The 140,612-nt window shown below is 44.8% G+C and overlaps 10 protein-coding genes across 21 annotated transcripts; 1 reads left to right on the top strand and 9 right to left on the bottom strand.

Annotated features, from left to right (window-relative positions):
- Window positions 1–1,051: 1,051 nt before the first annotated feature.
- LOC133113986 (hemicentin-2-like) lies at window positions 1,052–5,781 on the bottom strand. 3 transcript variants are annotated; one of them, XM_061223168.1, is made up of 5 exons: window positions 5,601–5,781; window positions 3,694–3,972; window positions 3,240–3,581; window positions 2,664–2,948; window positions 1,052–2,545 (listed from the first exon to the last, which is right to left on the bottom strand). In XM_061223168.1, the coding sequence occupies exons 1-5, from the start codon at window positions 5,659–5,661 to the stop codon at window positions 2,382–2,384; spliced, it is 1,131 nt and encodes a 376-aa protein (XP_061079152.1). In that variant the 5' UTR covers window positions 5,662–5,781; the 3' UTR covers window positions 1,052–2,381. The 3 variants fall into 3 exon arrangements, with proteins under 3 accessions (XP_061079152.1, XP_061079154.1, XP_061079153.1); XM_061223170.1 differs by having other exon boundaries at window positions 3,252–3,581; XM_061223169.1 differs by having other exon boundaries at window positions 3,694–3,969.
- Window positions 5,782–6,503: 722 nt separating this feature from the next.
- Window positions 6,504–13,003, bottom strand: LOC133113985 (hemicentin-1-like). Its single transcript, XM_061223167.1, has 7 exons — window positions 12,884–13,003; window positions 10,899–11,198; window positions 10,448–10,789; window positions 9,625–9,861; window positions 9,109–9,336; window positions 8,264–8,554; window positions 6,504–7,734 (listed from the first exon to the last, which is right to left on the bottom strand). The coding sequence occupies exons 1-7, from the start codon at window positions 12,954–12,956 to the stop codon at window positions 7,544–7,546; spliced, it is 1,662 nt and encodes a 553-aa protein (XP_061079151.1). The 5' UTR covers window positions 12,957–13,003; the 3' UTR covers window positions 6,504–7,543.
- A 15,487-nt stretch (window positions 13,004–28,490) lies between these two features.
- LOC133113988 (intercellular adhesion molecule 1-like) lies at window positions 28,491–56,888 on the bottom strand. Of its 8 annotated transcripts, XM_061223174.1 has the most exons (15): window positions 56,614–56,888; window positions 52,779–53,054; window positions 52,333–52,662; window positions 51,544–52,134; window positions 50,984–51,246; window positions 50,412–50,686; window positions 50,077–50,304; window positions 49,251–49,541; window positions 47,180–48,679; window positions 46,790–46,934; window positions 41,798–42,312; window positions 37,228–41,148; window positions 29,651–29,921; window positions 29,200–29,529; window positions 28,491–29,001 (listed from the first exon to the last, which is right to left on the bottom strand). In XM_061223174.1, the coding sequence occupies exons 1-4, from the start codon at window positions 56,672–56,674 to the stop codon at window positions 51,977–51,979; spliced, it is 825 nt and encodes a 274-aa protein (XP_061079158.1). In that variant the 5' UTR covers window positions 56,675–56,888; the 3' UTR covers window positions 28,491–29,001; window positions 29,200–29,529; window positions 29,651–29,921; window positions 37,228–41,148; window positions 41,798–42,312; window positions 46,790–46,934; window positions 47,180–48,679; window positions 49,251–49,541; window positions 50,077–50,304; window positions 50,412–50,686; window positions 50,984–51,246; window positions 51,544–51,976. The 8 variants fall into 8 exon arrangements, with proteins under 8 accessions (XP_061079158.1, XP_061079157.1, XP_061079160.1 ...); XM_061223173.1 differs by having other exon boundaries at window positions 29,200–29,921; XM_061223176.1 differs by having other exon boundaries at window positions 29,200–29,921; window positions 37,228–37,373.
- A 6,670-nt stretch (window positions 56,889–63,558) lies between these two features.
- Window positions 63,559–69,137, bottom strand: LOC133113987 (intercellular adhesion molecule 1-like). Of its 2 annotated transcripts, none has more exons than XM_061223172.1 (4): window positions 68,910–69,137; window positions 66,424–66,696; window positions 63,983–64,234; window positions 63,559–63,785 (listed from the first exon to the last, which is right to left on the bottom strand). In XM_061223172.1, the coding sequence occupies exons 1-4, from the start codon at window positions 68,980–68,982 to the stop codon at window positions 63,751–63,753; spliced, it is 633 nt and encodes a 210-aa protein (XP_061079156.1). In that variant the 5' UTR covers window positions 68,983–69,137; the 3' UTR covers window positions 63,559–63,750. The 2 variants fall into 2 exon arrangements, with proteins under 2 accessions (XP_061079156.1, XP_061079155.1); XM_061223171.1 differs by lacking the exons at window positions 63,559–63,785; window positions 63,983–64,234 and adding exons at window positions 65,277–65,784; window positions 65,978–66,307 and having other exon boundaries at window positions 68,910–69,110.
- Window positions 69,138–74,321: 5,184 nt separating this feature from the next.
- Window positions 74,322–80,870, bottom strand: LOC133115175 (probable oxidoreductase PXDNL). Its single transcript, XM_061224946.1, has 7 exons — window positions 80,612–80,870; window positions 78,595–78,855; window positions 77,986–78,315; window positions 77,481–77,717; window positions 76,875–77,111; window positions 75,513–75,749; window positions 74,322–75,143 (listed from the first exon to the last, which is right to left on the bottom strand). Exons 1-7 carry the CDS (start codon window positions 80,682–80,684, stop codon window positions 74,818–74,820), a joined length of 1,701 nt encoding a protein of 566 aa, XP_061080930.1. The 5' UTR covers window positions 80,685–80,870; the 3' UTR covers window positions 74,322–74,817.
- Window positions 80,871–83,264: 2,394 nt separating this feature from the next.
- Window positions 83,265–89,260, bottom strand: angptl6 (angiopoietin-like 6). The gene is made up of 6 exons (XM_061223304.1): window positions 88,802–89,260; window positions 88,451–88,594; window positions 87,708–87,870; window positions 86,037–86,230; window positions 85,493–85,763; window positions 83,265–83,600 (listed from the first exon to the last, which is right to left on the bottom strand). Exons 1-6 carry the CDS (start codon window positions 89,258–89,260, stop codon window positions 83,416–83,418), a joined length of 1,416 nt encoding a protein of 471 aa, XP_061079288.1. The 3' UTR covers window positions 83,265–83,415.
- A 2,318-nt stretch (window positions 89,261–91,578) lies between these two features.
- On the bottom strand, window positions 91,579–97,005 carry ppan (peter pan homolog). Its single transcript, XM_061224908.1, has 12 exons — window positions 96,799–97,005; window positions 96,080–96,250; window positions 95,755–95,856; window positions 95,254–95,304; window positions 94,510–94,680; window positions 94,143–94,219; window positions 93,794–93,901; window positions 93,228–93,351; window positions 92,943–93,021; window positions 92,620–92,749; window positions 92,310–92,473; window positions 91,579–92,206 (listed from the first exon to the last, which is right to left on the bottom strand). The coding sequence occupies exons 1-12, from the start codon at window positions 96,811–96,813 to the stop codon at window positions 91,755–91,757; spliced, it is 1,644 nt and encodes a 547-aa protein (XP_061080892.1). The 5' UTR covers window positions 96,814–97,005; the 3' UTR covers window positions 91,579–91,754.
- Window positions 97,006–97,436: 431 nt separating this feature from the next.
- Window positions 97,437–100,549, top strand: eif3g (eukaryotic translation initiation factor 3, subunit G). Its single transcript, XM_061224909.1, has 10 exons — window positions 97,437–97,547; window positions 97,659–97,705; window positions 98,369–98,457; window positions 98,555–98,614; window positions 98,706–98,810; window positions 98,958–99,147; window positions 99,466–99,573; window positions 99,676–99,812; window positions 100,160–100,266; window positions 100,440–100,549. The coding sequence occupies exons 1-10, from the start codon at window positions 97,525–97,527 to the stop codon at window positions 100,453–100,455; spliced, it is 882 nt and encodes a 293-aa protein (XP_061080893.1). The 5' UTR covers window positions 97,437–97,524; the 3' UTR covers window positions 100,456–100,549.
- Window positions 100,550–101,802: 1,253 nt separating this feature from the next.
- dnmt1 (DNA (cytosine-5-)-methyltransferase 1) lies at window positions 101,803–118,647 on the bottom strand. Its single transcript, XM_061224283.1, has 34 exons — window positions 118,425–118,647; window positions 117,318–117,360; window positions 116,772–116,879; window positions 116,124–116,367; window positions 115,926–115,998; window positions 115,696–115,786; window positions 115,579–115,619; window positions 115,372–115,420; window positions 114,524–114,607; window positions 114,155–114,264; window positions 113,923–114,041; window positions 113,723–113,815; window positions 113,159–113,310; window positions 112,817–113,004; window positions 111,960–112,140; window positions 111,664–111,761; window positions 111,187–111,340; window positions 110,666–110,781; window positions 110,292–110,493; window positions 109,809–109,942; window positions 109,208–109,384; window positions 108,854–109,078; window positions 108,223–108,415; window positions 107,637–107,721; window positions 107,401–107,532; window positions 106,835–107,117; window positions 106,370–106,511; window positions 105,861–106,027; window positions 105,586–105,763; window positions 104,703–104,898; window positions 103,275–103,438; window positions 102,914–103,030; window positions 102,732–102,822; window positions 101,803–102,096 (listed from the first exon to the last, which is right to left on the bottom strand). Exons 1-34 carry the CDS (start codon window positions 118,469–118,471, stop codon window positions 102,059–102,061), a joined length of 4,515 nt encoding a protein of 1,504 aa, XP_061080267.1. The 5' UTR covers window positions 118,472–118,647; the 3' UTR covers window positions 101,803–102,058.
- A 1,599-nt stretch (window positions 118,648–120,246) lies between these two features.
- xab2 (XPA binding protein 2) lies at window positions 120,247–129,790 on the bottom strand. Of its 2 annotated transcripts, none has more exons than XM_061225366.1 (19): window positions 129,667–129,790; window positions 128,554–128,702; window positions 128,177–128,300; window positions 127,799–127,996; window positions 127,589–127,723; window positions 126,970–127,134; window positions 126,248–126,392; window positions 125,325–125,476; window positions 124,999–125,118; window positions 124,445–124,576; window positions 123,756–123,887; window positions 123,135–123,248; window positions 122,855–123,017; window positions 122,333–122,523; window positions 122,094–122,216; window positions 121,468–121,639; window positions 121,214–121,340; window positions 120,935–121,047; window positions 120,247–120,791 (listed from the first exon to the last, which is right to left on the bottom strand). In XM_061225366.1, the coding sequence occupies exons 2-19, from the start codon at window positions 128,637–128,639 to the stop codon at window positions 120,730–120,732; spliced, it is 2,454 nt and encodes an 817-aa protein (XP_061081350.1). In that variant the 5' UTR covers window positions 128,640–128,702; window positions 129,667–129,790; the 3' UTR covers window positions 120,247–120,729. The 2 variants fall into 2 exon arrangements, with proteins under 2 accessions (XP_061081350.1, XP_061081349.1); XM_061225365.1 differs by lacking the exon at window positions 129,667–129,790 and adding an exon at window positions 129,262–129,426.
- Window positions 129,791–140,612: the final 10,822 nt, after the last annotated feature.

Genomic DNA, 140,612 nt, shown 5'->3' with positions numbered 1-140,612 from the left:
ACTGAACTCTATCTTAACTTAATTCTTTAAATTATGTCTGTATCTCTGTACTCTTTTAACTATTTTATGCTTTTATGTTTTTTTTGTCTATTCTTATGAAAAGCACATTGAATTGCCTCTGTGTATGGAATGTGCTGTACAAATAAACTTGCCTTACCTTGCCTTGCCTTACCAGCCATTGCCATTTTATATTTTAAATAATCAAAATAATTGAATCAAATATTGTATTCACTTAGTTAAAGCACAGCGATACTGAACAGAGCTATAATATAATTATGTAAAACCAGAAGAGAAAGAAGTTGTGGTACTGGAAGCAGACATTTTGTGAAGAATGATGAAGCAAGTCAGGGAGCTACATAAAGCAGTTTAACCTGAAGTGAAAACAGTTTTCAAACTAGAAAATGAAACTAACACAGTTCTAAATAAAATCAAACAAAGTGAAATTGGCAATACAATTTTACTTCATTTTGTAACTATATTGTGTAATTCCGTCACTTCATGTTTCACTTGAATGTAAAAATGAGATAACAAGCTTTCAATGTCATGCATCAGCATGGGAAAGGCCAAAGAACTGTCAGGTCAGAAAGGGACTGGTAATTGGTACAAATCAAATAAATAAATGGTTAAACATACGACTTAAGGGCTGTAAGGGCAATAAAAAAAGAAATATATGGAATTGTTGCAAACTTGCCAGAAAGAGGAAGCAAGTCCATATTATCCCCACGGACAGTGAGGAAAATGGTGAAGGAGGCCATAAAGAACCTAAAGAGGAGAGTTTCATAATTCCAGAGATTGGTTGCATCTTGGGGTCACCAAGTCTCATAAAGAACCATAAAGTGGCACCTCCATACCCAGGGTGGCAGGAAGATCCTTACTGGGCACAATAAAGAGAAACCAAGCATCTGGAGGTTGCCAAACATTAGAATTATGACCAAAAGAGTGTTATGGTCAGGTGAGACCAAAATATAATGTTTTGGCCATGCACACTATCGACATCGACTTTTGCGGCTGTTATGTATGGTTCCGGGGACCCAAACGCAGACCAGGGAAGTGTCAAAAATCTTAGTTTTATTCAGTCTGATATCAAAGCCAGGTATTCAGAACACACAGCGCCAAATCGAGTTGCAGAAGAATAGTAAGGCTACAGTCCAAGGTCAAAAATCCAAACGAGAAGAAAGAAAGAAAAAAAACAAACAAATCAAGTCAAAGTCAAGTTAAGTCAAACTCGAAATCAGGCAAAGGGGTGTCACAATAATCTCAAGAATAATAGGCTGACAAAGATTTGGATCTAATATTATGATCAACATTCTGACAAGTGTGCATACTCAGACTGGGGTTTAAATACACAGGGATAAGACAAACTAGGCAGGGCATGGGAGTGAGGATGATCTAACAAATCTACATCAGGTGAGAAACATGAAAGGGAAACAAGGGATGCACAAAGACGTGGATTGGATTCATGAAGACACATGTAAGACAAACGGCTCCGGATTAGGGAGTAGACAATTGCACAGAGTTAAGGAACATAGTGATAGTGGAGAGCAGGTAAAAACACTTCGCAGAATTAAGGCAAGCAATTTGAGGTAGAACAGGGAGGCGGAGCTATAAAGCAGTTGTAAAAATAGAAATAAAGTTAATCTGTTAGTTTATGTGATTAAATTATAATTACCCAAAAGAAATTACCCCAGACAGACAAATGAGTTTATTAATATAATTAGTACTGTACAAAATCTATGTTAGTTGTTATTCATAGATTACTGCTATCTACAAACATGAATGGAGAAAAGGCAGGAAGAAAGAAAAGCGAGACTGAGAAGGAATCGTGGGAAACAGAAAACACCCGAATAGTGATTGGCGCAGACAGGGAAGTGACTGGGGCTCAGAGTTACATAAAAACAAAGAAATCACAGGGGAGGATGAGTGCAATGAACTATGAATATAAACAGAAAAACCAGACATGAATATGAAAAATAATACATTTACAAAAATACAAGAAAAACTAACAGGCAAAACTCAGGAACATTGGAATGGCAAAAGAAGAATGCATACAAGGAGAAGCATCTCATACCTACTGTCAAATATAGAGGTGGGTCATTGATGTTTTGGAGATATTTTGCTGCCAGTGGTCCAGGAGCACTATTTAAGATCAATGTCACAATGAATTTAACAATGTACCAGGATTTCTTGTAGAAAATCAGGTTGTCTCTGCTAGGAAGCTTTGGCTGTAGGTAGATTGTCCCGCTGGACAATGACTCCAAATATAACGGAAAATCCACACAGAAATAGTGGACAATAACATCCATGATCTGCAATGGTAAATCCATGAAAAACCTGTGGGGCTCCACAGTGGTCTAGGTGCAGGAGCTGCTCCCATTACCATTTCAGGGCTCCAGTGGTATGTCTGCTTGATCCCTCCTCCCAGCAGTGCGTAGTGATGTGATGTTATATCGCCTTGATGGTCGGTTCATACGTTTTCTATACCAGAGGACCAGCATCACCAGTATAAACATGGCCCCAGCCAAAACAATCAAAATACAGATGTAGCCTGTAAGAGGAAAAAATAGGCAACATTACTGAATACAGTCAGCACAGAGGTTGCTGCAAATCAAAATTTCTGGGAGAGGCTAATAATGACATGATCTGTGCGATGTCAAAGGCAGTACCGCTTTCTGCAGTATCCGTTTCCTTCACAGTGACGGTGACAGTCTTGGAGGCCGTGCCCAGGTTATTTGTTGCATAGCAGGTGTAGACACCAGCGTTGGCTGATGTTGCTCCGCTGATGGTGGCATTACTCTGTCGCCCTCTGGTGGACACATGTGGATTCTCAGCCGCAGTCGTGTTCCAGGTGAGTTCAGGAGTGGGATTTCCCTCAGCCAGACACTCCAGAATCACCTCCTCTCCCTGGGTTACATTCACCTCCTCCCTCTCCAGCTCAAATGTTGGTGGATCTGACAGAAAGAGAGACTTTATGTGGTTGTATTATTACAGCAAGAAAACACATCACTTGGATAATTTGGACAACAGCACAATCAACACACAGCAAGCAGTAACCTGTACTAAAATACAGACCAATCAGACACCAGGAATCAAGCACACAGCGATGAGTCACCACTACATGAAACACACAGCGATTAGTCTCCTGTAATACAACTCATTTTTAAAATAGCTATTTTTTCAATACTACACCAGTTTAGTGCAAAAATCAGACTGTTCAGTGATGCTGATAAAACAGACAGTACCGAGAGACTCACAGAGCACAGTGATGCTGAGGGGATCAGATTTCACTACAGGAGAAGGTTGTGGTCCTTCCGGTCCCAGTTCCAGCTCTGCCACACAGCTGTACTGTGCTCCATCATCAGCACTGATGGGTGTGATCAGGAAGGTAGAGGACACATTCACTGGAGTCTTAGTGAGATCATCATAGGCAGTTTCTTTATATAATGTTTCTCCTTTGTACCACTTCACAGTGAGGTACTGAACAGGAGCGATGTTCTGGACCTCACACTGCAGCTGGTATTGTTTCCCCTCCAGCATTGGGCCTGTGTGGTTCACAACACTGATGGAGACACTGTCTGGAGGCTCTGCAGAAGAGATAACAATGTTTCCTTCTAATGCAGAAGCTATTTATATTCATAATTAAATAATAAATATAATGGGACTCCAGTTCAGCTCTATGAGAAGGAAAGAACTTACTGTACACTGTAATATTGAGCCTTTTGTCACACTCTGAATATGTGTTTGGAGCGATCAGAAAGTCTCCGTAGCATTTAGGTCGTATATCCCACTCTGTCAGGGTCTCCAAACCCCAGGTGACAAACTGGACGCCTTCTACCCTGTCAACAGATCCCTCTGATGCCTCCCAGCCAATTCCATCATGATCTCCTGAAATGGTGCAGTTCACTGATACTGGATCTCCATGTCTCACCACCACTCTGGGAGGCTGGATCATCAGTGGACATTCAATAGGATCTGCTAAAATATGAAAGGGGAGGACTGTAACTGAGGACTTCATTTGAGTAACCTTTCAGTAATCAGAACAGGAAGTGCATGGTCTTAACTGGAGTTTAAATACGAGTAGCTGCTGGGATTGTATCTGTAACATACAACAGCATAACGGTCGGAAAACGGAGGACAGCAAGACTATTTCTGTAACATCATAGAGATATTGGATATAATCCATTTACAAACAACAGTGTAAAACCAGTTGCTGATAAATTGTACATCCAGACATTGACCCCACATTTGAGAGCCCTTAATTAAATTCTTGGCTTTCATACTTAAACTGACCACCTAGCTACACTAGATCTTGTAAGACTGAGAATTATATCTCCCCAGGGCACACTCTGGGAGGCTGGATCAAATATGGAATTATTTAATTCTTGCATTTCAAAAAGACGTGTTATCATGGAAACCATCCTCTCTGTACATTCATTCACTTTTTGTTCTACATGCAGCTCTTTTTTCCTGCAGTATACTGCACATGTGCCTCTGCTTTGTTCCTATGTTCCTCCCTGTTTTGTAGCCTTTATTACACCATTAACCAAATATTATACGTGCAGGACAGGAAAAGGTTCTTCAATGAAAACATCTGTATATTTTATACATGTTTAATGTACTTAACTGTATGATGTATAAAGAAATAATAGTTAAGTGTCTGCCAAATTATCCCAGCCGAGGGTTTTTGGATCCTAAGATAGTTACATGGAAGGGAAGTGTTATGGCAGCTAGACTACAGACAGACAAAGTGAGCTTGGAAGTACAGTGTGTGAATGATACAGATTTAGTAAAAAAAGAGTGAATGATACAGATTACAGTTACAGATACAGTAAGCTTGATCATATTTTTCTCTCTCATTAACTCTGCATGGAGATGTCATCACACTTTCTTTTATTTATTAACAGCCTTTTTAACAATTCACTCCCTATTCAAGAATGACACCATACCACACCAATGCAAAAAAGCCTTCCAAATAAGGACATTTTAACATTGGTGAACTGGTAAAGCAGCCCGCCAAATATATCCACAAACACGTGCACGCACACGCACACACGATCATATATACACACGTATTGCTGAAGCTGTCATTTTAAGAGTAACTTTGATTCGCTAAGAAGATGTTTTATTATGGTCATTAACTACCCAACATTAGCTATGAAGCTGGGTTGTGGATGTTAGCTAGCTACTGAAATACCCCCCACTTTAACTACTGCTAGTTCATCCCCCATTTTCATCACTCTTGACAAACCGTTAGCTTGATTTTGCAGGGATTTTCTGCAGTCATTTTCTGCAGATCCTGCTGTAAACACACATGCAGACATAATTTAATTAATTCTATTTTATTTTATTTTCTAGTGCTTTTCACAAAGGGCCTTTGTCGCAAAGCAGCTTTACAGAGAAACCGGGTCCCAAGAGTACGCCTAGGGCAACAGTGGCAAGGAAAAACTCCCAGAACCTGACTCAGTCGGGGAACCCATCTGCCGCTTGTTGACACCAGTTTGTAGAAACAATGGTTTTAAACAGAAAGCCTGATTAAATTAAAGTCCATAAATGTCCAATAACTTGAAGCAGAGTAGGCATCATGTAGGCATGAAGATACTCACAGTCATTGCAGACAACAGATCGCAGCCCCAACAAGAGCCAAAGCAGCTGCTCAGATCTCATAATCTCCACCTGAAGGCTGAAGGCTAATGATCTTCTTCTGTACTAGTAGGGTCGTTCTGATGGTTCAGTCTGAGAATGAGCTCTGGCAGTGGTGTTTCTTGATAGCATAGATGACGGTGGTACTCTGCTTTGTGAACACATGTCTTTTGAGGAACATGGAGTGGAAATCTCTTGTCACAGGAAACCACAGAGCAAGATGGAAAAACCCTGCTATGAAGAAACTGCCTGGACAAGTTATGAAATACCTTCTTTATACAGGCAGCCTGGTTCTGCTGTCGCCCACTGAACAGACACTTTTGAAGAACCAGGTTCTGCTTCAAAAATACTTATCAGACCTGGGCTCTGATATTTACAGGAGCCTAAATTCATCTCCTATGTGCATGCATCCAATCTTTACCAAACATCCCAAATGGGAATGTTGATGACATTGCACATGTAACATGTCAATTCTGGTGATGATAGTTATTTTCAGAGAGGCGTAACCTTCGGTGTTTCCCCTTTTGCCACATGCTTCATTATCTCACTGTGAATTAACTTATCTTCTCTTTTTACATCATAGAACATTTTCACAGAACAAATGGAAAAAAAATCTACATAAAACCAAGACACTTTAATGAGCTGAATGTAGAATTTTTATTTTGATACAATCCCTATGAATGTATATTACACTGGACTGTTTTCAATTCACATTTGTCCTTAACTTTCAATAGAATACAACACTTTTTATATGAAGTTAGAATAGTTATAATTCAAGTTAGTTTTTCAAGTTAGACTTAATTATTACTGCCCTATGCTCATGAGGAAAAAATATAAATTTCTTACTTTTACTTTAGTTTCCACAAAATCAAGGGGAAAAAAATAGGGTTGACTACCAGCCATTGCCATTTTATATTTTAAATAATAAAGCAATTTGATCAAGTATTGTATTCACTTAGTTAAAACACAGGGATATTGAACAGAGCGAGTTACATTTAATTATGTAAAACATGGCTGCCAGAAGAGAAAGAAGTTATGGCATTGGAAGCAGACATTTTGTGAAGAATGGTAAAGGCAAGCAAGTCAGTGAGCTACATAAAGCAGTTCAACTTGGAGTGAAAGAACAGTTTTATCAAACATATCAAACTAGATTATGAAACTAACACAGTTCTAAGTAAAATAAAATCAAACAAAGTGAGATTGGCAATACAATTTTACTTCATTTTGTAACTATATTGTGTCATTCTGTCACTTCCTGTTTCACTCAGCATGGGAAAGGTCAAATAACTGTCAGTTCAGAGAGAGACAGCTGGTAATAAATTGAGAAGCAGTTTCACAGATGAGACTCTCCATTCAAAATTGAATTTAGTAGGCTTAATTTGTTTCTGTGAAACTGTCCCCTACTGTTTCACTAAGTTGACTTGTTTGTTAGTTTAGTTTACATGGTTTCACCTGTGTCTTGTTAGTTATGTTACTCTGCCCTTTGTGTTTCTGGTATGCAGTATATAGCCCTTGTGTTCTCTTGTTCTTCACTGTGTCCTAAGCCTTGTACTTAGTTTTGCCCCGTGCCTGCTTCATGCCTCGTGTGGTTTAGAGTTCCTGTCAAAAAAAAGGATCTTCGTTTCTACTCCTGCCACCCCTGGTCTTGGGTCCACTCCGCATACCAGTTTCTACCAGTTGTTTACACTCTGGAATCTACTGAGAGAGTTCTGCCTATCCAGGACTCCATTGGCTGGCTCCATCCATAAGTCAAGATTCCATTGGCTCCTCCACCCCCCAGTTCATTGGCTCTACCTCTCAGTTCATTGCTCCAATCAATGGCTCCTTCCCTCAGTATAGTGCTCTACTTACTGGCTCTATCCCTCAATTCAGTGTGCCAATGGCTGGTCTGGGGCTCCACAGTGCTCTAGGTGCAGGAGCTGCTCCCATTAACATTGCATGGCTCCAGTGGTATGTCTGCTTGATCCCTCCTCCCAGCAGAGTGTACTGATGTGATGTTATATAGCCCTTGGCGATTCATATGTGATCTAAGCCAGAGTACCAGCAGCCCCAGCATGAACGCTGCCCCAATCAAAACAATCAAGTCATAGATGTAGCCTGCAAGAGGAAGAGAATATGTATCGTTACTGAACACAGTCAGCGCAGAGGTTGCTGCACATTGTAAAAATGACAGGGAAAATCTATCAATGTGGAATAATGCTGCATTCCAGATATCTGGAAAACTCATAATTACGATCTTCCAACAGTATATCTATTTTTACTGTAGGTTTTTAGTTCTCGAGTGTCAGAGCTTGTTGCATCTCTGACACTCGAGAACGTGTCAGCTTCTTGTCAGCCGTCACATTACTAATGGTTGCTAAGTGGGCGACCTGTAGCTACAGTGGCTGGGACCCATAAGGTTGGTGGTTCGATCCCCGGTTTAACCACAAAAAGATCCGCACAGCCATTGGGCCCCTGAGCAAGGCCATTATTCCTGCATTGCTCCAGGGGAGGATTGTCTCCTGCTCAGTCTAATCAACTGTAACTCACTTTGGATAAAAGCGTCAGCCAAATTACATGTAATGTAATGTAATGTAAGTAACCACTGGAACGCCCAAGGTTTACAGGCAGTGTTCACAGACAATACCCCATTGTGTAGCATCCGTTTCCTTCACAGTGACGGTGACAGTCTTGGAGGCTGTGCCCAGGTTATTTGTTGCATAGCAGGTGTAGACACCAGCGTTGGCTGATGTTGCTCTGCTGATGCTGACGGTGGCATTACTCTGTCGCCCTCTGGTGGACACATGTGGATTCTCAGCAGCAGTCGTGTTCCAGGTGAGTTCAGGAGTGGGATTTCCCTCAGCCAGACACTCCAGAATCACCTCCTCTCCCTGGGTTACATTCACCTCCTCCCTCTCCAGCTCAAACGTTGGTGGATCTGACAGAAAGAGAGACTTTATGTGGTTGTATTAATACAGCAATAAAATGCATCATTTGGGCATGCACATAATCAACACACAGCAAGGAGTGACCCATACTCAATTACAAATCATTCCGACACCAGGAATCATGTACACATTGATAAGTACATTAAGCACACCACAATGAGACTTCTGTAATAAAACTCACAGCAACTCACAGCTCTCAAACAGAGCAGCAATTATTCATCACAATGCAAAGCATTCAGCAATTAAGCTAAAGCTGCTTTTAAATTATGAATGCGTATTTCAAAAGAGTAATGTGTATTCAAATACTTTTAAAGAAAAGCCCTTTCTGGTATCTGGAATCATTTTAATCATGTACACATGGTTTTTGATTATTTTTTAGCAAAAATATTAAATATTTACACTATTATTCTGTAAATAATTATTCATTTTCAAAAGTACCTTAAATCTTATTTGTTCCACATCTTGCCGCACAAAGACCACAAGATAATGAGATTTAAATAAATTGACAGGAACAGGGACATACAACAGGAAAGTACTGACTTACAGAGAACTTCAATCTGCAGGGTGTGATTGGCTGCTCCATAACTGTTCTTGGCTATGAGGGTGTACTGCCCTCCATCTCTCCTGGTCAGTGGTGTGGAACTGCTGAACTCTGATTGGTCCCTGTACCATGTGACCATGGGAGAGGGGTTCCCCTCAGCTCTACAGGAGACCAAAGTAGCCAAAGTTTCACCTTCCCTCAGCTTCCCATACTGTGTGATCCTGGGTTTATCTGCAGGGACAGAACATCAGAGCAATGGGTCGCTAGAGAGCCGCATAATGGCTTTACGGGGGTTTTAGCTTGTTACTGCACATAAAGTACTTCAGCTGTGCCTCCATGGGTGACCACATCTCCAATACTATGCCAATACCATGCAAAACCTGCACAATTACCAGAGTCACAGTGATTGTGGTGGTAGAGACAGTGGTGATTGACTCACAGAGAACAGTGTTGCGTAGGGGATCAAATTTAACGTGGGACAGGGACACAGGAAAATGCAACAGGAAAGTACTGACTTACAGAGAACTTCAATCTCCAGGGTGTGATTGGCTGTTCCATAACTGTTCTTGGCTATGAGGGTGTATTGCCCTCCATCTCTCCTGGTCAGTGGTGTAGAACTGCTGAACTCTGATTGGTTTCTGTACCATGTGACCATGGGAGAGGGGTTCCCCTCAGCTCTACAGGAGACCAAAGTATCGAGAGTTTCACCTTCCCTCAGCTGCTCATGGTCTGGGCACTCTGTGAATCTGGGTTTATCTGCAGGTACAGAACATCACAGACAGAGGACGGTATAGAGCCACAGTCTGCCACAGTCTGCCTCACACATCCAGTCTTACCATTTCTGTATGACAGAACCCATAATCCCACCATCATAAGAAAATGTCAACAGATAAATAGTACAGAATGATATTGATTTTACTGCGTAAACCAGGGATGGACAAGAAGTGCTGTATCTGATTCTAGATTTCATGACAATGTATGCTGTTAATTGTTGAAGTACTGAAGTCAAATCATCAACAAAATGTGAAATTTTCGATATTTTTTCTTGACAAATGCAAATATAACTGCATTATAATTCATTTATGAATATTCAAATATATTTATATTTGTATCCAGAGTTTCACTTTCACTCAGCTTCTCTTCTCATGGTCTGGGCACTCTCTGAATCTGGATTTATCTGTAGGTACAGAACATCACACCCAGGTTGTGTTATAGAGCCACATAATGACTTTTCAGTGGTTATAGTTGTGACATACTTCAGGAGTTCTTCTATGGAAGAGAAACATATGATCACACCTTCAATACTATAGCAGTTCAGTGATGCTGATGGAACAGACAGTACCAATAGTCTCACAGTGTACAGGGATGCTGAGGGGATCAGATTTCACTTCAGGTGAAGGTTGTGGTCCTTCAGGTCCCAGTTCCAGCTCTGCCACACAGCTGTACTGTGCTCCATCATCAGCACAGGTGGGTGTGATCAGGAGAGTAGTGGACACATTCACTGGAGTCTTAGTGAGATCATCATAGGAGGTTTGATTCTCAAATGTTTCTCCTTTGTACCACTTCACAGTGAGGTACTGAACAGGAGCAGTGTTCTGGAGCTCACACCTCAGCTGGTACTGTTTCCCCTCCAGCATTGGGCCTGTGTGGTCCACAACACTGATGGAGACACTGTCTGGAGGCTCTGCAGAGGAGATAATGTTTTCTTCTAATACAGTAGCTATTTACATTCATAATTAAATAATAAATATAATGGGACTCCAGTTCAGCTCGATGAGAAGGAAAGAACTTACTGTACACTGTAATATTGAACCTTTTGTCACACTGTTGAAGATCTGCATCAGCCAGAAATTTCACATAACATCTAGCAGTAATCTCCCAGTTTGTCAGACTCTCCAAACTCCAGGTGACAAATTGGACATCTGTTGTGTCAGGTAATTCACCTGAAGCTTCCAAATCAAAAACTCCATCAGGAGGATCCCAGCCGCTTCCTTCATGATCTCCTGAAACGGTGCATTTCACTGACACTGGATCTCCATATCTTACCACCACTCTGGGGGGCTGGATCATCAGTGGACATTCAATAGGATCTGCTAAAATATGAAAGGGGAGGACTGTAATTTAGGACTCCATTAGAGTAACCTTTTAGTAATCAGAACAGGAAGTGCATGGCTTTAACTGGTGATCTGAGTACTTTTAACTCAAATATCTATGTAATATCATACAGATATTAGAGACAATCCATTTACAAAAAACAGTATTGTGTAAAACTGGTGATAAATTGCACATCCAGATATGGGCCCCATGTTACATTGTTGGTGGCATCAGATGCTGGACCAGTAACGCCAAGCAACATTTCCTACATACACACACACGTTTTATTGAAGCTGGCATTTTAAGACAGAGGGCATTGATCCAACATTGTTTTAACCATGTTGACCCTACGCCACAGAATGCTAGTGTCCTTTAGCTGAGATGCGTGAGGGTGGATATACATAGCTGCAAAATAAAGTTTTCAATGAAACCGTGCAGGTGCTGGAGGAAACTCTGAGGGCTGTCCATTTTTGTGTAAGGGAAATATGGCCTTTGCACATTGGAGATACTTTAGCAGATTGCTGTGACTGGAAATTTGGCTTTGAAGAGAAGAAAGGCAGGAAGCCCATGCCCCTTCCCCCCATCATATTCTGTCTTAACCTTAACCAAGCAATTAACCTAACTGAGGTGCCTTTTGCAATATAATCTAAGAGACATGTAATTACATGGATCTAATCTACAGGAAACCACATCTTTTTTTCTCCCAGATTACAATATAAAAACCATCTGGTAAATGGACTGCATTTATATCACACTTTTATCCAAAGCGCTTTACAATTGATGGCTCGCATTCACCCATTCACACACACACACACACACACACACACACACACACACACACACACACACTCACACACTCTCACATACACTCACACACACTCACATACACTCAGATGCACCCACACACACAGTCACACACACTAACACATTCACACACAGACACTCACACACACTCTCACACACACACTCACACTCACATACACTAACACACACTCACACAAACTCAAACACCAACAGCGATTGGCTACTATGCAAGGCACCAATCAGCTTGTCGAGAGCAATCAGGGCTTAAGTACCAAACGACTGCTCTTAACTCCTGAGCTAATGTCGACCATATTTCCAATACTGTACATGACAGCCCTTCTTATTCACAATGCTGTGCACTTGTGTCTTTACATCAGGGTGCACTTTTAATTCTTCATAAATGTAAGCAGACTTAAGGCTCCCAGTCAACCAGAGCCTTCCTCCCAAGACAGAGTCCACACCCATGCTGACCAAAACCTTGTCCTTGGATTATGGTCATATTCCCCCAACCTATAGGGCTGCCATCCACAGCCAAAACTGACACAGCCAGGATTAAGTACTACAGGAGAAATGATTCCATTGAATCGTTCATGAAGCACACTGCTTTTCACATGTTGGAAAATAAAGCTTATGTAAATAACGAATATTTTTTAGTTCATAGCATTTTTTGTGCATATTTATCAAGGGTGCCAATAATTCTGGAGCCCACTGTATATTCCCCATGGCCCATGTACCACACTATTCACAAATATAATGTATGATAACAGCATCAGAGGGAGAATCAGGTTTTCCCTAAGTTTCCTTATTTCCTGACAAAATCCAGATTTTTCCTGTTGCCACCGTTGCATGACAAAATAATGACCAACTCCATATTACTTACTTCCATTCAAACCAAACATCAGTGCCAAAAATAATTCGACCATGAGTAGGAATCCACAGTTTCTCGACTCCATATTCTGAAATCAGTGCCTTGTTTCCCCAGTTCAGCTGTCAATTGCCGTAGTCTCCTCTGAGACGTTAAATAAAGTACATCAGCCAGTGCTCATCGTGACAGCCACCTATTACAGGATGGGGAAATTTGGATACCTGCCTACATCCCATGAAACCTTGTTTATGTAACATCGGAAATATCTCCCCTTGTCAACAATGACTTTAAAATGGCTTCCTCTGAAACCTGGAATCTTTCAAAGGAACAATCCCCGAGCAAGATCATTTTTGTGATAACATTGAAAGTTAACCCAGCAAAAATCATTAGACAGAGTGGTTGGTGCAGAGCAAGGCCATAGCTAGGGGGTGACACTTTGTCCCAAGGGGGTCCAGGATACGGCGTGTAACTATTTTTAATTTGTTACAAAATGGGGGCCCACCCAATAGATTTTGTCCCAGACTTGAGAATGCATAGCTGTGGCCCTGGTGCAGAGATTGTGGTGTGGTGAGGGTCTGATATGAGTGAAGTCTCATTGTTTAATGCAGAACAGTAAAATGAGGACACTAGATGGTTTTCTGATTTAACAAGAATGGCTGTGGAGTATCTGTCGGCTGTGTCATAATGGCAGCACGGATTCCCCAGTCAAGATTTTAGAGTCTAGAATATTGTGGCAATCAGCTCTGTCTGAGACGGGTGCGTAGGGGTTGGACCCAAAATGCACGACTCAGAAACAATGGTAAAATAAAGTCCCGTCAGGGCTTTATTTGGGACGAATCCCAGGAGCATAGTCAAAACAAGCAAAGTCCATACACGTAGATCCAGCCAATAAAACAATAAATAATCAGAAAACACGGTGCCGAGGGAAGAGGCAAACTCGTAGTCGGTAGACGTGCAGGGAGGTCCGGTAGCAGGAGAGCTGTCAGCGGGGCAGAAGTACAGGCGAGCGGCAGGCAGGGTCGTAGTCGAGGGCGATGCGGAAGTCGAAACCATAAAACAAACAGCGAGGCAAAGGTACAAAAACAGTAGGCGAGGACGTGGTCAAAAACAAGCGATGGTCAACGAAACAGAAATCAATAAACGGTGGTCGATAAACAGGCTTGGCTCTTAACGTGAAGACAGTGGTAATAATTGTGAGGATGAGGAGGTGCGGAGAGCCAGGTGCGACTAAGGGGGTGACCCCTTGTAAGCGGACCCACAAACGAGCCCGCCACTAAGACCCCGGGGGGGTAGAGGAGACAGCACTGTACACGGAGACAACTCCGCACAAATAAAAGAAAGAGCCCCAAATAACGGCTCAGGAAATAAAAACTACCCTCCAAAACCAGGGCGAAAATCACAAACGAAAAATGAGTGCGTAAAGGCTAGCACTACTGCCCCGGACCGGGGAAAACCCTAAATAAAAGTACAACCCAGTATAAAAGACTGGGCTAACGAAAATAAAGACTCAGGAGTCGCAGCTCCGAAAAAACACACAAACCAAAATACAAAATACCGGGGACAACGTCCCTCACCCACGGACTCACACGAGCCGAAAACAAAAACGAAACAAAGAACCAAAGAACCTACAGGAAGGCGGCCGCAGTGTACACACACTAACGTGCAGACCCCTTCCTTACCTTTTCTGAATACTGAACCAGCACAATACCGGACTCGAATGCTGAGTCTTACCATGTGCTAATACCGGCTAGGTGGCAGAGCGAACAGTGACACCGAAGCGAAGACTGCGGGGAAATGCGGGCTTTAAGTACCTTCAGGAGGTAGGCATCACGTAAGCACTAATGACCATCAGGTGAAAGTAATAAGTCCCCTGATGGCCACAACCAGTACTACCTCCAACCCTGACAATAATGCTCAAGCGTTGCTTTGACGGACAAGAAGCAGACAATTTCACAACGAACAGAAGTGCGACTGGGCTATAAATGCAGGTGTAGACAGGTGTAGACAATTAGTTAGAGAGCAGCAAGGGAATGGAAAACAGGTGCGATGGATGACAAGTTTAACAAGGTAATTAGTAATCGTTAGTAATAAACCTATCCTGCCCTAGCATTAGTAAATTAGTAAATGACATGCACAAGAAACGTAAGGTAACATGAACACATGATTAGTCTGTTAGTATTACAAATCCTGATCTAGCATTAGTAGTTTTAGTAAATAGACAAATAGAAACAATTAGGGTGTGAGTGACAGAAAGGGAGAGAGAGAAAGCCGGAATGCAAGGTTTGCGGAAAGACATGTAAAAGTGTATGTTTAAACAACGACCAGTTTACGTAACAATAAACATAAATCAAAACATAACAATAAATGAACTAAGACGATAACCACTCACATAACAAGGTAAAATAATCGTAACAAAAACATAACTAGACATGACAAGACAATTTATCGTAACAAGAAATAAACTAAACAACATGACGAACCTAGACTAACATAATACATGATAAGACAATACGTGACTAAGACAAAATGAATAAACATAAAACATGGCAAGACAGACCTGAAACGTGACAGGACCCCCCCCTTAACGACCGACTCCTGGCGGTCCTTTGAATTTGTCAGGGTGGTCACGATGGAAGTCCTTGATGAGTGAATTGTCCAGAATGGGACTGGGAGCGACCCAGGAACGCTCCTCAGGACCATAGCCCTCCCAGTCTACCAAGTATTGCACCCCACGGCCCCTCTTACGAATGTTCAAGAGTTTTTTAACAGTAAATGCAGGGTGGTTGTCAATAATGGAGGTGGTGGGGGATCCGGGGGACATATGGGGTGAGAGGATACAGGCTTAATACAAGAAACATGGAATGTGGGGTGAATCTTAAGGGAAGCAGGGAGTGACAATTTAACAGAGGGAGGATTGATGATGCTGTGGATTCTAAAGGGACCAATAAAACGGGGTTGCAGTTTGTGAGAGGTGGCTTGGAGGGGAATGTCCTTAGTGGACAGCCAGACAGAGTCACCTGGTTTGGAGGCAGGAGCTGGAGTGCGGTGGCGATCAGCAAAACGCCGATTACAGTCTGCCGTGCTTAACAGCGCGGCCTTGGCATCCCTCCAAACCTTGGCGCACCGTTTCATGTGGATGGCGAGGGAGGGAACAGCAATCTCGGCTTCCTGGTCAGGGAACAGTGGAGGTTGGTAGCCCAGGGAGACCTCAAATGGCGATTTCCCGGTGGTGGCGCAGGGTAAGGTGTTGTGTGCGTACTCCACCCAGGTAAGCATCTTGCTCCATGCGGCAGGATTCTTGGCCGATACGCAGCGTAGAGCGGCCCCCAGGTCCTGATTGGCTCTCTCAGTTTGACCGTTGGACTGAGGGTGGTAGCCTGAAGAGAGGCTAGCTGTGGCCCGAGGGCCACGCAGAACGCTTTCCAAACTTGAGAGATGAATTGAGGGCCGCAGTCTGAAACAATGTCCGAGGGAAGTCCGTGGATGCGGAATACTTCTCTCACGAGAACGTCAGCTGTCTCTTGGGTGGTGGGCAATCCAGTCAGGGGGATGAAGTGTGCCGCTTTGCTAAATCGGTCCACCACCGTCAGGATGGTGGTGTTACCCTCGGAAAGGGGAAGTCCGGTCACAAAGTCCACTCCAATGTGGCTCCAGGGTCGGCTGGGCACCGGCAATGGTTGAAGCAGTCCAGCAGGGGCCTGGTGAGATGCTTTGCTTCTGTGGTGCAAGCCTTGATGAAGCGTCTGGTGTCGGGGATCATGGAACTCCACCAGAATCTCCGCTTCAGCACCGCCAAGGTGCGGGTAAAGCCGGGATGGCAGAAAAGGAGGGATGAATGGGCCCATTGCAGCACCTGTGTCCGCGGCTGAGGGAACGTATAGGCGTAATCCGGGGTTGGGCCTGGGATCGGGTTCCTCCCGTAGAGCCCTCTGGATCACCGACTCGATTTTCCATGTGACAGACCCCACGGTGCAGGAGGCCGGAAGGATGGTCTCAGCAACCTCACGCTCAGAACAGGAGTTGAATTGGCGAGAAAGGGCGTCAGGCTTAACGTTCTTAGAACCCGGGCGGTAGGTGAGTGAGAAGTTGAACCTCCAGTGCCCATCTGGCCTGTTGGGAATTCAGCCTCTTGGCTGTCTGGAGGTATGCCAGGTGCTTGTGGTCAGTCCAAATGATGAACGGCTTCTCTGCCCCCTCCAGCCAATGTCTCCACTCCTCCAGCGCCAGTTTGATTGCCAGCAGTTCTCGATTTCCGACATCATAATTCTTCTCCACCGGGGACAGCTTCTTGGAGAAGAAGGCGCAGGGGTGTAGTCGGTTGTCCGCGGCCGCCACCTGAGAGAGCACAGCTCCCACCCCCGTGTCGGAAGCATCCATCTCAACCACAAACTGGCGGGTAGGGTCGGGGTGTACCAGGATGGGAGCGGAAGAGAACAGTCTCTTGACCTTGGTGAAGGCCATCTCAGCTTCGGGGCTCCACCGGAATGGCACAACAGTGGATGTGAGCTTGGTTAGAGGGGAGACCACTTGACTGTAGGATCAGATGAACCTTCCGTAGAAGTTGGCGAATCCCAAGAAGCGCTGGAGTTGCTTACATGAGGTGGGTGTGGGCCAGTCGGTGACCACCAGAATCTTCTTGGGATCTGCCCTGATCCGTCCCCTCTCAAGGATGAACCCAAGGAACTCAACTGTGTCGAAGTGGAAGAAGCATTTCTCCGCCTTGATGAATAATCTGTTCTCTAGGAGTCTCTGTAGAACTTAGTGGAGTAAATTAAGATGTCATCCAGGTAGACAAACACATGGCGACCCAACAAGTCCCGAAGAACATCATTCACCAGGGCCTGGAATACAGCAGGAGCATTGGTGAGGCCGAATGGCATGACCAGGTATTCGAAGTGTCCGAGAGAGGTGTTGAAGGCGGTCTTCCATTCATCGCCCTCACGGATGCGGACCAGGTGGGAAGTGTTGCGGAGATCCAACTTGGTGAAGATGGTGGCCTCGTGAAGTGGGTGGAACGCGGAGTCCATCAAGGGCAGAGGATACTTGTTCCTCACCGTGATGTTGTTCAGCTCCCTGTAGTCGATGCACGGGCGTAAGGAGCCATCTTTCTTCTGAACGAAGAAGAATCCCGCGTGACACTGTCTTCCTAACATTATATCGTCTCTTGCCTTTAAACCTATGTAACCGTAACTTCCTTAATATTCTCTGAATATTATATGTCATGTTTGACAATGTTTCACACTGGCATTTTTGTAGAAATATAAATTTGATGTATTTGTGTTCTGTAAATTCTCTAGTATCCAATACTGTGGCATTCCCACCAAGTGTGGCACAGAAACTTGCATGTCTAAATATTGTGTACATAAAATCCCTGGATGATAGCCTATGTACCTATTTTTCGGGTTTTGCTGTGTGGCTGTGCTCAAAACCGCCTGACTACTCTCTCCTCAAAATACTGTATGTACTGTCTACTAGACATACTGCCAAGTTCCAACTCTCTGAAATATCCTCCATACTATTTTCCAACAGTACTGCGGAAGTGTGGCGATACAGCCACCCTTGTAATAAAAAGTCCCCTCTTCCTCTCTGATTTATTGGACAGAAATTAGACCCAAAGATGCCTCTGTCTCTTCCTCTCACCTAAAAAGTATGGTTTACTTCTTGAAGTAAAATATTTGTGGTATTATTTGTGGACTTTTCAAAAGCATCTTTAAATGTTTATTTATTCTAGGTCTGTTTGCAGCAAAGTCACAAGACAATGACAGCTGCTCACGTGGATGTGGGTAATCAAGATGGCGACCGCAGCGTCCACTGCTCAAGCGAGTCAAACTTTTAAACGTTTTAAACGTCTTAATCGCCCTACTTTTCAGCGTTTCAACTGCGGATTGCCTCCTATTTTAACTTTTCCACAAAGATGCGTGATTGTCATTGTTTTAATCTTTTGCCTGATCGCTTGCTCGTCACGCTGTCACTTCTTGCCTGACGATGGGGAGGGAATCTACTTCCCGACTGCAGATAGCCAATATCTGCTGTTCTCCGGGTTCTTGGATATTGGCCGTGCCAGAGCCCCATCATCAGCTAGTAAGGATGGGGTCCCTACGTCGAGCTCTTCTGTTGGATTCATCTGGCTGACGCTGCTACTCCTCTTGGCCGGTGACGTTGAGCTAAACCCTGGCCCAGCTAGCCCAGCTAGCCCAGCAGCTAGCTTGGACTTCCCTCCACCTGTGCTGCTTTCTTCGGCGGGCCGTGGCGGTCCCGCACTGGCGGCGATTGGCCTGGTGTCTGGGTTGCTGGCTCCTCTGGTCTGCTTCGGTGTAGGTCTGCTGGCTGATTTGCAGTATCTTCCGGTATGCTGCGGCGGGACTGTTGAGGTGATCGCCGGACTGTCGGCCTATCCTGGCGTTGGTTCATCCCGGGAGGATTTCGCTCCTGCTGCGGTGGTGGCTCGTCTTCAGCCCGGATCCGTAGCAGGGCGGCCTGCGCTTCCCTACGGCCCAGTTGGGCTTCGGAGCGGCAGCGGACTTTTGTCAACAACGTTTGCCTCGAGTACAGCAACTGAGTTGCGGAGCATCAGCTGGCTTCCTGAATGGTCCGGTAAGGATACCACGGCTTTGTGTGTCATCCCCACTATCAGCCCCCTCCCAGTTCGTCTTCCTCGTCGTGCTTCCAGGCCAAGCAGGGCTGTGCAGGGAAACCTGGTGGTTGTTTCTACTGGTATTGCGTTGCCCGGCTCTGCTCCTTCTGCTACTTTGGGATCTAATGATTTGGGGTCACTGCAGGATCTGCGGGCCATAAATGGTTTGAAGCTTCTGCATCTAAATTCGAGGAGTTTGCTGCCCAAGTTGGATTTCATTAACTGTATGATTGTCGATGCCGCCCCCGACATACTTGTTATTACCGAATCTTGGTTGTCTGGGAAAATTTCCAACTCGGATGTTTCTATTGCCGGTTTTAATTTGTTTAGATCTGATAGGAGAGCTAAAGGAGGCGGAGTGGCTATATTTATCAGGGAACACCTAGCCGTACGGGTCCTTGTGTCCTCCACCGTTCCGAAATGTTTTGAGTGTTTAGTTTTAGATGTTTGTTTGGGTGGTGACGTCCATATTGTGGTTGCTGGTGTTTATCGCCCACCCTCTGCGCCAACATCAGCATTAGATGAGTTGGGGAAGGTGTTATCTATGTATGCCTCTTCCGAATTGGTGGTGCTGGGCGATTTAAACATGGACTGGCTCTCTGATAGCTCTACTAGTCTTAAACAGCTCTGCTTAGATTTAGATCTATCTCAACTTATTTTACACCCCACAAGACCAAATGCCAAATCTCCATCTAGATCCACCCTAATTGATATTATATTAATTAATAGGCCATTTAAATATCCTCAGTGCGGGGTGTTTGCATCAGGCATTAGCGACCACTGCCCTATAGCTTGTGTTAGATTAGCCAAAGCTAATAAATCCAATGGTCACCTCATCACAAAGCGTAATTTTAAAGATTTTATAGAACAAGGCTTCCTACATGATTTATCCCACTCTGATTTAGATAAATTATGCTTAATCCCTGATCCCGAGTTAGCTTCTGACCACTTCTCCCATATTTTTAATTCCATCACTAATAAGCATGCTCCTTATAAAAATCTCAGAGTAAAAAATCGCTCTAGTCCCTGGATCTCTGAGGAAGTCATCGAAACCCTTCAACTCAGAGACTCCGCCTGGACTACTGCCAGATCTACTGGTAATCCGACAGACTGGTTACATTTCAGGAAAATGCGGAATAAAAGTACTAGTATAGTCAGGAAAGCCAAATCTGATTTCTATTTATCTTCATTTGCAAATGCCCAAGGAAACTCAGCCAGTTTTTGGAAAACTGTAAAATCACTTAAATCTGGATCCACCTCTACTCTCCCACCTCAAATTAGCTATGAGAATGATGTAATTTCAGACAAATCAATAATGTGCGACGCATTTAACCAACATTTTGTAGCTTCTGGCCTTCTATTCGATAGGCTATCAGCCAATACGGTCTCGCCGGGACATGTCCATGACCCGTCATTGGCCGAAAACCTCTCGGTCCCCCCCCCTCCTGCTAATAGATTCTCTTTTAGACCGGTTAGTGACTATGAAGTTTTCATGGCACTCTCCCATCTGAATATTAAAAAGTCTAAGGGTGAGGATGACATAGCCCCTTATCTTTTGCGTCTCAGTGCTCACCTGGTCGCCTCCCCGCTTGCTCACATTTTTAATCTAACTTTTATCTCCGGTGAAATCCCAACGGTCTGGAAGTCCGCGCAGGTCGTGCCCCTGCTTAAAGGGGGTGCTTAAAGTGACCTAAACAATTATCGTCCCATCTCTAGACTGTGCTGCCTAGCTAAGGTTTTAGAAACCCTGGCAATTGAACAGCTGCGGGCTTTTTTAGACGCATACAATATCCTACACTCACACCAATCAGGATTCAGACCCGGTCATAGCACTGTTACTGCCACTTCCCTCGTCATCAATGATATTGTGAATGGTCTTGATAATCGCCAACATTGTGCTGCCCTCTTTGTCGACCTGTCTAAGGCCTTCGACACTGTTGATCATGGTATTTTGTTAAGTATGTTAGCTTCCATTGGCCTGGATGACCTTTCTCTTAGTTGGTTCTCTAACTACTTGTCTGGGAGAAAGCAGTCAGTTGTTGCTGGCAATCTTAGATCCAGCTCTTTATCTGTTGTTAAGGGTGTCCCACAAGGGTCCATTACTGGTCCAATTTTATTCACTCTTTATATAAATAATATTCTTTTCCCTTCTGTACACACTAATGTCCATTATTATGCGGACGATACAATAATTTATTGCTTTGGTTCCACCCCAGCTCAGGCAGCTGCAAGCCTGCAGTCAGCCTTCGACACATTCCAACGATCTCTGCATGATCTCAAATTAGTCTTAAACTCAAACAAAACTAAATGGATGTTTTTCTCTCGATCGTCAATTGTTAACAATAGCCTTTCTCTCCACTCTCTGCAGGGAGAACTAATTGATTGTGTCGACTCATTTAAATATCTGGGTATTTGGCTGGATACCAAGCTCTCTTTTCGCACACATATTGAACATCTTACAAAGAAGCTGAGGGTTAAAATTGGCTTTCTTTACAGGAATAAATCCTGTTTTTCTCTTCAAACCAGGAAATCCATTGTTCAGTCCCAAATTATGTCTGTTTTTGATTATGGTGATATTGTGTATATGCATGCTTCTCCAGCCATTTTGAAGCTGCTTGATGCTGTGTATCATAGTGCTCTGCGCTTTGTAACGGGTGATGGTTTTCTTACTCACCGATGTGTTTTGTACGAAAAATTGGGTTGGTCGTCCCTAACTTCACGAAGAGAGCTACATTCGCTTCTATTCATCTATAAAGCTCTAATTGGTAAACTCCCATCTTATTTATCCTCGCTCCTCATTCACAACTCTATGAGTTGCCGAACACGCTCGCAGTCACACATCAGATTGCTCATTCCGCGCGTGAGGACAGAATATGGAAAGTCTGCTTTTTCTCACTATGCTCCGGATAAGTGGAATAGGCTCCAGGACACTCTAAAATTGGATCGTTTTGTTTCTCTAGACTCTTTTAGAGTGCTCCTCGTGGGTACCATGATTGAGAACTGCTCGTGTTTTACCTGATTTTTAGTGTCTTATCACTTATTATCTGTTTGTTTATAACTTATTTTTTGTCTGCTCTTATCTTGTCTGTTGCAACCTGTATCTTTTATATACGTTTTTTGTAAACAGGGCACCCTTGAAAATGAGAGCTTGCTCTCAAGGGACTTCCCTGTATAAATAAAGGTCAAATAAAAAAATAAAAAAAAATAAAAAAAATAAAGTGACATAGGAACTGGGACACAGGAACATGTGTAAAACCCCACGCTAACCCAATGACGGAATTTACCGGGGGCCGAAGGGGGTTTTACATGCTTGTCCTTCTGGCGTTGCTGGGAGAACATTAGGGGGGTTAATTATTATCCTCCGTACAAGAACAGAGCACAATTATGTTTAAGAATATACTGGGTCCGGGTGTCTCGGTGGTGCAGCCTGTAGAGCACTGACCGAATGCTCATTGCGAGCCGGCGACGTCAGCGGTTCGAATCCGACCGTCTGACAATTTGTTGCATGTCTTTCCCTCTCTCTCGCCCCCATTCTTCCTGTCTCTATATACTGTCCAATAAAGCTAAAAAAGGCCTAAAAAATATCTTTAAAAAAAAAGAATATACTGGGTCCGTTGCCATGGGTCGGATATGGATTGACCTGCCCCATATCCCGCTTACAGCTGGCCAGAAACTGATCAGTACAATTCTTAATATTCTCCGTTCTCAAACAGGTAGGTTATTAAAAATATCACAATCAATTACAAAATACACAAATTAAGAACAGAGATAGAGTAAATAATCATACCTAGCCTGCTTGGACTACACACAAACACAGAGTATAGAATATGCTGTGTGGAAAGTCGAATACGATCTTCCGCTGCTACACATACATACATACATACATACATACATATACAAGACATGTCGTGTGGGAAGTAGAATACGATCTTCCTGAAATGTACATACACGTACAATATGCTGTGTGGGAAGTCGAATACAATCTTCCCAGATTGGTCTGTCTCCCTTGCTTTTATGCCAAATCATACATTTGGAACCAGGCGGCAGTGCCATAAATCAACCTGGAGGGGTGGTCAAATCTGGAATTTAGACCCCCACCCTTGGGGGTTGTTGAGTAGGGAAAATGAGATGATTACCAAGAGAGAACGTGTAGGTTTTCCCTTGAGTTACTGAGTTACTATGGTTTATTAAACTCCATTTGGTATGAAATGTATCTCATCCAATTCCTTGATTTTACCAGATCACATCCATACCAAACAGATTACCCTTATGTTTTATTATGTTGCAGTTATCATGAAACTTCCCTCCTGATTATCCATTTTACATGCAACTCCTGTTACCATTACATAAGACTTAATGCAATAATACAAGGATCACATGGGCAATGTTTTCAAGGTTTTACCAGGTCTATTTTCTATCTTCATAGCAGTTTTGAATATTTAATCTAGGAGAACAGTCACTGGTGTAATGGCAGCAGTGCCCAAATGAGGGCACTGCGGCATTGTCCGGAGTCTTCCCCCTTGGAGGTGCCCTGGTATGGGGTCACAGGGAGGTCTCCAATGTTCTGGAGGATTCTTTTCCCATGACCCAACTGCCCTTGGACCACTCATACATCTTTCCCTTAGTCTAAACAACATTAACCAGGAACCCCAGCTCTCAGGCCCCTCACAAATGGCAGCCCTTCCTGACCTTAAATACTACGCTATAGGCCGCCCCATCATATCTATGAATGCTGTAGTTGGGAGTTTTCAGGATAACTGCATTATGCTGTAAATATGTATTTGTGCCTCTCATGGTAATATACCTTTTGGATAAACCTGATTTGGTGGCGGCACGGATGGTGCAGTGGGTAGCACTGCCGCCTCACAGCAAGGAGGTCCTGGGTTCGAATCCCCGTCGGCCGGGGCCTCTCTGTGCGGAGTTTGCATGTTCTCCCCGTGTCTGCGTGGGTTTCCTCCGGGTACTCCGGTTTCCTCCCACAGTCCAAAGACATGCAGGTTAGGCTGATTGGAGAGTCTAAATTGCCCATAGGTATGAGTGTGTGAGTGAATGGTGTGTGTGCCCTGTGATGGACTGGCGACCTGTCCAGGGTGTATTCCTGCCTTTCGCCCAATGTATGCTGGGATAGGCTCCAGCCCCCCTGCGACCCTGTTCAGGATAAGCGGGTTAAGATAATGGATGGATGGATGGATAAACCTGATTTGGGTGAATGAAAGGAAAGGAGACACCCCAGACTGTTTGGTTTCTTCTCCTTATCTCTGAAATCCAGGCCTTAGTTCTTGACCCTAAAAGTGAGTCACCCATCTATAATTTACAGCCAGGACCACCAGGCAGTGGTCAGTGGTAAAACATCTGGCTTCTACAGAGACAGCTTTTGCCCAGTTTCCCTTCGGCTCCTGAATGGTTATGATATCAAAGGTAGACTGTTACAAAAACTAGACCATTACACCAGTCGCACTGAACCAATCAGAATAACACCAAACATTACTATATTCTGACCTGAGATTATCATGAAACATCTTTATGCCATCTCCAATATTCCTGTGCTCTAACCTGTCAGGAATGTGAGAAAAGGGGGGCCCCCTGGGCCCAAAAAGGCGCCTCTAAGAATCCTTCTCTAGCTCTCCCCCACAGGCATGTGTGCCAACGGTGGGGGCTAACAATGTATGCTCCAGGAGGGGGAAGTCAGCAAGCTGACCAGTGCATGAGACCAAATGTTACTTATGACTGGCTTACACATGCAACAGGAAAGTACTGACAGGAAAGTGAGAACTTCAATCTGCAGGGTGTGATTGGCTGCTCCATAACTGTTCTTGGCTATGAGGGTGTTGTAAGCCAGTCATAAGTAACATTTGGTCTCATGCGCTGGTCAGCTTGCTGACTTCCCTCTCCTGGAGCATACATTGTTAGCCCCCACCGTTGGCACACATGCCTGTGGGGGAGAGCTAGAGAAGGATTCTTAGAGGCACCTTCTTAGGCCCTGGGGGCCCCCCTTTTCTCACATTCCTACAGGATTTGAGTACAGGAGTACTGGAGAGGGCATAAAGATGTTTCATGATAATCCCAGGTCAGAATATAGTGATGTTTGGTGTTATTCTGATTGGTTCAGTGCGACTGGTGTAATGGTCTAGTTTTTGTAACAGTCTACCTTTGATATCACAACCATTCAGGAGCCGAGGGGAAACTGGGCAAAAGCTGTCTCTGTAGAAGCCATGTGTTTTAGCCCCCTGCCTGGTGGGCCTGGCTGTAAATTATAGATGGGTGACTCACTTTTACGGTCAAGAACTAAGGCCTGGATTTCGGAGATAAGGAGAAGAAACCAAACAGTCTGGAATGTCTCCTTTCCTTTCATTCACCCAAATCAGGTTTATCCAAAAGGTATATTACCATGAGAGGCACAAAAACATATTTACAGCATAATGCAGTTATCATGAAAACTCCCAACTACAGCATTCATAGATATGATGGGGCGGCCTGTAGCATGGTGGTTAAGGTCAGGAAGGGCTGCCATGTGTGAGGGGCCTGAGAGCTGGGGTTCCAATGTTGTTTAGACTACCTGTTGGGGAGTTAAGATGTATGAGTGGTCCAAGGCCAGTTGGGTCATGGGAAAAGAATCCTCCCGAACATTGGTGACCTCCCTGTGACCCCATACCTGGTCACTTCCAAGGGGGAAGACTCCGGACAATGCCATAGTGCCCTCATTTGGGCACTGCTGTCATTACACCGGTGACTGCTCTCTTAGATTAAATATTCAAAACTGCTATTAAGATAGTAAATAGACCCGGTAACACCTTGAAAACATTGCCCATGTGATCCTTGTATTATTGCATTAAGTCTTATGTAATGGTAACAGGAATTGCATGTAAAATGAATAATCAGGAGGGAAGTTTCATGATAACTGCAACATAATAAAACATAAGGGTAATCTGTTTGGTATGGATGTGATCTGATAAAATCAAGGAATCGGATGAGATACATTTCATACCAAATGGAATTTAATAAACTATAGTTTCAGTATCCCAAGGGAAAACCTACACGTCCTCTCCTGGTAATCATCTCATTTTCCCTACTCAACAACCCCCAACGGTGGGGGTCTAAATTCCAGATTTGACCACCCCTCCGGGTTGATTTATGGCACTGCCGCCTGGTTCCAAACGTATGATTTGGCATAAAAGCAAGGGAGACAGACCAATCTGGGAAGATCGTATTCGACTTCCCACACAACATGTCTTGTGTATGTATGTATGTATGCATGTATGTGTAGCAGTGGAAGATCGTATTCGACTTCCCACACAGCATATTGTACGTGTATGTAAGTATCAGGAAGATCGTATTCGACTTTCCATACGGCATATTCTATACTCTGTGTTTGTGTGTAGTCCAAGCAGGCTAGGTATGATTATTTACTCTATCTCTATTCTTAATTTGTGTATTTTATACTTGATTGTGATATTCTAAAGCTAATAACCTACCTGTCTGCGAATAAACTATTTTGTTTGTAACTTGCGTGATCTCCATGACTCTAATTCATCTTGTACCTTTTCAGCCTAAATTACAACTGAAATACTCAGGGGGAAATGGTGGCCAAAGACCGACGATCGGCGGGGCGGTACACCTGTGGTAGTTCTAAGCTGTGCGGCCAGCAATTTCTGTCCCTTAAGGGTCGGGGGACGCATGGCTCTTGTGATTTGGTGCGAAGGGAACCCTTTGGCGTTACAGCGCCGGTTCCTGCCAAATTAGCTCGAAGGAGCCCAGTTAATGCTACGCCGACCTGGGCTCGCAACTATCAGGGCAGGTTTGCAAGTATTGTGTTGACTGGACCCTCAGCCTCTGAGTTCTCCACCGAACTGAGATTTCAGCAGTAATGCTAATCCCGGGAGCATCTATTGAGTAATGGTGGCGCAGGTACAAGTCGAATGTAATCACTCCCGAGGTCCGCGTAAGTTGCAAACCCAAATTGCTAAATTATATTTTAAATGGAGTCAGATAAACGAGTAAAACTATAGTAACCACTAAGCGTACAATACGGCCCCGTTTGAGAACGGAGAATATTAAGAATTGTACTGATCCGTTTCTGGCCAGCTATAAGCGGGATATGGGGCAGGTCAATCCATATCCGACCCATGGCAACGGACCCAGTATATTCTTAAACATAATTGTGCTCTGTTCTTGTACGGAGGATACTAATTAACCCAACTAATGTTCTCCCAGCAACGCCAGAAGGACAAGCACGCAAAACCCCCTTCGGCCCCCGCTAAATTCCGTCATTGGGTTAGCTGTGGGGTTTTACAGTGTACTGCCCTCCATCTCTCCTGGTCAGTGGTGTGGAATGACTGAACTCTGATTGGCTTCTGTACCATGTGACCATGGGAGAGGGGTTTCCTTCAGCTCTACAAGAGACCAAAGTATCCAGAGTTTCACCTTCCCTCAGCAGCTCATGGTCTGGGCAGTCTGTGAGCCTGGGTTTATCTGCAGGTACAGCACATCACAGCAAGGGGGCGTTATAGAGCCACAGAATGACTCTCTGGCGGTATAAATTATACCATACAGCAGTAAGGCAATTTTCCTGTGGGAGAAATGCAGTTACACCTGCAACACAAGACAACTAAAGAAAACCATATAATAGAGTCACAGTGACGGATGTTGATAGCTCAGTACTGACTCACAGAGCACAGTGATGTTGAGGGGATCATATTTCACTTCAGGTGAAGGTTGTGGTCCTTCAGGTCCCAGTTCCAGCTCACTTCTTTAAAGAAAGGTTTTTTGGGGGGGTTTTACACTCATTTCACCTTTAGCTCCCAATTTTCAGGAACATGCATGCATCAGATATAGACCAAATATCCCCAAATGGGAATGTTGATGATGAAAGTGCACATGTAAAGTATACGTACATTCAAGAGATGATGATGCTTCAACATCTCACTGCAAATGAACTCCCCTTTTTATCACAGAACATTTTCAACAAATGAAATGCAAAGACAGTCAAGATAAAATCAAGACACTTTAATGACTGAATGACACCTGTAGCATTATCATTTTGATATAATTCCTATGCATGCAGATTACACTGACCTGTAGTCAATTAACATTTGTCCTTAACCTTCAATTGAATACAACACTTTTTATTCTCAAGTTACAATTTTTTAAATTCTAGTTAGTTTAGACTAGTTAGACTTGGTGATTACTGAACTATGTTCATGAGAAGAAATTTTTTTTATTATTCCATTCAATTATTTGTAAAAATCAAGAAGAAATGTTGACTGACACAGTAATTGGCTTTTTCATGTAAATGCATCAAGCACTGTATTTGCACAAAGGCTATTATAACATTATGAACAGAGCTAGTAGCAAATAAAAAATGATAACATGGTTGCCAGAAGAAAAAGTTGTGTCAGGCCCTTAGTGACCAGAGGGTTCCCCTCAGCTCTACAGGAGACCAAATTATCCGGAGTTTCACCTTCCCTCGGTTTCTCCAGCCACTCAGTGATCCTGGGTTTATCTGCAGATACAAAACATCACACCCAGGTGGCATTATAGAGCCACAGAATGACTCTGCAGTGGTAATAACCAAAACATAATTCAGCAGTTCTTCTATGGGTGAGAAACACATGATCACACCTTCAGTACTATGCCAGTTGGATGCAAAAATCAGACTGTTCAGTGATGCTGATAGAACAGACAGTGCTGATAGACTCACAGAGCACAGTGATGTTGAGGGGATCAGATTTCACTTCAGGTGAAGGTTGTGGTCCTTCAGGTCCCAGTTCCAGCACTGCCACACAGCTGTACTGTGCTCCATCATCAGCACAGGTGGGTGTGATCAGGAGGGTAGAGGACACATTCACTGGAGTCTTAGTGAGATCATCATAGGAGGTTTGATTCTCGAATGTTTCTCCTTTGTACCACGTCACAGTGAGGTACTGAACAGGAGCAATGTTCTGGACCTCACACTGCAGCTGGTACTGTTTCCCCTCCAGCATTGGGCCTGTGTGGTTCACAACACTGATGGAGACACTGTCTGGAGGTTCTGCAGAAGAGATAACAATGTTTGCTTCGAATACAGTAGCTATTTATATTCATAATTAAATAATATACTGTATATAAGGGGACTCCAGTTCAGCTCTATGCGGAGGAGAGAACTACTGTACACTGCAATATTGAGGCTTCGAGTACAGGAAAAATCATCTTCTCGATCAATTGGAATGTCTGCGTAGCATTTAGGTCGTATATCCCAGTCTGTCAGGGTCTCCAAATCCCAGGTGACAAACTGGACGCCTTCTGTCCTGTCAACAGATCCCTCTGATGCCTCCCAGCCGATTCCATCATGATCTCCTGAAACGGTGCAGTTCACTGATACTGGATCTCCATGTCTCACCACCACTCTGGGAGGCTGGATCAAGAGGGGGCAATCATCAGGATCTAGAGGAAATTAAGTTCCACAGATATCAGAAACAGGGATGTTTATAGAAAAACAAAACAATTACAGGGTTTAACCGACTCTTAATTAAACATGGGCTGCACCCTAATGAAACCTCTTGGCCATAAGACTGACTCTTGCTCACTCTTCATTCATATTTTTGGTGATGCATTCTCTCTCACCAGTAAGGATGACATGGGCAGAAAGGGAGGGGTTAGAAACATCCATCCATCCATTATCTTAACCCGTTTATCCTGAACAGGGTCACAGAGGGGCTGGAGCCTATCCCAGCATACATTGGGCAAAAGGCAGGAATAGATCCTGGACAGGTCGCCAGTCCATCGCAGGGCACACACACCATTCACTCACACACTCATACCTACGGGCAATTTAGACTCTCCAATCAGCCTAACCTGCATGTCATTGGACTGTGGAAGGAAACCAGAGTACCTGGAGGAAACCCCACAAACACAGGGAGAACATGGAAAACTCCACACCGGGATTCGAACCCAGGACCTCCTTGCTGTGAGGCAGCAGTGCTACCCACCACACCATCCATGCTGCCATGGGCCCACAAACAGAGAATGGTAATTAAGAGTAGGAGGCATTTGAGATTGCCCACCAAATGTGTTCTTGCTAAGTTAGGTGCTGGAGGAAACCAGGCTATCCTTTCATGAGCATTTGCACAATACAGCCTTTGTGCATTTTTTTCACCGCCTTGGAGGGACTTTAGCAGTTGGGCGTGACACAAATTTGGCTTTGAAGAAAAGACAATATTCTCTGCAGTAACCGTACCTAAGCAATTAAACAGAGATGCCTTTGCATTAAAATAATTGCGCGTTGAATTGTGCAGGTGTAAAACGTGCCTCAAAACAGAGACACAGACCTAGGCTTTAAACATGCACTTCAATAATGCTTTCAACAAGAATGACACCATTTCAACCCTCAGAACCAGATATCAAACAGATCATAGTAAACATGAATTAATGATTGCAGCCAAGCAATAATTAAGGCTGGGTGCTTGTCATAGAAAATATTTCCAAAATAATGTATTAAATCAAGCAATATATCTTGCACAGCAGTTGGAAGTGACTGAAATAACATACTCAACCATAGTGACAGTAACTGAAGTTTATAAAAAATAAAAAAAAAGGTGCGGGACAGAAGAACCAAATGCAGACTCAGGGATCAAGTGAATAAGGCAGGCTTTAATGAGAGGGCAGTTCCACAAACAGGAAATGATCGAAATCCAGGCAGACGGGTAGACGGGTAGATACGGGGTAATCAGAAGAGTAATCGAAAACTCAGGCAGAGTTCCAAAAACCTGTCCAAACAAGTAAAGGTACAAATACAAGAATACAGAACAGAGTCGAAAAACCAGGCAGAGATCACTCACAAACAAACAGATGGGGAAACCAGAATCAGGAACTACAGCCTAGAACCAGGATAGGGAACAGAATCACGGAGAAGACGAACTTGCAATGAACAAATGAAACAGGCAGGTATATGTAGAACAGATAACGAGGGGAAATAATGCTCGACCTTAGTCCTCCCTCCTGATTTCCCCCGCCCCTCCTTTCTGATATCCCTATCCTTGTCTAACCCCCCCTAAAAAAAAAAAAATGATTAAAAAAAAGGGCGATGACGACTATGTTTAGAACAGCATTCCATGTGTGTTTTCCTAGTTCTGGATGTGATGCTTTGACTTATGGTAGAACCTATGCACTTGTAAGTCGCTTTGGATTAAAAGCGTCTGCCAAATGATAAAAATGTAAATGTAAAAAATGTAAAAATAACAATCAGATGTGCACGATAACAAACAAGTGAAAACAGGTGAAACGAATGAATGGGAATAAATGGGGAGACATAAAAAAAACTACGTAAAGCACAGAGGGTAATAAGGAACGAAAACGCTCAGAACTTAAACAGATACAGAAAAACACAGAACCTGACAAGTGCTAGCGCTAGTAAAAAAAAATATGAGTAGGTTAACTGTAATGATATGTTGCTTTTAATCGTTTTTTTCCATCGCAGAATGAGCGTATGTTTGTTTTCATTAAAACAATTGCAGTAAAGAAACGGGGAATTAAAGACTGCCAAGAAAGAGAAAATCATCTGCAACTTCGGGGACAAACACGAACCATACACTTAATTACGCTTCTGGGAGAAATAAAAGATATACTGGAACCACCCACACGATGTTCCCATTCTATCCCGGCAATAGTCAAGCTCATGGCAGCATTACATCTCGCATTTAATTCAAACAACACTAGCCGCCACGGACATTTTGTCCTGCACTGGATACGCTTTTACGTGGCAACAACACTTGAGTTAAAATTAAATACTATTCAGTCTCCTGCTGCTGTAGCTTATCCACTTAGAGGTTGGTGCCTAGTGTGTTCAGATATACTCTTCTGCTTACCACTGTTGTAATGTGTGGCTATTTGCGTTACTATCGCCTTCCTGTCAGCTTTGACCAGTCTGGCCCCTCTCCTCTGACCTCTCTCATTAGCAACGTATTTATGCCCGGATGTTTTTAGTTTCTCTGTAAACTCTAGAGACTGTTGTGCATATAAATCCCAGGAGACCAGACGTTTCTGAGATACTCAAACCTCCCTGTCAGAAAAACAGCTGAACCTCTTGACCACTTCTGCATGCTTTTATGGATTTAGTTGCTGCCACATGATTGGCTGATTAAATATTTGCATTAACAAGCCGGTGTACAGGTCTACCTAATAGTGGCCACTGAGTGCCGATAACAGACTTACAATCCAACACAACCACTCTTGCCACCCGCAAATACAGCAACTAATTTAAGGACTGATGTCAAAATGGCACATTTTTCAATGCAGAGCATGTAAAACCAATTTGACAGAGCTATAATGGCTTACCCCAAGTTACTTACTTTCATTCGCACAAAACGTCAACTCCAAAAGCAAACCGACCACGAGTAGTAATCTACAGGTTCTCGGTTCCATATTCAGAAATCTGTTGTTGGTCCTCTCAAAGGGAACATAAAACCAGCCAGTGCTCGTCCAGACTGAGCCGCTTACGATAACAGGAAAGGGAAATTCGGCTATCTCAGAAATCTCATTAAAATCGCTTTCCAAAAGACACACACCCTGTTTGGCATATTATTTCCGAGGACAGTGCGATTTTTTCCGAGAAGTTAACCCGACGATGGAGTACAATGGAGCGAGATGGCAAAAACAATGATATGGGGAGGTATGTGCAGAGATTTTGGTGCCGACATTATGTCCGTTTTCCAAAACAGTTTGTGTAGACGTGACGTTACATATTCGAGTCTGTTGTGTTGCCTTTTATTTGTTGCTGCTTTGTGTTACATTTTTCGAAAAGTCTTATAGTGTAACGTTTCCATGTGTTGCATTCGGTCGCCTTGAGGATCAGAGCCGATACAGCAGGTGGCAAAATTGCGATATGTTATCAAAGGGAATAATGCATAATTGCAGTTCATTCTGGCCTGTGAACTAGAATGAGAACTAGAATGTTTTCCGAATGTATGCAAAGCTGTACAAAAGTACGATATACTGTATATGATGGCTCTGGAATAACTGTCTGCAGTATCAAAATCGCAATTAATTTCACATAAAATTTTAACATTTAATGCTGTGTCCCTTCCCTTTAAATGTATATATTATAATGTATAATTTCGAATTTTTAATAAAAGTACATGTACATGGGCACGGCCAATGGCAATGCCAGCTACAATGTTCTTATAATAATTTTTTAAAAATCATATTGGCGCGGTGGAGCAACAGGCTAAGATTGCGCCACCGCCAAGACTTGCGATTGTAAATTTATGCTTACTGTATCACGGTGTATTGCACCCGTAGACCTCTGACAGTAAATCACTCGCCTCCGCGTGGTAGTTCATTCATGTCAAGAACAGTCGTAGCTAATGTTGGTCTTCTTGGGTCCCTGAGCCGCCATCACGGCCCTGGGAGTCGATGCACGGAGCGATGTGATTGGATAAGCAGCTCTCCTTCTTGGTGAAGAAGGCCATGTCGTTGGCATGATTTTTCTTCAGCTACAGCCATGTTGGCCCCTTCAGTGCTAACTTTGCAAACTTGGTCATGCGATGCACAAAGGGGCAGCGCATGCATACACACTCGTAGTCACTTCTGTTCAACTCAGTTTTAAGTGACTTTGACCAGGCTCCCTTGTAAACAAGATTCTATATATCAGTGGGATTTTCTGGCAAAAAAAAAAAAAAAAATTGAAATGATTTAAATAGCTTTTTAGAGACACAGGCCCATATTCAATCGACATTTGTCCTAAGCCTATTTCACAGCAACACTTCAAAATCTCAGTTTGGAGAATTTTAGTTATTGCTGAACCTTTAATTGACAGAGAGACAAACAGGCACTTCACAGGAAATGAGGAAAAGGGGACATTTTTTTATACATGGAGCATTTTGTTCTTGTATATGTGCAGAAATATCCAGTGTGTGTGTGTTTGTGTGTGTGTAAAACACATCTAATATCTCCTCTCTGAGACCGTGGGAATTTGGTTTGGGAAGATATTTGTTTAAAGTGTTTATATTTGCTTATAGTTTTTTTTTTATTATTATAAATTGATTTGACATGGTGCAGCAGCATGTTCTGACTGACAGACAAGCTTCAAGGTTTTGAATGTACATATGAATCCAAAAAGAAGTGGGAATCCAAAAAGAAGTGTCCAAATCATTTATTTATTGAGACTACTTATTTATTTAGGTTCCTATTGTATAATATGGTATTGGTATAGGGCTGGTATATTGATATATTGGTGTGGAGCGGCCTGTAGTGGTTAAGGTAAATGACTGGGACAGGCAAGGTTGGTGGTTCAAATCCCAGGGTAGCTACAATAAGATCGTACAAGATCGTATGGACCAAGTCTAAATTATGAATAAGAAATCTACCAAAGGTAGATAACTAATCTAAATTATTATTCAAATGGAGTCAGATATAAAGAACGTAGATTTATTGGCCCTATTGTGGAGATTCTTGGTCAGCCGGGACCAGTAGAAAGCGGAAGGCAGAGTGGTACTAGTTCACTCCCTAATCAAGAATGACACAATACCACACCAATGCAAAAAAGCCTTCCAAATAAGGACATTTTAACATTGGTGAACTGGTAAAGCAACCCGCCAAATACATGCACACACACACACATATACACACACGTATTGTTGAAGCTGGCATTTTAATTTTTTTTAAAGATATTTTTTAGGCCTTTTTCATCTTTTTATTGGACAGTATAGTATAGAGAGACAGGAAGAATGGGAGCGAAAGAGAGGGAAAGACAACAAATGTCAGACGGTCGGATTCGAACCGCCGCCGTCGCGGCTCGCAATGAGCATGCAGTCAGTGCTCTACAGGCGGGAGTGTGTCTATGTTCCCACAGCTCTATGTTCAGTTGACTTCACACTCAGCAGGCTGCTTGCATGGGACCTGAAGAAATCCAGTGTATGTTCGTGCAATTTAGACACAGTACACATTCAATTATCTATAAGTTTTTAATGAACAAGCAAACAAGCGAAATAAGAAAAAAAAAATACACTATTTATGCAGTTCACTTAAAACTGGAAAGGGCTCTACATCAGTACTTTTCAACCTTTTATGTGCCAGGAACAGGCATCTGCAAGTGCTGTCCTTTGAGGACTATTTTGACATCTAAATATATAAAGTTCAGTTTACACGATCAATAATAAACATTTAATTTTGAAAAAAAATTAAATCTTAGAAATGTGGGAACATAGGGCTGTGGGAACATAGGGATGACCCCCTACAGGCTGCGCCACCGAGACACCCTAAAGCTGGCATTTTAAGAGTAACTTTGATAAGCTAAGAAGATGTTTTATTATAGTCATTTACTACCCAACATTAGCTATGAAACTGGGTTGTGGATGTTAGCTAGCTACTGAAATATCCCCACCTGTCGAAGGAAAACTTGAACTATTGCTAGTTCAGTCCCTCATTTTCATCACTCTTGACCAACAGGGATTCTATGGTAATTTCTGGCAGATCCTGGTGTAAATGCACATGCAGACATCATGTGGGCATGAAGATACTCACAGTCATTGCAGACAACTGATCGCAGCACCAACAAGAGCCAAAGAAGCTGCTCAGATCTCATAATCTCCACCTGAAGGCTGAAGGCTAATGATCTGCTTCTGTACTAGTAGGGTCGTTCTGATGGTTCAGTCTGAGAATGAGCTCTGACAGTGGTGTTTCTTGAAAGCATAGATCACGGTGGTACTCTCAGAAGGTTCAGTTAGTACTGCTTGATAAACACATGCCTTTTGAGGAACATGGAGCGGAAATCTGTTGTCACAGGAAACCAATTCTGGTGATGATAGTTATTTTCAGAGAGGCATAACCTTCTGTGTTTCCCCTTTTGCCACATGCTTCATCATCTCACTGTGAATTAACATATCTTCTCTTTTCACATCATAGAACATTTTCCACAGAACAAATGGAAAAAAAATCTACATAAAACCAAAACACTTTAATGAGCTGAATGCAGCATTTTTATTTTGATACAATCCCTATGAATGTATATTACACTGGACTGTTTTCAATTTACATTTGTCCTTTACTTTCAATTGAATACAACACTTTTTATTCTGAAGTTAGAATAGTTATAATTCAAGTTAGTTTTTCAAGTTAATTATTACTGACCTATGCTATTTCTTACTTTTACTTTAGTTTCCACAAAATCAAGGGGAAAAAAATAGGTTTGACTATGTTGAAGTTTGATCAATAAAATAAAATAAAATAAAAAAATATGTAAAGATGACACACACAAGACATAGAGCTATAGTAGCTTGTGAAAGCAAGTATTTTACAAAATACCGTCAAAACCTCTCGTATGCGGCCTGTACCCGAGCAACAGCCATGCCTTGCCCCTTATCTGGGTTGTGCTAAGGTCTTCTCAGGGATAGGAAATGATATGTACGATCCTCTGCACGATGATTTACAGCTCCTCTAAAAGGAGTCTTTTGCCTTTAAATTAAGTCCCTGTTCCACATAAAATTCCAGTCAGTCAGTATGGACAAGTCTGTCTGCCCGCATGCGTGCACTGCACCAACTGTCAGTATGCCCAATACAACTTCTCACAGGCTTTGGTTAGCGATAAGGCTCATTTCTTATCATTGTACTTCATTCATGCTTTTCAACATCACACTTTTTCAAAAAGCCACAACTCACCCACAGGTATCCGTCACTCCTTTACAGGCACTGCCAAAAGCTGATGGACCACGGGTAACGCCCTCACAGTCTTTTATGAAAAAAGGTGACTGCTTACCTGTATCTTAGTTGTGCACTGGTCCTATTCAGGGAAGAACACTGTGTCACCATCAGCCGTCAGCAGTCCCGCTTCAGAAGATTGGATCCCGGGTTTCGGCACCAAATGTTGAGGAAATATTTTTTTGTCGCTTTTCCTCCTCGTACCTTTTATGTGAGTTGTATTGGCAGCAATGATGTTGAAGAAATATTCAGAGTCAGCAGTTGCTCATTACAAATCTTTAGTTTAAAATAAAACAGATTAATCTTGGGAGTCTGTGTGCTCTGTGCAGGAAGCTTCCAGAGACCAGAGAATTCCAAAGTAACAGTAGGAAGTATCCTAGTCTTTATACATTATAGCTAACCAATCAATTGTCATATAACATCACATTGTCTCTCTTAACCCACCTTAATATTTTCTGTCACTCAATGAAAGCTGAGCTGTGTTAACCTTTCGCCTCTATAATGATGCAGGCAAATTGGGGTGGTGATCACTAACTCAAAACATTTCTCTGCAAAGACACATATAGCTTGACCGGCATCACTTAGTCAAAACAGGTCGTATCCAATGCCATGGCTTTTTAAACACCTGATTAAGTGTTCTCTGCACTGTACTTTGCAGCTCAATGTGTTTGAACAGACATACAGTTCTAATGGCTCATGCTGACTGATTCACTTATTCTCAATTCTAACCATTTCGCAGTTTTCATAAAAGCATTTAAATCAAACTTCATCATTACTCTAAACATTCCTGGTTTTCAATAAGAGCATTTTGATCAAACTTCAACATTCCCCCTTTGAGACCACTAGGTCTCTCATTCTTGAGAGTTAACTTTAACGTTATCACTCTTTTATTAATTATTTTAGCATCCCCAAATTCATTACCATCAATCATTTCATCTATCAATTACATTAATAATTTTATATATCAATCATAGTTTTTAAATAAGCATAAGTGAAATATGAGAATAACATCAGTTCTTGTACTGTGATCTTCAAATCCGTTGGCATCAGTTGGATTGTTGGCCTGAGGAGAAGTTACTAGCACATCACTCAGCCATTGCAATCAGGCCTATTTATTTATTGATACCTCTATGTGTCAGTGCATCTAATCTATCAAAGGCCTTCAAATGTCAGGAGGTTGTTTCCCATCCTGTGTTTTAGTCCACATCGTCCATGTGTCTCTATGTGCTGCATCACATGTTTGTGTGGTTTTGTGTTTTATGACAATACTTACTCATAATCATAATTGAAGCAGTGCCTTTTATCATCGTCACATTCACTTGGATTTTCAGGATCAGTGTTATCGATAATTATAGCATTATTATATTATTTTATTTGAGGCTACAGATTATTTATATATAAAATTATTAATAATGTCTGTCGTCACAAGAATCGGGATTCACTTTCCTAGGTTTGAAACATCCTTTGGAACATGTTCTTCAAACAGCTCAGGACACAAGGCATTATGCAAAATAAAATTGTGAGTATCACTAAGACTGGTGCTATTAAACTCCCTAACCTAGGGCCTACACTACCAAACCATTTTTTTTTTGAAAATCTAAGGGATCCCAGTCTGTGTTGATCCCAGATCCCTTTGCTGTCCCATTTTCCTGGTGTCATTTTCTTAATTGATTCTTAATTGACAATGTGTGTTAACATAAAGACAATGACATGATTATTTTTAATCCCTTTTACTATTAGACCACTTTCTGAATTAAGTGCTTACTAGGAGTCTTTCTCTCTCCCAGCAGACAGACATCCTTTGACCTTAATGTCTCTGCTGAGGGGTAGCTAGCACATTCCGGTCTTACAGCAAGGTCAACAAGGGGTAATCAGAAGACAAAATACTGATAAATGTTAGTGGCCAGCTTCATGTTACATTACATTACATTAATGCCATTTGGCAGACACTCTTATCCAGAGCGACGTACAGTTGATTAGACTAAGCAGGAGACAACCCTCCCCTGGAGCAATGCAGGGTTAAGGGCCTTGCTCAAGGGCCTATGTCTGATTCAAATCAGATAGCTGGTAAGCTTTCTCACTTTGTGTTATTTCTTAGCAAATAAATACGAAAGTTAAACTCAAGTATAGCTATCATTGTTTTACTGTGGATCTGTTTCATCAGCCAATGCTCATATGTGAAATGTTAAAGAGGGCATTTTCCCTAACAAAGGCAAAGAATATTAGTGTAAGTAATCCAAGATGTCCTATCCCAAAACCCCATTTTAGAGTTCTGATCGTGGTTGGTTGGGTCTGAAGCAATGGGTTAAGTGTATCCATGGTGTGATTTCCCTGACTTTAACTGCTGTGGGTGTGGAAAATATCACCTGATAGGGCCCCACTTGTCTGGGGTGTTTCCACTTCTGCTTGAATATTTTTCACGTTTTAATGTTTTAATGTTCCGGATAATCCCCCCCCCCATGCAGAGCGGCACACACCATGAGCCAATCTGCATAGGAGTTGCAACAGGGAGTTTGGGGTACTTTGCCATGTACTTGTGGCGCCATATGTCAGTAACGGGATCCTTAGAGCAACCTCTGAATTTCCAGAGTTCTTGCTCAGTTGTGGAGGCAGTCTGCTGAACCTCCAGAAGTTCTTGCAAAGTAAATTCTTGTATTTCAATTGCAGGGGCCTGATTAGCAGGCCAAGATGGTAGGTCAGCAGCTCTTTTAGCTGCAGAATCCGCGTGCGCATTGCCCTGGGCAACAGGGTCTTGTTTTTTTTGTGTGTGCTGCACATTTGATCAAGGCTAGCTTTGATGGTAGTTTAATTGGCTTGAGTAAGGCAGAGATCTCTTTTTTATTTTTCACCGGTGTACCAGTAGCTGTTAAAAACCCACGACTGGCCCAAGTGGCCCTCCAAGAATATACCACCCCGCAAGCATAGGCCGAGTCACTATAGATGTTGACGGACTTCCTTTCTGCCAACTGGCAGGCTCTAGCCAGTGCTACTATCTCTGCCTGCTGGGCACTAGTTCCTGGAGCTAGAGCTGATTCCATTACAGTGTGGTAAGTAAAAGCGGCGTGTTGAGTGACAATGGCACATCCTGACTTCCTACAGCCACTGGGGTCAATAAATGATGAGCCGTCAACAAACAAAGTCATGTCTGGGGTACTGAGGAGGTTTGTAAACAGATCAGGTCTAGGGCTTGAGTCCTCTTCAACTGTGGCTTTGCAGTTGTGTGGTTCTCCATCGAGGGGAGTGGTCATGAGAGTGGCTGGGTTGACAACCAGGGAGTGATCGTGATGTGTGGTTGGGTCAACAAAACTTTGTAGCCAGAAACTCTTCGGTGGGTTAGAGCAGATTTTCCTCTGGACAGCATGGAGTCCACAGCGTGTGACACATGTAAGGAGAGCTCTGCTGTCTTGCTCGCATGCTTCTTTGGATGGGCTGCAGAGTAGGAGATCATCTACATACTGAATGAGTGTGCTCCCATCGGACGGAGCGAAATCGGAGAGATCTTGTCGGACAATTCGGTTGAACACACTTGGTGATTCCACGTATCCTTGTGGCAGCCTGGATTACGTGTATTGCTGCCTTCTGTAGGTGAAGGCAAAAAGGGCTTGGCATTATTCATGTAAGGGGATGGAGAAAAATGATGAGCACAAGTCTATGACAGTGTAATGGGTTGTTGAAGGTTGGATTTTTGTGAGTATTGTTGATGGGTCTGGTACAATAGGATAAAAGTATATTTTCCAGTTCCGGCCTTTAGTGGGCGCTCTTGCTTCTGCAAGGTTCCTGATGGGCCATGGATCCTTCTCCAAACAGCTGGCTGTCGCGTAGGTCATCACTCTGTAATGAACAGGCACTTTGCATGGAGGGATGTTGAATTCTGGAAGGGCTTCTGGTGTCCCTCTGGTGGGGAGGACAGGAGGTGCTCAGCTGGCCTGATAAGTCCCTTCACACTGAGTCATCCTTCCACCTGCAGGTCTCCTTCCATCTGTAATCCAGTGTCAGATGGCTCGCATCAAATTCAAAACATTGGTGCTAGCCTTCCAAGCAGTTAAGGGGTCTTCCCCAGCTTACCTACAAAAAATCATCAGACCCTACACCCCTGCCAGACCTCTTCGTTCAGCCTCCACAGGCCGCTTGGCACCTCCCCCTCTCCGAACCTCCACCTCACGCTCAGAACTACTGTCTGTTCTGGCTCCACGGTGGTGGAACGAACTCCCCGTTGAGGTCAGAACTGTAGAATCTCTTCCCACCTTCAAGCGCAAACTGAAGACGCACCTCTTCAAGCAGCACCTCTCCCCATCCCTCCCTACCTCCCTGTGAACCTTAATTGTTGTCTTTGTGATTTACTTTGTGTTTCAGTATTTTTAGTTGGCTAGGTAAGCAGTATTTGGATAGTTAAATTTGGTCACTTTTGCTTTGTTGTTTGTTTGTTTATTTGTTGTTTAAAAAAAAATAGGCCCTGGTCTTTATCTTTGTTGTACGGGTAGCAATTGAAATTGTACTTCCCTCTAGGGTCTTTCAGCGCACTTATCCCTGGTTATGGGTATGCACTTTGTTGTACGTCGCTCTGGATAAGAGCGTCTGCCAAATGCCAATAATGTAATGTAATGTAAAGATATATTTGCTTGATTTACCATCATTTGGACTCCCTCATTGTCAGGATACAATCTTCCAGTAGGGGGAGCTCCAGCATAAGGTGGTGGTCTCCCAAGACGGGCAGGGCCGCTTGGTTTTGCATCACAGAGAAGCTCCACCTTCGCGGGCACCCCTCTCTGCTTCTTCCTGGTAGCTTCAGTCCCTCCGCCAAGCCTGTTCTGACGCCTCTGCGACTCAGCTCTCCATTGCTTAAAATGTTGTCGGTACATTTTCAACTCATTTTTGTTCCCCCAGCCTGGTTTATTTTCCTTCTCGATCAACACAGCCTCAACGCTCTTCAAGCAATCAGGTTTAAATGTTCCAGTCTTATCTGGCCACACATTGTTGCAACCCTCCGTCCATTTTTTCCAAGTAGACATTGTTTTGTTATATTCAGTTTCAAAATGTTTGGACATATAGTCCAGGGGGGTCACAATCTTATCCGACATTTCTGAGCAGCCCATCAACATCACAAGATCAACCTTTCTTCGTTGTATTTGCTTTTCCCCAAAAACTGAATAAAAGAACCGAAAAAGAGATTTAAAAAAAAAGAAATGTTAATGGAACTTAATGTTTTCCAATTTCTTCTTATTATATATTTTTATTATATATGAGAACAACCACTTTGTTCTAGCTCTTGGAAGATTCACAATATTTTTTATTATATTTATTATATATATATATATATATATATATATATATATATATATAACCATTATTATATATGAGAACAACCAATTTTGATTTGATTTGATAATCTTTATTTTGAACTTACATATATTAAAACAAAATAAAACATAATGAAGGCCACAAACTATATTTAATGAAAAATAAAAAATAAAAAAAACAAAATAAATAAAAGTGCGATCATTTCTCATCCCGTGTCCAAAAAGGAGTAGGAAGAAGTAAAGACTTATTTACTCCTACCCCCTTATTTCATTAATCATAATTTCAATAATCAATTCCAAATGCGCTGTATGCTTACTATATATTATGATAGCTATATATAATTTATTTATACCTACATATACACACCTATTTGAATATTCTCATATATTTATATATACATACATACATACATACATACATACATTCATACACATACACACATGCCAACATGCATTCATGCATGCATACATACATCACATATACATGCATATACTATACATACATATTTACATATATAACCCGCATTCACGTTGGTGTATGTTACAAGCGTGAAGACTCTCTGATCACTGTATTGTTCACAAAAAAAGACATAATACTAAATTAAAAACAATCCTCTTTCCTCCACACTATAACCATTGAGAATGATGTTTTTATACAACCTCTTAAATTGTACAATATTAGTGCTCTTTTGGAGTTCCAAATCCAAACCATTCCATAGGTTGACCCCACCGATTGTAATCCACTGACTTCTCATAGTGGTATGTATAGGAAGTTGCTTTAACTTAAAATCCCCTCTTAAATTATAACCCCCCTCTCTCTCAAAAAACATCTTCTGTATATTCCCCGGAAGTAAATTATTTCTTGCTTTAAATATGATTTGAGCTGTTTTGAACCTGACCAAATCCATGAACTTCAATGTATTTAGCTGTACAAAAAGAGAGTTTGTGTGATCCTGGAAACCAACATTGTTCACAATCCTTATTGCTCTCTTTTGCAGTATGACCAGTGGTTGTAAGATACTTTTATATGTGTTACCCCAAATCTCCACACAATAACTTAGATATGGCAATATCATTGAACAATAGAGTATATACAAAGCCCTTTGATTTAGAATTTGTCTTGTTTTCCCCAGTATAGCAACATTTCTTGCCAGTTTAGCTCTTATATATGAAATATGGTGTTTCCAGCTGATTTTGTGGTCTAGAATCACACCTAGAAATTTAATTTGATATACTCTTTCTATTTTTATATTATCTATCATTACTGTTGCCTCTGTTTCAATTTTACGATGACCAAAAAACATTATCTTTGTTTTATTCAAATTTAATGACAGTTTGTTCCTGTCAAACCACCGTTTTAGTTTATTCATTTCTGAAGTGATCACCTTCAAAAGCTGCTGCAAATTGTCCCCAGAACAGAAAATATTTGTATCGTCAGCAAATAAAACAAATTTAAGAATGTCTGAAACTTTGCAGATGTCATTTATATAAATAATAAACAGTTTGGGTCCTAAAATGGAACCCTGAGGAACCCCACACTTGATGTCCATAAGTGTTGACTTACACTCACCCAACTTTACAAATTGCTGCCTGCCCAACAAATAGCTTCTTATCCAGTTCAGCGCTACCCCTCTAATACCATACCTTTCCAATTTATCTAATAATATATCATGATTTATAGTATCAAAGGCCTTTTTTAAGTCAATAAATATTCCTATAGCATATTTTTTGGTATCTATACAATTAGTGATCTCTTCCAATAATTCAATTAGTGCTAAAGATGTACTTCTATTTTGTCTGAAACCATATTGGCTCTCAGTCAACAGCTCGTGTTTATCAATAAATGCATCTAGCCTTACACTGAATACCTTTTCTAAAATTTTTGAAAACTGTGAAAGCAATGATACAGGCCTGTAATTTGTAAAGCTGTGTTTATCACCAGTTTTATATAACGGTATGACTTTAGCTACTTTCATTTCACTTGGGAATTTGCCAGCTTGGAAGGACAAGTTGCAGATGTGTGTTTATGGTTTTGATATTCCGTCAATGACTTTCTTGACTATTGTCATATCCATGTCATTACAGTCAGTTGACCTTTTGTTCTTGAAATTGCTTACAATGTCCACTACTTCTTTTTCTTCTACTGCTTTAAGAAACATTGAACTTGGATTTTTATCATAGTTATAGCCATCAAAACCTTCACTTGACTCTAAATTGATTTGGTTTGATAATTCCGGTCCCACATTGACAAAGAATTTATTAAAACCATTAACAACATCCTCCATATTTTTTAAAGTCTTATCATTTTCGACAAAGTGTGATGGGTAACTAGAACCTCTAAATCCATTTCGAATTATACTATTCAATACACTCCATAAACCTTTAATGTTGCTCTTATTATAATCCAATAATTTATTATAATAATCTTTCTTACATGTTCTCATAATATTAGTTAACTTATTTTTATATTTTTTATATTTATTTTCAGTCTCTATATTTCTATATTTTATGAATTGTCTGTATAATGTATTTTTCTTTTTACAAGCATTTTGCAATCCCTTAGTTAGCCATTGACTATCCTTGTAATTTTGTTTACTGTTGTATTTTTTAATCGGACAGTATGTGTCATATAATAACTGGAATACATTTAGAAAGGATTCATATGCTCTATCTATGTCTTCTATATTGTAAACCATTTCCCAATTTTGTTCTAATAATGCCTTTCTAAGTAGAGTCATAGATTCCTCATTTAGATCACGTTTATAGATGAATTTCTTGGCATCCTTGTCCTTCCTATTATTGCAGTCATAGACTACAAATACTGGCAAGTGGTCACTGATGTCGTTTACTAGGAGCCCACTCATTATATTGTCTTCCAGAACATTTGTCAGTATATTATCAATCAACGTGGCACTGTGTACTGTAATTCTGCTTGGTCTTGTGATCTTTGGATGTAAACCCAAACCGTATATTGTGTTGATGAAATCCTCTGTATTTTTATGATTATTTGGGTTCAGAAGGTCCACATTCATATCACCACAAATGAACATTATTTTTTGATTTGATATTGCAAACACTTTTTCCATCCAATCACTAAACAAGTCAATACTTGATCCAGGTGTTCTGTAAATACAACTAACTAATACATTTTTCTTTTTTTCCATACATATCTCTACTGTTATGCATTCTATTATATCATCAACAACTGCTGTCATACATTCCACCACTTTATAGTTGAGTCTATTATCCACATATAATGCCACACCACCTCTTGTCTTATTCTTTCTGCTCTTATAGTTCAAGTCATAACCATTCAATTGTAAGTCATCAACACCCTTCTCAGGGTTGATCCAGGTCTCTGATATTGCTATTATGTTGAATGGTTTCTTGAATTGCTCTAAGTATCTTTTAATGCTTTTGAAATTGGCGGACAGGCTTCTACTGTTAAAGTGGATGATTGAAAAGCTGTGATCCAACTTAATCTTTGTATTAAACTGTTCTTCTGAATAGTAGCTGCAGTTGTTGTTGATATTGTTAAAGAAATTGTTTTCAGGGTCAATGTCGTTTTCAATGTCCTGTGCTTTGTGTTCAGTATATTGAAATGTTTTTAAACGTTCGTCTAAGATTATTAGTTGGTCAATAATTTCACCCTTAGATGAATAGCTTTTGTCCTGATTTGTCATGATGTGTTGTGAAATCAATCAATTTGTTCTCTCCCTTGGGAAATTCACAATATTTAAAACACCCGGCAGTAATCACGCATATATTTACAAAGGATTCTCAAACCTTAAAGTAATGTAAAAAAATATGTAAAGATGACACACAAGACATAGAGCTATAGTAGCTTGTGAAAGCAAGTATTTTACAAAATACCGTCAAAACCTCTCGTATGTGGCCTGTACCCATGCAGCAGCCATGCCTTGCCCCTTATCTGGGTTGTGCTAAGGTCTTCTCAGGGATAGGAAGTGATATGTACGATCCTCTGCACGGTGATTTACGGGAGTCTAAAAGGAGTCTTTTGCCTTTAAATTAAGTCCCTGTTCCACATAAAATTCCAGTCAGTCAGTATGGACAAGTCTGTCTGCCCGCATGCGTGCACTGCACCAACCGTCAGTATGCCCAATACAACTTCTCACGGGTTTTGGTTAGCTTTAAGGCACATTTCTTATCATTGTACTTCATTCATGCTTTTCAACGTCACACTTTTTCAAAAAGCCACAACTCACCCACAGGTATCCGTCACTCCTTTACAGGCACTGCCAAAAGCTGATGGACCACGGGTAACGCCCTCACAGTCTTTTATGAAAAAAGGTGACTGCTTACCTGTATCTTAGTTGTGCACTGGTCCTATTCAGGGAAGAACACTGTGTCCCATCAGCCGTCAGCAGTCCCACTTCAGAAGATTGGATCCCGGGTTTCGGCACCAAATGTTGAGGAAATATTTTTTTGTCGCTTTTCCTCCTCGTCCCTTTTACGTGGGTGAAGTTGTATTGGCAACAATGATGTTGAAGAAATATTCAGAGTCAGCAGTTGCTCATTACAAATCTTTAGTTTAAAATAAAACAGATTAATCTTGGGAGTCTGTGTGCTCCGTGCAAGAAGCTTCCATAGACCAGAGAATTCCAAAGTAACAGTAGGAAGTATCCTAGTCTTTATACATTATAGCTAACCAATCAATTGTCATATAACATCACATTGTCTCTCTTAACCCACCTTAATGTTTTCTGTCACTCCATGAAAGCTGAGCTGTGTTAACCTTTCGCCTCTATAATGATGCAGGCAAATTGGGGTGGTGATCACTAACTCAAAACATTTCTCTGCAAAGACACATATTGCTTGACCGGCATCACTTAGTCAAAACCATGGCTTTTTAAACACCTGATTAAGTGTTCTCTGCACTGTACTTTGCAGCTCAATGTGTTTGAACAGACATACAGTTCTAATTGCTCAGGCTGACTGATTCACTTATTCTCAATTCTAACCATTTCGCAGTTTTAATAAAAGCATTTAAATCAAACTTCATCATTATTCTAAACATTCCTGGTTTTCAATAAGAGCATTTTGATCAAACTTCAACAACTACCAGCCATTGCCATTTTATATTTTAAATAATGAAGCAATTTAATCAAGTATTGTATTCACTTATTTAAAACACAGGGAGCGAGCGAGTTACATTTAATTACGTACAACATGGCTGCCAGAAGAGAAAGAAGTTGTGGCATTGGAAGCAGACATTTTGTGAAGAATGGTAAAGGCAAGCAAGTCAGTGAGCTACATAAAGCAGTTCAACCTGGAGTGAAAGAACAGTTTTATCAAATATATCATACTAGATTATGAAACTAACACAGTTCTAAGTAAAATAAAATCAAACAAAGTGAAATTGGCAATACAATTTAGCTTCATTCTGTAACTATATTGTGTCATTCTGTCACTTCCTGTTTGACTCAGCATGGGAAAGGCCAAATAACTGTCAGTTCAGAGAGAGACAGCTGGTAATAAATTGAGAGGCAGTTTCACAGATGGGACTCTCCATTCAAAATTGAATTTAGTCTACGAGTAGGCTTAATTTGTTTCTGTGAAACTGTCCCCTACTGTTTCACTTAGTTGACTTGTTTGTTAGTTTAGTTTACATGGTTTCACCTGTGTCTTGTTAGTTATGTTACACTGCCCTTTGTGTTTCTGGTATGCAGTATATAGCCCTTGTGTTCCCTTTTCTTCACTGTGTCCTAAGCCTTGTGCTTATTTTCGCCCCATGCCTGCTTCATGCCTCGTGTGGTTTAGAGTTCCTGTCAGTTTTTTACACTCTGGAATCTACTGAGAGAGTTCTGCCTATCCAGGACTCCATTGGCTGGCTCCATCCATAAGTCAAGATTCCATTGGCTCCTCCACCCCTCAGTTCATTGGCTCCACCTCTCAGTTCATTGCTCCAATCAATGGCTCCTTCCCTCAGTATAGTGCTCTACTTACTGGCTCTATCCCTCAATTCAGTGTGCCAATGGCTGGTCTGGGGCTCCACAGTGCTCTAGGTGCAGGAGCTGCTCCCATTAACATTGCATGGCTCCAGTGGTATGTCTACTTGATCCCTCCTCCCAGCAGAGCATACTGATGTGATGTTATATAGCCCATGGCGTTTCATATGTGATCTAAGCCAGAGTACCAGCAGCCCCAGTATAAACGCTGCCCCAATCAAAACAATCAAATCAGAGATGTAGCCTGCAAGAGGAAGAGAACATGTACCGTTACTGAACACAGTCAGCGCAGAGGTTGCTGCGCATCATAAAAATGACAGGGAAAATCTATCTATGTGGTATAATGCTGCATTCCAGATATCTGGAAAACTTGTAATTACGATCTTCCAACAGTATATCTATTTTTACTGTAGGTTTTTAGTTCTCGAGTGTCAGAGCTTGTTGCAGCTCTGACACTCGAGAACGTGTCAGCTTCTTGTCAGCCGTCACATTACTAATAGTGGCTAAGTGGGCGACCTGTAGCTACAGTGGCTGGGACCCATAAGGTTGGTGGTTCGATCCCTGGTTTAACCACAATAAGATCCGCGCAGCCATTGGGCCCATGAGCAAGGCCATTAATCCTGCATTGCTCCAGGGGAGGATTGTCTCCTGCTTAGTCTAATCAACTGTAAGTCACTTTGGATAAAAGCGTCAGCCAAATGACATGTAATGTAATGTAAGTAACCACTGGAACGCCCAGAGCTCCTAACTCTGACAAGTCGGAGCTATGAGTTTCTGGGTTTACAAGGTTTACAGGCAGTGTTCACAGACAATACCCCATTGTGTAGCATCCGTTTCCCTCACAGTGACGGTGACAGTCTTGGAGGCCGTGCCCAGGTTATTTGTTGCATAGCAGGTGTAGACACCAGCGTTGGCTAATGTTGCTCTGCTGATGCTGACGGTGGCATTACTCTGTCGCCCTCTGGTGGACACATGTGGATTCTCAGCAGCAGTCGTGTTCCAGGTGAGTTCAGGAGTGGGATTTCCCTCAGCCAGACACTCCAGAATCACCTCCTCTCCCTGGGTTACATTCACCTCCTCCCTCTCCAGCTCAAATGTTGGTGGATCTGGCAGAAAGAGAGACTTTATGTGGTTGTATTATTACAGCAATAAAATGCATCATTTGGGCACACAGCAAGGAGTGACCCATACTCAATTACAAATCAATCAGACACCAGGAATCAAGCACACATTGATAAGTACATTAAGCACACCACAATGAGACTTCTGTAATAAAACTCACAGCAACTCACAGCACTCAAACAGAGCAGCAATTATTCATCACAATGCAAAACATTCAGCAATTAAGCTAAAGCTGCTTTTAAATAATGAATGAGTATTTCAGTAATGTGTATTCAAATACTTTTAAAGAAAAGCCCTTTCTGGTGTCTGGAATCATTTTAATCATGTACACATGGTTTTTGATTTTTTTTTTTGCAAAAAAATGAAATATTTACACTATTATTCTGTAAATAATTATTCATTTTCAAAAGTACCTTACATCTTATTTGTTCCACATCTTGCCACACAAAGACCACAAGATAATGAGATTTAAATAAATTGACAGGAACAGGGACATACAACAGGAAAGTACTGACTTACAGAGAACTTCAATCTGCAGGGTGTGATTGGCTGCTCCATAACTGTTCTTGGCTATGAGGGTGTACTGCCCTCCATCTCTCCTGGTCAGTGGTGTGGAACTGCTGAACTCTGATTGGTCCCTGTACCATGTGACCATGGGAGAGGGGTTCCCCTCAGCTCTAAAGGAGATCAAAGTATCCAGAGTTTCACCTTCCCTCAGCTTCCCATACTGTGTGATCCTGGGTTTATCTGCAGGTACAGAACATCAGAGCAATGGGTCGATAGAGAGCCACATAATGGCTTTACGGGGGTTTTAGCTTGTTACTGCCAATACCATGCAAAACCTGCACAATTACCAGAGTCACAGTGATTGTGATGGTACAGACAGTTCCAACTCTGCGACACAGCTGTACTGTGCTCCATCATCAGCACAGGTGGGTGTGATCAGGAGGGTAGACTGGAGTCTTAGTGAGATCATCATAGGAGGTTTGATTCTCTAATGTTTCCCACTTCACAGTGAGGTACTGAACAGGAGCGATGTTCTGGAGCTCACACTGCAGCTGGTACTGTTTCCCCTCCAGCATTGGGCCTGTGTGGTTCACAACACTGATGGAGACACTGTCTGGAGGCTCTGCAGAGGAGATGATAATGATTTATTCTTCATATTCAATCCTACTTAGGTTATTCAGCATAGGTTTGGAAATCTGAGGTCTAAGAGACACTCAGTCTTTCTTAATTGCTTAGTTACATTTCTCTAGCTGACGGGTCGGCAACCCTGGTCCTGGAGAGCCGCAGGGCGTGCTGGTTTTTTGGGTCTGAATCGGTTGCTTATTTTAAGGTGGAGACGAAAGCCAGCACACCCTGCGGCTCTCCAGGACCAGGGTTGCCGACCCCTGCTCTAGCTCTATGCGGAGGAGAGGTGACTTACTGTACACTGTAATACTGAGCTTTTCAGCACACTGAAAATGATGTCCTGCTTGGGTCAGAACGTCTGCATAGCGTTCAGGTCTTATCCCCCAGTCTGTCAGGGTCTGCAAACCCCAGATGATAAACTGGACGCATTCTGTCCAGTCAACAGATCCCTCGGATTCCTCCCAGCTGATTCTATCATGATCTCATGGTCCCCAAAAATTAGGGAACTATATGCAAAGGGCTGCAATTCCTACACAGGTTACCCAATACAGATGTAACCTGTGTAGGAATTAAGGAATGAAATTAAAGTTCAAAGTGCGGTTTTATTGCAACCAGCCAAAACAACCTACAATGTGTCCCTGTCCAAATACTTTCAGACTGCACTGTATATGCATATTGGCTCATGCAAAAAATTGATTTTTTTAAGATTCCAAGCAGTCCTGTTTTTTGGGGGTTTTTTTACACTCATTTCACCTTTAGCTCCCAATTCTCAGGAACATGCATGCATCAGAACTATACCAAATATCCCGAAATGGCAATGTTGATGATGAAAGTGCACATGTAAAGTATACGTACATTCAAGAGATGATGATGCTTCAATATCTCACTGCAAATGAACAGAACATTTTCCACAAATGAAATGCAAAGACAGTCAAGATAAAATCAAGACACTTTAATGACTGAATGACACCTGTAGCATTATCATTTTGATATAATTCCTATGAATGTAGATTCCACTGACCTGTAGTCAATTAACATTTGTCCTTAACCTTCAATTGAATACAACACTTTTTATTCTCAAATTAGAATTTTTTTTAATTCTAGTTAGTTTCTCAAGTTAGACTTGGAGATTACTGAACTATGTTCATGAGAAAAAGAAATATATTATTCCATTGAATTATTTGTAAAAATCAAGAAGAAATGTTGACTGACACAGTAATTGGCTTTTTCATGTAAATGCATCAAGCACTGTATTTGCACAATGGCTATTATAACATTATGAACAGAGCTAGTAGCAAATAAAAAATGATAACATGGTTGCCAGAAGAAAAAGTTGTGTCAGGCCCTTAGTGACCAGAGGGTTCCCCTCAGCTCTACAGGAGACCAAATTATCCGGAGTTTCACCTTCCCTCGGTTTCTCCAGCCACTCAGTGATCCTGGGTTTATCTGCAGATACAAAATATCACACCCAGGTGGCATTATAGAGCCACAGAATGAGTCTGCACTGGTAATAACCAAAACATAATTCAGCAGTTCTTCTATTGGTGAGAAACACATGATCACACCTTCAGTACTTTGCCAGTTGGATGCAAAAATCAGACTGTTCAGAGATGCTGATAGAATAGACAGTACCGATAGACTCACAGAACACAGTGATGTTGAGGGGATCAGATTTCACTTCAGGTGAAGGTTGTGGTCCTTCAGGTCCCAGTTCCAGCTCTGCCACACAGCTGTATTGTGCTCCATCATCAGCACAGGTGGGTGAGATCAGGAGAGTAGTGAACACATTCACTGGAGTCTTAGTGAGATCATCATCGGAGGTTTGATTCTCGAATGTTTCTCCTTTGTACCACTTCACAGTGAGGTACTGAACAGGAGCAATGTTCTGGACCTCACACTGCAGCTGGTACTGTTTCCCCTCCAGCATTGGGCCTGTGTGGTTCACAACACTGATGGAGACACTGTCTGGAGGCTCTGCAGAGGAGATGATAATGTTTGCTTCTAATACAGTATTTATATATTTATATTCATAATTAAATAATATATATAAGGGGACTCCAGTTCAGCTCTATGCGGAGGAGAGAACTTACTGTACACTGCAATATTGAGGCTTCGAGTACAGTGAAAATCATCTTCTAGATCAATTGGAATGTCTGCGTAGCAATAAGGTCCTATCTCCCAGTCTGTCAGAGTCTTCAAACGCCAGGTGACAAACTGGACATGTTCTTCCCAGAAAACGGATCCCTCTGATGCCTCCCAGCCCATTCCATCATGATCTCCTGAAATGGTGCAGTTCACTGATACTGGATCTCCATGTCTCACCACCACTCTGGGAGGCTGTATCAAGAGGGGGCAATCATCAGGATCTAGAGGAAATTAAGTTCCACAGATATCAAAAACAGGGATATTTATAGAAAAACAAAACAATTACAGTGTTTAACTGACTCTTAATTAAACATGGGCTGCACCCTAATGAAACCTCTTGGCCATAAGACTGAAATTGCCACTCTTGCTACTCTTCATTCATATTTTTGGTGATGCATTATCTCTCACCAGTAAGGATGACATGGGCAGAAAGGGAGGGGATAGAAACATCCATCCATTATCTTAACCCGTTTATCCTGAACAGGTTGGAGCCTATCCCAGCATACATTGGGCGAAAGGCAGGAATACACCCTGGACAGGTCGCCAGTCCATCGCAGGGCACACACACCATTCACTCACACACTCATACCTATGGGCAATTTAGACTCTCCAATCAGCCTAACCTGCATGTCTTTCGACTGTGGAAGGAAACCAGAGTACCCGGAGGAAACCCACACGAACACGGGGAGAACATGGAAAACTCCACACAGAGTTTTGACCAGGATTCAAACCCAGGACCTCCTTGCTGTGAGGCAGCAGTGCTACCCACTGCACCATCCGTGCTGCCATGGGGCCACAAACAGAGAATCATAATTAAGAGTAGGAGGCATTTGAGACCACCAAATGTGTTCTTGCTAAGTGAGGTGCTGGAGGAAACCGGGCTATCCTTTCATGTGCATTTGCACAATACAGCCTTTGTGCATTTTTTCCACCGCCTTGGAGGGACTTTAGCAGTTGGGCGTGACAACGGCAATATTCTCTGTAGTAACTGTACCTAAGCAATTAAACAGAGATGCCTTTGCATTAAAATAATTGTGTGTTTAATTGTGCATGAAATTTACTCTGCAGGTGTAAACCGTGGCTCAAAACAGAGACACAGATCTAGGCTTTAAACATGCACTTCAATAATGTTTTCAACAAGAATCACACCATCAACCCCCAGAACCAGATTTCAAACAGATCATAGTAAACATGAATTAATGATTGCAGCCAAGCAATAATTAAGGCTGGGTGCTTGTCATAGAAAATATTTCCAAAATAATGTATTAAATCAAGCAATATATCTTGCACAGCAGTTAGAAGTGACTGAAATAACATACTCAACCATAGTGACAGTAACTGAAGTTAAAAAAAAGAAGTGTTTGTCAAGGTGCGGGACAGAAGAACCAAATGCAGACTCAGGGATCAAATGAATAAGGCAGGCTTTAATGAGGGCAGTTCCAAAACGTAATCCACAAACAGGAAATGATCGAAATCCAGGCGGACGGGTAGATACGGGGTAATCAGGAGAGTAATCGAAAACTCAGGCAGAGTTCCAAAAACCCGTCCAAACAAGCAAAGGTACAAATACAAAAATACAGAACAAGGCAGAGTCCAAAAACCAGGCAGAGATCACTCACAAACAGATGGGGGGAAAATAGAATCAGGAACTACAGCCTAGAACTGGGATCGGGAACAGAACCACGGGGAAGACGAACTTGCAATGAACAAATGAAACAGGCAGGTATATGTAGAACAGATAACGAGGGGAAATAACAATCAGATGTGCACGATAACAAACATGTGAAAACAGGTGAAACGAATGAATGGGAATAAATGGGGAGACATAAATTACGTAAAGCACAGAGGGTAATAAGGACCGAAAACGCTCAGAACTTAAACAGATACAGAACCTGACAAGTGCTAGCACTAGTAAAAAAAATATATGAGTAGGTTAACTGTAATGATATGTTGCTTTTAATCGTTTTTTTCCATCGCAGAATGAGCGTATGTTTGTTTTCATTAGTTATCCCCCAAAACAATTGCAGTAAAGAAACGGGGAATTAAAGACTGCCAAGAAAGAGAAAATCATCTGCAACTTCGGGGACAAACACCAACCATACACATAATTACGCTTCTGGGAGAAATAAAAGATATACTGGAACCACCCACACGATGTTCCCATTCTATCCCAGCAATAGTCAAGCTCATGGCAGCATTACATCTCGCATTTAATTCAAACAACACTAGCCGCCACGGACATTTTGTCCTGCACTGGACACGCTTTTACATGGTGTCGTTTATTGCCTGAGTTTCATTCCCGTTTAAACTCTTGCTACAACATAAATCAGACGGAGACGGACTTGAACAATACCAGGACAGTCGTCCCTTTATTTTACTTCCAGAAACAACATGTGACCAGAAGGTCTCTTAAATCAGAACAGTTACTAAGGCACTAGCCAATAGGTGGCAGTAACAGAGTATAACACCCAATACCCAAATATATGACATACTCCTCCCCACTTAATGAACAGGTGTATCCCAAACGACCAGGAACACATTTTTGGAGATTATTCTGCCCCATTCTACTGGGTAGGTTCTTTCACTTTCGGTTCCACATGCAGCTCTTTTTTCCTGCAGTATACTGTACATGTGCCTCTGCTTTGTTCCTATGTACCTGCCTGTTTTGTAGCCTTGTTTGATCTCTTTATTACACCATTAACCAAATACTATACATGCAGGATAGGAAAACGTTCTTTAATGAAAACATCTGTATACCTGTTTAATGTACTTAACTGTATGATGTATAAAGAAATAACAGTTAAGTGTCTGCCAAATTATCCCAGCCGAGGGTTTTTGGATCCAGGGATAGTTGCATGCAAGGCAAGTGTTAGGGCAGTTAGAATACAGACAGACAAAGTGAGCTTGGAAGTACAGTGTGTTAATGATACAGATTTTGTAAAAAAAAAAAAGTGTCAATGATACAGATTACAGTTTCAGAAACAGTAAGCTTGATCATATTTTTCTCTCACTAACTCTGCATGGAGATGTCATCACACTTTCTTTTATTTATTAACAGCCTTTTTAACAGTTCACTCCCTAATCAAGAATGATGCCATACCACACCAATGCAAAAAAGTCTTCCAAATAAGGACAGTTTAACATTGGTGAACTGGTAAAGCAACCCGCCAAATACATCCACAAACATGTGCACACACACGCACACACGCTCATATATACACACACGTATTGCTGAAGCTGTCATTTTAAGAGTAACTTTGATTAGCTAAGAAGATGTTTTATTATAGTCATTAACTACCAAACATTAGCTATGAAGCTGGGTTGTGGATGTTAGCTAGCTACTGAAATACCCCCACCCTGTCGATGGAAAACTTTAACTACTGCTAGTTCATCCCCCATTTTCATCACTCTTGACAAACAGTTAGCTTGATTTTGCAGGGATTTTCTGCAGTAATTTTCTGCAGATCCTGCTGTAAACATACATGCAGACATCATTTAATTCAATTCAATTTTATTTGTATAGTGCTTTTTACAAAGGGTCTTTGTCGCAAAGCAGCTTTAGAGAGGCAACACGCCTAGGGCAACAGTGGCAAGGAAAAACTCCCTGGAACAGGAAGAAACCTTGAGCAGAACCTGACTCAATCGGGGAACCCATCTGCCGCTGGTTGACACCAGTTTGTAGAAACAATGGTTTTTAACAGAAAACAGATTAAATAAAAGTACATGAATGTCCAATAACTTGAAGCACAGTAGGCATCATGTAGGCATGAGGATACTCACAGTCATTGCAGACAACAGATCGCAGCACCAACAAGAGCCAAAACAGCTGCTCAGATGTCATAATCTCCACCTGAAGGCTGAAGGCTAAAGATCTACTTCTGTACTAGTAGGGTAGTTCTGATGGTTCAGTCTGAGAATGAGCTCTGGCAGTGGTGTTTCTTGATAGCATAGATGATGGTGGTACTCTCAGAAGGTTCAGTCAGTGCTGCTTTGTGAACACGAGTCTTTTGAGGAACATGGAGAGGAAATCTCTTGTGACAGGAAATCACAGAGCAAGATGGAAAAACCCGACTGAGAAGGAACTGCCTGGACAAGATATGAAATACCTTCTTTATACAGGCAGCCTGGTTCTGCTGTCGCTCACTGAACAGAAGCTTTGGAAGAACCAGGTTCTGCTTCATAAATGCTTATTAGACCTGGGCTCTGTTATTTTCAGGAACCTAAATTCATGTGCATGCATCCAATCTTTACCAAACATCCCAAATGGGAATGTTGATGACATTGCACATGTAACATGTCAATTCTGGTGATGCCACATGCTTCATTATCTCACTGTGAATTAACATATCTTCTCTTTTCACATTTCTTCTTCTTTTTTGGAAGCACACATTTTGTGATGAATGGTAAAGGCAAGCAAGTCAGTGAGCTACACAAAGCAGTTCAACCTGGAGTGAAAGAACAGTTTTATCAAACATATCAAACTAGATTATGAAACTAACACAGTTCTAAATAAAATAAAATCAAACAAAGTGAGATTGGCAATACAATTTTACTTCATTTTGTAACTATATTATGTCATTCTGTCACTTCCTGTTTCACTCAGCATGGGAAAGGCCAAATAACTGTCAGTTCAGAGAGACAGCTGGTAATAAATTGAGAGGCAGTTTCACAGATGGGACTCTCCATTCAAAATTGAATTAAGTCTACAAGCTTAATTTGTTTCTGTGAAACTGTCCCCTACTGTTTCACTTAGTTGACTTGTTTGTTAGTTTAGTTTACATGGTTTCACCTGTGTCTTGTTAGTTATGTTACTCTGCCCTTTGTGTTTCTGGTATGCAGTATATAGCCCTTGTGTTCCCTTTTCTTCACTGTGTCCTAAGCCTTGTGCTTATTTTCGCCCCGTGCCTGCTTCATGCCTCGTGTGGTTTAGAGTTCCTGTCAAAAAAAAGGACCTTCATTGCTCCAATCAATGGCTCCTTCACTCAGTATAGTGCTCTACTTACTGGCTCTATCCCTCAATTCAGTGTGCCAATGGCTGGTCTTGGCTCCACAGTGCTCTAGGTGCAGGAGCTGCTCCCATTAACATTGCATGGCTCCAGTGGTATGTCTGCTTGATCCCTCCTCCCAGCAGAGTGTACTGATGTGATGTTATATAGCCCTTGGCGATTCATATGTGATCTAAGCCAGAGTACCAGCAGCCCCAGTATGAGCGCTGCCCCAATCAAAACAATCAAATCATAGATGTAGCCTGCAAGAGGAAGAGAACATGTACCGTTACTGAACACAGTCAGCGCAGAGGTTGCTGCACATCGTAAAAATGACAGGGAAAATCTATCTACGTGGAATAATGCTGCATTCCAGCAGTAATTACGATCTTCCAACAGTATATCTATTTTAACTGTAGGTTTTTAGTTCTCGAGTGTCAGAGCTTGTGACAGCTTCTTGTCAGCCGTCACGTTACTAATAGTTGCTAAGTGGGCGACCTGTAGCTACAGTGGCTGGGACCCATAAGGTTGGTGGTTCGATCCCCAGTTTAACCACAATAAGATCCGCACAGCAATTGGGCCCTTGAGCAAGGCCATTAATCCTGCATTGCTCCAGGGGAGGATTGTCACTTTGGATAAAAGCGTCAGCCAAATGACATGTAATGTAATGTAATGTAAGTAACCACTGGAACGCCCAGAGCTCCTAACTCTGACAAGTCAGAGCTATGAGTTTCAGGGTTTACAAGGTTTACAGGCAGTGTTCACAGACAATACCCCATTGTGTAGCATCCGTTTCCTTCACAGTGACGGTGACAGTCTTGGAGGCCGTGCCCAGGTTATTTGTTGCATAGCAGGTGTAGACACCAGCGTTGGCTGATGTTGCTCTGCTGATGGTGGCATTACTCTGTCGCCCTCTGGTGGACACATGTGGATTCTCAGCAGCAGTCGTGTTCCAGGTGAGTTCAGGAGTGGGATTTCCCTCAGCCATACACTCCAGAATCACCTCATCTCCCTGGGTTACATTCACCTCCTCCCTCTCCAGCTCAAATGTTGGTGGATCTGGCAGAAAGAGAGACTTTATGTGGTTGTATTATTACAGCAATAAAATGCATCATTTGGGCACACAGCAAGGAGTGACCCATACTCAATTACAAATCAATCAGACACCAGGAATCAAGTACACATTGATAAGTACATTAAGCGCACCACAATGAGACTCCTGTAATAAAACTCACAGCAACTCACAGCTCTCAAACAGAGCAGCAATTATTCATCACAATGCAAAACATTCAGCAATTAAGCTAAAGCTGCTTTTAAATTATGAATGAGTATTTCAAAAGAGTAATGTGTATTCAAATACTTTTAAAGAAAGTATTAATCATGTACACATGTTTTTTGATTATTTTTTAGCAAAAAATAGGTCCTTTATGAAATATTTACACTATTATTCTGAAAATAATTATTAATTTTCAAAAGTACCTTAAATCTTATTTGTTCCACATCTTGCCGCACAAAGACCACAAGATAATGAGATTTAAATAAATTGACAGGAACAGGGACATACAACAGGAAAGTACTGACTTACAGAGAACTTCAATCTGCAGGGTGTGATTGGCTGCTCCATAACTGTTCTTGGCTATGAGGGTGTACTGCCCTCCATCTCTCCTGGGGCCTCATTTATAAACGTTGCGTATGCACAAAAGAATGCGTACACCACTTTCTAAGCAAACTTTGGCATTTATAAAAAATGAACTTGACGGGAAAATGTGCGGTCCTCCACGGAAACTCTGACCCATGCGTACGTACATTAACTGGAGAAATGAGAAACTGCGACTCCGATGGCAATGGGATGAAACGCAAGAAACGGTGTGAAATTGATACCACTGTGTAAAATAAATTGAAATATTACCTCTCACGTATCATATTTGAAGAGTTAATTTGCAAAAAAATAAATATAAACGGAGATGTTGTTGTAAAATAATCCCTCAAATATGTAGACGAATTGTTAAACAATAGTTCATGTTATTAAATGTATTCTCATAAATAATATGGTGAACAGTCGGACAAATTACGCTGCACTGATGTTGTTTACAATGCGTCAGTCGGGCAGATACGAGTGCATAATTTCATATATTGTTATCATATTCATATATTATGTTTTATAATGTGTTTATTGTTATGGATTTTTGTTCGTTTTATCTCTTAATTTTGTAACTGTGTTTTCAATGGTGCTAGACAAATAACGTGTATTATTATCATTATTATTATTATTATTATTATTATCTTCGTCATCATCACATTCGTTGTGCAGAACTGTTCATCATTTACAATCAGTTCACTGACACTGGATCTCCAAATCTCACCACCACTCTGGGGGGCTGGATCATCAGTGGACATTCAATAGGATCTGCTAAAATATGAAAGGGGAGGACTGTAATTTAGGACTCCATTAGAGTAACCTTTTAGTAATCAGAACAGGACGTGCATGGCTTTAACTGGTGATCTGAGTACTTTTAACTCAAATATCTACAGTGCATCCGGAAAGTATTCACAGCGCTTCACTTTTCCCACATTTTGTTATGTAACGGCCTTATTCCAAAATGGAATAAATTCTTTTTTCCTCAAAATTATACACACAACATGAAAGAATTTTTTTTGCAATTTTTACAATTTTTTTTTAACTAAGAAATCACAAGTACATAAGTATTCACAGCCTTTGCTCAATACTTTGTTGATGCACCTTTGGCAGCAATTACAGCCTCAATTCTTTTTGAATATGATGCCACAAGCTTTGGGCAGTTTCGCCCATTCCTCTTTGCAGCACCTCTCAAGCTCCATCATGTTGGATGGGGAGCGTCGGTGCACAGCCATTTTCAGATCTCTCCAGAGATGTTCAATCGGATTCAAGTCTGGGCTCTGGCTGGGCCACTCAAGGACATTCACAGAGTTGTCCTGAAGCCACTCCTTTGATATCGGTGTGCTTAGGGTCGTTGTCCTGCTGAAAGATGAACTGTCGCCCCAGTCTGAGGTCAAGAGCGCTCTGGAGCAGGTTTTCATCCAGGATGTCTCTGTACATTGCTGCATTTATCTTTCCCTCAATCCTGACTAGTCTCCCAGTTCCTGCCGCTGAAAAACATCCCCACAGCATGATGCTGCCACCACCATGCTTCACTGTAGGGATGGTACTGGCCAGGTGATGAGCGGTGCCTGGTTTCCTCCAAACATGACGCCTGGCATTCATACCAAAGAGTTCAATCTTTGTCTCATCAGACCAGAGAATTTTGTTTCTCATGGTCTGAGAGTCCTTCAGGTGCCTTTTGGCAAACTCCAGGCGGGCTGCCATGTGCATTTTACTAAGGAGTGGCTTCCGTCTGGCCACTCTACCACTCTTGGGACCTTCAAAGCAGCAGAAATTTGTCTGTACCCTTCCCCTGATTTATGCCTCGAGAAAATTCCTTTGACTTCATGCTTGGTTTGTGCTCTGACATGCACTGTCAACTGTGGGACCTTATATAGACAGGTGTGTGCCTTTCCAAATCATGTCCAATCAACTGAATTTACCACAGGCTGACTTCAATTAAGCTGTAGAAACATCTCAAGGTTGATCAGTGGAAACAGGAGGCACCTGAGCTCAATTTTGAGCTTCATGGCAAAGGCGGTGAATACTTATGTACATGTGATTTCTTAGTTTTTTATTTTTAATAAATTTGCAAAAAAACTTATTTCATGTTGTCATTATGGGGTGTTGTGTGTAGAATTTTGAGGAAAATTTATTCCATTTTGGAATAAGGCTGTAACATAACAAAATGTGGGAAAAGTGAAGCGCTGTGAATACTTTCTGGATGCACTGTATGTAATATCATACAGATATTAGAGACAATCCATTTACAAAAACAGTATTGTGTAAAACTGGTGATAATTGCACATCCAGATATAGGCCCCATGTTACATTGTTGGTGGCATCAGATGCTGGACCAGTAACGCCAAGCAACATTTCCTACATACACACACACGTTTTATTGAAGCTGGCATTTTAAGACAGAGGGCATTGATCCAACATTGTTTTAACCATGTTGACCCTACGCCACAGAATGCAAGTGTCCTTTAGCTGAGATGCGAGAGGGTGGATATACACAGCTGCAAAATAAAGTTTTCAATGAAACCGTGCAGGTGCTGGAGGAAACTGTCCATTTTTGTGTAAGGGAAATATGGCCTTTGCACATTGGAGATACTTTAGCAGATTTGGCTTTGAAGAGAAGAAAGGCAGGAAGCCCATGCCCCCTCCCCCCATCATATTCTGTCTTAACCTTAACCAAGCAATTAACCTAACTGAGCTGCCTTTTGCAATATAATCTAAGAGACATGTAATTACATGGATCTAATCTACAGGAAACCACATCTTTTTTCCCAGATTACAATGTAAAAACCATCTGGTAAATGGACTGTATTTATATCACACTTTTATCCAAAGCGCTTTATAATTGATGGCTCGCATTCTCTCACACACACACACACACACACACACACACACACACTAACACATTCACACACAGACACACACACACTCTCACACACACGCTCACACTCACATACACTAACACACACTCACACTCACATACACTCACACGTACTCACACACCAACAGCGATTGGCTACTATGCAAGGCACCAATCAGCTTGTCAAGAGCAATCGGGGCTTAAGTACCAAACAACTGCTCTTAACTCCTGAGCTAATGTCGACCATATTTCCAAGACTGTACATGACAGCCCTTCTTATTCACAATGCTGTGCACAAATTTGGATACCTGCCTACATCCCCATGAAACTTTGTTTATGTAACATCAGAGCAAGATCATTTTTGTGATAACATTGAAAGTTAACCCAGCAAAAATCATTAGACAGAGTGGTTGGTGCAGAGCAAGGCCACAGCTAGGGGGTGACACTTTGTCCCAAGGGGGTCCAGGATACGGCGTGTAACTATTTTTAATTTGTTACAAAATGGGGGCCCACCCAATAGATTTGGTCCCAGACTTGAGAATGTATAGCTGTGGCCCTGGTGCAGAGATTGTGGTGTGGTGAGGGTCTGATATGAGTGAAGTCTCATTGTTTAATGCAGAGCAGCATGTCATGTTTGACAACGTTTCACACTGGAATTTTTGTAGAAATGTATTTGTGTTCTGTAAATTCTCTAGTATCCAATACTGTGGCATTCCCACCAAGTGTGGTGACAGGCACAGAAACTTGCATGTCTAAATATTGTGTACATAAAATCCCTGGATGATAGCCTATGTACCTATTTTTTGGGTTTCGCTGTGTTGCTGAGCTCAAAACCGCCTGACTACTCTGTCCTCAAAATACTGTGTGTACTGTCTACTAGACATACTGCCAAGTTCCAACTCTCGGAAATAGCCTCCATACTATTTTCCAACAGTACTGCGGAAGTGTTGCGATACATCCGCCCTTGTAATAAAAAGCCCCCTCTTCCTCTCTCATTTATTGGAGAGCAATTGGACCCAAAGATGCCTCTGTCTCTTCCTCTCAGTGGGACCTCCTAAAAAGTATAGTTTACTTCTTGAAGTAAAATATTTGTGGTATTATTCTGACTTTTCAAAAGCATCTTTAAATGTTTATTTATTCTAAGTCTGTTTGCAGCAAAGTCACAGGACAATGACATTTAAATAAAGTGACATAGGAACCGGGACACAGGAACATGCAACAGGAAAGTACTGAAAGGAAAGTGAGAACTTCAATCTGCAGGGTGTGACTGGCTGCTCCATAACTGCTCTTGGCTATGAGGGTGTACTGCCCTCCATCTCTCCTGGTCAGTGGTGTGGAACTGCTGAACTCTGATTGGCTTCTGTACCATGTGACCATGGGAGAGGGGTTTCCTTCAGCTCTACAGGAGAACAAAGTTTCCAGAGTTTCACCTTCCCTCAGCTGCTCATGGTCTGGGCACTACTGGGTTTATCTGCAGGTACAGAACATCAAAGCAAGGGGGCGTTATAGAGCCACAGAATGACTCTCTGGCGGTTTAAATTATACCAGACAGCAGTACGGCAATTTTTCTGTGGGCAAAATGCAGTTACACCTGCAACACCATACAACTAAAGAAAACCACATAATAGAGTGACAGTGACGGATGTTGATAGCTCAGTACTGACTCACAGAGCACAGTGATGTTGAGGGGATCAAATTTCACTTCAGGTGGTTGTGGTCCTCCAGGTCCCAGTTCCAACTCTGCCACACAGCTGTACTGTGCTCCATCATCAGCACTGGTGGGTGTGATCAGGAGAGTAGAGGACACATTCACTGGAACAGGAGCGATGGTCTGGACCTCACACTGCAGCTGGTACTGTTTCCCCTCCAGCATTGGGCCTGTGTGGTTCACAACACTGATGGAGACACTGTCTGGAGGCTCTGCAGAGGAGATAATGATTTTTTTCTTCATATTCAATCCTACTTAGGTTATTCATCATAGGTTTGGAAATCTGAGGTCTAAGAGACACTCAGTCTTTCTTAATTGCTTAGTTACATTTATCTAGCTGAGGGGTCGGCAACCCTGGTCCTGGAAAGCCACAGGGTGTGCTGGCTTTCGTTGTTACATTACATTACATTGTTACTTGGCATTAATTGATCAATGAAAGTCGTTGATAACACAGTTCACTCACCTCACCTGGTTTCTTGGGTCTGAATCGGTTGCTTATTTTAAGGTGGAGACGAAAGCCAGCACACCCTGCGGCTCTCCAGGACCAGGGTTGCCGACCCCTGCTCTAGCTCTATGCGGAGGAGAGGTGACTTACTGTACACTGTAATACTGAGCTTTTCAGAACACTGAAAATGATGTCCTGCTTGGGTCAGAACGTCTGCATAGCGTTCAGGTCTTATCCCCCAGTCTGTCAGGGTCTGCAAACCCCAGATGATAAACTGGACGCATTCTGTCCAGTCAACAGATCCCTCTGATTCCTCCCAGCTGATTCTGTCATGATCTCATGGTCCCCAAAAATTAGGGAACTATATGCAAAGGGCTGCAATTCCTACACAGGTTACCCAATATGGATGAAACCTGTGTAGGAATTAAGGAATCAAATTAAAGTTCAAAGTCTGCGGTTTTATTGCAACCAGCCAAAACCACCTACAATGTGTCCCTGTCAAAATACTTTCAGACTGCACTGTATATGCATATTGGCTCATGCAAAAAATTCATTTTTTTTAAGATTCCAAGCATTCCTGTTTTTTGGGGGGGGTTTTTTACACTCATTTCACCTTTAGCTCCCAATTCTCAGGAACATGCATGCATCAGAACTATACCAAATATCCGCAAATGGGAATGTTGATGATGAAAGTGCACATGTAAAGTATACGTACATCCAAGAGATGATGCTTCAACATCTCACTGCAAATGAACTCCCCTTTTTATCACAGAACATTTTCAACAAATGAAATGCAAAGACAGTCAAGATAAAATCAAGACACTTTAATGACTGAATGACACCTGTAGCATTATCATTTTGATATAATTCCTATGAATGTAGATTCCTCTGACCTGTAGTCAATTAACATTTTTCCTTAACCTTCAATTGAATACAACACTTTTTATTCTCAAGTTACAATTTTTTAAATTCTAGTTAGTTTCTCAAGTTAGACTTGGAGATTACTGAACTATGTTCATGAGAAAAATAAATATATTATTCCATTGAATTATTTGTAAAAATCAAGAAGAAATGTTGACTGACACAGTAATTGGCTTTTTCATGTAAATGCATCAAGCACTGTATTTGCACAATGGCTATTATAACATTATGAACAGAGCTAGTAGCAAATAAAAAATGATAACATGGTTGCCAGAAGAAAAAGTTGTGTCAGGCCCTTAGTGACCAGAGGGTTCCCCTCAGCTCTACAGGAGACCAAATTATCCGGAGTTTCACCTTCCCTCGGTTTCTCCAGCCACTCAGTGATCCTGGGTTTATCTGCAGATACAAAACACCCAGGTGGCATTATCGAGCCACAGAATGAGTCTGCACTGGTAATAAACAAAACATAATTCAGCAGTTCTTCTATGGATGAGAAACACATGATCACAACTTCAGTACTATGCCAGTTGGATGCAAAAATCAGACTGTTCAGTGATGCTGATAGAACAGACAGTACCGATAGACTCACAGTGTACAGGGATGCTGAGGGGATCAGATTTCACTTCAGGTGAAGGTTGTGGTCCTTCAGGTCCCAGTTCCAGCTCTGCCACACAGCTGTACTGTGCTCCATCATCAGCACAGGTGGGTGTGATCAGGAGGGTAGAGGACACATTCACTGGAGTCTTAGTGAGATCATCATAGGAGGCTTGATTCTCAAATCTTTCCCCTTTGTACCACTTCACAGTGAGGTACTGAACAGGAGCGATGTTCTGGACCTCACACTGTAGCTGGTACTGTTTCCCCTCCAGCATTGGGCCTGTGTGGTTCACAACACTGATGAAGACACTGTCTGGAGGCTCTGCAGAGGAGATGAAAATGTTTGCTTCTAATAAAGTATTTATATGTTTATATTCATAATTAAATAATATATATAAGGGGACTCCAGTTCAGCTCTATGTGGAGGAGAGAACTTACTGTACACTGCAATATTGAGGCTTCGATTACAGAGAAAAGTATCTTCTAGATCAATTGGAATTTCTGCGTAGCAATAAGGTCCTATCTCCCAGTCTGTCAGAGTCTTCAAACGCCAGGTGACAAACTGGACATGTTCTTCCCAGAAAACGGATCTCTCTGATGCCTTCCAGCCCATTCCATCATGATCTCCTGAAATGGTGCAGTTCACTGATACTGGATCTCCATGTCTCACCACCACTCTGGGAGGCTGGATCAAGAGGGGGCAATCAGGATCTAGAGGAAATTAAGTTCCACAGATATCAGAAACAGGGATGTTTATAGAAAAACAAAACACTTTCAGTGTTTAACCGACTCTTGATTAAACATGGGCTGCACCCTAATGAAACCTCTTGGCCATAAGACTGAAATTGTCACTCTTGCTACTCTTCGTTCATATTTTTGGTGATGCATTCTCTCACACCAGTAAGGATGACATGGGCAGAAAGGGAGGGGATAGAAACATCCATCCATCCATTACCTTAACCCATTTATCCTGAACAGGGTCACAGGGGGGCTGGAGCCTATCCCAGCATACATTGGGCGAAAGGCAGGAATACACCCTGGACAGGTCGCCAGTCCATCGCAGGGCACACACACCATTCACTCACACACTCATACCTATGGGCAATTTAGACTCTCCAATCAGCCTAACCTGCATGTCTTTCGACTGTGGAAGGAAACCAGAGTACCCGGAGGAAACCCACACGAACACAGGGAGAACATGGAAAACTCCACACAGAGTTTTGACCAGGATTCAAACCCAGGACCTCCTTGCTGTGAGGCAGCAGTGCTACCCACTGCACCATCCTCTGCAGGTGTAAACCGTGGCTCAAAACAGACACAGATCTAAGCTTTTAAATGCACTTCAATAATGTTTTCAACAAGAATCACACCATCAACCCCCAGAACCAGATATCAAACAGATCATAGTAAACATGAATTAATGATTGCAGCCAAGCAATAATTAAGGCTGGGTGCTTGTCATAGAAAATATTTCCAAAATAATGTATTAAATCAAGCAATACATCTTGCACAGCAGTTGGAAGTGACTGAAATAACATACTCAACCATAGTGACAGTAACTGAAGTTAAAAAAATAATAATAATAGAAATCAGTGTTTGTCAAGGTGCGGGACAGAAGAACCAAATGCAGACTCAAGGATCAAATGAATAAGGCAGGCTTTAATGAGGGCAGTTCCAAAACGTAATCCACAAACAGGAAATGATCGAAATCCAGGCAGACGGGTAGATACGGGGTAATCAGGAGAGTAATCGAAAACTCAGGCAGAGTTCCAAAAACCCGTCCAAACAAGCAAAGGTACAAATACAAAAATACAGAACAAGGCAGAGTCCAAAAACCAGGCAGAGATCACTCAAACAAACAGATGAAAACAGAATCAGGAACTACAGCCTAGAACCGGGATAGGGAACAGAATCACGGAGAAGACGAACTTGCAATGAACAAATGAAACAGGCAGGTATATGTAGAACAGATAACGAGGGGAAATAAATCAATTTTTTTTTTTTCCCCAATCGCAGAATGAGCGTATGTTTTCATTAGTTATCCCCCAAAACAATTGCAGTAAAGGAACAGGGAATTAAGGACTGCCGAGAAAGAGAAAATCATCTGCAACTTCGGGGACAAACACCAACCATACAAATAATTACGCTTCTGGGAGAAATAAGATATATCCAACCAAAGGAACCATCCACACGATGTTCCCATTCTATCCCGGCAATAGTCAAGCTCATGGCAGCATTACATCTCGTATTTAATTCAAACACTAGCCGCCACGGACATTCTGTCCTGCACTGGACACGCTTTCACATGGCAACAACACTTGAGTTAAAATTAAATACTATTCAGTCTTCTGCTGCTGTAGCTCATCTACTCAGAGGTTGGTGCCGAGTGTGTTCAGATATACTCTTCTGTTTACCACTGTTGTAATGTGTGGCTATTTGTGTTACGATCACCTTCCTGTCAGCTTTGACCGGTCTGGCCCCTTTCCTCTGACCTCTCTCATTAGCAACGTATTTCTGCCCACAGAACTGCTGCTCACTGGATGTTTTTAGTTTCACACCATTCTCTGCAAACTCTAGATACTGTTGTGCATCTAAATACCAGGAGATCAGCCGTTTCTGATACTCATCCCTCCCTGTCTGAAAAACAGCTGAACCTCTTGACCACTTCTGCATGCTTTTATGGATTTAGTTGCTGCCACATGATTGGCTGATTAAATATTTGCATTAACAAGCCGGTGTACAGGTCTACCTAATAAAGTGGCCACTGAGTGCCGATAACAGACTTACAATCCAACACAACCACTCTTGCCACCCGCAAATACAGCAACTAATTTAAAGACTGATGTCAAAATGGCACATTTTTCAATGCAGAGCATGTAAAACCAATTTGACAGAGCTATAATGGCTTACCCCAAGTTACTTACTTTCATTCGCACAAAACGTCAACTCCAAAAGCAAACCGACCACGAGTAGCAATCTACAGGTTCTCGGTTCCATATTCAGAAATCTGTTGTTGGTCCTCTCAAAGAGAACATAAAATCAGCCAATGCTCGTCCAGACTCAGCCGCTTACGATAACAGGAAAGGGAAATTCGGCTATCTCAGAAATCTCATTAAAATCTCTTCCGGAGTTTCCAAAAGACACACACCCTGTTTGGCATATTCTTTCCGAGGATAGTGCGACTTTTTCCGGGAAGTTAACCCGACGATGGAGTACAATGGAGCGAGATGGCAAAAACAATTATATGGGGAGGTATGTGCAGAAAATTTGGTGCCGACATCATGTCCGTTTTCCAAAACAGTTTGTGTAGACGTGACGTTACATATTCGAGTCTGTTGTTGCCTTTTATTTGTTGCTGCTTTGTTACATTTTTCGAAAAGTCTTATTGTGTAACGTTTCCATGTGGTATTTTTTTTTTTTTTTTTATCATTTGCATTCGGTCGCCTTGAGGATCAGAGCCGATACAGCAGGTGGCAAAATTGCGATATGTTATCAAAGGCAATAATGCATAATTGCAGTTCATTCTGGCCTGTAAAATGAGAACTAGAATGTTTTCCGAATGTATGCAACGCTGTACAAAAGTACGATATACTGTATATGATGGCTCTGGAACAACTGTCTGCAGTATCAAACTCGCAATTAATTTCACATAATTTAAACATTTAATGCTGTGTCCCTTCCATTTAAATGTATATATTATAATGTATCATTGTGAATTGTTAAGTCATGTACCTGGGCACAGTCAATGGCAATGCCAGCTACAATGTTCTTGTCATAAATTTTCAAAAATCATAATATAGGACTGAGAACATCAGTTGTCTGAAACATCGAGTGGAGAGATCCACCTATGGGGAATGACACCCGCCATGAAGCAGAAGCATCCAAACGTTCCAAGTCCGGCTTTGACAGACAGTAACACGTCCAATGCTACTGGAGGCACCCGCCCTCCTGTAAGAGTATGGAGGACACTGCAGTGCTGTTCCTCCTCAGTGAATATTATTTGCCTCTTGTGCCGCCATACAGGGCAGTCTTGGTGGATGACTCCACTTGATGTTTCAGAGGACCAGGGTAATGATACTAGTAATCTAAAGTTCTTTCATCATGTTCGAGATCCACCTATGGGGAGGTATGGACTACTTCTAGATTGTGGAAATTCATTGCACATGCATTGAGGATAGCTTGTACAACAACTTGGAATGTTCCCAAAGAAAGAAACCACTGGCATACTGAGCAACAGATGAACAGGTCGACCAAAAACAACAGCAGTTGATGACAGAAACATTGTGAGCGCTGTGAAGAAAAACCCCAAAACAGTCAGTGACATCAAACAATCTCCACAGGGCAGGGGTCAAAGTATCTAAATTAACCATTCAAAACAAGACAGAGCAGTAATATAGAGGCTAAACCACTTAGTCATGAGAATCAGAAGGCGAGATTGCAATTTGCAAAGAACAAAGTTTTATGGACTGATGAGATCAAGATTAACCTCCACCAAAGTGTTGGGAAGGCCAAAGTGTGGAAAAAGGGATTTGCGCATCTGTGAAGCCATGGTGGAGGAAGTGTCATGGCTTTGGCTTGCATGGCTGCTTCTGGAGTGGGCTCACTAATCTTTATTGATGATGTAACTTGAGGGTAGCAGCAGGATGAATTCAGAAGTCTACAAAAACATTCTGTTTGCCAACTTATGGAGAAATGCATCTAAACTAATTGGGAGGAACTTAATCATGGAGCAAGACAATGAGCCAAAACACACTGCCAACACAACAAAGGAAGAAAAAGTCTAAGGTTTTAGTCTATAAGATTGAAGGGGGAAAAACCCAGAATCACAAAAGAGCAGTGGGACAATTTGGTGATGTCAATGGGTCGCAGGCTTGGAGTTATTGCAAGGAAGGGATACCAAATTTTAACTGTTAACACCCAAATTTTTACTTTCATTTACTTACATACTGTGGTGCCTCGGGGTGGATCCTGAGGTGCAGTGGGTGGGCACAGCTAGAAACCAACACAGGAGATAACAGATATCAGAGATATATATATATTTTTTCCCCCAGGGTATCGGTGATAGCGCCCCCCCTCAGGGCAAGGGTAGGGGAGAACTGGAGAAATAAAAGGGGCCGTTTAGGCAAAAAATAAACGAAGGTTCTTCCCAGACCGGGGTATTTTCCAGGGCTTCCTCCCTCCTTCCCTCTTCGGCCGCGTCAGGGCTGGCGGGAAACACAAAGGAAGGGATTTTATCTGGCTCACGTGACCGGCGTCCGTTTCCAGGTCTTCGGTGTTGCCATCCGCAAAGGTGGGGTCTTCCTCAGGGTCAGTATGGCAGTATGGCAGTCTCTCTCTCTCTCTCTCTCTCTCTCTCTCTCTCTCTCTCTCTCTCTCTCTCTCTCTCTCTCTCTCTCTCTCTCTCTCTCTCTCTCTCTCTCTCTCTCTCTCTCTCTCTCTCTCTCTCTCTCCCTTAAATCCCATTCCCTGCTCATTAGGAAAAGAGGCGGCAGCTGAGTCAGTGATTTTCCACTCTGCTCACTCACGAGCGCTCTCCGGGGTCCTGGACTGCAGGTAGAGGGATCTCTCTCCAAGGTGCTGATCTCTCCATCACCTCTCTAGGCAGATATACTCCTTCGCACACCTCTCCCAATGCGTGACATCTGCGCGGTTGACCTGCATGGGCCCCTCCAGGGTTCTCCACCCACGTGGCACAACATGCAGGAGCAGGGGTGCCACAATACTCTCTGTTCCAACATCACCTAGATGTTGAAATTGGGTGATATGATACCAAAGGTGCTCTATTCTAAGTTTAACACATCTAGGTGAAAATACCAGGAATTGACCTGAAATTCTGAATTCTTGTCTCATGTTCATCTTTTTATCTCAACCCCAAATGTATTCAGTGTAGAGCAAAAACAAAGGAATTGGCCTTGCTGCTCCATTACTTTTGGAGGGGACTGTATATCTCCCCTGTTATCCTGGTTGGCCCAGTGTTGGACATTGTGGAAGGCAACCCTCATCAGTCCAACTCTTGTCACATTGTTGTGGCATCAGATGCTGGACCAGTTATGTCACAGCATGTGTGTCCAACATTCTGTGTTTCTTGTCAGTTTGCTGCCAATTTTATCACTCAAAAATGCGTTCCTGCAGTATATATATGCCTCTGCTTTTTTCTGATTTTGTAGCCTTGGTTAATCTTTTTATTACACACACTGTATCTATTAAAGTGCTCACTGAGCATATATGCTTGCTTCTTTCTGTTTTTTCATTCTGGGATGAATGAAATTCTCTAGGGGAGGGGGCATTATATAATACATAATAAGTTAGAATGGGGCACTTTGGATCGTTTTTCTCCACACTTTCCTCTTTCCATCACTCTGGCACAGGTGGATCTGTGTCTCATCTGTCCATAACACTTTGCTCGAGAACTCAACAATGTTTTTTAATGTACATTTTTGCTAACTGTAACCTGGCCATTCTATTCTTGAGGCCTTCCAGGTGTTTGCTTCTTGTGTGGGACCCCTCTGAGGTTACGCTGCCAAAGGCTTCTCTTGATGGTCGTCTTTGACACATCTACACCCACATGCTGGAGAGTATTCTTGATCTGTTGAACAGTTACAAGGGGATTTTTCTTCCCCATTCGAAGGATACTTCCGTCATCCACTACACTGGTCTTCCAGGAGCAAGACAATGAGCCAAAACACACTGCCAACACAACAAAGGAAGAAAAAGTCTAAGGTTTTAGTCTATAAGATTCCCTCTTCGGCCGCGTCAGGGCTGGCGGGAAACACAAAGGAAGGGATTTTATCTGGCTCACGTGACCGGCGTCCGTTTCCAGGTCTTCGGTGTTGCCATCCGTAAAGGTGGGGTCTTCCTCAGGGTCAGTATGGCAGGGCGTTGCAGCTCCTTCCTCCTCTCTCTCTCTCTCTCTCTCTCTCTCTCTCTCTTGTCTCATGTTCATCTTTTTATCTCAACCCCAAATGTATTCAGTGTAGAGCAAAAACAAAGGAATTGGCCTTGCTGCTCCAATACTTTTGGAGGGGACTGTATATCTCCCCTGTTATCCTGGTTGGCCCAGTGTTGGACATTGTGGAAGGCAACCCTCATCAGTCCAACTCTTGTCACATTGTTGTGGCATCAGATGCTGGACCAGTTATGTCACAGCATGTGTGTCCAACATTCTGTGTTTCTTGTCAGTTTGCTGCCAATTTTATCACTCAAAAATGCGTTCCTGCAGTATATATATGCCTCTGCTTTTTTCTGATTTTGTAGCCTTGTTTAATCTCTTTATTACACACACTGTATCTAATAAAGTGCTCACTGAGCATATATGCCTGCTTCTTTCTGTTTTTTCATTCTGGGATGAATGAAATTCTCTAGGGGAGGGGGCATTATATAATACATAATAAGTTAGAATGGGGCACTTTGGATCGTTTTTCTCCACACTTTCCTCTTTCCATCACTCTGGCACAGGTTGATCTGTGTCTCATCTGTCCATAACACTTTGCTCGAGAACTCAACAATGTTTTTTAATGTACATTTTTGCTAACTGTAACCTGGCCATTCTATTCTTGAGGCCTTCCAGGTGTTTGCTTCTTGTGTGGGACCCCTCTGAGGTTACGCTGCCAAAGCGTAATGGTCGTCTTTGACACATCTACACCCACATCCTGGAGAGTATTCTTGATCTGTTGAACAGTTACAAGGGGATTTTTCTTCCCCATTCGAAGGATACTTCCGTCATCCACTACACTGGTCTTCCAGGAGCTACCAGGTCATTTGCCATTGCCATTAATAATGTACCAAAGTTGATTTTGACACCGATAATGTTTTGGCTATGTCTCTGATTGATTTATTCTAATGATGGCCTGCTTTACTGCCATTGACATTTCTTTGATCCACATGTTGTGAGAATCAACTCAAGAACTTTGATGAATGATGAAACATTTGAGAAGCTAATTGTCCTATCACTTTTGTTCCCCCAAAATTGGTGTTTACAAAGGGCTGGTTTCCCCAATACAGATGCAAAACACCCCCCCTCCCAAAATTAAAGTTCAATGTCTGCCATTTTGTTGAGGGAAAGCAATAAAAAATGTGTCCCTGTCCAAATACTTATATGCATTTTGGCTCATGCAAAAAAGGGCTGAAAACATTCCTGTTTATTTTAAATTAATTTAACCTTTTGCTCTGAATTTTCAGGAACGTGCATTCATCAAACCTATATCAAATATCCCCAGATGGGAATGTTGATGAAATTGCACATGTAAAGTATATGTACATTCAAGAGATGATGATGCTTCTCACTGCAAATTAACTCATAATAGAACATTTTCCACAAATTAAATGCAAAGAAAGAATTGATAAAAACACTTTAATGAGCTGTAGGATTTTCATTTTGATACAAATTCTATGAATGTGGAATATACTGGTCTGTATTCATTTAACATTTGTCCTTAACTAAAATCAAGTAGAAATGTTGACTGACACAGTAATTGGCTTTTTCATGAAAATGCATCGAGCACTGTATTTGCACAATTAAAGCACATGGCTGTTATAACATTATGAACAGAGCTAGTCGCAAATAAAATTTTTGCCAGAGGACAAAGTTGTGACACTGGAAACAGTGGACTTCCAGGAGCCTTAATGACCAAAAGATCTCAGCGAAAAAAGCAGTTGAACCTGGGGTGAATTTTTATCAAAAGGGCTGACCTGACATACTGTGATGATGTTGATGTTTCCATTGTTATGTTCATTACCTGTATTATTGATACTGTTGTTGTTGTTGTTGTTGTTGTTGTTGTCATTTCAGTTTTGGAATCTCTGCACAAATGTTTGTCCAGGCAGGTGTCCAACTCAAATACAAAATAAATCTACTACTAAAATGCTGAAGAACAGTGTGCAACTAACAGGTGTGAAACAGACACTTCTCCCATTGGGTGGATGGAACATTGTGAGATTAACTGTCCAGGTGATGTTGCCCAGAGGATTCTTGGCCATAAAGATGTACTGCCCAGCATCTCTCTGGGTCAGTGGTCTGGAACTGTTGAATTCTGATTGGTTTCTGTACCATGTGACCATGGGAGAGGGGTTTCCTTCAGCTCTACAGGAGACCAAAGTTTCCAGAGTTTCACCTTCCCTCAGCTTCTCATGGTCTGGGCACTCTGTGATCCTGGGTTTATCTGCAGGTACAGCACATCACAGAGAGGGGGCATTATAGAGCCACAGAATGACTCTGCTGGGACTTGGGCTGTAACTGTATTTTAGCAGTTTGTGTATGGAAGAGAAACACAGAACTACACCTCCAGCACTATGGGGAAAACAATACCAAAACAAGCTCACAGTGCCCAGTGATGTCAGTGGTGAAAGCACATTACTAATATTCTCACAGTAATACTGACAGTATAAGCAAAAGTCCTGCAGTTACGGTGATTTTCATGCGATCAACATACTGACTCACATTGCACAGTCATGACAAGGGATTCATGAGATTTAAATAAAGTGACAGGAACAGGAACATGGGAAGATGCAACAGGAAAGTACTGACTTACAGAGAACTTCAATCTCCAGGGTGTGATTGGCTGCTCCATAACTGTTCTTGGCTATGAGGGTGTACTGCCCTCCATCTCTCCTATTCAGTGGTGTGGAACGGCTGAACTCTGATTGGTTTCTGTACCATGTGACCATGGGAGAGGGGTTCCCCTCAGCTCTACAGGAGACCAAAGTATCCAGAGTTTCACCTTCCCTCAGCTTCTCATGGTCTGGGCACTCTGTGATCCTGGGTTTATCTGCAGGTACAGCACATCACAGAGAGGGGGCATTATAGAGCCACAGAATGACTCTGCTGGGACTTGGGCTGTAACTTGGGTGTGGATGTATTGACAGTGTTAGAGCCAAATATATTTTGCTTGAATTTGTAATGAAATATTCAGAGAATTATTATTAAATTATTAGAAGGCTATTGAATGGTATTATTATTTATGAATTTTATTAGCAGTTGAAGCAGTTGAAATTGTACTTCCCTCTAGGGTCTTTCAGCGAACTTATCCCTGGTAATGGGTATGCACTTTGTTGTATGTCGCTCTGGATAAGAGCGTCTGCCAAATGCCAATAATGTAATGTAATGTAATTAAAGATGGCTACCCCTTGTGTCTGGGCCTGGTACTGAGCCCTAAGCCAAAAGGAAGTTTATATACAGTGCTGCTTGAAAGTTAGTGAACCCTCCAGACATGGTCATTGTTTTGTAAAAAATAAAAAAATAATAACCGTATTAAATGTATAAAATGTATAAATCCCGGTATAGCCACAATAAGATCCGCACAGCCGTTGGGCCCTTGAGCAAGGCCCTTAACCCTGCATTGCTCCAGGGGAGGATTGTCTCCTGCTTAGTCTAATCAACTGTACGTCGCTCTGGATAAGAGCGTCTGCCAAATGCCAATAATGTAATGTAATGTACTGTAAAAATGTACATCCACACCCAAATTTGTAAAGTAGACTTTCTAAATAATGGATGCAAACAAAAAGCACTGTAATAGTACAGTATAATAATACAGTGATAGTTTATTTTTATAAATTAACTAAATGCAAACAGTTCTTTGCAAGTTTGAGGCAATCATAAACGAAAGACCTTTAACAACAGTGATAAATGACCCCAATGACCTTGAGTGTCTCAGTTCTAACCATCTGCTTCTACTGCTTCTTTCTCGCCAAGATAGTGGTCGTATTTATTAGAAAGGTTTTGGAAAATATGCCACTATAGAGGGTATAACCAGTAGTGCTGGAGTTACAGTGATGTTTGTAGGATCAAAATTCTGACTCACATTGCACAGCGATTATGAGGGGATAATGAGACTTAAATAAAGTGGCATAAGAACAGGAACACAGGGACATGCAACAGTAAAGGACTGACTTACAGAGAACTTCAATCTCCAGGGTGTGATTGGCTGCTCCGTAGCTGTTCTTGGCTATGAGAGTATACTGTCCTCCATCTCCCCTGGTCAGTGGTGTGGAATGGCTGAACTCTGATTGGTTTCTGTACCATGTGACCATGGGAGAGGGGTTCCCCTCAGCTCTACAAGAGAACAAAGTTTCCAGAGTTTCACCTTCCCTCAGCTTCTCATGGTCTGGGCACTCTGTGATCCTGGGTTTATCTGCAGGTACAGCACATCACAGAGAGGGGGCATTATAGAGCCACAGAATGACTCTGCTGGGACTTGGGCTGTAACTGTATTTTAGCAGTTTGTGTATGGAAGAGAAACACAGAACTACACCTCCAGCACTATGGGGAAAACAATACCAAAACAAGCTCACAGTGCCCAGTGATGTCAGTGGTGAAAGCACATTACTAATATTCTCACAGTAATACTGACAGTATAAGCAAAAGTCCTGCAGTTACGGTGATTTTCATGCGATCAACATACTGACTCACATTGCACAGTCATGACAAGGGATTCATGAGATTTAAATAAAGTGACAGGAACAGGAACACAGGAAGATGCAACAGGAAAGTACTGACTTACAGAGAACTTCCATCTCCAGGGTGTGATTGGCTGCTCCATAACTGTTCTTGGCTATGAGGGTGTACTGCCCTCCATCTCTCCTATTCAGTGGTGTGGAACTGCTGAACTCTGATTGGTTTCTGTACCATGTGACCATGGGAGAGGGGTTCCCCTCAGCTCTACAGGAGACCAAAGTATCCAGAGTTTCACCTTCTCTGAGCTGCTCATGGTCTGGGCACTCTGTGAATCTGGGTTTATCTGCAGTTACAGAACATCACACAAATGTTTTTATCAATTGACTAAATGAAAGTGAGTGAACAGAAGAAAAATCTAAATCAAATCAATATTTGGTGTGATCACCCTTTGCCTTCAAACCAGCATCAATTATTCTAAGTACACTTGCACCAAAGTCAGGGATTTTGTTATAGAGACACAGTCTGGCTTTGCTGGGTATACACCTATGCAAAACTATGCAAAAACCACCAAAGTTACTACCAGAATCTACAGACAGTCCCAATAGACTCACAGAGCACAAAGATGTTGAGGGGATCAGATTTCACTTCAGGTGAAGGTTGTGGTCCTACAGGTCCCAGTTCCAGCTCTGCCACACAGCTGTACTGTGCTCCATCATCAGCACTGGTGGGTGTGATCAGGAGGGTAGAGGACACATTCACTGGAGTCTTAGTGAGATCATCATAGGAGGTTTGATTCTCAAATCTTTCCCCTTTGTACCACTTCACAGTGAGGTACTGAACAGGAGCGATGTTCTGGACCTCACACTGCAGCTGGTACTGTTTCCCCTCCAGCATTGGGCCTGTGTGGTTCACAGCACTGATGGAGACACTGTCTGGAGGTTCTGCAGAAGAGATAATGATTTATTCTTCATATTATTTACAATCATACTTAGGTTATTCATCATATGTTAGGAAATGTGAGATCAATGAGGAACTCAATCTTTCTCAAATGGTTAGTTATGTTTCTTTCGCAGCAGACGGACAAAAGCAGTCTTCACCATGAAGGCCGACTGCTCAGTTGATGCTGAGACCATCACCGAAAAATCTAAAGCCCCTTTCATCTGCCATTAAACAAGATAAATAATTAGAGTCAGCTCTATGAGGGGGAGAGTTTAACTTACTGTACACTGTAATATTGAGCTGTTTATTACATGTAGAATCTGAGAAGTCCCCAAAGCATCTAGGTCCTATCTCCCAGTCTGTCAGGGTCTCCAAATGCCAGGTGACAAACTGGACACCATCTACCGTGCTAACGGGTCTCTCTGATGCCTCCCAGCCGATTCCATCATGATTTCTTGAAGTGGTGCAGTTCACCAATACTAGATCTCCATGTCTCACCACCACTGTGGAAGGCTGGATCAAGAGGGGGCAATCATCAGGATCTAGAGGAAATTAAGTTCAACAGATATCAGAAACAGGGATGTTTAGAGAAAAACAAAACAATTATGGTGTCGGGGAACTAAATCCTAATTCACCATTGGGCCATATGGAAAGACCAGGCCTGGTCTGAAGATAAGAAACTGAGAGACAGAACTGGGGGCTCAGCTGTGTGTGTGTCTCTCTCAATGGAGGTGGCTAGTTTGACCTCATGTAGACATCCTGCTTTAAGACCCCAAACTTTACAACAGACCTGGCTTTTTACTTTTTGTTTGAAATATTGGAAGTTAGAAGTCTTGCATGTTGGTCTGGAATTCTACTTTCCATCAGTCATCTTTTGGAATGTTTGGCTATCTTTCTTGAGCTTTCTTGGAATGTTTGGCTGTCTTTCTTTAAATTAGACGTGAATAATTTGTGTAACTAAATAAATCTCACCTGGTTGCAACTTGTGCATTTTGATAAAGTTTGATCCAATAGGTTGCTCTGCCTATAACTGAATTTGGTTATTAAATTGATAATTCATATCTTTGATAATAATTACCAAATTAAATCAAATACAAATATTTACATGTTGGTTAAGTGAGGCGTTTTAGCACACCTGTGTTCAATTTTCAGAGCGCTGGATATTTAAACAAGGGTACTGACAGTTAAAACTGCTGGATTCAGGAATTGCTGTGTAAACGCATTTTAATTAATCCTCGCTTCCCCGACAATAGTATTAAACTGACTCTTGAGTAGACATGGGCTGCACCCTAATGAAACCTCTTGGCCATAATTCTGAAATTCTCTTGCTCTTGATTCATATTTTTGGTGATGCATCATCTCTCACCAGGAAGGATAACATGGGCAGAAATTATTTTCAGTCAGGGAGTTGTGAGAAACTGAGAATTTGGGGCAGGAGGTTTGTGAGTTCTTGCTAAGTGAGGTGCTGGATGAAACCAGGTCATCCTTTCATGTGCATTTGCGCAATACAGCCTTTGTGCATTTTTTCCGCCTTGGAGGGAGTTGGGCGTAACACAAATTTGGCTTTGAAGAAAAGAAAGGCAGGAAGCCCATGCCCCAAAGCCCCCAACCCCCCAACTAAACATTCTCTGTAGTAACCTTACCAAAGCAATTAAACAGAGATGCCTTTATATTAAAATGATCTCATTTAGATTCCTTAGATTCGATTAACATAATTACATTTCAAGGGAAAAACTCTAAATGTGCAAACTGCAATGTAAAATCATAAACATACATTAAGTCAGTGCCACCTTTGCAATATCCTTCATCATTACAAGCACATGGTCTGGTCTGTCCACCAGCTGACCTGCACAGACTTCATATTTGAGGTGCAGCTTTGTAGTGTTTTGAATATATGAACAGCTGGGGAATCAATGGACAACACTTGGGTTCAAATTAAATACTAATAAATAGATAACAGGCTTACAATCTAACATAACCACTCTAGCCGCCCACAAACACAGCAACTGATTTAAGAGCTGATGTCAAACTTGTACACTTTTCAATGAATGCACTGAATGCAGAACTTTTGGGTAGAGTCCCATTGGGAGCATATCATTGACACTGAGAAAAACTGTAAAATAAAGAGAAATATAAGGGACTTTTCTCTTCAATTTGGCAGAGCCAGCTCTCCCTGCATGCTTTTTTGGGTGAACCGCCAACACCCACCCACCTCCCAATTTCACATCTTGATTTCTCTGGATAAAATCTAGAAAATGTTGCTACTGTTACATGACAAACGTAGGCTACTTTACTTACTTTCATCGGCACAAAACGTGAGCTCCAGAAGCAAACTGACCACGAGTAGTAATCTACAGGTTATCGGTTCCATATTCAGAAATCAGTGCCTTGTTTCCCCAGTTCAGCTGTCTTTTATGGTAGTGTCTTCTCAAAGGGAAAATAAAGTAAGATAGTGCACGTCCTGGCACAGCCGCTTATGCTATTACAGGAAAGCGAAATTACATCCCCGTGAAACAATGTAAGTAGGAATCTACTTGGAATACCGTCTCATTGTCAACAGCACCGCTTCCTGTGGAATCTGGAGTTTCCAGGAGTTGCCCACTCCCTTTTTGACATATTTTTTCCGATAAAACTGAAAGTTAAGCCGGCGATGGCGCGAGCTGGCAAAAGCAATATGTGTGCATGCTGTGTGTGAGTTTATGTGTGAGTGTTCATTTATTAATGAAGGTGCTATGTCTATACAATATGACTAAGACATGTCCAGGCTTGAATCTTTCAATAATATTTTAATAGGTTTCAATAAGAACTGAAATGGGCCAGTAACTAAAACTGCATTTAATAATAAAAAGAAAGTTTATTTAGCAAAATATCAATATTTTTCTGAAAGAGACCATCAAGATAATGATCATAAAACTTTACTTCTAGATCTTCACTTGTTCCTTATTCACATATAAACCTTATAATTGAGGGCACTCATCATTCCGTTTTCTTCACCAGTCTTCGCATCAAACGTTGCTCCGCCATCCTTAGCAACGCGAGACCTATCAAATCAGTTTCTGCATGTCAAATACTACTGTGGTAACAGTTAGAGATTGTTTGCAGTGATTGCCTAATAAATCTTATAGTGCTAAGATGCCCAAACCATTTTAATTGATGGCCCAATTTACCTGACTTCACCCTACCCTGGAATATCTGTCTGCAGTATCAGAATTGCAGGACAGATTCCCTAGTCCAGAATATTGTGGCTGTCATCCCTATATAATTTAAGATTTAATGCTGTGATGTTATAATTGTGCATTTTTAAAAAAAGTCGTGCAGCCAATAACAATACCAGTTACAACAAGTGTTCTTGTTATAAATATTATTTTTTATCAGACTGAGAAATGACACTATTTCTGGGTGTCTCATAAATAGCCATTTATTATATACTATGAAGAAAACGTGCTCCATCAAGCCTACACATCCAAGGACTTTTTGAACTAATGCTTCAATGCATTTTCTTCTTGCAAATGATTCCCTTAGAAAGAGGTTACCTTTTGTTTTGGTGAAATTAAATCAAAAGTTGAAGACAAGGGATCCTTACTCCTAAACCTAGTCACTGAAAGCAAACAATTCATGGAAAATGCACAGATCATCTGTAACAAAAACTCTAGATTCTCTGAAACATTGAGTGGAGCGATAAACCCATGGGGAATTACATGACGCTTGAAGAGGTACTCTCACAGTCCACTGCCCAGCCAGGGTCTGGGAACAAGGGGAGATGTGTTTATCTCACACAGTGCTCAGCCCCAAAACTGAGTAAGCTTAGAGATGGCTTTCCCTTTGCAGGTGGGGCCCCAGGCAACAAAGAGCTGGTTGCTCTGTCTGAAAGCCTTAGTCCTTGCTATATGTGTGGAGAACACACATTGGAGCATGGCGGTCAGTGACTCGCTTAGCTGAAGCTATTGCGAGCAGCAACGCCGTCTTGAGGGACAGACATTTTATCTCCCTTATGGGCTTGAATGACATTAGAGACAAAGCGTCCAGCACCAGACATAAATCCCAAGGGAAAATGAGCTTTAACCAACAGAGAACGGCAAGCCCCCTTCATCAATCTGCGAATGAGTGGGTGCTGCCCCATTGCATAGTCATTGAGCCCAACATGGCGAGCAGTGAAAGCTGCCAGGTTCATGGTAGAAAATGATTTCCCATCATCCATCAGTTTCTGTTAAAAGCACAGCACGCCAGGAACAGAGCACTGGTACGACACTGACTGATGAGAGGCACACCGTCTTTCAAACACCTGCCACTTACTGTCATAAAGTGACCTGGTAGAAGGCGCTCTTGCACACTGGTTTCAACATCACGGTCTGTAGGGCGTAATGGTTAAGGTACATGACTAAGACCTGCAAGGTCGGTGGTTCAATCCTTGCACAATAAGATCCATGCAGCTGTTGGGCCCTTGAGCAAGGCCCTTAACCCTGCATTGCTCTAGGGGAGGATTGTCTCCTGCTTATTCTAATCAACTGTATGCTGCTCTGGATAAGAGCGTCTGCCAAATGCCATTAATGTAATGTAATGTAATCAGAAGGGGAAAACCCGAATGTGTTGAAATTTTGCCTTTTGCGGTCCAAGCTACATGGATTGGCATTAGAAGACAGATACATACACGGAAATTCAGTACACTGACAAGAACGACACCAGAAATATTATAATAATTGTTTATTTAAAAATACATATGAAAGAAAAACATAAATTTACGATTTCAACACTGAAAAATACATCAACATATCAAATGTTAAAATACAATTGCTAGAGCATTAAACATAATCTCGGCACAATAACCTGGTCTGAAATGCACATAAACAAAGGAAAAAATTAGCCAATCACATGGAAGCAACCCAATGCACAAAAGCATGCAGACATGGTCAAGAGTTTTAGTTGTTCAGACCAAACTTCATGAACTGCCCAACCATGTCTGCATGCTTTAACAAGCTGATGTACTGTACAGTAAATTAAAAATTCTTAAAATGAGAATTTTCTGGCTTAAATGGTAGGGACTAGACACTCCCTGTGTTTTTATTCAAACAGGTAGGCTCCACCACAGCATTACGCTGATTGGCTCAAATAGGTTTGATCATCATGGTGGCTTTCTTGAGAGAATAAGACCCCCCATGGAATTGGGCCCAGTACACACCGTCCTGGTATCGGCTGCGGTAATGTCCTCCACGGTACCACACTCCGTTCAGGTTGGAATGGGCACACATGTGGTACCACCAGCCCCCTTTCTGGTAGTGAGCACAGTTACCTAGACAAAAAATGGAAGAGGGAACAATATTAGACCAACTAACTATGGTTGTGTGAGACTCACAGTATGTGCCTGCGTATGCTTGGGTATCTGCATTTGTGAATGTGTGTGTATACTGTATGCATGCGTGTGAATGTCTGTGTACGCTGTATGTATGTGTGTGTGTGTGTGTGTGTTAATGTGTGTGTACTGTGTGAATCTGAGTGTATTCTGTATGCATGTGTGTGAATCTGTGTGTATACTGTATGTATGTGTGTGAATCTGTGTGTATACTGTATGTGTGTGTGTATTCTGTATGCATGTGTGTGAATCTGTGTGTATACTGTATGTATGTGTGTGAATCTGTGTGTATACTGTATGTGTGTGTGTATTCTGTATGCATGTGTGTGAATCTGTGTGTATCCTGTATATGTGTGTGTGTGTGTGAATTTGTGTGTATACTGTATGTGTGTGAATCTGTGTATATTGTATGTATGTGTGTGAATGTGTGTGTATAATGTATGTATTTGTGAGTGTCTGTATAATGTATGCATGTATGTGAATGTGTGTATACTGTATGTATGTGTGTGAATCTGTGTGTATACTGTATGTATGTGTGAATGTGTGTATACTGTATGTACTTGTGTGAATGTGCGTGTATACTGTATGTGTGTGTGTGTGAATGTGTGTATACAGTATGTACGTGTGTCAATGTGTGTGTATACTTTATGTATGTGTGTCAATGTGTGTGTATACTGTATGTATGTGTGTGAATGTGTGTGTATACAGTATGTACGTGTGTCAATGTGTGTGTATACTGTATGTATGTGTGTCAATGTGTGTATACTGTATGTATGTATGTGAATGTGTGTATACTGTATGTATGTGTGAATGTGTGTATACTGTATGTATGTGTGAATGTGTGTATACTGTATGTATGTATGTGAATGTGTGTATACTGTATGTATGTGTGTGAATGTGTGTGTATACAGTATGTACCTGTGTCAATGTGTGTGTATACAGTATGTACGTGTGTCAATGTGTGTGTATACTGTATGTATGTGTGTCAATGTCTAGGTCTATGCCTATGCGCTTGAGTGTGTGAATAAATGTGCATTGCTGTGTATGTGCTAGTTTGTGTGCGTCTGATCAGCACATGCGATTGTGTATGTCAGTAAAATATGTATCGGTGTGCACCTGTACATGTCTTATATAGACAGTAATTTGGCTTTTTTTGTGCTTCTATATTGGTGAAGTGGAAAATTGTATAGCCAATTATAAAAGACATGCAATGTTATATATAGTGTTGATTGATGCTTAGTAAACCAGTGTATTAGACTAAACCAATTATTAATTTAAGTAATAATGAACTAATTCATTATCAAGGTTAAATATATATTATCTATGTTCTGATCTGTTGTTATTATACAAAGTTTAGTTATAGAAGTATATGTAATCCTGTGATGTCTGAGATGCAGTGCTGGTCGGCGCCACATGGCTGAAGGCCTCTGGTCGGCTGTGGAGAGCACTCAGTGATCTGAGACCTTGAGCCGTCTCTGCCCTCCCTTCATGCTGCATGGGAAAGGGAGTGTGGCCCTTTGTGCCACAGATAACCTTACTGAACCTAACGCTGCACAGACTGGCACTCCTAACACAGGATCCAGCGATTCTCATGAGATACAACCTTCATGCGACTATACAATCTTGATTAGGATACAACTCTGGATGTAGCACATATTATACTCTATGAAATAATATTTTGATCGTGAAGTGATTCTTAAATTATGTAATCTTGTTTATGAGAGCCCGACAATTTGACCAAAACTCACTTTTATCTACCGAGAGTCTCTTTTCCAGTTCTTCTGGCTTACCACTGGATCAGTTCGCACCGATCTGCGTGTGTGTGCATGTACCTGTGTAAGCGTCCTTGTCTCTGTCCAGCGTAGTGAAGGCTTTGTTGTTGTGCCATGAGAGGGAGTCTCCGGCGTTGCCGTGGTACTGGCCGAGGCGCAGTCGGTACCAGTCGCTCTCGGGCTCCAGGCGGAAGCGGTCGTACTCTGCGAACACGTGCCTGCCCTGCCAGTCCTCCAGCGCCACCTGCAGGCGGTACTCAGCCTGCGTACTCAGCCAGTACAGGTGCTCCAGGCCCAGCCAGTACTCTCCATTCAGATTCCCAAACCCATGCTACGGGCAGGAGCAGCACAGCATTACAGACATGCCCAGCGCCGCACGCCAATACCACAGCGGAGGCAACGGCATGAACTCAGCACTGTGTTGGGCAGCCGTGCTTTAAGTAAGTATATTCAACAGTATAGTCAGTATATTTATGAATACGGCATGTATACATGCATAGGTGGTAATACAGTATAGCATTAATGTCGCGTGTGGCTGTAATGAATATCCTTCAGATTGAGAGGAACTGCATCTCCGGTGTAATTTAGTGACCAGCACACCCACCTTGTACTGATCCCAGGTTCTGAAGAAGTTGACCGAGCCGTCCTGCCTCCGCTGGATGACCGTCCAGCCTCCTTGGGCGTGGTTCTGCTCACACCAGGCCTGTACGAGACGGTTGGCATTGAGGGGACGCAGCAGGTAGATCCCGCTGGTGTTCTCTCCCGACTCCAGAGCGTGCTGGCAATCCCGCCACGGACCTGCAGGGTCGAAACGCGCGTGACGCAACAGCGTGTTGTGTGTGTGTGTGTGTGAGACTCAGCAACACACCGTGTGGACGCAGTAAAACAGTGTGCACAACACACTGTATTGGATGGAGTATGCATTACAATGTATTAGAATGGCGCATATCTGGTAGGAACGGTTTATTTATATTCTGTTGGACTGGTGTATGTCAAGTAGAGACAGTAGTGATAAGGAGCATGTGTGTCTTACGGAGGAGGAGGAGTTCAGGAGCCAACAAGGTCACGTATACAAATGTGTTATCTCTGAAGTTTCCAGCGGTCTGTTTACCCATGAAAAATTCTCCCACAGTCCACAACACACACACACACACACACACACACACACACGCATGCGTGTCCGCACACACACATACAGGCACACACAGCCAGGCATACACAGACACACAATGCTGCTGAGACATGTAAAGTCTGTAAGTATTTGTACAGAGACAAAATTTTGAAGGGCTCTAATTCCTGCACAGTGCACTCAATATGCATATCCATACTCTCAAAGCTGACTTTCTGCGCTTTAATTTGAGAGTATATTATATCATCTATATATTATATCATCCATATGGATGAATCGTGTTGGAATTACAGCCCTTTAAATGTATTTCACGGTCCAAATACTTATGAACCTCGCTGTACATACATGCACAGAAATGTGAAATATATAATATTACATTACATTACATTACGTGGCATTTAGCAGACGCTCTTATCCAGAGCGACGTACAACAAAGTGCAAATCAAACACAATATAACATAATGGGAAAAGGTGAAAACACACTACAGATTCCTGAGCATTTTACATGTTACTAAATGAGACATACATTCATATGAGGCAAGTACAAACTGTTTCATTCTTTTTCTATTTTTGCCAGAAATCTGCAGTAATTTTACTGAGCTTTAAAGGATAAAGGCACTTAGGACCTGGGTGAAATTATGATTATCTAATTCACACAAACAAGAATATGCGCGCACACACACACACACACACACACACACACACACAGAGGATACATTTGTGTCTCTGGATAATGGTTTCCCTTCATGTCATGTCATGCACTGTTCTGCGATCAGCCTGTTACAGTTTGGCTGAAGCTGTAATGATAGCCTCAATTTTGCCTTCAGTCTGTAACTAGTCCACACAGCTGCAATTAGCACACTATCCTGTAGGGGGGGTGGGGGTGTTACTTCACATATTTGGATAATTTCCTTGGTTTCAACAGAGTTTCCTTTCCTGCTATCTAGTTGGAGCAGCTGTCCCTGTTTATGCATTCCTCAGCAATACTGAGCTCCTAATAGGAGATCGGTGACATTCTCACGGACAGCTTTTTGTCTGCAGTGTGAGATCACACACTCTCTCACATGCAAGCGGACACACAAAAGCAGGCACGGACAGCACGCACACACAGATACACTGTGCGTGTTGCGGGTGTGACGTGGGTACCTGGGGTTTTAGTGACAGGGTAGCTGCTGAAAGGAGCATCTGTGGGAGGGTAAGGCCTGGTGACGGGTGGGTCCTGCTGTGAGAGGGAGGGGCTCTGGTCCCTCCGGATGCCATTGGTCGTCTTTCCAGGTGCTGCGCTGTCACTCTGCGGCTCCTTAGGCTGCTGCAAGGAAGGTGCAGAACACAGGTGTGCATGTGAAGAACTCAAGATACACAAAGTGCACGCACAAACACATGCAATTCCGCACAGAAACATATAACACACCATTTTCATTAACAGTCTTACATCTCTTTGAAGTGTATATGTGTACATGTGTGTGTACCTACTGCAGAGCAGCAGGAGGCGTGTGTGTACCTGCTGCATAGGGGCAGAAGGGGTCTGTGTGTGTGTGTGTGTGTGTACCTGCTGCATTGGGGAGGGGTGTGTGTGTGTACCTGCTGCTGAGCGCCAGGGTGTGTGTGTGTGAGTGTGTGTGTGTGTGTGTGTGTGTACCTGCTGCAGAGGGGCAGGGTGTGTGTGTGCGTGTGTGAGTGTGTGTGTGTGTGTGTACCTGCTGCAGAGGGGCAGGGTGTGTGTGTGTGTGAGTGTGAGTGTGTGTGTGTGTGTGTGTGTGTGTACCTGCTGCAGAGGGGCAGGGTGTGTGTGTGTGTGTGTGTGTGTGTACCTGCTGCAGAGGGGCAGGGTGTGTGTGTGTGTGTACCTGCTGCAGAGGGGCAGGGTGTGTGTGTGTGTGTGTGTGTACCTGCTGCGGAGGGCCAGGGTGTGTGTGGGTTTGCTGGCATTGCGCCTCCAGCCGTGTAATCAGCAGACTCTGGTTATTCACCAGGGAGGAAAGTGCTTCATACTTCTTCTCCAGCTCTTCGTTCAGGGCCGACACTTGCAGCACCTACACAGAGAATTTCCTCAGTCCTGGGACTATAGGGACATGTAGCAGTGCCCTCTCTCAGTACCTGTAACAGCACCCCCTATAGGTACCTGTAACAAAGCACCCTGTCTGTGAGAGCGCCCCCTATAGGTACCTGTAACAGCACCCCCTATAGGTACCTGTAACAGCACCCCCTATAGGTACCTGTAACAGCACCCCTATAGGTACCTGGGCCGTGGCATTGAGCAGCAGGCTCTCCAGCCTCCTCTGCTCCAGGGCGTGGTCCTTCTTGTGGATGAGGTCGTGCAGCAGCTGGGCGTAGATCTGCGTGATGCGGGCGTTGATGTCGCCGCTCTCCCGGCGCAGGGCGCGCACCTCAGCGGCCAGCCCCCCATCCTGCTCCAGGAGCCCCCGCAGCCTGCCCAGCTGCTCCTGCTGCCGCCCCACCTCCACCCGCAGCGCCGCCAGCTCCGAGCAGTTAGCGGCCTCCACCCGCGAGCTCACGCACAGCGCCCCCGTCAGCCTCTGCTGGGGCACGATGAAGGTGTAGGAGCAGCGCCCCCCCTCCTTGGGGGAGCCGTCCTCCCTGCGGCCCCACACCCGGCCTCGCTCCTCCTTCCCCTCCCCAAACTGCACCCACACCAGGAGCACCAGGGCCACCGCCACACACCAAGGCTCTGTCCACATGGCTGTGTGTGTGTGTATGGGTGGGTGTGTGTGCGTCTGTGTGTGTGTGTGTGTGTGTGTGTGTCTGTGTGAGGGTGTGGGGGGGAGGGGGGTCTGTGTGTGTGTGTGTATCTGTGTGTGTGTGTGCGCGTGGGTGTATGTGTCTGTGTGTGTCTGTGTGTGTGTGGGTGTATGGGTGTGTGTGTCTGTGTGTGTGTGGGTGTGTGAGTGTGTGTGTGTGTGTGGGTGTGTGTGTCTGTGTGTGTGTGGGTGTGTGCCTGTGTGTGTGTGGGTGTATGGGTGTATGGGTGTGTGTGTCTGTGTGTGCGTGTGCGCGTGGGTGTGTGTGTCTGTGTGTGTGTGTGTGGGTGTGTGCCTGTGTGTGTGTGGGTGTATGGGTGTGTGTGTCTGTGTGTGTGTGTGGGTGTGTGCCTGTGTGTGTGTGGGTGTATGGGTGTGTGTGTCTGTGTGTGCGCGTGCGTTCACACGTTCCGGTACCTGCACACAAGGGGGGAGGACATTCAGTGTCTTTCCTCCTCCTCCTCTTTCTTCTTTACAGAAAATATTTTAAAAGCCCATTAGAAAATGATAGAGCAGAAGGATAATGAGGATAATGAAACAGACACACACACACACACACACACACACAGACACTGCCTTGGTCTCACAAACACACACACACACAGCCTGAACCACATATTTACAAGTATAAATAGACTTATAAGACTCCCTTGCTTGACTGGGAGTTAATTAACAAGTAAACGCCATCGGGTCATGGTCAATTTTAAAGGGGCAGTTCACCCAAAAATGAAATTAAAGTATTCACTTCACAGAATACCATCTAATGATTCGGATAGATTTGCTGAGATGAGAATCATTTTTGAGATTTGACAACTATTTGGATTCAGTTCACCAGGATATAATCAACCTCTATCCTTCATGCTCATCAATGCGGTGCGGATTTACATTAGAAAAACTGGAATATTTCTTTCCAAATATATCAACATAGTTCTTTGTGGACATAAACAGTTCAAAAAACGCACATTCAATGGAGAACTAGTTAACTGTAAGTTTCCACCGAATATAGACAGTTCGACTAGCTACTGATCAAAACAATGCAACACTTTACCCAAGCACTTAGCCCCTAAATACAAGTGTGCTTTGGCAGAATCTTACATGTGTTTGCATGGATTATTCACATATCAGCAAAAATATTTGGATGGTTAGATAGGACTCTAGGTAAGTAAATCTTTCCCTGACCACATCCCCTTCCACAGTAAACCATAGCCTGACCACATCTCTTCCACAGTAAACCTTTCCCTGACCACATCCCCTTCCACAGTAAACTATAGCCTGACCACATCCCCTTCCACAGTAAACCTTTCCCTGACCACATCGCCTTCCACAGTAAACCCTAGCCTGACCACATCCCCTTCCACAGTAAAACCTAGCCTGACCACAGCCCACCTTCTCACAGGAGAACCTCCCTGGTCTCACCTCCCCCCGTTGAAGTCTTCTCTGGTCCCAACGGCTCCCCAGACCAGCACTCACGGGGATGCTGACCGTCTGGTTGCGCTGTGGTTCCGATTTAGTGCCTTCCCTCAGTGAGCTCCTTTAAGACTGTCCTCCACTGGACAGGGCAGCACACTGAACCTCACCTTCAGGAGTAGCAGAGCAGTCCAGCAGGGAGGGAGGGAGGCTGAGGGTGGGGTAGGAAGACATCCCTCCTCCATTAAGCGGACATAATTAGAGGCTGCCCTACTGACCCCTCCCCTCCTTCTGGGTTGCCTCAGCTTGTCACCCTGCCACCCCCAGGCACCCCTCCGTTTAGTTTGTGTGGAGCGTGTCAGGGGGAGGGCCTGCACACAGCTATGATTCAGAGAACATCCAGTTTTAGGGACGTTAAGCACGGGAGTATACATTATGCAACACATGGGGGGGGGGGGATACTAATGCTGTCACACCTGGTGCTCATACCAACACCGATATTAAGAATGTCTTCAGTCCACTGAAAATATTTTACACGGCTACAATAAATAGGTGAAGACTCACTACCAATAAGCCACCAATCTCCATGAGCAACTTGAGACTCATCAGGCTTTGGCAGTAAAAATGAGTTGTGCTCTCCTCGACGTGATTAAACAATGACTTTGATTATATCAGATGCAAAATATAACCTATGGACTCATACTGCTAAAGAGAAAATGTGCCATGTTCTCTGAAATCACTATGACCACATACTCGTCAGGCGGCCATTTTCTAACTCAAACTTGTTAAAACAGCCCACAACTCAAAAGACCCCCAAAAGGCCCCGCAACATTCACTCCTGACACAACAGACAGAGTACAAGGTGCATTTATTTTAAAAAGCATTGATATTTACAAGTTCTACAGAAAAATACACTTTTTTTTTTTCTTTTTACAGAAAAGCACACGCTGCTGTCGTGACCCCGCGGCTCTGCGGTTGTTCCACTGGCGTTTCACAGACCCCTCAGTTCAGTTTGAGTCCTGGCCGCTTACGGCCGCCTTTTCCCTGGCCCCTTCCTGCCCGCTCCTGCCCGGGGTTTCCCTGGCCCCTTCCTGCCCGCTCCTGCCTGTGGTTTCCCTGGCCCCTTCCTGCCCGCTCCTGCCTGTGGTTTCCCTGGCCCCTTCCTGCCCGCTCCTGCCCAGGGTTTCCCTGGCCCCTTCCTCCTGGCGCCTGCCTGGGGTTTGCCCTTCTGCCCCTTCCACTTTGGGCCCCCCTCCCTCGCCATCTTCCCCGAAATCTTCTTGCCCCCTTTCCTGTGGGGCAGCCGGTCGCCTCCTCGGCCCTCAGCCAGGCCTCCGGGCCTGGGGCCACGCTTGCCGTCCTTCCAAGGTTTGGAGGCACCGTCCTGGGCTGGGCCCTTCTCGGAGGACAGCTTCCTCTTCTTGTAGGGCCGGGGGGGCCTGCTTGCCCCCCTCTTCCTCGTGGATGCGGAGAACATGTCTGTGGAGAGATGAGGGTTTAACACAACCACTCAAAACTTCTCAGAGAGGCAGACAGACAGACAGACAGACTCAGACCGTGCAGGGCACACAGGGGCGGGTACCTTCATCTGGCTCCTCCCCCACAGCCTGTCTGTAATATTCCGCCTCATCCTCGGACTCAATCGCAGGCCGGTCCTCCTGCATCCCAGGGTCCTCCACCTCACTCTCGTCTGACCCGCCCGCTTGCCCGTCTAGCTTCTTCTTAATGCCCTCCAGACTCTTCTTACTGTCACCAAGGAGACAAACACCACCGTCACCATACAGCGAACATATACGGTTCTCTCCCTGTGCACACAGGTAGGTAGGCATGCGTGTGTGTGTGTGTGTGTGTGTGTGTGTGTGTGTGTGTGTGTGCCTCCCTCTCAGTCTCACCGGTTCTCCTCCCGTTTCTCCTTCTTCTGAGCGACGTCCTGCTGCTGCTTTTTCCTGCGCTCCTCCTTCCGTTTCAGCTCCGCCTCCTTCCGCTTCAGGATCTCCTGCAGCTCCTCCTCGGTCTTCGAGACTGCGCACGGCGGAAGGGGGCGTCAGTTACCGTGGCGACGGCACGCGCCCACAGGCCGGGAGGCGGCCGGGACCGGGCGTGTCAGTAAGCGTTTACTTTTAAAACGACATCACTTAAGCATCAGCCATGAACATGTCATCACGCACACCCGTGCACAGATACGGACCGGGCCAGGACAGAGTGGGGTACTCACTGACTGCGTGGTACAGGACGCTGCCCTCCCCCATGCCTTCCTCGATCTTCACCAACTGCAGAGTCATCCTCGGCCCAATCTGCCAATCACAGAGAGAACGTCACTCACCTGCTCCGCCTACGCTGACACTGACACGCACACGCTTGGGCAAATGGGCACATCAGAAAGCGTTTACTCAGTAAAGTGCATCAGAGTACTCAGCCAGGTACGCTGTCATCATGCGAGCCGTCCCCCCCCCCCCTCCCCCTACACCCCGCTCCCCAACCTCCCCGTCACCATGGTTACCTCGGTCAGCCGCACGGCACTCTGCTGTGACCTCATGTTGCCACGCCCGGAGTAGACCTGGGGCAGCTCTGTGATGTTGTGTTCGCCGTCTTGCTCCGCCTCGCTCTCTGATAGGTTGGCACCTCTGTGGGCAAAGCAGGTCATGCGATTACTGCCGTGTAAGGGGGGTGGACATTTTCAGGAGGAGGGTGTACATTTGAAGTGTTAGGCAGTGCCACTAATAACTACACTCTCCACAGTCGGGATCCTTGGCCATAGTTCTGGGAGGGGCTTTCACAGTTACTCAGTACTCAATTGATCAAGTCGCAGTCAGGCCCAGCACCAAGTGTATGTGCCACTTCTGAATGCTAACCAGAAGGTCAGCTCCATACCAAAGACACCAAACTGTTCAAATCTCAATCAACTGTACCGATGAAGAGAGGTGACTACGAGCAAAAATGGAAATGGATGTTCTGTTCTTGGCCAGGACCGATGAATATTCATAAGCTAATTTAGCCATTAGAAGTTGCACTGCTGCAATATCGTGAGCACACGCATGACCTGAAGGCTGAAAGCCTGGGCCTTACTTGAGAAGCAGCTCGCTGATGTCCTCCAGCTTGCTCATGTTGGGGAAGCGCTCCTGCATCAGCTTCTTCACCCCTCGACTCATGCCCACGGGCACCACCTTCACACTGCTGCAGGGGAGGGGAGAGGGGTCAGAGGGGCACCGCACTGAGGCATGCTGGGAAGGGGGGGGGTGTGGTTAGGAGGAGGCATTGCGAGTGGGGGGGGGGGGGGCGCATCAGTGCGTTTACTTTGAACTGAAATCACTTTGCAGTCAGATTTAATGCTGTCATCATTTGCACCCAGCCCTCAATCTGAAACTACTGAGAATTTAAGAAAATAAGAAATCACGACGACTCATGTAGAGCTTACTAATGACGGAAGTCAATTTCTTGAGACAGGGGGTCGTAGTTGATCAGGACACATCTTCTGATGGTGTTGAGGTTCACCTGAAAAAAGAAACTGAGTGGGTCAACTGTGGGGCATTGAAATGAGCTAAACAGCTGTTAAGAACACACACACATTGACAGAGCTCTCACATCACTGGCAACGCATGGGGCAATGGTCAGTGAGCTCATAGGTCTGACGTTGCAGAGGAGCATAGGATTCTGGGAAATCAGAAAGCGTTTACTTTGATCGATCACAGGAGATCTCAGCAGACTATACTTTCATCATAAGTACCCAATCACCCCTCAAGCCCCAGTCTCCCACCCACCACATTCCCCGCAGTCACACACACCTTGTGCACATTGATGGAGGGGAACATGTTCTGGAACATGGTGGCCATCAGCTTGACTTGCAGACCCTCCACACCAAAGTTATTGAGCACAAGCAGCGGATGGTGCGAGAACTGGTGCTGGTGCATCCTGTGCTTCTTCAAGGAGGACACTACATCCTTCACCAGGGAGTACTGAGAGAGGTGGAGAGAAAGAAGGAGGGGGAGAAAGCGAAAGAGGGACAGGGGGAGAGAAGGAATGGGAGGCAGAGAAAGAGGGAGAGGAGAGATAAGACTCATTTAATCTCAGATTTTAAAATCCATTTTGATGCATTCATTAAAAGAAATAAAATAAATACAATTCGGAAAAAAGTATATACCAACCTATCACACCAATAAAGAATTTGAATTTAAATTTGGATAGATTTGATTAGACTAAGCAGGAGACAATCCTCCCCTGGAGCAATGCAGGGTTAAGGGCCTTGCTCAAGGGCCCAACGGCTGTGCGGATCTTATTGTGGCTACACCGGGATTAGAACCACCTAGGTGTCCCAGTCATTTACCTTAACCACTACGCTACAGGCCAGACATTTCCTGTGGGGGAAGGGGGCCATCAGTGCGTTTACTTTGAAATGAAATCACTTCACAGTCAGAAGGAACAATGTCATCATCTGCACCCACATCCTCCCAACAGTCAATCACAACCCAGTCTGCAGCGGCGGAGCGGTGGATCCCCTTCGTACAGGTCGCCGCATGAGCATGACTTACTTTCAACACTCTGAAGTGCAGCATGGGGCCTTTGGGAAGCCGGGCCAATCGCTGGAGAGAGGGGGGGAGGGGGGGGTGATGCAGTTAGTTCAACAGAGCCAGCAAAAACAGCCCAGATCATTAGACCATTACCAGTAACCAAGGTATACACAACTCAAATTATATATTTATGCATAGACTAGTAAGCTATGTTGCATGTCAGCAGGCATGGTGGTTAGGTGATCACTAAGCGCTCCGGGGGTCTAGAAAAGCGCTATGTAAAGGTGCCATACCGTCCTCTTCACACTTGTTCCTGTATTCGATCTGCACTTCGTTGTACATCACTCTGGATAAGAGCGTTTGCTAAATACCTTGCAATGTAATGATCTATCCATCTAGCATGGCGAGCAATCTAGAAGACAAGTCTTGACCATGTGGTTGCAGTAGAGTTATGGATACTAACAATGTGGTCATAGCAGGGTTTATGCTTATTATAATGCTGCTGGGGTTTTGAGTACTGACCATGTTGATGCTGCTGGGGGTCTTGGTGAAGACGAGGAAGTGTGTGACACCCAGGGGGCCCGCCACAGCCACAAAATCCTTCAGCACATTCTTCTTCTGCACCTACAGAGTGACAGAGACATAAGTACTCTCCCTCAACCACACAAAAAAAATACGGCAAGAGCACCCCCAGTGTTCCACTGCCATCATTGGAAATAATTAAACGGTGCAACTTTACTTTATTAGAGGGAAAGGTGAAAAAAATGCGGCCAAAAGAAGTCAAATATGAATCTGAACATGCTACAAATACAGAACGTAATATGCTACGTCACTATGAACGCGCTACCTTGAGTGACTCCGCGGTGAAGGGCTCCATCACGCGGCGCATGTCTTGCACAAGCTGCGCGACGTTCTTGCCGACCTGGCCTCGGTGGAATACAAAGGAGTGGGGGACGGTGCCATAGTCCTCCTGAGCCACGTGTGCCGCGTTTACACGCGCCTTCTTCTGGTTCTTGGTCTATGCGATGGAACACGTAGCACAGCTATTAACAGTCATATATGCTGTCACATAACGAACAAGAACATTTTTATCAACCTGTATATTGAGCTTATACAACCCGAACCAAAAGATCGGACCAAGCGGTGCGGTGGTGTTCCGCGTTCGAATCAGTTCCATAGCTGGATATATATCGAGTATCAGAGCATAATGGCTTAGGTGCATCAGTGAGTTTCGTTTCACTCATGGATATTCGGATATTCTCAAAAAACATCATCTGCACCCGCGCAACTCAAATGATTACCTTTCATTTACATTGCTAACGTTACCCACAACAGTTTAACGTTAGTGGTCAGGCCACGTGGCTGGATTAAGTCAGTGAAGGTAGCTAATAGAAAACGTTTATATTTATACACAGTAAGCTATACACCGTTCAGAGCTAGATTTAGCGAATTATTTATTTATTTTTAATACAATATTTATGCTAACCAACTAAACTAGAAAATGAGCAATGGGCCCCGGCTAGCCCCGATTAAAAAGTAGCTACATTTTTATTGAAACAAACTCACCTTCGCTTTCCCCATTGCATTGGGTGGATTTTATGAATTAAACACGTAACTATGACATGAAAATTATTAACCGTTATGCGAAATAAGACTATTCTGTTCAAGTTACAAGAACGTGGTAACTTGCTTCCATGCTTCTCGTTCTCAACCTTTAACCTTATACTTTCATCGCGCATGCGCGTATATGAGACGTTACACTAAAAGGAACCCCGTGTCATACACGATACTGGTGTATCGGGTTCCTTTTCTGTTTGTATGAGTGATTTGAAAAGCAGTTTAAATGCACGTTACGTAACAAAAATATGCTTCAACATCTCAGTTCTGCTACAAGAAGGCAGAAGAATGGTGTAGAGAGGCAATGTGTTGAGGAAACCATGAAGAAAATATGTGATTTGACATTGTGTTCGACTAAATACAAAAATACAGAAGAAACAAAATAATATTACGAATGTAACATAGAATTATTACATATTTATATTTAAAAAGTTAACAGTACAATACAATTCGTATATTTAATGACTATGTTGTGCGTCACAAATTCACAGACTAAACAACCGGCTTGCAGTCGGACTCTTTTCGGTCCACTTCGCCCGCGCCTCTTTTAATTGCAATGACTACCCAAGCCGCGCAGTGTCGCTGTGATAAATACAACTTCTTATTTCTCACTCAAAAGCTTCATGCCGTTCTCTTCATTATCGTGTCTTTCTGCGCGCTGAGCGAAAGGGCAGGATGCCGTCTGTCGAATACGACGAGTGAGTACTGTTGGTTAAATTACTGTTTTTTTTCAACCAGGCTTCATAAAACGTTCGTTTCTCCACCGGGGTCTTTGGTCTGTTGTGTCATCTGTTTATTTTTCTTTTTAGTTCCAAGCCCAGTTGGGCCGATCAGGTTGAAGAGGAAGGCGATGAAGGTAGGATGAAAAGGCCCAAAAAATGCTTTAGCTAACGTTACACGTGTTAAAATGCACCAAATGTCCTACAAGAATTACTCATGCTTCGGCTGCTTATCTAACGTTAAGGTGATGTTTTTGATGTTAGGATATTTGTTAGCTTAGTCTGAGGCAGTGTCGTACAATGGAGTGCTGTAAGAATAAGGTAGCGCGATTTTTAGCTAGCTAGCTAGCTAGCTAGACGCTACAATTTTTATTATGACAATTTTAATACTTCAATACTTGACTTGGTATTACAAACGTTTCCAGTTATTCTTAATCTGTCATTGGACAGGGCTTGATCGTAAAGTAGCGCTCTATAACGTGTATGTTTGGAAGTGAAAATACTGACTGATTTAAGACTGGACCAAAGACAAGACTGGATTAAACGGCAACGAAATATGGGTTCGTGGTTTGCATAAAATGTGGGCTATAAGACGAACATCAGAGGACACCGTGATACAATGTATTTGCATAAACCTGGGGATATTAGACTTGTCATCAATTAAGACACTTACAATATGATGATCCATTTACTAATGAGATTTAAGCACATCAGTCCGCATTATGCCGTCACTGGACAGACATTGAGTGGCTAATTCTCACCGAACATGCTCTTTTGCTTCCTCTGTGTTCTTTTCACAGGAACTCTTCCGTCACCCAAAGAAACTATAAAAGGCAACATTAAAACTGTCACAGAGTACAAGATTGATGACGATGGCAGGAAGTGCAAGGTGAATATTTAGTTTGGTACGAATAAATACATGTTTCACAAACTTGCAAGCGTCAGACATGGTCTAAGCCTGTGCTGCTTTCTCCCATCTGTGACAGATCATCCGCACCTTTAAAATTGAGACGAGAAAGGCCTCCAAAGCCGTGGCCAGGAGAAAGGTTCGTTGAGCCCTTGTTTTGTGATTTAAATGAGGTTTTGATTGAAAAGATGACCTCTGACCTCTTGGGTGTGCTTCATGTCTTCTGTCAGAACTGGAAGAAGTTTGGCAATTCTGAGTTTGACGCTCCAGGCCCCAATGTTGCCACCACAACAGTCAGCGACGATGTTTTCATGACCTTCATCTCCAGCAAAGAGGTTAGAAACTGTGTGTGCGTGTGTGCGTGTGTGCGTGTGTGCGTGTGTGCGTGTGTGCGTGCGTGCGTGCGTGCGTGCGTGCGTATATGCACGTGACCTAGTACACGTGTGCATTCGGGCATGTGACTGCTCTTCTCGTTCTCCCAGGATTTGAATGCGCAGGACCAGGAGGAGGACCCAATGAACAAGCTGAAGGGGCAGAAGATTGTTTCCTGCCGCATCTGTAAGGGAGACCATTGGACCACCCGCTGCCCCTACAAGGACACTCTGGGGCCCATGCAGAAGGAGCTGGCTGAACAGCTGGGCCTGTCCACGGGCGACAAGGAGAAGGCTGCAGGTACGCTCCTCCCGTACCAGACCCGGGTCAGATGCCTAATTGTTTTGGATTCAATACTTTCCTCTGCTTGATTCATCTTGCCTGGTGCAATTGAGCTAACTAAGAGGACCAGAAGGTGGGGTTTGCACTTTGAGAGCATTTCTTAGGTTCTAATACACCAGTAAAGCGTGGAAAAGAATTGAATCCAAAACAGTTACCCATTCTGTGCACTCACCTCCGGGACAAGGGCAGGGTGGAGTTTTGGCAGGAGGGCTGCTGCTGATTGGCTGTGCCTGGGTGCTGGAGATGGGCTGATGGATTATTTCTCTGTTGTTTCAGAGCCGGAGCCGGCAGCACCTGCACAGAGCAAGACGGGGAAGTACGTCCCGCCCAGCCTGAGAGACGGGGGCACGCGGAGGGGGGAGTCCATGCAGCCCAACCGCAGAGGTGCGCTCGCCTGTCTGCCTTTCTGTTCATCGTCTGTCCATCTCTGTTGTGTGGTGGAGTTTGATTGACAGCTTACCTCTGCCCCCCCTCCCCCGCCCGCAGCTGATGACAACGCCACGATCCGCGTGACGAACCTGTCGGAGGACACGCGCGAGACGGACCTGCAGGAGCTCTTCAGACCCTTCGGCTCCATCTCCCGCATCTACCTCGCCAAGGACAAGAACACCGGCCAGTCAAAGGTGAGCACAGAGGGGCATTGTGGGACAGCCCAGGGTGAGCGCAGAGGGGCATTGTGGGACAGCACAGGGTGAGTGCAAAGGGGCATTGTGGGACAGCCCAGGGTGAGCGCAAAGGGGCATTGTGGGACAGCCCAGGGTGAGCGCAGAGGGGCATTGTGGGACAGCCCAGGGTGAGCGCAGAGGGGCATTGTGGGACAGCCCAGGGTGAGCGCAGAGGGGCATTGTGGGACAGCCCAGGGTGAGCGCAGGGAAGTATGGACCAGTTTAAAGTAGCAGCGAGGTGTTGTATTGTGGGGTTCAGGTAGCAGTTCTTAACCTGTGGTTCTTCTTCCCTCCCCCCGCTTCAGGGCTTTGCCTTCATCAGTTTCCATCGCCGTGAGGATGCAGCAAGAGCCATCGCTGGTGTCTCTGGGTTCGGCTATGATCACCTGATCCTCAATGTGGAGTGGGCCAAGTGAGTATTGGGGGGGTAAAGAAGTGTGTAATGTCAATGGCAATGTATGGTAAAGGGGTGCACCATGTGAATAGAAGGGAGAGGGGTAAATTACTGGGCCAATTTGGGGGGGGGACTAATCATGGTTTGTGTGTGTCATGCTAATTTTAAATATCAATTACTTTTGTTTCCAGACCTTCAAACAACTAATGAAAATTCCACTGAAATATTCCCAGGAGATGACGGAAGTTTTATCTCCAATAAAAAAATGTAAGCGGTATCTTAATAAAGCTTGTGTTCACAATCTGTCTGCGTGTGTCATGAGGGGAATGTGTAAGCGGTTAATACTGCATTATAGTGACTTCAAGGACAATGTTACATTCTTCATGCAGGTTAATGTATGAAGCAGTGTATACATGTAACCACTCACCACGAGCAGCATAACATACGCGTGGAACTATCCAGGTGAAACGCAACCATCTCTACAGATTCACTCTGGAAATCAGAGCAGCTCTAGCTTCCCTGAGATATATATATCTGACCGAAATCTTTCAGGGGGAAATTTTGAAGGGAGTAAATGTGATTTTTACTGGTTATTTCATTGTCAATCTATGCAGGAAAATTACACAAACCTCCACAACCATGGACAATATCAAATCTTTAAGTATGTAGACTGCACAAGCAGAAAATGCAAAGTAAAGCATTCAATGTTCAGGTCTGGACTCTGGGGTGGCCAATCCATACCAGCATCTTGACCACCTTAAATGTGCTTGGGGTTATGGTCTTGCTGTGGAATTAATTTGCTCAATCAATTCTTGTCCAGAGGGAATTGCTTAGGTTTAGATTGATTGCTCTAGACAATTCTTTGAACAAGTTTGAAACTAATTTCCCAATGAGGCCCACCTTCCTGAATCATCTCCAATCTCAGAAGTATCCAATTTAGCCATTTTTGATGTACGTGACAGAATCCACAAGGCTAAGGTTTCTTTGGGTATGTTCGAGTGAGTCACCTTTGACAGCAAAGCCGTCAGACTCTTGACACCAACGTCACTTGCTGAACTGGAATGACGACAGTGGCGGAAGCTTCTGCAAATCTATATTAAATATTACATTCTGCATCAGTCTGACATTGGAAAGAAATTTGCACTTAAAGCCCGATTCAACTGAAAATTGAATAAAGGGCGGTGTCTAACTTCCACATGGTACTACACATCTGCCTGTGGCAAGACAGCCACCTGCCTGGAATAAGGGATAGAAGCCCCACAATTAACACGCTAAGGGCATAAAAGAACCCAGAAACATTTAAAACAGGACTGATGTGATTCAGTGGTTCGAAAAGCTGCATGCACTGCCATTGAGAAACCGCGTGCGGTCTATAATGTGGACCGTACACATTCCATGGTAATGCCTTACCGAACCGACAGCCTTCGGCAAAGCCAACATTATGTCCCCGTAAACATCTCCTGGGGAAGTGTTGCAAAAGGTAGCAAACATTCTGCCTGTTGAATCAAGCCTGTAATGACTTGCCCACAAACTCAAACCAACTTGCCACAGTAGTATTATTCCATAAGAGCTTTATTTGAAATATTACAACATATAAAAACTACATACATTTTATTCCACTTGCAGGAAGTGGATATTCCCCAGACACAAGTTAAAATCACATTAAGAAAAAAAAAAAAAAAAAAATCTTTAAAAGGCAATGATACATAGAATGGCACTGCACAGACTGTCCGTATGAATGATAAGCTGGCTGCTCAATGAACAGCAATCTCCCGTCACAACATCCAGCCAATCACGCCCCGGGGTGGAGCTAATCAGATACTTCCATCTTCACCTGCTTCTCTGGCTCTGTGGGGGAGAGGGGGTGGTGTGAGGTTTACCAAACCCAACAGACAGAAACTGTGCCAGTGAAAGGGAGCATTTCCAGACTTCCATTATTACTAATAAATCAACCAGTTATCAGAACATTTCTTTTTTTTTTTTCCACCCTGTTGCTCAGGCCTTTAGGTGGGGACTTTCCAGAGCCACTTAAAGCAATAGATTTTTCAGTTTGTGTAAAGCGCTTTCAGCCATTTTCTTTGCTGTGGAGCAGTAGAAAAACCAGCTGGCCACCTGCCAGGAATAAGGGGTAGAAGCCCCACAACTAACGTGCTAAGGGCATAAAAGAACCCAGAAACATTGAAAGCTTTGGCACAAGACTGGATTTACATGCATTCATGAATACATGCACCCTGGGGCCACCAAGCTCTTCAATTGCTCCTGAACAGTCGAACCGGTCGTGTTCCTTTGACCCCGTTTCTCCATGAGGATAAGCACAGATGTAATGTTTCCCAGCTCACATATTCAGGAAAAGGAAAAGGAAACTGGCCGCAGCCATCAGTGGACCCAGCTGACAGAGGCTTCAAACTCATAATGTAGCTACACCCACCACTGCGCCCTGAGCGATAGGGTCGTCCCTGAGGGAGGCCAGCAGGGGCCCTTACCTGTACCGTTCTCCTTCATCTTCTCCACCACACACCTCTTCACCTCCAGGCCGATGGCCCTCGATAGGGGCGGGGGCACCGCGTTCCCAACCTACCAGAATGGGAGAAAGGACGAGGTCAGCGGGGCAGGTGTGCGGGGGGCCTATAGAAGCTCAGGCAGATCGGGGGCGGCGCCAACTCACCTGCCGGTGTTTGTCCAGGATGTTGCCGAAGAATCGGTAGGTGTCGGGGAAACCCTGTGATCGCGCGCACTCCCTCACACTCACCACGCGGTGCTGCTCAGGGTGCAACACGCGCCCCTGTCAACACACACACACACACACACACACACACACACACACACAGGTCAGCCAGTCTCCTTACTGACATGGAAACACACCCACCAGCCCTCTGGCTCAAATGCACACCAATCAGCCCCTTGCCAAAACACAAACTGCCAAAACTCGGTCATATGTAACGGACATCCATTTTGACACGAGGAATAAAGTTGTGCCAAGCCATACACACAATGAGTGAACTTGACACACTACACAACACACAGACCTGTTTGCCCATAGGCTCCGGGTTGGTGACGGTGGTGCTGAAGAAGCCGTCCCACTCCAGTCTGCCGTACAGACCGGCCCAGTGGTTGTGCCGGTTGCCGGTGTGGGGCAGACACCAGGGGATGAGCGTGTTGAACTGCCGGTCCGCCGGGTCGCACGGCTTCCCTGCGTCAGTCAGAACCGGGTCAGAACTTGTGAAATTCAACATAGCGGGCAGGGTAAAGTGTGGTGGGACACAGACAGGGTAAAGTGTGGTGGGACACAGACAGGGTAAAGTGTGGTGGGACACAGACAGACAGACGCACAGGGTAAAGTGTGATGGGGGACAGACAGGTAAAGTGTGGTGGGGACAGACAGACGCACAGGGTAAAGTGTGATGGGGGACAGACAGACGCACAGGGTAAAGGGTGGTGGTGGACAGACAGGTAAAGTGTGGTGGGGGACAGACAGACGCACAGGGTAAAGTGTGGTGGTGGACAGACAGGTAAAGTGTGGTGGGACAGACAGACGCACAGGGTAAAGGGTGGTGGTGGACAGACAGGTAAAGTGTGGTGGGGGACAGACAGGTAAAGTGTGGTGGGGGACAGACAGACGCACAGGGTAAAGTGTGGTGGGACAGACAGGTAAAGTGTGGGGGGACAGACAGGTAAAGTGTGGGGGGGACAGACAGGTAAAGTGTGGGGGGGACAGACAGGTAAAGCGTGGTGGGGGACAGACAGGTAAAGCGTGGTGGGGGACAGACAGACGCACAGGGTAAAGTGTGGTGGGACAGACAGGTAAAGCGTGGTGGTGGGACAGACAGACGCACAGGGTAAAGTGTGGTGGGACAGACAGGTAAAGCGTGGTGGTGGGACAGACAGACGCACAGGGTAAAGGGTGGTGGGGGACAGACAGACAGACGCACAGGGTAAAGGGTGGTGGGGGACAGACAGACGCACAGGGTAAAGGGTGGTGGTGGACAGACAGGTAAAGGGTGGTGGGGGACAGACAGGTAAAGGGTGGTGGGGGACAGACAGACAGACGCACAGGGTAAAGGGTGGTGGTGGACAGACAGGTAAAGTGTGGTGGGGGACAGACAGACGCACAGGGTAAAGTGTGGTGGGACAGACAGGTAAAGTGTGGGGGGACAGACAGGTAAAGTGTGGGGGGGACAGACAGGTAAAGCGTGGTGGGGGACAGACAGACGCACAGGGTAAAGTGTGGTGGGACAGACAGGTAAAGCGTGGTGGTGGGACAGACAGACGCACAGGGTAAAGTGTGGTGGTGGACAGACAGGTAAAGTGTGGTGGTGGACAGACAGGTAAAGTGTGGTGGTGGACAGACAGGTAAAGTGTGGTGGTGGACAGACAGGTAAAGTGTGGTGGTGGACAGACAGGTAAAGTGTGGTGGTGGACAGACAGGTAAAGTGTTTGGGGACAGACAGACGCACCCCCAGCGCAGGCGCACACGCCCCTCAGGGCCCCGGTGCTGCTCCGGCCGTTCTTCTTGTCGGAGTGGGTGTAGCGCAGCTTCTTGGTGGTGGTGCCGTCGCGGAGACGCACCTCCATGTTGGGCAGGTCCCTCCAGTCAGACCCGGGGGCCAGGGGCACGTGCCTCATCCGCGCCGCCACCAGGGCGCTCATGTCCTGCAGGAGGAGGGGGGTCAGCGTCGGCCCCTTAAAGCTCAGACTAACCACCCCCCGCCCCCCAACTGAATCCCTTAAAAAGCTCCTGGGCTAACCACTCCCCCCCCCCCCCCAATATGCTGCCAACTCAGCCCCTTAAGCTCAGAGACTAACCCCCCCCTCAACTCAACCCCTTAAAAAGCTCCTGGGCTAAAAAAAGACCCCTCTAACATCACCCCCTAAACACAATGAGCTAATGCTGCGCTCACGTTTTGGAATCAAAATTAACACCTCCCAATTGGGAAACCAATCACAGGAATGCAGCAAGAGAAATGGCTTCCATGGCCACCTTCATAGCCATTCAAGTTAATAAAACCTTAACATGGATTATATATTTGCACCAGTGCACATTGGACTAATTGCGGGGCTACGACCAATTACAATTGGTTTTGTGTAGCAGTTGATGTTAGCAAGAGAGGATGGCCTACATGTTTGTTTAATCCGTGTAAATATTTTAATAGGAATACGATAGCAAATTATGCTTGATACGATAATCCTTTTCCCCCATTATGTGTTGCCATCGATGAACATGGACAACCGTTTTGGAACCCAATCAAATCCACCCATTGTTCTTTGTGATTTTAACTAATCCGTTCACCCGTAAGACAACAGCGCATGAGCGCATCCCTGACACGCTCCGGGGCCGACCTTGCAGATGTGGTCCCGCAGGATCGGCTGGTACTGGGCCCCGCGGATGTGCCTCTGGAACCAGGACTGCGGCTCCCCGTTGTAGGAGATCTCCAGGGCCGCCGCGCCGTTGCGGATCTCCGGCAGGTCCGACATGGTGTCCCTCACGGTGATGGTGCGATACACCCCGCCGTTACCGCTGGAGGCAGGAAGGGCACGGGCGTTCAGGCTCAATTGCGCGGCGCCACACGCCGCCGTTACGCGGCGCCGAAATGGGAGCGGACGGGGTTTTTTACCGGGTCACGTTGCTGACGTATCTCTTCTCGTCCACCACCACGCTGAGGGAGCAGGCTCGGGGGGCGAACACGTGCAGGGGCTCGGGGTAACGGGGCAGCTTTTCCCCCGGGGCGGCTGCCAGGATGATCGCCCTGCGCCGGGTCTGGGCCACACCATACTGCCCCGCCTGCAGGGGGAGACATCAACCACCACTCGGCAAGATTAACATCAACCACCACTCGGCTCACTCAGCAAGATTATCAACCGTGTCCAAGCCTTACCTCAAACAGGCATACGTTTCACTCAGCTTATAACCCTTACAGTCCAAACAGAAGGTTGACCATGCCATATGGCACCATCTTTTCAATCAAGAGGACTGCAATACTATTGCTTTGAGCCCCTATTAGGGGCATACTAAATTCTCAACTCAATGCACAACTCAATGCACAATCCGAGTGAAAAGCCCATGGGATTAAGGGTGGAGCCACCTGGGACTGAAAGGGTTCCTCTGAAGCGGCCGTGGACTCACCTGCAGGACTCCGAAGGTGCACTGGTAGCCCATGCGCACCAGGCAGCGCAGGGTGAGCTTCAGCACCATGGAGCTCTTGAAGGACACAAAGTTGCGCACGTTCTCCAGCAGGAAGAATTTGGGCCTGTAGTAGTCGCAGTAACTGCGAGGAAACGGAGCCACAAAACCAAAATGTTAAAAATAATTTAAAAAAATAAAAAATAAAATAAAATAGGCCTTCGTTTTACTAAGGGGGAAGTGACAGCCAGCGAGGCATGGGACATTACACCGACAGGGACAGGGTGGGGACTGGACAGTAGCCTCAAGGCAGTGCAAGTCTACAGCCAGCGAAGCACCGCATCCTCAAGCATATGAAAATTGCTCAAGTCCACATAGCTGTACTGCGAAGGTAAGCGGACTTAAATGTTTCAATGTTAATGTATTGCAGCGTAGACCGCGTCACAAGTAGCAGGCGGACGCACGGACCTGAGGTACGACACCACCAGGGAGTTCTTGAACTTGGAGTAGGTCCGGGAGTTGAAGCGGTTCATGCCGCTGAAGCCCTGGCAGGGCGGGCCCCCGCACAGCATCTCCACGTCGCCCTTCTGCGGCAGCTTCTGGCCCAGCGAGTTGGTCTGCTCGCCCCCCATCACCAGCTTCAGCAGCACGTTGCAGTCCTCCGTGAACACCGTGGTGCCGGGGTTATTCAGCCTGAAGGCCTGCGCCGCGGGATCCCACATCTCTATGGCCCACAGCGTCTCAGAGATACCTGTGAGAGAGGCACATTACACACATCTCTATGGCCCACAGCATCTCAGAGATACCTGTGAGAGAGGCACATTACACACATCTCTATGGCCCACAGCGTCTCAGAGATACCTGTGAGAGAGATGCACATTACACACATCTCTATGGCCCACAGCATCTGAGATGCCTGTGAGAGATGCACATTATACACACACATCTCCACGGCCCACAGCGTCTCAGATCTAGGAGGACACGGGTTACACACGCTACATTCAAGACCCTGGAAATGTACAGGCGACACACACCCGCCTGGTGGAAGCCCTCGGACAGCCCTCCGCAGCCAGAGAACACATCCAAGGTGCGCAGCTTAGGAACCTTGGGCTGACGCTCCTGCTCCTGCTGCTCCCGGGTGGAGGAGGACTTCCCCTTCCCTTTCCCTGGGGAGACGAGAGCCGACGTCAAACACTGACCCGGTGCGGCTCTACAGCACGCTCACCGAGCGACGCGCGCATACTGACGGGGGGGGCCGGGGCAGTCCTACCTTTCCCCTTGCCTTTGCCCTTGTGCACAGCAGAGCGGGCGTGGTTGGGCGGATCCTCGAAGCCCTTCGTCTTGGCGTTATATGCCTGCAGTGGGGAGGTTATAGAATGTCAGAGCACACAATTTCAGGGCTCATTCCAACCTTTTCATCCTCCGGAAATCAACCATGGTCCACCATCAGGGACGTCCCAACCCGTTAAACGCTCCTTAAAAAAAAGGAGCTCGGAGGCAAGGGGCTAGTAGGCTCCCAAAGGATTCTTTAGCAAGGAAACCTGTGCATCCTTCCGGAAGCACTTTCAGAACGTGGGACGTATAAATTACCAACCTGTGGATCCACCTCAACCTGTAGTTGACGTGGCTTTAAAACAAGAGCAAAAGACATTCCCTTTGCCAAATGCACAGTGCCTAGATTCCTCAGATCTCACACTTTGCTCGCCCCCTTTCCCGGCCGGCTCCGGCAGTCCGAGCTTGGAGCGAGGAACGCGAGCGTGAGGAAAGGAAGCCAGGAGGTAAAGCGAAGCGATTGCTTCAGCAGCAGATGATTGGTCCATAACGGAGCCAGAGGTCGCCCCGCCCCCCCCTCTCACCTCCAGGAAGTAGAAGCGGTCGGGGCCGCCGGCGGAGAAGTCCTGCACGCTCTCGATCAGGTCCTCGCCATACTCCACGCGACAGCGCCCCAGCACCTCCACCGCGTCCACGGTGGCCTCCTCCTCGCTCCAGTACAGCTGGTTGATGTCGGTGTGGTACCCCGCTTTCAGACCTTTGTGGGTGTTCTCAGGCCTGGGGAGGGAAAGGGCGCAGGCAGGGATTAGTCCGGCTGCTGGGCTCGAACATGCAACTGTGAATGTCCTGCCCACACACACACACACCTCATTCTACACAACCCAGTGAGAGCACGCTGCAGGGACGGGACCGGCAACTAAGCACCATTGGCTGTGCGCAGACCCGGGTTGAAATATGCATTTGACTACAAAACAAATACTTTGTTCATTCGACCAAGCTTGCCTGGTTTATTGGAACAAAATTCCATTTCCCCAAGAAGCAGAGAAGCGAGCATAGAAGCGTTTCAAAAAATGACTAACATTTCAACCCAGGCCAGTGTCTGTCTTTCAAAAACAGGGACGCAGCAAACACTCGACGCATAGGGCAAGCTCCGGCGTTACCAGGCCGGTTCGGCCCCCTGTGCACCGGCTCAGGTCCCAGCATCCCCCCCCTCACCTGTAGAGCTTGTACAGACGCAGCTTGACCTCGGCCTGGTTGGACCGGCCGTTGCTGCGCTTGTGGCAGAAGATCTCCTTGATGCGTCCGACGCGGAAGGGCTCGGGGGCGTCCAGGTTGGAGCCCTTGATGTAGTCGGAGGACTTCCTGTAGTACTCCGGATACAGCTCCTCGTCCACGTCCTCCTTCCTGTGGGACCGCTTCACCGGACTGGCTGCCTTCACCCTGAGGGAGGGGGGGGGGGGGGGAGAGAGCAACGTCACACGCGCACTCAAGCATAGCGAATGTGAAGCCATTTTACACTAATCGGAGAGCGTTTCCATCCCCTGCCGTCAGGTAGACGCGCACACTCACCCGAAACCGAAGGCTTCAGGCAGCAGGTAGACGCTGTCCCCGGGCCGGTACTGCTCCCCCTTCAGGCAGACCGAGGCGTAGAACACTTTGGAGTCGCTCTCCCCGTCCAGCGGGTCGCGGGGCCGGGGCGTGTCGCGCTCCTCCTGCTCACGGGTGCGGCTGCAGCTGAGACAGAAGCTGCAGGGAGAGGAGGAGTCAGAGAGAACCACACCACACCACTTCTATGGAGAGCCTTGCGGGGCGAGGACCGAACTTTTAAAACTAGGAGTTGCAGATGAAACGTGAATCGAGATTCAGCAACTGTATCGTTTATTTCTCGCCTCAAATGTTTCTACGAATATTTTAGCGGACCGCTTCGTAGGAGCAGCAAGTTTAGAAACAGTCGGCCGTATGGTTCCGTTGCTAAAACAAACGAACGCAGTGCTATCCAGTCAGGTGCTGATATGTCCCTCTTTGTCCCAAGTAGCCATATCAGACGAAACCCACCTACAGCACCGGCCAATTAAACTGACAACTGGGGGGTACAACGAGTCACCATATGCATTTGCCAGATGTGGTTTGAGAGCACCTTCACACACACCCCCACACCCAGCAGACTCACGCGTGCTTGCGGTCCTCAGAAGGCGTGACCGTGGGTGGGGTCTCGAAGCGGGCGCAGTCCCCCTCGTACCACAGCTGGTAGAAAAAGCTCTTCCCGTCGTCCTCGATCACCTTGATGTCCTGATCCACCCCGCCCTGAAAGTGCCAGAGAACAGCCTGAGCACCGGGGAGACCAACCGCTCAGCCCCAGCCCTTCTAGGGCTGCACGACATGAGGGAAACATGCCATATCGCTGTCAATATAGATAAAGGATATGACTTGCAATAAACAAATAGTCTGCACAGCTATAATGCCTGCGCTTCAGGTACACCACTAACAGACCCCAGACAAATACAGAAATAAAATTCAATGGAAGCATGTTGGAAATCATGCAAATTGCACATGAGCAGCCAATAAATTTAACAGAACATCAATTTAAACTTATCAAAATTCAAGAAGTCTTTTGCAATGGATTTCTCGCATTGGGGGGGGGGGGGGGGGTTACCTCCATGAACCAGTTGTTGGAGGGGGCCTTGTAGAGGACGTTGACCTTGTCCTGCATGTAGCAGAGGGCAATGTCCTCGCACTCGTCCACCAGGAAGAGCTCCAGGGGGTCCGACGACTCGCCCAGAACCGTGTCCGTCCCGCGGCAGAACCAGTGCGCGTGGAACATCTTCCCCGAGTCATCCTCCCACATCGCCGTGATCCTGAGAGCCATAGGGGCAAAGGTCAGCCATCGACCCCGTCCCAAGCGCCCAACGGCTGCACTGTGGCTACACAGAGGCGTGAACCGGCAACCTTCCAGGTCGCGGTCAAGCACCTTAAACAAGCCCTGCGGCCTGGCAACCAAATGGGGGGAAGGACAGGGGCTATCCGTACCTGGCCAGGTAGAGGGGATCGGACGGGTCATCAGGGCTGACGGAAACGCAGTCTCCCACCTCCACCACCTCCTCCTCCACGGACACGCTCATGTAGTACTCCTTCTTCCCCTCCGTCTGCAGGAGAAAGAGGGGGTATGAGGGACTCAACTCCGGCCCGGTATCACACCATCACTGGGACAGGGGAACAGCAGGAGCCTCAGGGTCTGTGCAAGACAGCCACTCCACACAAGAAAGGACACCATTAACCCTCCAGGCTAAAGCCAACGTGCCACAACCCAGGTTCAGAAAGTAGAAGTCCTCCACAGTGTTTCAATTCAACCTGGATTCGCCAATAGGCACAATTGTTCAGCCTGATTCGTAAAAACCACTGGCTGGGTTCATGGGTGGAAGAAACACATGGTAGGGTTTCTACACCTCTGGTTCCAGCTCAGGGAATCACTTCCTGCTTCTCAAAGCAGGCGACATCACAGGAGCCTGAACTGCACTACACAGGAGATGGGGGCGGAGGGGGGTACGTACTCGGACGGGCCGTCCGATCCAGGACAGCTTCTTCTGGTTCTGTTTCTTCTTCTTGACCTGGGACATTTTTTTGGACGTGGCCTTCACGGGCAGTGCATCGTCTTCCTCGATGTTCTCATCATCCTCCGCCTCCTTCACAGCCAGGTTGGGACACCTGTGGGGGAGGGGACGTCACCACAGGGGAAAAGGCCAGTTCACACAGGACCAATGAATTGACATCAACTCATTTCTGATTTTATCCATTTGCATTGGTTCCTAATAAAATAAGCCGTCATACATTTGTCTCCACATCCAACGCATCATTTTGATTGGAGGAAAGGGATTCCAACCCCCTTGGATTCACCCAATTGTACCTCCCCCTTTAGAAGATGCCCGTCCAGCTGGATTTGGGCCGACTCTGCTTCAGTCAAAGCAGGAACGTACCGTATGAAAGCCAAGCCGACCCCGGTCCCCTCCCAGAGACCCGTCTGCACTCACCTCCTCTTGTGACAGGCCTGCTTAATGCGCCCACTGCCCCCAAACTTTATCATGTCCTTACAGGCGGAGCACTTCCCACAGTCTGGGGCCTGGCACACCTGGGCAGGGAGAGGAGACCGTGAACACGTAGGTTCAGTAAAACATCCTGAAATGCACTGGCTGGCAATGCTGCAAAAAGCCCTTTTTAAATGTCTCATGATGCATTCGTCCGTCCCCCCCCCCCATGGTATGAAATGGATATTTTTCCAGGCGCCAGATGGAAGTGATATTATTAGCATCAGGACGCCCGAGCTGACCTCGCAGACACCACAGCGCTGCCGCTTCACGCCGCCGTCCTTGTCGTTCTGGTCGATCTGGTCGGAGAAGAAGGTGTCGAAGATCTGGTACACCAGCTTGGTGGTGGTGGCTTTGGTGGGGCCCTTGTTGTCCTTCTCGATCTTGGTGGGGTGGCGGATGGCCTGCCTTCTGGCAGCACGCCTGTAGGGGGCGAGAGGGGGCAGGGTCAGAAGGCAGCCCTGTGGGACAGACGGGGGGGGGGGGGGGGGGGCCTCTGAACCCCAGCCAGACTCATGCAGCTCTGTTCTCATGCACCATTCAGTTACCAGCCTGCTCCACGTGGCAGCACGACAAGCACAAGGACCACACGTTTCAAATTAGAGTTCAATCAATTACCCCCGCCAAAATCTCGACAACAGCTTCAGCACCAGAGCAGAACCACCCCGCCCACCCGACCCGCAAAACACAGTGCAGGCTGCATGCACGCCAGGGAACGCAGGTCATACCTACCAGTACAACAGCATGCTGCGTTAGGGGAACGTTAGAGGAGCGTTAGACAGGTTAGGAAAACAGGATACAAGCAATAGGAACACCCCATCCCAACCCCCATGCCATCGGAATACAAGGGACTCACCCACTCCACACACGGGGTGTCCCAATACTCAAAAAGTATCCCCCTTGTCACGTATTTCAGAAGTACGGAGGAAAGGGAGGATGCATTTGAGGATTGGGACACACACGGACTCACTCGGGGGGAGTCTCTCCCGACCGGACGGGAAGCAGCGGTCTCAGCCAATGAGGGGGGCGGAAACGGTCCGGCCGTAGCGGACGGGCGGGTACCGCAGCCGCAGGGGGAGACCGCGGCGCGGGCCGTTACCTCTTTCCCAGCGTGACGCCGGCCAGCTTGATGAGGTCCCTCATGCAGGGCGTGACGATGACGGGCTGCTCGTCGGGGTCGCCGGCCTCGTCGTAGCTCTCCACCTGCTCCACCACGAACTGGGCGTGCCGCAGCAGCGTGTCCTCCGTGAAGCGGTTGAAGTTCAGGCCGGCGGGGGGGACCGTGGTCTGGAGGGGGGGGGGGGCGGTCGGGGTTAGGGGTCGGCGCAAAAACCGGACCGGGCGGCGGCGACTTGAGCCACAACCGGGTTTGCGTGAACAGAGCATGGGGGGTGTGTGTCCGTGTGTGTGTGTGCGTGTCCGTGTCCGTGCTCACCATTACCTCGATCTTGTTGAGGAGGTCTTCGTAAGTGACCTCGGGGTTCTTCTGCAGGAACTCCACCACGATCTTGCTCATGTAGATCTTCTCCTGCATGAGGGCGAAGGTGGGACCGTACTCCTCGCTGGGCTCCATCAGGATGTAGTCCGCAAAGGCTGGGGGCCGGAGAGAGGGGTCACGGCTCAGCCGATAGCAGCGCTTGCGCACGCGTCACAACCAAAGCTACCAAAAAATTGGCCTTTGGTTTTAGAAGCTCATTTCCTGCTCTGGTTGAGATGTCGTTCCCTAGCACCAGCGCGGCTGGCTCCAGGACAGGAGTTCCAAACATTTCAATGCAAGTCAATGGTAACAATATAGCATTGTCTGCATTTTATAGAGATAGTTTGTGGACGCATCAGGGACAGTTGAGTCATGCGCTCATGCGCTTTTCACTCCGACTTCAGCCCATATAAGGGCGTTTCCCTACCACACAGTGTCTGGACCCAAATTGTACAACATCCCCGCACCCGAAAACTGGTCCATATTTTTAGTCTATGGTCAGGTACAGAACAAGAGCAGGCAATTTACCTGTGGTGAAGCCGATGAGGGCTTTCTCTCCGCCGTCAAACCCGGTGATCCACCAGGCATTGATGGGGCCCAGCTTTTTGGCGGGAACGCCACCTGGAAGAGGAAAGGAGTTAATCCGGAGAAACACTCGGGCTCCAGTCCGTAGCCGAACGTGGGTCATCCCTCCTGCAGCGCACAGGCCCTGAGCGACAGCGCCGTACCGTCCATGCAGGGGTTGTCGTCGTAGATGGGCTTGACCCCGCAGCTGAAGTACAGCTCCACGTTCTTCTCGATCAGGCCCGAGTCGAAGGGACACAGGTGGCCCCGTTTGTCGTAGACGCTGCAGCAGAGAACGGGGTCGTCAGAAACTGACCCCACCCCCAGGGGCGAAACTGACCACCCCCACCCCAAAACGCACGCCCCCCCCCCCCCAGAAGCTGTCCCCGGCCCAACCTGAAGTTGGTGATCTTGTGCTGGGGGAGGTCCTCGTAGCTCTCGAACCCGTCCTCGTTGGAGTCAAACAGGGACAGACGCTCGTCCGTCAGCATCTCCGGTTCATCCAGCTGCAGCACAGAACACAAGTTCCCCCATTTCAGGGCTCGACAGTGCCACCATTTTAGGAGCATTTGCCCCAGAAATCCGGCTTGCCAACTGGGAAAATCATTGAGGAGCCTATGTAATTGGGACATGTTAGTGTGTTGAAACATTTTAACACTGCGTGTGGAGGAAAAAAAAAGTTAAGAGTATTAACACTAATAAGCACAGAATACAGTTCTCAATGCATCCATTACAATGCAGAACCTGACCGCATAAGATGCTTACCGCATTATCGGGGTCTCCCTGGAAGAACTTCAGGTCAGGGTCATCCAGATACTGCCTGCAGTCTGGGCATTTGGGGGGCGGAGTCTGAGACAGAAAGAGGAAGTCAAACGGTGACTGACAGCAATAGTCATCCGAGCACACGGATGACTGACTGACTACTCTGTGGAAATTAGCCCATCACCAAAGGCAGAATGCAGGCTAGGCTGTACAGAACACCCGCAACACAAGAACAGAAAACTACTGGCTGCGGAAGATAAGTAAATTAGTCGCTGTACCAGTATACTGCAACACTACTGATCAATGACAACTGTACTCCAATACAGCAGAGGGCAGTGATGTTGCACCAGCACGGCATGCAAACCCAATCAGGGCGCAGAGCAAAAAATGATCTTTGCCATACTAACCAAGCCGGGAGCAAAGAACTGCTCAGCACTAGACAAGTCCTCATGCTTAACCTGTCATTAACATGGCCAAAGAAAATCACCCAAGCAAAATTGATACACAGAACTAATACCTACATTACACTTCCACTTCAGCACATTCCCAGAGAAACCAACTAAACTTTGCTGCCATGTCAGTGGTACTGGTCTAATACCCAAACCAGTTAACACATCCTCATGTACTGACTGGACATGCCATATTATGCAGGCCCCTCAGTTTCACATGAAATTGAAAAACTGTAAAAAAAAAAAAAAAAACACTTTCCACAGAGAAAATGCATATTGAATTCCAAAAGGTTGGGATACCAAGAAAAGTGCCATGGCTTTGAAAAAACAACCAAGGCTTTGCTACACTAAGCAAGATAAGACTCATGAACACTGAGCACCGGAGTGATGCACATGCCTCACCTTCACAGCAGCCACAGGTTTGGCCTTCTCTGCAGGAGCCTCAGCCACTCTGGGGAAGAGGTACAGGGTCAGAGGTCAACGTTCAGGTCAGGAGCGTGCGCACGTGTACATTTGTGTTTGCGCAAGTACAGGTGTTGCGCGTGCCAGTGTGAGCATGCGTATGTTTGTGCGCGAGAGAGAGTGTGCGAGAAATGGTTAGCATCTAACTTTTCATCTGTCTCCACTTTCAGCCTCTTCTCTTCCTGTGCCTGCAGGCAGAAGGAGCACCAGTCAGAAGGATGAAGACAAAGGCACGCAAACACACACAACCTTAGCTTCCCTCACCTCCTCTTCTTGATCTCCATCCTCAGCTTTCTCCCCCGTGTCTCCACTCTCCTCCTCTCCATTCACCTCCTCAGACTTGCGCTTGCTGGAGCTGCAGCAGGAAAATACACAGCTTGTAACACCTGCACATTTACACACCCATTAACCATCACACACACACACACACACACACACACACACACACACACACACACACACACACCTAATCAGAGAGGAGGTGGTGTACTCACACTCTGGAGAACATGGATAAGATGGTGGGCTGCTTGCCGGAATTACGCGTGACTCTGGAACTGACAGGAGACTCTGGAAGAGAAGAATCCAGAAGGTTTGAATGGCCCAAATCAGAACACTCTGCTACAAACTGGTAGCTGATTGGCTCATGCGTCACACCTGCATCTACCTACATCCAGCCCAGTCCCCACACTCACTCTTGGAGTCCCCCTCCGTTTTGATCTTGCGACCTCCTCTTGCTTTGGGCGCGCTAGGAGACTTCACAGCCCCGCCCTCTCCCTCAGTTTCCATGGCTCCCGTGACCAGATCCTCCTCGCTGTGCGAGCCGTTCTCAGTCACGCCATTTGACTGGCCGTTGAGCTTGGGGCTGTCGGCATGAGAACCGTTCTCCACACACAGCTCCCTTCCCAGCAGCGCCTTCACCTTGGACAGGTAGCCCTCCTGGGGGGGGATTGGAGGAAGAGTTAACAGCTATGGGCCAGCCAATAGAAACCTTTCGCTCAGGCGTAAATGAAGCGTTCAAAAAGTGAATCACTGGGGGAAGTTGCCCCGTCCTAGAAATTGTCTAAATTGTGTGCAACACACCCTGTGTGTGTGTGTGTGTGTGTGTGTGTGTGTGTGTGTGTGTGTGTGTGTGTGTGTGTGTGTGTGTGTGTGTGGTGGGGTGGGGGGGTGGGGTGGGGGGGGGTGTGCCCTTCTATGGGCAAAAGCCAATTAAAAGGTTCTTGGGCCATTGTGCCAGACATCTGTGGTGGCTACCAATAACAGGAGGCCACTATATAACAGGGGCTGAAAGGCCAAACCCCCAAATGCATCATGAGCACTTGACAGCGGCAGCGCCTCACCTCAGACAGCTCCTCGCTCCTCATCTCAGCCTCCAGGCTGCGGAGCTGATCCTGAGCCTCCGTCTGCAGGAAGTCCTGAACCAGACTGAGCTTCTCCCTCACGCACTCCTGATGAAGATGCAGAGAGGACAGGCAAGCTATAACCTTAAGACGCCATCGACCGATTCTCACAGAAAATCTTTGGTATGGTATAGTGAACACTACGGTAAAGTCACTATCATTCGTGGAATGTTAACAAATGGTGATGCATGAAGGACCCATTTAAATTAAGATTTGCAGTTAAACCCACAAGTGTGCCAGTGCGCATGACAACACTCGCCAAAATATTCAGACATGGCATGACCATCTTTAAGCTGTGATGTACCAGTCAGTCACTGGACCAGACCCCTGAATAAGAGCAGTGGGGCATGGGACAGATCAAACACCGCCGGCCAAAATGTGACTGAAGCATGTGTAAATTAGGCCTGTCAGGACTGGCACAACTTCGTTGTATTCCACAGGAAATCAGTAGTGTGCAGAACGCTGGATGCAGCAGAGAACACTGACCTTTTCTGATAGCCCATCTCCGTCCTTATCCAACACCTGAAGTCTGGAAGCCAAAAGACAAAGTCAATCGGTTAATTCTGTCAAGAGCCGGAACTCAAAACACACGCCATTTCACGGCCGGAGTTTTGAGGTGGGTGGAGTAAACCATAGCTAGCTTGCTGTGCGGGAAATCGGCATGACCGACAGGCAACTTTGAACTCAGGAGCGAAGCTGCATGTTAAACCAATGTTGTGAACACACATGTTCAACGTCACATCCACCTACTTAAGAAATTGTAGTGCGACGTATGAGGCGTGTAGCTAATGTGTACGGGGAACGTTAGCTGTTCGTCAGAATAACGTTACCTAGCTACAAACTTCCACTCAAATGAATATAACTAACGTCAGCTGATAAATAATACATGCTGCTTCTCTTGCCAGGCATGAATCCAATGTTAACCAATGGAAACATTGGCGAACTCGCAAGCTAGCAAAATGAGGCAGGGTAATTCCGTGGATTTTGGTTTAACTAAGCTTTGGAGCAAATAGCTAGCCAGTTCGCTAACCAGCTGATTTGAGCCACTAAATGAAGTGGATGGCAAATCGCCAGCTGCAGGCAAATTGCTATCGTTAGCTAGCTAGTTGGTTAACGTTCGCTAACGTTAATAACATTACGGGCTAAACCGCGCCATCGTGACAGCAGTCTGAATACAAAACCGATGAACAGCGTTAGACTTGCTGCTTAGCAAGTAGCTAGCTCTACAAATCGCGGCCAACAATATTGTCGTTTTCCCTTTGATGTAGCTAGCCAACTAGCTGACGACGCTTGCTGGTAAAATCCAAAATGCGCCATTTGGCGCCAAATCCATCCATCCAAGACCTGCGGCGCATCGGCTAGCTACATACAAACGTTAGCTTGCTAAAACAACCCCTTTCCTCGTTTAATTAGCTGGCAGGCTATTCAGTCTCCCCCATTTTAGAAGATACTGACAAACCCAACCGCATTTCAAGAGGCTGATGTCGTGTGCCATGTCGTTTAGGCAATGCTAGTTTCTCCCGTTTTATGAATGAGTGGAAATGGTAATATTATTACCGTGTTAGCGAGCTAATCGAAACAGTGTAAACGTACCGTTTCCTGATGTCCTCTGGCAGAGACAAGGAGGTTTTGGTTGGCATTTCAAGTTTAAATGTGACTGTTAAAATGACAAGCTTCTTTATATACAAAATGACTTAAATTAAACAAATAATGGTTTTAAAAGCGTTATTCGTTAAAAACCAAGGATCTCTCAATGCCAGTTTGTTGTGCAAGCGGAGACGACAAGCGTCTTATGGATCCTATATGCTGTTACGGCGCGCGGGGCCGTCTTTTCGCGCGGAAACCCGGGTACACTGGACTTTACCAAGAGTCCCACGTATAGGTAGAGCGCTTGTCATGGGTGCCACGGTATGTGGCGTTCATATATAATTGTTAACATAAGAAAGAAATGTAAATAATACTAGTGGTTTTGAATGACAACGTTACATAGACCAATAAATACATTTTCTGCTGTTGATTTTTTCAACAATACTTTGCTATTCCCTCCCCCTTTGTATCATTATGGACTCGTCTGAGTTTCAGATACGCAACCTATGCTGGGTTTTACGAAGTGCAAATTGAAAGTAGGGGGGTATCTACATATTTGCATGTGCACAAGCACAACGAAATTCTACCCTTAACTGCGTGTGATTCAGATGGGGTAGACGGGTTATTCGTTTTACCTTTTATTCATAATGCCTTTAAATGATTGTGTGACCAGAAAACCTTTCACGAACTTAGGTGTGTAACATAGCTAGGCTGGCTAATTGATGTTCACGTAGCGTTTCTCAGCGAATATTTCCCAGTGTGGCTATGTAAAAATGATGATCCCCTTCCACTAAAATCAAATACATGAATTATCAGAATATCAGCGTGTCACAATTTGACGCTGTCAACGTCTTCATATACAGTTGAACAGATTGCATGTTTCATGATCCACCCATGTTGTGCAGAATGTGACAGTCCAGGACTGTATTGTCGTAAACAGTCAAACCAATACATTCAGTTTGGGGTCCGGGCGAAATTGTAATGTGGCGTTGGCGTAATTGAACAAAGTAGCACACAAAGAACTTCATGTAAACAATTAGGATATATCAATGTGTTGTTCTGGAAATATACAAAAGTTATCAATTAGCCGCCATTTAAGTAGTTTGAGATTCACCTTTGAGTTAGAGCCTTATGCCCGTTTTTATAGAGCATCTTGACATTTACAGTGCGACACAATCTCACATGCCTGCCACAGTTGCAGTGTCCACTTCTTTATGGAAAGGGATCCTCTAATATAGTAAGAAACGCACACAATGTAAGTTGGCAGCACTGTATGGGAAATGCCAGTCATGAAGAGGATGAAACAGAAGTTGCACTTCAGGTAATCACAGTTTGCTATTGCCTCAATGTGCATATGACACATTGACACCACTGGTGTCCAACCCTGGTCCTGAGGAACTACAGGTTTTGGCTTTTGTTTTCACCTTACAATCAGTACTCTGCTGAGACCCAGGTAACCAGGTGAGGCAAGTTAACGGAGTAATCGACTGCTCCAATTCATCTGAATATCTGGTCCTCAGAGAATATCTATGGAGGCAGCACAAGCTTTTATAGCAGCCCCGGTTCTCGAGTGCCAGAGATGGTATATAATTTGATTCATTTTAATTTGATGTAATTGATCAGGTTTAAAGAATGCAAGAGACCATCTGCTGGAGGCACTCGGCATTTCAACATTCAGAATATTTGGGCTCAGACTTTTAATCATCCATTAAACCCTTGGGGTCAAGCTCAGATGAAACTAAAAACTGAAACGTCAATGGCACACTAGGACTAGGGCTGCCTAGCCCAGTTCTATAGAAAACCAAGCAAACATCACAGTGGACTCCACTTTGCATAAATGTAGCAGCGTTGTTTTTTTTTTCATTGTAATTTGCATTTCAGATGTGCAAAGAATACGAGACATGGATCCTGGAAAATAACTGGGTTGAAATGTGCGATGCGGTCTGGTATTGAGCCGTGACCATACCCAGGGTCGGAGGCGGGTTTGCCAACAGGATTGTGCCCTGATAATTGACCAAAATAAGAGGCAACAGCAACAACGCAAGGCTACAATTCAGAATTCCAGTGGAGGTTTGGTTTTAGGGGGCTGGCCAACAGTAACCAGACACACACACATTTTATTCAGCGGTCTGGGACTGTATTTTTTAAAATGCAATGTGACACAGAGAGAAGATAGTCTAATAAAACACTTTCTATGGGTCCCACAAGCGTTCAGCAGTGTGCCTATATCAGCTTAGACAGAGACATGTGTACGCTGCTGATGGTGTATTGTTCATTGTTCATCGATGTGACATCATCGTCCTTTGGCATTTCAATCCTGCTTCAACCCCCCAAACACAGCTGTGGGGACACTCTTCTGCTCCAGTTGCACCTCTGTAGAAGAGAGAACACATCACGAACACATGCATTTATTCAATGTTTACTTACACTCGTGCTGTTTTTTCACACCCCTTTTACACACACTCACAGATGCACAAACAGATGCACACGCACATACGCACAGTGGCTCAACTCACCTTCCGGTTCACCACCTTCATCCTCTTCCTCATCATCTTCGTCATCAATGTCTATTTCGTCAGGGTTAGCCTGCTTCGCAAGCTCAGCCAGTTCGGTGCGAGAGGTGTCACTCCTAGAAAACGCACAAAATACAAGATCTGAATCCTGAAAAGGTATCTGTTGTAAATGTAAGTTATAATAGCAGAACGCAATTTTCCAATGTGTATAGAAGGCGTAAGGCAGCCTCTAGTGGTCAAAAACTGCAGCGCTATTCTGTGCTTCAGCGCAGCAGCGCGTACCTGACGAAGAGGATCTTGTCTTTGGGCCGGGGCTTGTCCTGCTCCGCCTCGGCTGCCAGCTGCTGAGCCTTCTGTTCCAACATCCTCATATCGTCAACTCCACTCTGCCCTGGAGCGAGGTCTGACACTGCACACAAGCACAAGCACACGGTCAGTCTGCGCTCATCTGTTTTTGTGTAATTGAGGTGCAAGTACATTTTCTGTATGCTCTTAGCATGCTGTGTTCGGGAGTGTGCACACTGCACGCTTCTCACCGGTTCCAGTGGCATTAGCGGTGGCCTTGAGCATCTGAGAGGACATGAAGTTGACCTGCGTGTTGTACGTGGCCTGAACGCTGCGCTTGATCCTCAGCATCTCCCGAATGGTGTCTTCGTTCCCGTGCCGGATCTCAAACTCCTTCCAGGTCTGCCAGAATGCAGGGGTCATCTGAGGGAGAGAAAGAGAGGGGGGGGGACGCCTCAGTCAAAATCACTGCCTCATGCGATTTACTCTGTGAAAGTGTACACTCGCTTGTGATCTGAGGCCTTCCTGGAGAGATCAGTGTTTGAGGTTTTTAACTGTCTCAGACTGAATTTGTGGTTTTGAAAAAAATCTTTGATTTATTCCAAGGTTTCTGGATATGGTGCGATAGTTTAGGGCAAGTCTGGGGTCAGTGTGTATTGTGAGTTTCAGGCAGGTCTGGGGTCAGTGTGTATTGTGAGTTTAGGGCAGGTCTGGGTCTGGGGTCAGTGTGTATTGTGAGTTTAGGGCAGGTCTGGGTCTGGGGTCAGTGTGTATTGTGAGTTTAGGGCAGGTCTGGGTCTGGGGTCAGTGTGTATTGTGAGTTTAGGGCAGGTCTGAGGTCAGTGTGTATTGTCTGGGGTCAGGCATGGTCTCTCACCCTGGGGTCACAGATTTGGGAGCAGTAGGAATAGATGGCTCTCGCCCGGTCAATCTCGCCCAGTTTGCTCTCCATGTCAGCAAAACGCTGGCACATCTCTCTGGAGTGCTCATCTGGAAGCACCTGCAACACACACACACACAGTTTCAATCATGTGATCTGCAACACACACAAAGGCTTCAGTCATGCGCAAGAGAGAGAAAGAGAGAGGGGGAGAGAGACAGAGACAGAGACAGAACCTCGATGGCCTTCTGGTAAATGGCTCGGGTGTGTGTGACTCCGTAGATCTCTGCAGCCCTCTTGATGTAGATGTTGAACATGTGGTGCCTCTCCGTCGTCTCCACCGCCTCCGTCGCCCGCTCGTAGACCGCCATGGCGTGCCGCGCCAGCCCAAACTCCTCCTCCAGCTTGGCGTACAGCAGGTATATCGCTACCAATCACAACACACATTGAATTACCACAAACCATCTAAACCAATCAGAAACACACATACAAACACCATTACCCATCGTAGCCAATAATATACCTCACATTATCCAAGCATCTTCTATTGACCACCACCCCCCAGGTATTGCAGCCTACAGTGAATGCTGGATGAAGGTGTTGGTCAGCCATTTTATCTGGGTTCTCAGCCACTGGTTGCTCATTTAAGTTTGATGACCTCTGATCTAAACAGTCATTTACAAATGGATGAGTCTTCTGCCCCAAGCAGACATCTGGTGAGCAGGTCAACAGTGTAAAAGTGATTTGTGTTCACTTACTTTTGGCAAATTTGGCAGGGCAGCCGTCCAGGGCCTGCTCAAACAGGTCCCGGGCCCTCTCCAGCTTCTTGCCTCCGTAGCGGTCGATGAACTTGGTGAGGTAGGTGTTCCAGATGTCGTAGACATTGGGCCAGCGGAAGAGGGCGATGCCTCGCTCGTAGGCCTGCGGGGGACACACATAAACGGGGGGAGGATAGGGGTCAGTGACATCACCACGCTCAGGGGTTATACAACCTCTGACCCCTGTGGTGACAGCAGGTTCAAGCACAGGTGCACCAACCTTGAAGCTCTCCTCAAAGTAGTTATGCTCCTCCAGGAACATGGCATAGTTGATGATGATCTGGGGCGTGGCGATGCGCAGGTCGATGATACGGTCATACACCGCCTTTGTGGACTGGCGGGGAGAAACCAAACTCATCTTAAACACAACAGCGCCAAACCACGGCACCACCATGAAACACCCGCTACAGAACCGACACACATCCTTTACACAACTCTCCACTTCCTATTGTGTGCGTGAAAGGTCATGGAATCCACACTGGTGGTAAAAACCAGATAAAAGCCAGATAAATGGATGTAAAACACCACCCAATCACAATAAAGCTTCAGTACAGCAGTGAACTGACAACACATAACATAATAGCAAGAACAGGCCATTCAGCCCAGCAATGCTCACCTTTTCCTAACCCTGTACCTACTGCCTAGTTTGCCGAAAAGCTAAATAGAATCTCGCACTGTATCAAGCCTGGGTTTGAAAACCTCCAGTGTTTCTGCCTCCACTACATGTACTGGCAGACTATTCCACATGGGGTGGTGCACCTCAGACTGACACGTCATCATGGGGTCTAATGGAGTTATGGGAGTGTGGGGGGCAGTGGGTAAAGGTTACAGCCGCCGTTACCTGAAATGTACCCAGACTCTCCTCCAGGTCAGCCAGCATGGACCACACCTTCAGGGACTTGTAGACGCGGTTCTGCACCGGCTCGGAGGAGTCGAAGTACTCGGCCTTCTTGGACGGGATGGCGGTGGCTTTCTGCGGGCGTGAAAATGACAGTTACTGAGCGCAGCAGAGGGTGTGTGTGTGTGTGTGGTCTAAATGACGTGGGTATGAGCTGACTCGGAGACTGCGACAGAGTCAGAGGACATTCTCACTGACCGGCTCATAAGAGCAGCTGTTGGGTACAGACACTGCATCAGTTCACATCGTTTAATGCTCGGAGGGTCCTGATGGACTAACAACAACAACACTGGACCAGTTTACATTTACAAGGAAACTAGCACTTAATACTGCAATTGATGAGGATATTGTCATTTACACAGTTAAAGCAAGATTACAAGTCCTACCATCAAGACTTAATCTCTCAATCTGTTTGCACCGCAATCAAGAACACACTGTATACATTGTATACTCCTGCAAGTATACAACGTCATTATTTTGTACCGTGTCTATATTGTTTTTGTTCTTTATTGTTACTTTTGTATGTGGACATGAATAAAATTATTAAAGTGTGTGTGTGTGTGTGTATGTGTGTGTGTGTGTGTGTGTGTGTGTGTGTGTGTGTGTGTGTGTGTCAATGCGCGTGCCCTTACCCTCAGGATGTGCAGAGCCTGCTCGTAGTTCTCGTGACGCAGCTCCATCTCCCCGTACTCACACCACACCCCCGCCAGCTCGTCCACCTGCTTATAGTTCACCTTCGTGGCCTTCTCAAAGATGGTCCTAGCCTGGAGAGTGGGCGAGAGGGACGACGAGGTTAGAGTGAGTAAGACTAAAGTTAAAGTGTCCATGCGCCATTTTGGTGGATTTAGCTTTGGCCACTGGTCGCTAAAGTTCGTTTTGACACTGCAAATGCCAGAGATCCATTCAATGCTAAGCCATTTAATGAGAACAAATCAAGTACTTTTTTTTTTCTTCATTCAGAAGATGATCCAGCAGTAGTGTATTAGGAGAAAAAAGACTGCCGAGAGACAATGATGTCCGACGCAGTAAAATTCAGCCACAAACTAAAAATTTTTTTTGAATTTTAGATGCTTGTATGTCCGCATTAGTCATGCAATGTTCTGTGTGCGCGCGTTCGCTCCCGCGGCAGGTTCAGCGGCGGCATCGAGCGGGAGTATCGCGGCGTGTTTAAGGGGGCCTGACTCACATCATCCAGCTGCTCGTTCTCCTCGTAGAACTTGGCGAAAGAGATCCAGAGCGAGTTGGGTTTCCCCGTAGCCTTCATGGGGTCCACCGTCTGCACCGCCTCCGTGTACGTGTTGATGATCTGCAAGCAGACACTGACCTTAGATCAGCTGCTACACTCTAGCCCTCAGTACCACCCAAGACACACAGCAAGGGCCCCACTGACCCTGGAACGGCTACTGATGGTCAGGAAGCAGACACCACACTGATCTCAGATCAGCTGCTAAACTCTAGCCCTCAGAACCACCCAGCAAGGGCCCCACTGACGTAACGTTAACGTTGGCTCACCTGCCGCGGTTTGCCCTCGTACAGCTTGACCCTCTTGTGCCACTCGTGGACGTTGTGGGGGTTCTGGCGGAGTAGCACGCTGTTCAGCAGCAGGGGGCGCCGCGCAATCAGCTGCTCAAAGCGTGCCAGCCGCAGCTCCAGGTCAATGTCCTCTGCGGGAGGTGTGAGAGAGAGAGAGTGAGTGAGAGTGAGTGTGGGAGAGTGAGTGAGAGAGAGAGTGAGAGTGTGAGAGAGTGAGAGAGAGTGTGAGAGTGAGAGAGAGAGAGTGAGAGTGTGAGATAGTGAGTGAGTGAGTGTGAGTGTGAGAGAGTGTGGGAGTGAGAGAGTGAGGGAGTGTGGGAGTGAGTGAGAGTGAGAGAGTGTGGGAGTGAGTGAGTGTGAGAGAGAGTGAGAGAGTGTGGGAGTGAGTGAGAGAGTGAGTGAGAGAGTGCGGGAGTGTGAGTGAGTGTGAGTGAGTGTGAGTGAGAGAGAGAGAGAGTGAGAGTGTGGGAGTGAGAGAGAGAGAGTGAGAGTGTGGGAGTGAGAGAGAGAGTGTGGGAGTGAGAGAGAGAGTGAGAGAGTGTGGGAGTGAGAGAGTGTGGGAGTGTGAGTGAGTGAGTGTGAGTGAGCGTGAAAGTGTGTGAGAGAGTGAGAGATAGAGAGTGTGTGTGCATGTGTGTGCGAGAGTGTATGCCCGTGTACATGTGTATGCGCACATGTGCCTGTGTGTCTGAGGTAGAGTATCTATGCATTTGTGCCTGTGTATGTGTGTATGTGTGTGTCTGAGAGATACGTCCAACATCTACTGTAACACTGCCCATATGGCCTTAGTGAAAGCACTAATCTATAAGGTTGTACTTGATTCAGAGATTCTGCTGAATGAGTACCCATGTTAAAACAGCGTTCACGGTAAATGCAGCAGCGAAAAGCGTGGTGGGTCTCACCCTCTTCGTCCTGGCCCATCTCAGCAGTGGTCTCCATCTTGGCAGCGATGACGGTCTCCTCGGTGTGGGCGTAGCTGTCGAACACCTGGGTGAAGTCCCGCACCGTCACCACCGTCTGGACGGCCTCTTCATACACGTCCCGCGCCTGGAGGGGAGTGGCCAAAGTCAACACCGCCTCCATAAGCAACCTCCCAAACGTAAAGAGTTCATCCTAAGGACACTTGTGATTCTTTTTACGCAGACTAATGAATGCACACGTGTGTATACGAGCTTCAGTAACATATGTACACCTTCTCCAGGGAGGTGTACCACGCTGGATAAATTCATTGAATAAAACCCAGAGCTGTTGTTTTCCCTTCAGCCCATGTTCAAGTTTTGGTTCTAGGTTTAACTCTGAATTTATCCTGCTAACGCAGTAATCCTGCTTTGTGATATACCCCGAGGTAACCACTCGGCACACCAGGGAAGGGATCATCAACTCAACATCAATCCTAATCCAGCCCTGGTTTTCTTTCTCCCCTGGGTAGTTAGTGCTACCGATTGGCCAGACTGTCTTCACACCGGACTCTTAGGCAAAGGGAGGTTGCAGTTCTCAGCCCTCGAGGACCGCAAATTGCTCATCCCTGCTGTCTACAGTAAAGCTAATGTGTGTGTGTGTGTGTGTGTGTGTGTGTGTGTGTGTGTGTGTGAGAGAGAGAGAGAGACCCAGTACATGTGTATACCTTCTCCAGGTGCCCGCTCCGTATGTAGTAGTCTGCGAGGGAGCACCAGAGTTTTCCCAGCTGGTCAGTGAAGCGGGTCAGGCCGCCACGGATAATAGCCCCCACATTCAGGGACTTGACCTTGTCTGGGTTCTGGGAGATCAGGTCACACAGCTCATGCCATAGCTGTACCATGAAGCACAAAACAAAGCATACGCAACATTAAAGCAATGGAACAACTTCCACATACTCCCATCTCCAGCACAATAATCACACATTAGGGTGGATTGCTTCAACACTGGAGCAGTACCCAATATTTTCCAGATCCCCCTTTGCTCAAGTCAAAACCAAGTTGCAATGGTGTCTGTGAGCAAGCTAACTGCCGAGAATGGATTCTCCTACAGCCCAGGTTGTCTCCTACAGGTAGAGCTATAACCCTTTAAGGTGTAAGATCACCAATATGTCATTAGAATGTTCTTTACCAACCATTCTCAGGCTGATGTCACAATCACTACTGGTAACTGAAAGCAATGGAGTTCTAGAACACCCACTTAGAATTTTGAAAAATTAACATTCCAAGAAACCTCCTCTTCAGTCAGTTGATCATCACATGTCTGTGAAGGATGAAGGACTGTCTCACCTGGTAGTTGGACTTCCCCTCCTTGGACACAAAGCTCTCGTCGTTGACGACGGCTGCCAGTCTGACCGCCGCTTCGTCCAGGCGGTGTACAGACCGCAGGTAATCGATGTACTCCTCAGCATTCTCTGGGGAAAGCTGGAAGGGAGAGGGACTGTGAGAGGGAGCGAGAGAGCGGCTGGAGGAATGACCAGCTGGGGAACAGAACCTCACCTTCAGATAGCGGCGATACACGCGGATGGCCGTCTCGGGAAGGGGCAGGTTGCGGGCGAAACGCAGGTACAGGGGCCAGATGCGGGGGTGCTGGGTAATGGGCAGGGCACGCAGGGCGCGGTCGAAGGTGCGCCGGCTCCGTGTGATCTTGCACTGAGACACCAGGAACTGGCAGTAATCCAGCCAGATTCTGGGCATCTGGGTGAGAGGAATGGAAGGAGGAGGGGAGGTGGAGAGAGTAAACACACGGAAGCAAGTGTGTGCACATTTGCATGGGCATGAACACATGTGTTTTTTGATGCTGTGGCATTGTGTAGGGATATAATCATGCAGCTGTATGTTTAAGGGTGTGTGTGTGTGTGCGCATGCGTTTGGTACCTTGTGCATAAACACCAGCGCTCTCTCGTGACAGTTGTTGACCTCCTCAAAACCCGGCTCTGTGATGCACTTTCCCTTCACCTGCTTCCTCCTCTCTCTCAGGTAATTATACCACAACTTATAACTGCAGGCACACACACAAATAAAACAGGTAAATGTACTACATCTTATAACTGCAGGTACACACACATACAGGTCCATATACCACAGCTTATAACAACAGGTACACACACATACACGAAATTACATCACAACATGCAACTGCAACACAACATATAAATTACATAGCTGCAAGAATACACAGGTAATCTACGATACATCTTAACTGAGGAGGTACACACAGACGAGGGGAAGTGTGTGAACGTAAGAGTGTCTACCTTCCAGGCAGCTCTTTCAGCGCTCGCTCGTATATCATGTTCAGCACAGATTTAGGGCCATTCTGTTTGTACTCGATATAACGCATCCAACACTTAACGGAGTACGGGTTCCGGATGATCTCTTCTTCGTATGGCAGGTCATCCTCTTCCTGAGGGAAAGAAGATGCATTGATTGCATATCCAATAGGCGGAGAAAACAAATCAGTAGTTTATAATAAGTGTTACATCACTTTCGTGTACGGAAGTTGGACATCAAGGTACATCAAGCTAGCTAGCAAAATCATCCCGTTAGCAGCTGATAGCTAATGCAACCCTACCGGTAAATAAAGGTTCGTAAATAGCCGAAAAACCTTTGCAGCTAGCTAGATAGCCAAATTGCTAGTTAACTGCTAGCAAGCAACAGACGTATCGTTCGCCAACCAATCTTCGTATTGCTAAGAAGCTTCGACCGACTGGATTAAACATGGATTTACTTTATAAATTGAAAGAGCATTGGTTGGGTAAGCAGTTCCTCGCAATTAGACTTCAAGACAGTTGTAGCTATCGAGATACAGAGGGAATAAAACTACTTCCGTAACGGTTAACTAAATTCGAGGAAGAAATCAGTCTAATCCCGAGGCTTCGAATGGGCCTCCATATAACTAGATCCTTCCGAAAAATGCCTGTCAGAATAAGCAGTAATTAAAGGCATAAGCGTGTGATACTTACAAATATAACCTCCGGCTTGTCTGTCAAAGACGGCATGTTTACTTAACAAACGGAAAATGTCACTTTTAGTTTACGTTTTTTCTTAAAACGAGCCCAAACTCCAAACCTTCCCAACGTGTGTTCAACGCAAAGCTATTCCCCGCCCTTGGTTAACGTTTATTGGACAATGAAGGGACACTCATTAAAGCAACCAATCGCTCTACGTTATTTTCTTGGACTCGCAACTTTCGAACCAACTAGGTCCGTCCAAATACAAAGAAACTTCATCTAACAAGATAATGTCTTTATTTTGTTTGTGCCAGAAGCCAAAGTACGATCCCCACGGGAGATCCCCAAAATGAGTTTTCCCATCTGAGACAACGATGAACAGTCGAAAATGGACCACAGCCAATTTTATATACTTACACTAAATATTAGCGTCGTTGTAAAGTCAATTGATCAATGCGTCCAATGCTAGCAAGCGGATATGTCGTAGCCTATAGTTCGCCGGTACTCTAAACGTGCTATGGTGAAGTCTACAATAAAATACCTATTCCCATCCACATTTATTTTGCTAGGGTGTGCCTATAAACAGGAACTAGTCATATCACGAGTTCTGATAAGTTTTATCAGAAAAAGTTCCAAAGTTGGCTTGTGAATCTAATCTTTTTTTTACATACATATTGTAGGTTGTTAGAAAAAAACATGCAAATTTGCTCATTTAATTTTTGGATAGAATATCCTTAAACAAGTCTCCTACCCGTGGAACCGTAGGGATGTTTGATACCTACACTGACAGCTACAGATGGATGTTTAACAAGTATTTAATGGTGGCATTCAGGTCCATCCACAACTTCCCAAAGGTGCTTGGCTGTGATCCAATGTTTATGTTCCTTAGCACGAAACACTTGCAAATGCAGGACACATGTAACTGTAGATTGGCATGTATAAATATGGAATTTATTTTATTTATTTTATTTCAGCTAAGGGGCCATCAGTAGACACCGACAGACCACCATCTTGCATTGATCCACGCTGTATTCTGGCCTGTATTCTCATCTCTGGCTCACTTGCACAAGGGGAATACTTCTGCCCAACCCCAGTGTCATCACTGTCTCGCATTTTGCTGGAACAGGCCATCTTCTTGCCCAGTGTGACATATGACCAAATTATGTTCCTGATTTCTGTCACAATGTGTGCCCAGACATTAAGACCTTTAGCCCCTGCAAAACCTTTTCAGACCACACAAAACCATTTTGTTCATTAGGTTTTCATTTGGTATTTGTTTTGCACCAATTATTGGTTGTATTGTTAGTTTTGCACATGCTCAAAGGTTTTTAATATGCTAATGGTCTTAGTAAACCAGACCCTATGTGTTGTCCTTGCTGGCTATCCAGCACCAAGCTGAGGTGTGTACAGTAGACTGAATGTACTGGAGCTGCTCTAGCCACAGTGGCGCCTGGGGTGTCTATGAAAGTAAATTGAACTTGCAGCAGGTGCAGGCAGACCGCAGTGCTCCACATGAGTAGAGGAGTCACTTGAGCATGGTGTCAGATCTGAGGCCCTCCTTGATGACACTATGGCCAATTACGCATCCCCTGGTGGAACCCCAGTCACGGTCAGACGTGCCATGGCCAGGTTCATATTCCAGACACGCCAGGGAACTGAGGATGAGTGCTTTTGCTGAGAAGGTTGTTCATAATCTTTCATCTTGTCATCTGTTGCATTCCCTCCTTTGTCCACTAGATGTTAGCATGCCCCTAAAGCAGCTGTTTGCAGAAGCAAAGATTTTCTCGGGATTGGGCTCAAAAAGAACATTTCAGAATTCATAATGATTTAACAGAGAGTAAAACTGCTGTTAGAGCAATTCACTCGTGAGGATGTTCTCCCTCAAATGGCACATGAAAGAGATACATGATGGAAAATGGATAAAGGTTGTATTTTAAGGTATATAAACCTTTATTTTTTGTTTAGGTTTTTTGGTTTACATGCATAGGACCACTTCCAACAACAGTGCACATTCTCACTTCATTCATCATACAAGTTCATAATATACTTAAAAAAAATAATCTTACAAACCATATCATTTTTATTCTTCACTTTCTCTGGAGGGCTTGTCCCCTGTTTCAAAGTTCCCCCTTCCAGCATTGAATGATAATCTCGAAAGTGTTTCCAGGTTTTAAAATGGATGGCCATTAAGATGTTGAGATGTACTATTTGGGGATTTCTAATTACTTCAGAGACTAATATTGCCCATATAGCTACAGCATCATCGGGTTTTCCGACATATTGATCAAGTTTTGACTGGTCTCCTATGAGACAGCTCCACAAAGCCAAAGAAAAATTCTTGTCACCTTTCCTAGATAATTGTAATTTGCTATTTCTATCGTCAAACAATATTGTTTCTGCTAAAGGATGATATTTTCTCTTTATACAAGGTCTCATATACAGGTAATTGGGATTTTATTCCAAAACATAACAGCGCCAGCTACAAAATATATGCTTTCCTTTTCCAAATAGCATTTTTTTATGATACTGTTCCTGGGCAGGGAGCTCATGCCTAATTCCAAAAGACTCCCAGACTCTCAGAATACTTGAGATGTCTGATAAAAATAAAAGCGACAATGAATTGATGCGTTTGTGTGTATGCATGCTTACATGTATCTATGCAAGTATGTATGTTATATAATTCCTTCCAGGCAGGCTAGAGAAGACTGAAATCCACTGGTGTTAGCAGCAGTGACTACCACTGCTAAGCTATAGACTAGCTACTAACTATAACTAAATACAAACACAAATAACATCAGTTAAATTAGCTAGCTAAATGGCTTGTGTGGAAAGCGACTACTAGAGCCTTTAACAACATGTGTTAAATCAAACAAGCTATTCATAAAAGTAAAATAAATAAAGAAATAAATAAATGTTTGTTCAAACTGTCATGAACAAAGTGAAATTTAACAGTACTTAAATATTCAAAATAATAAACTATATTAATTTCAATGTTCTACACAAAAATCTGTAACTGGACCTCATGCCAAACTTCAGCCCTTCCATGGCACCAAGATAGCTGTGCAAGCATCAGACAAGACAGAGTCCTGCTATAGCACTGCATCTATTTTTTCCTCCCACCTCCTTTCTTCTCTTTCCTTGCCTCCTCTTTGCCCCTTCTCTCCTTCTCCTCTACGTCCTTCCTTCCTTCTCTTTTCCCCCCCTCCCCTCTCCCCCTTTTCTCTCCGCCTCTCTCCTGCTTCCCCCTCTCAGTCCCATGCTCCCCCTTGTCTCGTTCTCCCATCTGCAGCTGTGATGCGTGGACCCTGTGTATGAGGGAGAAGCAGTCTTCATCAGGACCTATTGGGCTGCTAACGTGCTGCACTGTGTTTGGGGACAGCGGTCTGGACCGGGATTTCCTGGGCGTGGCCCGGTTTGGAGAGGAGGGTCTGGACCGGGATTTCCTGGGCGTGGCCCGGTTTGGAGAGGAGGGTCTGGACCGGGATTTCCCGGGCGTGGCTCGGCTGGGAGAGGAGGGGTTGGACCGGGCCTTCCTGGGAGGGGCGAGGTCAGGGGCAGAGAGAAGCTGGCGCTGTCTGGACATGGCACAGTCAAGGGCAACTGCACTCATGGAGGCAGATCTAGGGGGGACTGGACTCAGAGGCACAGGTAGAGAACATCGCTGTTCATCGATCCTATAGCCCTGGAGCAAACAGGAGAGACCAGACAAATACACCCTGGCTTGTACCTGTACTCTCCCTAGGAAGAATAATACACACTTTACTGCACCTTTGCCTGCATTCCTTTACCATGGCAATGTGAACATCCACATTTTTTAATCAATATTCTTTATCAATGATCAGATGAGGAAGGGTGTTATTCTTAAGACCAATTAATTAATACGATTACTGATGGCTGAATGGCATAAATGTAGCATAGGCATTTTTAAATATGAAAATTGTTAATGAAGACAGGCAGGTTGCTTGGGCAAATAATCCAGGAAACAGTGTACTAATTCTTGAAAGAGTATCTGCCATTTGTGCTTTCTAGTATTCACTTGGACTTGTACAAAGATGACAAACACAAAGCCTGAAAACATGCAGTAAACACCAATCAATATACAGTGGCTCCAGAAAGTATTCACATCCCTTCACTTTTTTGCAAATTTAGCAGGTTTTCTGAAGCCACTGTACGTAGTGAAATACAGTCCATCTGTGCAGTGCAGTGCTATACCTGTGCAGGTGAGACTTACCTGGACTCTGGACACCATGCTGCACAGCTCATCTACAGACTTCCCCTGTCCATCCTGGCCACTGCCAGAGACTACCTGTAACCCTGGCAGCAAGTTGAGTGACACACGCTGGTCGTCAAGGCGACGGCTCTGAGTGCTGGCCAAGATGCTGAACAGTTGATCAATGTCTGCCACTGAGGTGGGACTGGGGACTAGAAAGGAGCAGAAATATTCATTCATAAATACTGAAGTAGAGTATGTGGGATTTAGGATTTAGGATTTAGGGTACAGCTTTAACTTGATGTGCGTGGGGTATGACTGTTTGAGGGTGAGGAACTGACCAGAGTGTGTAGCTTCAGTGTGTTTGGGGGTACTGGTGCTCCTCTTGTTTGGGTCAAAAACACAGCGTTGCTCCTCCATGCACCCCCTCTGTACGTGACTGAGTAGGGAGAAAAACTGGTCCTGTTCCACTGTACATGGAGCCACTCCCTGCTGAGAGTTACACATCACCCAATCAGAGCACAGACAACGACAAGAAACAGCCAGAAGCCAGAAACATCAAAACTCAGCCTACTGCCATTTCCCAGTGAGTTCTAGCCTTCCTTAAAAATGTTCTACAGTGAGCCCCATAATGTTTGGGACAAAGACGGTTTTTTTCCCTTGATTTGACTCCAAAACTTTTGACTTGTAATCAAACATCCACATTCACAAGTGCAGGTTCTCAGCTTTTATTGTAGGGTATTTTAGTTTCACCATAAAGACATTACAGCACTTTTTATACATAGCATCCCCATTTCAGGGCACCACAAGGCTCGGGACATGTCAATGTTATGTAAATAAAATAAGTCATGTTTAGCACTTTGTCACATATTCTTTGCATGCAATGACTGCTTGAAGTTTGTGACCCACAGATATTGGGTCTGATTAGCCAGACTGTCTTCACAGTTGACGCTGTACCCTTGATCCAAAACCATGTGATTCTGCTTCATATAAGTAATGATAGCTCTGCAATGACTCAAATATCCAAGACAAAATTTTCTGGAGATGGTGTTGACATTATAACCTAACCTCGGTGAAAACTTATTTAACTTTATTTTTGTTTTTGTTACCTTTCATTTTTGGGTGTACATACTATTTGTAAAGTATAGCGCTGGCGAAGACCTATGCAGTTATATAAGAACCATTTCTCTATGACCTAAAATAATGGAGATATCGCAAGACAAAGTCACTGTGGGCATGCAAATTATTGCAAACTTTGTTAGCCCATATCTCCCAGATTAACAATCCGAGACCATTGTTATTCCGGTTCCAGTGGTTTCTTATAAGGTCAAATCAGCATGTGAAATCAAATTAAAATGCATGACAATGCAGTCCAAAAGTGTGTTGAGTTGACATGGAATGACCCTGCTATAGGATCTGACTGCGGTGCCTGTGCAGTGTTAGATTAACCTTTACTCACCTGAGCAGACTGCAAGCCATCCTTCTGAACCCTCTCTTTACCTGGGGTGGGGCTGAGGGGGGCTGATCTAGGGGGGCCCTGGCTGGAGGGGGTGGCTGTAGGGGAAGCAGGCCTGGAGTGAGCCTTCCTGGGAGGGGGAGGGGACCCAGGAGCCAGAAAGACTTGGGGTGCAGAGCATCGCTGCTCGTCCATCCTGGAGCCCTGGGAAACACACAGAACCACCTCAAAACCATACTACCTGTGCTACACCTGTGCTGAGCAGCAGTCTACCTGTGCTTAACCTGTAAAAAACAAAAAAACAGTCTACTGGTACAATAATCACGTTGAACTGATGTTGATTTATCCTCCTGCAAACTGGTAATTCCTTTTTGTCCTCTGTACAGGATATGGGTCTCTGGTCTTAATCTCAAGAAACATACAGTATATTCTACGATGCTGAAATTGACACTGAATAAAAATGTATATAAATTTCACTGCAACATGTTTTCGTCATCCATGAATCAAAAAAATGAAAATACTTGTGCAATGCAATACATTACATTATTGGCATTTGGTAGACGCTCTTATCTAGAGTGACGTACAGTTGATTAGACTAAGCAGGAGACAATCCTCCCCTGGAGCAATGCAGGGTTAAGGGCCTTTCCCAAGGGCCCAAGGGCTGTGCGGATCTTATTGTGGCTACACCGGGGATCGAACCACCGACCTTGCGTGTGCAAGTCATGTACCTTAACCACTATGCTACAGGCCGCCCTATACCTGTGTGGTAGAGACTTACCTGGACTCTGGACACCATGCTGCACAGCTCATCTACAGACTTCCCCTGTCCATCCTGGCCACTGCCAGAAACTACCTGTAACCCTGGCAGCAAGTTGAGTGACACACGCTGGTCGTCAAGGCGACGGCTCTGAGTGCTGGCCAAGATGCTGAACAGTTGATCAATGTCTGCCACTGAGGTGGGACTGGGGACTAGAGAGGAGCAGAAATATTCATTCATAAATACTGAAATAGAGTATGTGGGATTCAGGATTTAGGGTACAGCTTTAACTTGATGTGCGTGGGGTATGACTGTTTGAGGGTGAGGAACTGACCAGAGTGTGTAGCTTCAGTGCGTTTGGGGGTACTGGTGCTCCTCTTGTTTGGGTCAAAAACACAGCGTTGCTCCTCCATGCACCCCCTCTGTACGTGACTGAGTAGGGAGAAAAACTGGTCCTGTTCCACTGTACATGGAGCCACTCCCTGCTGAGAGTTACACATCACCCAATCAGAGCACAGATAAAGACGTGAAATGGCCAATCAGAACTCAGCTTATTGCAATTTCCCAGCTAGTTCTAGCCTTCCTTAAAAATGTGGAATATACAGTGAGCCCCACAATGTTTGGGACAAAGACTTTTTTCCCTTGATTTGACTCTGTACTCCAAAACTTTAGACTTGTAATCAAACATCCACATTCACAAGTGCAGATTATCAGCTTTTATTGTAGGGTATTTCTAGACATTTTGGTTTCACCATAAAGACATTACAGCACTTTTTATACATAGCATCCCCATTTCAGGGCGCCACAAGGCTCGGGACATGTCAATGTTATGTAAATAAAATAAGTCATGTTTAGCACTTTGTCACATATTCTTTGCATGCAATGACTGCTTGAAGTTTGTGACCCACAGATATTGGGTCTGATTAGCCAGACTGTCTTCACAGTTGACGCTCAGATAAAGGCAGGGTGGAAAACAAGGAATTAGTGATCCAAAACCATGTGATGCTGCTTCATATAAGTAATGATATCTCTGCAATGATTGAAATATCCAAGACAAAATTTTCTGGAGATGGTGTTGACATTATAACCTAACCTCGGTGAAAACTTATTTAACTTTATTTTTGTTTTTGTTACCTTTCATTTTTGGGTGTACATACTATTTGTAAAGTATAGCGCTGGCGAAGACCTATGCAGTTATATAAGAACCATTTCTCTATGACCTAAAATAATGGAGATATCGCAAGACAAAGTCACTGTGGGCATGCAAATTATTGCAAACTTTGTTAGCCCATATCTCCCAGATTAACAATCCGAGACCATTGTTATTCCAGTTCCAGGGGTTTCTTATAAGGTCAAATCAGCATGTGAAATCAAATTAAAATGCATGACAATGCAGTCCAAAAGTGTGTTGAGTTGACATGGAATGACCCTGCTATAGGATCTGACTGCGGTGCCTGTGCAGTGTTAGATTAACCTTTACTCACCTGAGCAGACTGCAAGCCATCCTTCTGAACCCTCTCTTTATCTGGGGTGGGGCTGAGGGGGGCTGATCTAGGGGGGCCCTGGCTGGAGGGGTTGGCTGTAGGGGAAGCAGGCCTGGAGTGAGCCTTCCTGGGAGGGGGAGGGGACCCAGGAGCCAGAAAGACTTGGGGTGCAGAGCATCGCTGCTCGTCCATCCTGGAGCCCTGGGAAACACACAGAACCACCTCAAAACCATACTACCTGTGCTACACCTGTGCTGACCAGCAGTCTACCTGTAATTTACCTGTAAAATAAAGGACACAGTGTCATTGATGTGAAGCAAGGTCAAGCTACTTGAGTGCAAATAGACCCCCTTGTGGAGAATCCTCAGCCTGCTAAACATGAGTTGAGTGGGTGAGTGAGTGAGTGAGTGAGTGAGTGAGTGAGCCAGGGAGTGAATGAGTGAGTGAGTGAGAGAGGGAGTGAGGGAGTGAGCCAGGGAGTGAGTGAGCCAGGGAGTGAATGAGTGAGCAAGCGACGCTGGCTTCAATTCCAAATTGGATGCTTTCTTCCTGATATTCCCTTCCCTTGCTTCAAGATAGGAATCCCCAAAATGCCAGGATGAAATATGGAGACCACGCCAAGTGGGGTTCAGTTCTGAATTATGAAAGGGAAGAAAGTAATTATATTTCCTCCCGCCAAGGGTATAAAATGCAAGCTTCCAGCAAGAAGGGTAATCCAATAATATAATGTTCCATGCTTTAAGAACAGAGGAATGAATCAGTGCGCTTTCAAATGGAAGAAGCCATATATTGTTTCCAGGAATTTGGGAAGATCAGGAATAATTCATGAGCGCATGTTGAAAAATGGTTGGGGGGCTTAAGAACAGGGAACTTAACTTTATCAGATACTTTAGCCAACATGTTTTTTTGTTTGAGTTTTTGAGTGAGGTTTAAGAAATCCTGACTAGTGTTGAAGAAGACCGATTGGTGTGTTTCTATTATCACTAAGAATAAGCTTGAGTCAGTTGAAGGTGAGTCAGTTCTGTTTGGCTTGTTCATTATCTATCCTCCCCCTTGCAGAGCACCTGTTTGGTTTGCTTAGCAATGTCACAAATTTAGTCTGGAAATAGTTCCTTCGAGGGAAGACAGCAAGGGAAGAGAACGTGTTAAAGTGAGGGGCTTTGCATGTAAAAACAACAATCTACCTGAAGAGTAGAGTGGGGTAAATTGTCACTATATTTCACATTGCTGATTATCCTCCTGAGAACTGATAATTGCTCCCCTGTAGTGGGCATTAATCTCTGGTCTTAAACTCAAGAACCATGTAATGAACCATACAACATACCCTTGAAGAGACATTGAATGAAAAACAATATCAATAATATTTTAGGAATAATTTTCACTGCACCATGTTTTTGTCATCCAATATGTTACATCCCTAAGCAATTATGTATTCTTGCTGTGCTGTCATTTTGTCTTTCTGTGTTTTCAGACAGTCCAGCAGGAGGCTTAATTGCTGTTTGAGCCTGATTGGGGGGGCCGGCCCTATAAAAGGTGCCGGCTTGCGTCACTCCAGGTGGTTGGCTCACTTTGGGGGGGGAACTTCGTTTCTGGTTCGTGGCTTCGTCGCAGCTGACACGACACGACACGACACGACACGACACGACACGACACGACACGACACGACACGACACTACACGACACGCCACGCCACGCTTCGCGCTCGCCCACGTTCTCCTGCCTCTCTCAGAGTGAGAGGCTCGGAGCCAGGCCTGGAAAATTAGGTGGCTTCGTTGCGGCCTTCTGGCTTCTTTTGATCTTTCGTTTTGAATACTTATGTTTTTTTTGTAATTATAATAAATTGATTATTGGTTTAAAGTTATCCTCCGTTGTCTGCCGTTTTCTTGCCCTTGCTTTATTTAGTAATTTGTTATAGTTTCCTGTCCCTAGCAGGGAACATAACAAAATGGGGGCTCGTCCGTTTTTTTTTTTGAACCCGATTGTTTTTTTTTACCAACTTTTGGCTCATCCGCTTTTTTGAATAATTTGGCCATTTTCGTATTTGAGTGTGCTCATCCGTCCGTTTTTTTCTTCGCCTTTCTGAATCTGGATTGAAGCGCATTGTAACTGAGAAACGCTGGTAAGTTAGCCTTTTGATTATTTCTTTGGTTTGGTAGTGGGTTTATTTGAAAGCAAACCCGGGGGGAGATTCCTTGTGAGTCTTCAATTGGTACGCTTTGAAGATATTTGAGGCTTAGTTTAAGTTTTGGGGTAGGTAAGTAGGGTCCAGGGTTTCACCCAGTCTGGGTTAAGGTTACGGCGCTGTTCTTTCCAGTTTTTGTGTTTTTGAACGATGGCACTGTTTTTTCGTTTGGCCAAGTTATTTGTGTTTTTTTTTGGACTGAGCATCGGCAGACTTTGGATTTATTTGTAGGGGTTTTTGTCGGCTAGACGAAGGACGTTGTTTTCGTGGCGTCGGCGGTAAATGTGTAAAACCCATCTTTTGTGGGTTATTTCTGAAAATTTCCCTCTGCATTTCGTTTGTATCCCTTTGATTTAATGTAGCTTGTGTTATAGCAGCCTATTAGTTCAAATGGCAGTGGTAGAGCAGTTTATTCAGAGTCCTTCCGACGTTCTGTTGCAAAGTTGCACTAAGGACCAGTTAGTCCAAATTGCAGAACAGTACTCAATTAGCCTTACATCAGATGATAAAAAGCTTAAGGAAACACTGTTGAAGGCAGTATTTGACGGTCTGATAGCTAAAGACATTTTCTCCGTTAGAGAGGAAGTTCCAAGTTCTCCACCTGTTTCAGCTTTGTCAGCTGCCAGCAATATTTCTGAGCAGGAACTAAAGCTTCGGGAATATACTTTAGAGGAGCGTAAATTACAGTTTGAGGCAGCTAAACTAAGTGCTGAGCGAGAAAATCGACTAGTCAAGGAAAAAGAAATCGATAAAGAAATTGAACTCAAGAAATTAGAGGTTCAGCTTGACTTAAGAACTCGAGCTCGATGCGCAGGAAAAAGAGAGGCAGAGAGAGCATCTTCGTGAGTGTGAAGAGCGTAATTTCGCATTACGCAAGCTTGAATTCGAATTGGCTGAAAAGAGACTCACCATCACTCCACCAGTTCCTTCAGCTCATCCTTCGCAAGACTTGCGGCCTCCTGTTTCTCTTGTTCGCTCTCCTGTGCGTGCTTCTGCTCCTTCGAGTGCCTTTGTGGGTCCGTTTGTTTCATCTGCTTTGGGTGGCGATTCTGTCACCGCGCCTCCGCTGAATGTTCTACCAGGAGCGTTAAATACAAATGCTCCGTTGGGTGACAATGATGTTTCGCTTGATCCTGTTCTGCCTGTGCCACTGCAACCAGGCCAGCCTTTTGATGTTAGCCGTAACATTCGTATGGTTCCACCTTTTAATGAACGTGAGATTGAAGTATATTTCACTCATTTCGAGAGGGTTGCGGTTACGCTGCAATGGCCAG

The sequence above is a fragment of the Conger conger genome, chromosome 16 (assembly GCF_963514075.1).
Source record: "Conger conger chromosome 16, fConCon1.1, whole genome shotgun sequence".
Lineage (NCBI taxonomy): Eukaryota > Metazoa > Chordata > Actinopteri > Anguilliformes > Congridae > Conger > Conger conger.
Note: the sequence above shows the minus strand (reverse complement) of the source record. Positions and strands in the feature narration are given on the sequence as shown.

Excerpts from the sequence above, each read along its gene's own strand:
- dnmt1 (XM_061224283.1), bottom strand. The coding sequence starts at position 118,471 with ATGCCAACCAAAACCTCCTTGTCTCTGCCAGAGGACATCAGGAAACG. Across the intron at positions 115,620-115,695 it reads ATGGAGATCAAGAAGAGGAG|GCACAGGAAGAGAAGAGGCT; the intron begins GTGAGGGAAGCT and ends TTCTGCCTGCAG. Across the intron at positions 111,341-111,663 it reads CAGGCCTGTCACAAGAGGAG|GTGTCCCAACCTGGCTGTGA; the intron begins GTGAGTGCAGAC and ends CCTCCCCCACAG.
- xab2 (XM_061225365.1), bottom strand. The coding sequence starts at position 129,297 with ATGCCGTCTTTGACAGACAAGCCGGAGGTTATATTT. Across the intron at positions 125,477-126,247 it reads GATGGGCCAGGACGAAGAGG|AGGACATTGACCTGGAGCTG; the intron begins GTGAGACCCACC and ends CACCTCCCGCAG. Across the intron at positions 125,119-125,324 it reads ACGAGGGCAAACCGCGGCAG|ATCATCAACACGTACACGGA; the intron begins GTGAGCCAACGT and ends GTCTGCTTGCAG.
- LOC133113987 (XM_061223171.1), bottom strand. The coding sequence starts at position 68,982 with ATGGAACCGAGAACCTGTAGATTGCTACTCGTGGTCGGTTTGCTTTTG. Across the intron at positions 66,697-68,909 it reads GACGTTTTGTGCGAATGAAA|ATCCTGATTGCCCCCTCTTG; the intron begins GTAAGTAACTTG and ends AATTTCCTCTAG. Across the intron at positions 65,785-65,977 it reads CCTCAGCATCCCTGTACACT|ATAAACCCAGGATCACTGAG; the intron begins GTGAGTCTATCG and ends TTGTATCTGCAG.
- angptl6 (XM_061223304.1), bottom strand. The coding sequence starts at position 89,260 with ATGTGGACAGAGCCTTGGTGTGTGGCGGTGGCCCTGGTGCTCCTGGTG. Across the intron at positions 87,871-88,450 it reads ACCCTGGCCCTCCGCAGCAG|CAGCCTAAGGAGCCGCAGAG; the intron begins GTACACACACAC and ends CCTTCCTTGCAG. Across the intron at positions 83,601-85,492 it reads AGACAAGGACGCTTACACAG|GTAACTGTGCTCACTACCAG; the intron begins GTACATGCACAC and ends TTTTTTGTCTAG.
- LOC133115175 (XM_061224946.1), bottom strand. The coding sequence starts at position 80,684 with ATGGAACCGATAACCTGTAGATTACTACTCGTGGTCAGTTTGCTTCTG. Across the intron at positions 78,856-80,611 it reads CACGTTTTGTGCCGATGAAA|ATCCTGATGATTGCCCCCTC; the intron begins GTAAGTAAAGTA and ends AATTTCCTCTAG. Across the intron at positions 77,718-77,985 it reads CCTCAACATCTTTGTGCTCT|ATAAACCCAGATTCACAGAG; the intron begins GTGAGTCTATTG and ends CTGTAACTGCAG.
- LOC133113985 (XM_061223167.1), bottom strand. The coding sequence starts at position 12,956 with ATGGAGTCGAGAAACTGTGGATTCCTACTCATGGTCGAATTATTTTTG. Across the intron at positions 9,862-10,447 it reads TGTACACTGTGAGACTATTG|ATAAACCCAGATTCACAGAG; the intron begins GTACTGTCTGTT and ends CTGTACCTGCAG. Across the intron at positions 8,555-9,108 it reads CCTGCAGATTGAAGTTCTCT|ATCCACCAACGTTTGAGCTG; the intron begins GTAAGTCAGTAC and ends TCTTTCTGTCAG.
- eif3g (XM_061224909.1), top strand. The coding sequence starts at position 97,525 with ATGCCGTCTGTCGAATACGACGA. Across the intron at positions 98,811-98,957 it reads CCTTCATCTCCAGCAAAGAG|GATTTGAATGCGCAGGACCA; the intron begins GTTAGAAACTGT and ends TCGTTCTCCCAG. Across the intron at positions 99,574-99,675 it reads CATGCAGCCCAACCGCAGAG|CTGATGACAACGCCACGATC; the intron begins GTGCGCTCGCCT and ends CCCCGCCCGCAG.
- LOC133113986 (XM_061223168.1), bottom strand. The coding sequence starts at position 5,661 with ATGAGATCTGAGCAGCTGCTTTGGCTCTTGTTGGGGCTGCGATCTGTT. Across the intron at positions 2,949-3,239 it reads TGTGCTCTGTGAGTCTCTCG|ATCCACCAACATTTGAGCTG; the intron begins GTACTGTCTGTT and ends TCTTTCTGTCAG. Across the intron at positions 2,546-2,663 it reads AACGGATACTGCAGAAAGCG|GCTACATCTGTATTTTGATT; the intron begins GTACTGCCTTTG and ends TTCCTCTTACAG.
- ppan (XM_061224908.1), bottom strand. Across the intron at positions 93,902-94,142 it reads GAAATTGACTTCCGTCATTA|CAGTGTGAAGGTGGTGCCCG; the intron begins GTAAGCTCTACA and ends CCTCCCCTGCAG. Across the intron at positions 92,207-92,309 it reads GGGGGAGGAGCCAGATGAAG|ACATGTTCTCCGCATCCACG; the intron begins GTACCCGCCCCT and ends ATCTCTCCACAG.
- LOC133113988 (XM_061223173.1), bottom strand. The coding sequence starts at position 56,674 with ATGACATCTGAGCAGCTGTTTTGGCTCTTGTTGGTGCTGCGATCTGTT. Across the intron at positions 53,055-56,613 it reads ATCTGTTGTCTGCAATGACT|ATCCTGATGATTGCCCCCTC; the intron begins GTGAGTATCCTC and ends AATTTCCTCTAG. Across the intron at positions 52,135-52,332 it reads CCTCAACATCACTGTGTTCT|ATAAACCCAGGATCACTGAG; the intron begins GTGAGTCTATCG and ends TTGTATCTGCAG.